Below are 144,179 nucleotides of genomic sequence, written 5' to 3' on the forward strand. Positions count from 1 at the left end.
AATGTTTCATACTTAATTGAAGTTAAGTGTCTGTTGACATGTTGGAAAAGATTAAAGGTCTACAATTTCTGTTTAATTTGTCAATATTACATTTTTATTCATTGATTTACTGGCCACCATTACTGTGGTTACATGTTCAGTATATGTATTGACCAGCAAACCCACTGCAGCCTATCTCACTAGCTCACTCTCCATCCCTGCTTTGGACAATTAATAGCATGACTCTCGTACTTTGCCCTTTTCCTTTATGGTTGATATTAATGACGAAAGGAGATATTATCTGTCTCTCTCCTATTGTGTACCACTGTTAAATACTGTGGAAAAATAAAAAAACAGGGAAAATAAGTACTTAGAACTACCAATTATTGTAGATAAATATTAAAGAAAAGGGTAAACACAACACTGGACTGAACCTCCTAATTGTCAAACTAATATTAATGTACAACAATATAGAAGATACATGACTAGAGGTTATGCAATATGGGTGTATATCCACTGCATGCTTCTTTGGTGTGTAATTAAAAAACCCACCCAATCTACCTACCTCATCCCCATATTGTTTTTATTTACTTTTCTGCTCTTTTGCACACCAGTATCACTACTTGCACATCATCATCTGCTCATCTATCACTCCAGTGTTAATCTGCTAAATTGTAATTACCTCGCTATTATGGCCAATTTATTGCCTACCTCCTCACGCCTTTTGCACACACTGTATATAGACTTTCTTTTTTTCTATTGTTATTGACTGAATGTTTGTTTATTCCATGTGTAAGTCTGTGTTGTTTGTGTCGTACTGCTTTGCTTTATCTTGGCCAGGTTGCAGTTGTAAATGAGAACTTGTTCTCAACTAGCCTACCTGGTTAAATAAAGGTGAAATAAAAAATCAATAAAAAATTGACATGACCAAGGAGCTATTGCAAATGTGAAACTATGAAAAATGTATGTTACACCGTGTGATTTTACAGTACACAAACAAGAGTGTGCAATATAGAAGGATGGTCAGCGGACATTAGGTCACATGACAAAGAAGCTATTGAAATTCTACATTTTCAAAAATTATTTGAAAATCTTGTGAGATGAAAATGAACAAACTAAAGGGTGTGCAATGTGTAGGCCCACTGAGTTGACATTCTGAACCTTGTTTGAAGTCACTAGGTCACATAACCAAGGAACTATTGAAATGTTACATTTTGAAAAATGCATGTAAAACCATGTGAGATGAAAATGGACAAACGAATGTTTATCTATGTCATCGGGTTAGCTAATACCAGTTTTGAAAGTGTTAGGACTAATGGTTAAAGAGCTATTGAAATTTGAAACATTTGATTTTTCACTATATTGACGGTCCCTAACTGCTGTTGGTGGACGTAAGGAAAACTACAGGCGAATATCCGTCGAATATCCAACCTGAAACTGTCTTTACCTCCGTATTTGACCTTCCATAATATGCATGATCAAACGATCGCATTGAACTGGGCAGCGGTTACTCACAGCTGGCTAATTCTAGTTCAAGTCCTTCCAAGCGAGCTGTCCTTGTGGCCCGAATGCAATGACAAATATAAGAATATCCTAGCCTGAAAGCGGGGTTGTTTCGTACGCATACAGTCCACATTCAGGCTAGGGCAGTGGCTATGGTAAAGAGGAAAGGAAACCACTACAATCAAGTCAAAAGACTCCGTGAAGGATTACTATCGGAAGGAAAGCTCCGGTACGGACACGCTGGATATTATTCTATTTGTCATTGCATTCGGGCCACAAGGACAGCTCGCTTGGAAGGACTTGAACTCCTAGAATTCGCCAGCTGTGAGTAACCACTGCGAATGAATGATCTGCCCTGTTCAATGAGGTCGTTTGATTATGCATAGTATGGAAGCGCAAATGTGTTTATTCTAATTATATCTAAAAAATAAATGACTATCCAATCATCTTAAAGCATAGATTACTTGACATGGAAAATACATAATATGACCTGTCTGTATGGTCAAAAAACTACACCACTCCCGCGTCTAGCTAGGACTCCTCCCCCAGAAGGCCCAACTTCCTGCCTTTATCCTAACACACTTACCACAGTACAATGAATGGGCAAGAGGGGGGTCCAAAAACTAAGTTACACTAATAACAAATGAATATATCTCAATCAGGTAAATATAAATCATAAAGGTACGTACCTAATATTTCATCATATACATTAATATTTCATATATTTACACAAACGTACATGGAGCTCTGTATGTTCTGTCTTTTATACAAATATGTCCAAATCGTCTCTAACATAGGGGCTATTAACGAGTAGGCTGAGCTATTATACACACAACTGACCGAAGACCAAACACACACTAGCGTTTTTCATAGCAATGAGAAAGAGGAGTAGGTGAGAGCAAGGGCAACCACGAGAGAGAGAGGATCAGAGCAGGCAGACAGATAGTCAGAACCGTGGGCATAGGCATCTTGGTAATCTGTAGCAATGTAGTGATGCCTCGTAAATATTCAAGTATATATAAAAATATCAATGATTATGGTTAAGCTATTCTTAGTGTCAGTGAATTGAAGTTGAACATTGCCAAATGCATCAGTTTAATTGGGCCTAAATGTGCAATAAATAGTATTGTGCCTATGGATTATTTAATAAAATCATGGCTTGCTGTTGGTGTCCTAGGTTAAGGCTCTCCAACCCTGTTCCTGGAGAGCTACCTCCCTGTAGGGTTTTGCTCCAACCCCAGTTTATCAACCAGCTAATTGCGGAATCAGACACGCTAGATTAGGATTGGAGTGTGAATCTACAGGATGGTTAGCTCTCCGCGAACAGGGTTGGAGAGCCATGTCCTGGGCAATAGATCGTAAATCAGTATCCCCGCTAAACTTTTTGGAAATGGCAAGTTCACTTTCTCATCCATAGACAGAGTCAAGTGCAAATACGGTCCAGCAGCTCAAATCAGCAGGATGGGAGGGCATTGTTATTAGGAAGGAAGTCTACCATAGATCATTAAAATAATGATTAGGATCATACTTCATCAACTTAAGTATTATGGGGAGACCTATACATTTGGCAGCCAAGCACGAGTTATCAGTGTAGCCTGTTATCGTCTAGACATACACTACCTTTCAACAGTTTGAGGTCACTTAGAAATGTCCTTGTTTTTGAAAGAAAAGCACATTTTTGGTCCATTAAAATAACATCAAATTGATCAGAAATACAGTGTAGACATGGTTAATGTTGTAAATGACTATTGTAGCTGGAAACGGCTGATTTTTAATGGAATATCTACATAGGCGTACAGAGGCCCATTATCAGCTACCTATTAGCTAATCCAGGTTTATAATTTTAAAGGGCTTATTGATCATTAGAAAACCCTTTTGCAATTATGTTAGCACAGCTGAAAACTGTTGTGCTGATTTAAAGAAGCAATAAACTGGCCTTCTTTAGACCAGTTGAGTATCTGGAGCATCAGCATTTGTGGGTTCGACTACAGGCTCAAAATGGCCAGAAACAAAGCACTTTCTTCTGAAACTCGTCAGTCTATTCTTATCCTGAGAAATGAAGGCTATTCCATGTGAGAAATTGGCAAGACACTGAAGATCTCGTACAACGCTGTGTACTACTCCCTCCACAGAACAGCGCAAACTGGCTCTAACCAGAGTAGAAGGAGTGGGAGGCCCCGATACACAACTGAGCAAGAGGGCAAGTACATTAGAGTGTCTAGTTTGAGAAACAGACGCCTCACAAGTCCTCAACTGGCAGCTTCATGAAATAGTACCCGCAAACACCAGCCTCAACATCAACAGTGAAGAGGCGACTCCGGGATGCTGGCCTAGGCAGAGTTGCAAAGAAAAAGCCATATCTCAGACTGGCCAATAAAAATAAAGTTTAAGATGGGCAAAACGACACAGACACCAGACAGAGGAAGATTGGGAAAAAGTGTTATGGACAGACAAATCTAAGTTTGAGGTGTTCGGATCACAAAGAAAAACATTCGTGAGATGCAGAAAAATTAAAAGATGCGGAAGAGGGTTTGACGCCATCTGTCAAGCATGGTGGAGGTGTAACCGATGTGAAATGGCTAGCTAGTTAGCGGTGGTGCACGCTAATAGCGTTTCAATCGGTGACATCACTCGCTCTGAGACCGTGAAGTACTTGTTCCCCTTGCTCTGCAAGGGCCGTGGCTTTTGTGCCGCGATGGGTAACGATGCTTCGTGGGTGTCAGTTGTTGATGTGTGCAGAGGGTCCCTGGTTCAAGCCCAGGTTGGGGCGAGGAGAGGGAAGGAAGCTATACTGTTACTGAGGCAATGTGATTGTTTGGGGGTCTTTGGTTGTGGTAAAGTGGGAGATTTGTACAGGGTAGAAGGGATCTTGAAGACGGAACGCTATCACTCCATTTTGCAACGCCATGACATACCCTGTGGACGGTGCTTAATTGGAGCCAATTTCCTCCTACAACAGGACAATGACCCAAAGCACAGCTCCAAACTTTGCAATAACTATTTAGGGAAGAAGCAGTCAGCTGGTATTCTGTCTATAATGGAGTGGCCAGCACAGTCACAAGATCTCAACCCTATTTAGCTGTTGTGGGAGCAGCTTGACCATATGGTACATAAGAAGTGCCCATCAAGCCAATCCAATTTGTGGGAGGTGCTTCAGGAAGCATGGAGTGAAATCTCTTCAGATTACCTCAACAAACTGACAACTAGAATGACAAAGGACTGCAAGGCTGTAGTTGCTGCAAATGGAGGATTCTTTGATGAAAGCAAAGTTTGAAGGACAATTATTATTTAAATTAAAAATCATTATTTATAACCTTGTCAACGTCTTGACCATATTTCCTATTAATTTTGCAACTCATTTCATGTATGTTTTCATGGAAAACAAGGACATTTCTAAGTGACCCCAAACTTTTGAATGAATTCGTTTTGAAAAAACGAATCCTGTGTGAATCGTCCTCTGGAATAAATAATGCACATACTTGAATAATAATTACAAAACCAACCTCTTTAGTAATACCCGTCGGAATAGGGCTATAATATGGTAAATCGTAGAGTGCAACACATCATCCCATGGGATCGGTCAAGGCTGCACACAGCAGAAATATCAATGAAATAGTCTAGTTCCTACACATCACCTTCTACATTCAAACAAAACAGGCTTTTTAAAGACTAAATTGATGAGCAAATGGGCAGCATCATGCTCATGTCAGTCCTCTAGAACGTAAATGTAGTCTTCCTAGTAGGACTCCGCAATAATGAGGTTGTATGTACGTGTGTTCGCATCCGTTTCAGCGCGTTTTGAGCAAGAGTCGACTCCTTTCAACTCCATCCACAGGAGTCGAAGTCGATTCCAAAAATCGCGGAGTCGTGCACCACGAGCCCCCTGACCATCCACTCAATAAAAAATCGGCCGGCGGCTGAATCTAGTTGATTATCCCTGATGTATAGGCTACTACTGTGATGTCATATCACTTATGCCTGGGTTAATTGCCTCTATGTTTTCAAAATAAAATAAATGAGAGTGTCTTATTATCATTTTTTGATTTGTTTACCTACTGAGTTTGTTACCCACTGATAATTTTCTACCGATAGTGAGCTCACCCAACAATATATGTAACTAGAAAAATAATACTGCAGACAATTCAAATACATCCTGTAGTGTATAAGCCACTTTGTACCCACAGAAGAAGAACGTTCATAATTTGTGTGCGGAAATGGTTAGGAGGTTGTAGAGAGGTCAGAGGGCAAAGGCTATTCACCCAGGATTCTCGATTGTGGAATACTGAATACGCAGCCATCTTGGATCTAGCTACAAGGAGAAGGGAAATTAATGCGGTGAGGTTTTTACAGTATTTTTCCCTCAAATATAAACCCGTTTGGTCCGACTCGAATCGTCACATCACAACACATTCATCTTTGTTGTCCTTGTCATTCGGTTTGGTGTGTTTTGGACCGGGTTGGCAGATTTGAATTCGAAAAGTCTTCTGCGCTCTGTTTTTGTCTGTGGCTCCTAGCGTAAATTGAGACCGAAAGGTACTGGGAACTGGATAGGAGACACAACAGGCCCAACCTGCACATCGCTACCTATAGGCAAGCAGACTGCCTGACAAGGGTTGTTGAATTGGAGGGATTTAGCTAGCTAACGTTAGTCTAGTGATGCTTGTTGTTGAACTAACTGTTATTATAACTAATCAGACTCGCGCTGTATTGTTAGTTAACGTTAGCCACAAAATGCTTTACGGAAAGTTTGGTGTAGAGAATAATAACTGAACCTCATAGTGTCACCTGAGCAGAAGCTTGTTGAATTGTTCTGAGGCAACGCTGCAGGGATGGACACAGTTTTTGTATGTTGACCAATGCATTTTCACACACCAGCATGATAACAGTGAGTGGAAAATCAACAACAGTATAAACGCGATTGTAAATGAGTTTTGTAAGGCACACTGTATGCACCAGTACTTGACTTGGGCAGGAGCTCAGTGGAGCTGAGTAACCAGCACCTCAGATTGTCTACTGCTTGAACTCCTGTTCGTCTTATACGGTAGTATATTACCTCAAAACTATTGTGGAGCTCCTGCACCTAAATATAAACAGTACCGGCACCCAAAATGAGTACTGGAACCTATTTAATTCCAAGTCAAGCATTGGTATGCACACATTGCGCAAGGTGTGGGCGTGTTGTCTGGTAGTGAGATGTGATGTCAAACTGAAAGTGTAGTAGACCATAGTCATAGGACTAACACTACTGTGTGGCTTGTGTGTTTCTCTCCTGTCCTGTCCATGATCGTTTTTTAAATCTGATATGAACAGTGTGGATAGTGGGTCCAGACATGCTGGTCGACAGTCTCAATTTCTATGGACTGTTGAGGAATTGAGATATTTAAACCTAAACTTCTTCCCACTCTCTGCAGGTGACAAACGGCATGTTCAGTGCTACGAGAAAGAAGTTTGTAGAGGGGGTGGAAAGTGACTACCCTGATGAGAACATGTACTACAGCCAGCCGTCCATGTACCCACATCGGTCGGACAAAGACGTAAGTGCTCTGTCTGCTCGATCGCACATCCCTACTACAGCACCCTTTGAACTTGAAGTAAGTCAATTGTTTTCACGTCCTTCTATAATGTAAATCTGTTTATGGTTATTTTTCATATTTAGGGAGATTTAGGCTACTCCATCATCCTATATGACTTGCCTTAGCATTGATGTTGTTGTTGTTGTTGTTATTATTATCCTTTAAATTGAATACCCCAATTACAGTGTAATTCCAATGTAATGTGATTTGTAAATAATGATATACGAACTGCCCTAATGTGCAATTATGTGTTATTGATAAAGGTATTGTCATCTGTTGGTATTCTTGTTTCCAGTCCTTCCCTCTCACTTTGTGGTTTATCTCTCTCCTTGTCCTCCTAGATGCTCTCGTCTCCCTCACCGTCGTCATCAGGTCAACTGTCCCAGCTTGGGGCCAGTTTATATGGCCCACAGAGTAAGCTGGCTGCATCTGTTCACTTACATTCCTGTCTGTGGTTTTCAGGGTCTTTTCTACTAAGGCTGGAATACATTTTGGTCTGTAACAATTTTGGAGTCAAGTCACACCTGGAGTTATTTGATCAATTTAGAATAATTACCCTGTAAATGTACCCAATTTAAATATACCCAATTCAAAACAGACTTCAACACTTCTTGTTGATCTCAAAATATTGCTATGAGAAATATGCAATATTTTGGTCACTTTGGAATTTGATAAGAGTCCCATGTTGACTGTTTCTATTTCTCCTGTTGCAGGTGCACTTGGCTTCTCGATAAGGGGCATGGGCAACAACACGCCTCAGTTAAACCGCAGCTTAACGCAAGGCACTCCGCTACCGAGCCATATCACCCCCACCACTGGGGTACCCACCATGTCCCTCCATACCCCACCCTCGCCAAGCAGGTGTGTGTAAGATGGAGATGCTGGAGAGAGAGATTCTTGAGACCGAGAGACCACATTAGCCAATGTCTTTAAATGCCATGGAATCATTATTCTGCTGTTAGTTAGTTAGCTGTTCAGTAGTTCCAGAGCAGGACAGGACATTATTAGTCAAATAATCACCTGGCTTCATATCAAGCCATTCTGTTCACCCATTTGTCTAACTCTAACCCGTGATGTCTCCTCCACAGGGGGATCCTGCCGATGAACTCGAGGAACATGCTGAACCACTCCCAGGTGGGCCAGGGCATCGGGATGGGCAGCGGCAGGACCAACAGCATGGGCAGCTCAGGGCTGGGCAGCCCCAACCGCAGCCCCCCCAGCATTATCTGTATGCCCAAACAGCAGCCTGCACGGCAGCCCTTCACCATCAACAGGTACAGTCACACGGTCTGGCTGGCAATAAAACTGAAAGATCTGCTGTTCTCAACTGTTTAAATGTCTAAATCATCAATAGTTTTTTGTGATGATTGAATATGAAGATGATCCAGTTGGAGGCTAAAGTTCTCCTCTGTATTTCTGTAGCATGTCGGGATTTGGGATGAACCGGAACCAGGCGTTTGGGATGAACAACTCGTTATCAAGCAACATCTTCAATGGCACAGGTTAGTAGTGTGTCTCTTCAAAATAACCAGCTGTCTGATGCTCAGTCTGGCCATCCAATGATACATCACACTCAGCCCAGTTTACCTGTAGGCTTTATGTCATCAAGTTTTTACAACATCCACTTTACCTATCCATTCACACACTATAAGACGCTGTCAGCATGAAGAGTAACACCATTTTACTTTCTTACAAGTCTTTAACCTGCCCCTCACAGACGGCAGTGAAAACGTGACGGGGCTAGACCTGTCTGACTTCCCTGCGTTAGCAGACAGGAGTCGGAGGGAAGGAAGCGCAAACCCAACGCCACTACTTAACCCACTAGCTGGAAGGGCCCCCTATGGTAAGAACTCTGTATAGTGCACTAGTAAGGGTTTATAATACTGGACTAGACTAGGAGGGCTACCCATTGTAAGGGCTCAGTGTAGTGCACTAGAAAGAAGGGCTCATTGTAATGCACTTGGCTTGGATGCAAAGGCAACTTGGCAGTGCACATGTCAAAGCATCACTGACTCGTCATATTACTGTGGGCCAGTCAGCAATGCTAGACACATTCTCAGTGTAAATACTCAGCCCACTTCACTCTCTCTTCAAATATAAACTGGCAAATTGTGATGAAGAAAGGGAGAAGGCCTTCTCCAATGGTGTGTGTGTATATATAACCCAAGGCTAAACTTTTTTCTCATTGTGGTGATTTATTTAAGAAGCCTCTTCTCTTCATCTCATGACCTCATCAGTTGGCATGGTGACGAAGCCATCGAACGAGCCGACGCAGGATTTCTCCATCCACAACGAGGACTTCCCTGCACTGCCTGGTCCCAACTACAAGGACCCCACGTTGAGCAACGATGACAGCAAAACAGTGAGTCAGACAGACAGACAGGCTGTCTTTAGCCTGGTTGTCAGTCTGTTTTCATTGGCCATTGGCATGCCAAACATGGATAAAGCTGAAATGGACAGGCAACCACACAAGGCCTCCTTATGTTGAGCAACAACAACTACTGCATATTCAAGTCTTTCACCATAGAATTAGTAGAGTGGACATTCTATATTCAAAGCAATGTTCCATGATGTCATGTGGCTTATAGATGTAATAAAAATGAGAATTATTCATTCATTTGTTTTTTGCTTTGTACAGAACCTAAACTCTACAGGCAAGAGCACGTCCAGTGCAGACGGTCCTAAGTTCCCCGGAGACAAGACGAGCTCAGCACAGAACAACAGCCAGAAGAAAGGGATCCAGGTGTTGCCTGATGGTGAGCCTGTTCAACCAATCACACCTCTCGGTCTCGACCTGGGTACCTCAGTGGGTTTTGACATGGTTCCTGCATGACCGTTGGTATGGTCCACATTTGCATTAGCTGTAGGGAAAGATCTACTTGGTTATTATTTTCCCTCACTGTGGATTTTCCCACATCTGTAGGGCGGGTGACGAACATTCCTGGGGGAATGGTGACGGACCAGTTTGGGATGATTGGCTTGCTGACTTTTATCCGAGCAGCGGAGACGGACCCGGGCATGGTGCACTTGGCACTGGGGAGTGACCTCACAACGCTTGGACTCAACCTCAACTCTCCAGAGTAAGATGGTTGCTCTGTCTGAACATAAGGTTGAATGGCTACAGAAGTCAAAATCAATGTTTTGTTAGATGTTTTTATTCATCTTAAGTCTGTTGATAGTAACATGTCCCCTCCTCTCCTGACAGAAACCTGTACCCCAAGTTTGCTTCCCCCTGGGCATCAGCACCGTGTCGACCTCAAGACATTGGTAAGACATGACCCTGACCACACACACATACCCCACACTAAGCCTGTTGGTGACCCTGGTGCCTCCTATCTTTCAGACTTCCACGTCCCCTCTGAGTACTTAACCAACATCCACATAAGGGACAAGGTAGGTGATAAATCAGTAATCCCCTTTCAAGTGCTATTGATCTTATACTCTGGAAGAAAGCACAATGTCATAATTGGATAAACCAAATGATGGTGTTGATAAAGCCATCTCTCCTCTTCCTCAGCTGGCAGCTATTAAACTGGCGCGGTACGGTGAAGACCTGCTGTTCTATCTGTACTATATGAACGGAGGAGACCTGCTACAGCTCCTGGCAGCAGTAGAGCTGTAAGTGCTGTACTATCACTACTGAAAGCACTTTCACGTAGGCACCCTTGAGAGAGGTGTCTTTGAGAGAGGTGTCTTTGAACATGGATCTTATCTAAATAAGACTAAGATTTATTAGCACACCTTAATTCCCAGGATCACCTTTTCGGTTTCTTTCAGTAGTTGTTCGTAGTTTCTATATGTTGTTATCAAGGAGTTATTTGTGCCTTTTTCTTTACTCACTGTGCGTTAATGGCATCTCTCTCTCCTGCCTGTCTGGTGTTGGTGCAGCTTTAACCGGGATTGGCGGTACCACAAAGAGGAGCGGGTGTGGATCACGCGGGCGCCGGGCATGGAGCCCACACTAAAGACCAACACCTATGAGAGGGGGACCTACTACTTCTTTGATTGTCTTAACTGGAGGAAGGTAGCCAAGGTAAAGGTATTGGCTTTAGTATCTGCTACCCTCAATCAATACACTTAACATGAAGAGAAAGTGCTGTTTGTGCTATTTTCATTTACATGTATGTTTTGAGTTGTGAATCTCCTTTGTTGGAGTTACGTGCTTGACATCCTATTTTTTATTTTTTTTTGGAACTTGTACGTGTTTAACGTTGATTCAAGATAGACTTTTTGTATCTCTGTTACTGGTGATGTTTGTCACTCTGAGTTTTCAGCTCTTATTGATGATCAGTATTCTCACTCAGGCAATATAAACTCAACAGGAATCTTCCGTCTCCATTGCTGATTATGTGTTCTCTATCCCTCCAGGAGTTCCACCTGGAGTACGAAAAGCTAGAAGAGAGGCCCCACGTCCCATCTACCTTCAACTACAACCCAGCTCAGCAGGCCTTCTGAGGCCCCGTACAGTCCCAGGGGGAACGCTGTCCCTGCACCCCTCCCTCCCAGCCTGAAGAGGATGGTGTGCTGCGGCCCAGACATCCATCCTGGTTTTTATTCCTTGAGGATCTGGCTAAAATGACTTCAGAGGAGGCGCTCACCACCGCGTAAGGGTGGGGAAAATTGAGCCCTGCCTTTCCCAAATTATGTGCTGCCCAAACACCTCCACTTGTTCTGTTTTTATTCCTTTCGTTTCATTGTTTTTGTTTTGTTTTTGACCAGGGTCTGTGTTTTGTTTACGTCTCTGAATCAGAAGCCTGTTTGGTCCAAGGTAGGAAAACGGACAATACCGACACACTTTACAGTGACAGAACAAGGGTTATGCCTCATCCCCCCCACCCCCCAAGTGTTAAGAACAGAGAAAGGTGGGGAAGGCTAAGCCAACAAGTACCATCCCACACGTGAGAACGAAAGGGCAGAAGAAGTGCAATGTTCATTGTTGCATTATTTAGTAATAAAAGAACACAAAGATTGTTTGTGCTTTTTTTTATGTGAAAACACTCCCTCATGTTTTGTTTTGGAAAGATAAGTAGCCTGTCTACACATCTCTCCACTTCTTTCTCTCCATCTCTCCTCTTGTGCATTCCCTCTTTTCTTCTCCACATCCCGTTCTTTCCTTCCTTTTGACTGGTATTTTCTGTCTGGCTTCAATATACAAATCAGAGACCGTTTTAGTGAAGTGTTGTTAGATTACCCACCCAGCTTCATTGTTCCAGAGCGAGCGAAACACTTTCCAGTCTTTGTTACGATTTTGTAAACGTGTACATTTTTTTTAAAACATTTTGAACATCACATGAATAAAGATATATATGTACGAATGTGTATATATATGTATGTGTATACATATATATATATATATATGGCATCTATTTTGGAGGAAAAAATTGCCCTGCCTTGTACCTCATCTTTAGGAGGTCAGCATGGAGTACAATATGTAGATAAAACAGGACATTTCTGGATCTGCTGGACAGGGCATCATACTCGGCACTGTGGGCACTTACGAAGAAATACAAATTAAAAAGACAAACAAGGAAAGGCCTGATTCTCAGGAAAAACAAGGACATCCACCCCAAAGTCCAAAGCAAGAGGACAGATGGACACATTTCACTCAAAGCTGTTTAAACAGCAGCCTTTCATAAGAAAAGGAAAAATGAATAATAATTTGAAGGGGAAAAAATCATACAGACCAATCTTGTATTTTCTGACGTTCAAAGCTTCTTTTTAATAAAGCAAAAAAGGCTTTCCTGAACTACTGTTGTCTGGTTTCTGAGGGAAGAGGGGGGGGCATTCTTAATGAGAACCAAACACATTTGACACTGAATTTACACTGAGTGTACAACACATTAAGAACACCTTCCTAATATTGAGTTGCACCCCCCCTTTTGCCCTCAGAACAGCCTCAATTCGTTGGGGCATGGATTCTGCAAGGTGTCGAAAGCATTCCACAGGGAAGCTGGCCCATATCCAATGCGTCCCACAGTTGTGTCAAGATGGCTGGAAGTCTTTTGGGTGGTGGACCATTCTTGATACACACGGCAAACTGTTGAGTGTGAAAAACCCGGCAGCAATGCAGTTTTTGACACATTCAAACCTGTGCGCCTGGCACCTACCATACCCCATTCAAAGGCACTCAAATATTTTGTTTTGCCCATTCACCCTCTGAATGGCACACACAGTCCATGTCTAAAAGCTTAACAATCCTGCTTTATCCTGTCTCCTCCCCTTCATCAATACTGATTGAAGTGGATTTAACAAGTGACATTAACATTTACATCATTTAGCAGACGGTCTTATCCAGAGCGACTTACAGGAGCGATTAGGGTTAACTGCCTTGCTCAAGGGCACATCGACAGAGCCTCGTCAGCTCAGCAATACAAACCAGCAACCTTGGAGCTACTGGCCCAATGCTCTAACCACTAGACTACCTGCCAAGATCAAAGCTTCCACCCGGATTCACCTGGTCAGCCTGTCATGGCAAGTGTTCCTAATGTTTTGTCCACTCAGTCTATACGAAACGATTTCCAACTTCCAATGGTCCTCTGAGTTGTATCTGTATTATCTGTGTATAACCATTGTATTACTGACCTGCTGATACAGACAGGACCATCTCTGGGCCAGTGGTGTGGAAGGAAGGAGTAGTGTTGGAATAGGTAGGACTAATACAGGTCTAGGCTGATAATAGATCACTCTTGAACAGAGATGTGATAATCACAAAATAGAGGATATTTCTTGAAGTCATAATTGGTTTGTGATTAGTGCCTGTGCCGAATGAGGACTTATACAAGTAAATACAACCTTAGTTAACCCAGAACTAAAATCTTGTGTAATTTGGTCAGATGCAGTGTGTCCGTGAGAGATTAGTAAACACACAATGCATTTCTTTAGAAATCTCTTTTATTACCATGACATTGTATCTGTAAGTATACAATACACTAATCATGGTTATTAAACACAAATGCCTTGGATTAACTACATGTTAATCAACATAAACAAGACATTGGAATTAGGATGCCAAGCTGATGGCTGAAATGAACCAACCTGGGTATCAAACCAATCCATTGACCTACTTCTCTCTTCTCCAGTTAGGATTAGGGTCACAGTTCTCCCCAAAAGTCCTTACTGACCCCAACCCTGTCACTGTCAATGGCTGCGTTTACACAGGCAGCCGAATTCTGTTTTGTTTCTCTCCACCAAATGTTTTCTTGACCAATCACATTAGATCTTTTAACATCAGATCTTTTTCAGAGCTAGTCTGATTGGTCAAAAGACACTCAGAACTGGTCCCTTAGATTTTAGCTATCACTTATAGCTACCATTTCATCAACATAGTTTTTTCTCTCTTAATAACTCATCTTCATTCAATAATAGAATCAAAGCATAATTTTGTGCATGTAGTTCAGATGAAATAATCAAGGTGGACAGACACTTGTAGGCATGTCGTTGAACCAACAACAAAGCCTGAGGGATCAACCTTTACATTTCTCTATTCAATGTGCACTTATGGTCTACGGCCCTGTGTTTTCAGCTATCATCAGTGGTGTAAAGTACTTAAGTAAAAATACTTTAAAGTACTACTTACTGTAAGTAGTTTTTTGGGGTATTTGTACTTTACTATTTATATTTTTTAATACATTTACTTCAATACATTCCTAAAGAAAATAACCTACTTTTTACTCAATACAGGAAAATTGTCCAATTCACGCACTTATCAAAAGAACATCCCTGGTCGTCCCTACTGCCTCTGATCTGGCGGACTCACTAAACACACATGCTTCATTTGTAAACGATGTCTGAGTGTTGGAGTGTGTCCGACTATCCGTAAACTAAAACAAGAAAATGGTGCCGTCTGGTTTGCTTAATATAAGGAATTAGAAATGATTCCTAATTTTACTTTTGATACTGAAGTATATTTAAAACCAAATACTTTTAGACCATTATTCAAGTAGTATTTTACTTGGTGACTTTCACTCGAGTAATTTTCTATTAAGGTATTTTTACTAAAGTATAATGTTTGGGTACTTTTTCCAACACTGCTATCATGTAACATGACCAAGATTTGAACCTTTATTTGAAGCCTTTTACAGAAATGAGAATTACACCAAAAATGAAAACAACGGTCTGAGGATGGTGCTGGACCAATTGACATAAAAAGAAAAGGGGACAGTTTGAAAAAAAGCTTTAAGTAAAATGTTAATATCCAGGTCATGTGACATGATTGCCCAAAACACAGGACCCTATGACATCATGACTTGGCATGTTCAAAGACCCTGCTTTAACCGATGAAATACTCAGCAGACAGGGCTATCAAGCACACATCAAAACCATATTAGCCATACCATTGGTAGACAATAAAACAAGTCCTTTACTAACATGACAGCATGCAACAATGAAGCATAGATCTTTATGATACAGGAACCCTTTGTGTTTAAAGGAAAATATTGATTTGAACATAAAAGATTAAGTGCTTTGCATCATAAAATGACATTGAGAAAAGCTCTAAATGGACTGTAACCAAATAGTAAAGGGTGTTGGTATTTTTTCTACTCTTCATTGTAGTTATGAAGTATCTTCTCAACCAGTATTTTATGGAAACATACACAATATAAGTCATCATTGAACAATCAAAAAGGCACCCTGGCCTGAACTTAAAGAAAATCACAATGGCAAGGAGTGAAATCCAATAGAATTTCATATAAACATAAAATGTCTACCAAGTCATGTCTGTCTTTGAAAACATTCATGAAGTCAAATGTGATGCACACACAACGTCATATTATTCTATGGAGACATTAGAGAGAACACAGCTACCACAACAAATCACTCTTCTCTTCTGCAAGAACATCCTGTGTGTTCATTCATTGTGATGCTCAACATTATACGGACAAAGGCTACGATGTCAGCACTGCAGAAGAGGAAGCAGACATGTTAGGATTTAGACGTGAGATTCAGCATTATGTCTAAGGACAAAAAGTGGAAAGTAGCATGTACACACAGATACAAATCCATCAATGTTATTGATTACATCATCATCTCCCTGATATCGGAGTCATTAATTACAGAGCTGCTGATTTTATCATATCAAAATAATCTCTGGCCTGTTGTGCCATTGGACATCTAGTCTATTCAGGCTGATTAAACAGTCTGAAGAGACACCTCTCTCTCTCATTATTTATTATAACCAATTAAACGTAGCCACAGAAAAGAAATAACATTTTGCCTGTCATGAACTACTCATTCCCCCAAAATAAATGATAAGCAGTCCAGTTAACTCCACAAAGTAGCTAATCCATACATACAGAGAAAGAGACCAACAAAAGAGAGAAAGAGCGAGTGTTTGAGCATTTGAGAAAGAGATTATATTTTATTAACGATGTGACACCTCCATGGGGGCATAATCATGAGATGCTTCGCAGACATGGGACCAGAATCACATGAAGCAAATCATTACTAGAACCCTCTCTGCCTCTCTCACCAGAGCCTCCCAGGACCAATCCAGAGCTTAAAAGAACCAGCAGTTCAGGGGCAAAGAATGGATTTTTCTACATCATTGTCCTGTTTTCTGCTAAGGGGGGCTTCCATGTCTCTAAGAACACACTCCAGTCTTCTACTTTCCCTCTTGTATCACAGGACATGACAGTAGTCTTCTGCCCGCTATTCCCCACCTTCTCCTCTCCATCCAGTGGCGTACCCCTGTCATCCAGATTAGTCCCAGAACTGATATTTGAACTCTGACCTAATGAACTCATGTGTCCCTTAGCAGTCCCTTAGAAGTTCAGAGCCATCTGTACATGTGGGCACAGCTTTGGCAGCCGCTTCTGAAAGACAGAAATAAAGACGGTCATTTTTACATAACATTATTCACCATTAGCTGATGGCATAACGTCAGCTGATCTCCCTGTAAATTGCATTGGTACTCTCTTTATAAAGCCACTATGCAAAACACAACCATCATTACATGAATAGAAAATCTATTTCCACATCTCTCCTCCACAAAATATAAATTATTGATTGGGGAACAATCTTCTGAGAAATTTGGCTGTTTTCCTTGATTGTTTTTGTACTGATTTGATATTGATAAAATTTTATCTCATGAATTGTATGTGCTGCCTTGTGAAAGAGACCCTGATCTCAATGGCGACTCCCTGTTTAAATAAAGGTAAAATAGAAAATTAAATAAAAACACTGGTTTCCATGGAAACCAGATTGAGGAGGGGTCACCGGGGGGAGTTGCTTATATTTGTTCTGTTTCACATGTACAAGTGTGTGGTGTGAAATTGAAATTAGTTTTTTGCATATCCCACTCCCCCGAGACACCCTTGGAGAGTTGGGTCATGGCTAGGGATCAACCATTATTGACAGCGACCCTGGAGCAATTAAATCAAATAAAATTGTATTCGTCACATGCGCCGAATACAACAGGCGTTTCACCTTACAGTGAAACGCTTACTTACAAGCCCTAACCAAAAATGCAGTTAAAAAAAAAAAGAGATAAGAATAACAAATAATTAAAGAGCAGCAGTAAATAACAATAGCGGGGCTATATACAGAGGGTACCGGTACAGAGTCAATGCCAATGTGTGGGGGCAACGGTGTCGAGGTAATATGTACATGTAGGTAGTTATTAGTGACTACAATAACAGCGAGTAGCAGCAGCGTTCCGGGGAGGGGGGGGGGGGGGGGAATGCAAATAGTCTGGGTAGCCATTTGATTAGCTGTTCATGAAACTTATGGCTTGGGGAAAGAAGCTGTTTAGGAGCCTCTTGGACCTAGACTTGGCACTCCGGTACCGCTTGCCGTGCGGTAGCAGAGAGAACAGTCTATGACTAGGGTGGCTGGAGTCTTTGACAATGTTTAGGGCCTTCCTCTGACACCACCTGGTATAGAGGTCCTGGATAACAGTAAGCTTGGCCCTGGTGATGTACTGGGCCGTACGCACTACCCTCAGTAGTGCCTTGCGGCCGGAGGCTAAGCAGTTGCCATACCAGGCAGTGGTATGGTACAGCTGTAAAACCTTTTGAGGATCTGTGGACACATGCCAAATCTTTTCAGTCTCCTGAGGGGGAATAGGTTTTGTCGTGCCCTCTTCACGGCTGTCTTGGTGTGCTTGGACCGTGGTAGTTTGTTGGTGATGTGGACGCCAAGGAACTTGAAGCTCTCAACCTGCTCCACTACAGCCCTGTCGATGAGAATGGGGGCATGCTCGGTCCTCCTTTTCCTGTAGTCCACAATGATCTCCTTTGTCTTGATCACATTGAGGGAGAGGTTGTTGTCCTTGCACCGCATGGTTAGGTCTCTGACCTTTGCCCTATAGGCTGTCTCATCGTTGTCAGTGATCAGGCCTACCACTGTTGTGTCATCGGCAAACTTAATGATGGTGTTGGAGTCGTGCAGTCATGAGTGAACAGGAAGTACAGGAGGGGGCTGAGCACACACCCCTGAGGGGCCCCCGTGTTGAGGATCAGTGTGGCGGATGTGTTGTTACCTACCCTTACCACCTGGGGGCGGCCCGTCAGGAAGTTCAGGATCCAGAGGGAGGATTGCAGAGGGAGGTGTTTAGTCCCAGGGTCCTTAGCTTAGTGATCAGATTTGAGGGCACTATGGTGTTGAACGCTGAGCTGTAGTCAATTAATAGCATTCTCTCATGAGCATTTATTTTGTCCAGGTGTGAAAGGGCAGTGTGGAACGCAATAGAGATTGCATCATCTGTGGATCTGTTGGCGCAGTATGCAAATTGGAGTGGGTCTAGGGTTTCTGGGATAATGGTGTTGTGAGCCATGACCAGCCTTTCAAAGCACTTCATGGCTACAGACATGAGTGCTACGGATCGGTAGTCATTTAGGCAGGTTACCTTAGTGTTCTTGGGCACAGGGACTATGGTGGTCTGCTTGAAACGTTCGTATTACAGACTCAGACAGGGAGAGGTTGAAAATGTCAGTAAGACACTTGCCAGTTGGTCAGCGCATGCTCAGAGTACACGTCCTGGTAATCCGTCTGGCCCTGCGGCCTTGTGAATGTTAACCTGTTTGAAGGTCTTACATCGGCTGTGGAGAGCGTGATCACACAGTTGTCGGAACAGCTAATGCTTTCATGCATGTTTCAGTGTTACTTGCCTCGAAGCGAGCATAGACGTAATTTAGCTCGTCTAGTAGGCTCGTGTCACTGGGCAGCTCTCGGCTGTCCTTCCCTTTGTAGTCTGTAAGTTTGCAAGCCCTGCCACATCCGACGAGCGTCGGTGCCGGTGTAGTAGGATTCGATCTTAGTCCTGTATTGAAACTTTGCTTGTTTGATGGTTCGTCGGAGGGCATAGCAGGATTTCTTATAAGCTTCCGGGTTAGAGTCCCGCTCTTTGAAAGCGGCAGCTCTACCCTTTAGCTCAGTGTGTATGTTGCCTGTAATCCATGGCTTCTGATTGGGGTATGTACGTACAGTCACTGTGGAGACGACGTCCTCAATGCACTTATTGATGAAGCCAGTGACTGAAGTGGTGTACTCCTCAATGCCATCGGAAGAATCCTGGAACATATTCCAGTCTATGCCAGCAATGCAGTACTGTAGTTTAGCATCTGCTTCATCTGACACCTTTTTTATAGACCGAGTCACTGCTGCTTCCTGCTTTAATTTTTGCTTGTAAGGAGGAATCAGGAGGATAGAATTATGGTCAGATTTGCCAAATGGATGGCGAGAGAGAGCTTTGTACACGTCTGTGTATGGAGTAAAGGTGGTCTAGATTCCCCCCCCCCTCTGGTTGCACATTTAACATGCTAATAGAAATGAGCTAAAACTGATTTAAGTTTCCCTGCATTAAAGTCCCCGGCCACTAGTAGCGCCGCCTCTGGATTAGCACTTTACTGTTTGCATATGGCGGTATACAACTCATTGACCGCGGTTTTAGTGCCAGCATCAGACTGTGGTGGTATGTAGACAGGTACGAAAAATACAGATGAAAACTCTCTCGGTAGATAGTGTGGTTTACAGCTTATCATGAGATACACTACCTCAGGCGAGCAACACCTTGAGACTTCCTTAGATATCGTGCACCAGCTGTTGTTCACATATATGCATAGGCCCCTGCCCCATGTCTTACCAGAGGCTGCTGTTCTGTCCTGCCGATGGAGTGTATAACCCGCCAGCTGTATGTTCTTAATGTCGTCGTTCAGCCACGACTCAGTGAAACATAAGATATTGCAGTTTTTAATGTCCCATTGATAGGATTTACGTGCTTTCAGCTCATCCCATTTATTTTCCAGCGATTGAACATTATCTAGCAGGACGGAAGGCAAGGGCAGATTAGCCTCTCGTTGCCTGATCCTCACAAGGCACCCTAATCTTATTCCACGAAATCTCAGTTTCCTTCTCCAGCGAATCCCGGGGATCTGGGTCTGATAGGGTGTCTGTAGTAGTATATCCCTCCCGCCCGACTCATTGAAGAACACTCGTCCAGTTTGAGGTGAGCAATCTCAGTTCTGATGTCCAGAAGCTCTTTTCGGTCATAAGAGACTGTAGCAGCAACATTATGTACAAAACAAGTTACGAACAATGCAAAAATATAAAACAAAATAGCATAGTTGGTTAAGAGCTGATAACACTGCAGCCCTACCCTCCTGCGCCAATTAGGGTTAAATGCCTTGCTCAAGGGCAGATCAAACGATAGTTTGAATCCCAGAGCCGACTACGTGAACAATCAAACTTTTGGTTACTGGCCCAACACTAACTGCTAGGCTACCTGCTGCCCTCGGCAAGACTACCTGCCCACCCTCATGACCCCTGACCTCTGTCCTTCCTCTCCTGAGTCTCCTCGGCGGCCGTCTTGTCAGCTCTGAAGAAGATCCGAGCGCTGCTCAAGGAGAAGTGAAGCAGTTCAAACTCCTAAAGGAGACAACAGAGAGGGGGCATTACTGATTGATTGGTTGGATTGATTATTTCAGTGTCTACACACAAAGCTGCCAAGCTCATATTCCCCTCCTCTCCTTTTGCAGTAGTAGGTAGGATACCCATTCCCCCATAATCACTGGGCCAGGATCAGATATTGTCAAACCCTCATGATGGTCAAGGCTAGGACTTGACGTTGAATAATCTAATCCTAGATCGGAGGTCAGTGGTCAGCCATGTACCTGCAGGTAGATGTCCAGTCTCTTCTGGGTGAGGTTCATTGTCTGCAGGAGCTTCTCATCCTGACTGGTGGCCTGGACATTCTGCTCCTTCACCACAGCACTCATCTCCTTCATGTACTTCTCCCTGACCGCCTGGAACCAGTGGAGGGAGTCAAACTCCAAGTACTGGTCCAGCAGCTTAAGGATGTAGGCCACACCTGGGGCAGAAGAATGGAGAGGAGAAGGAGGGGTAGGAGGGAGAGGGAGGTGTAGGAAGGAGAGGGAGCGGTAGGAGGGAGAAAGGAGATGGGGAGGAGATGGGGGGATGGGGAGGAGAGGGAGGGGTAGTAGGAGAGGGTGGAGGAGGGTATGAGGGAGGAAGGAGAAAGAGCAGAAGAGGGGAGAGGGAGGGGTAGGAAGGAGAGGGAGGGGTAGGAAGGAGATGGGGGGATGGGGAGGAGAGGGAGGGGTAGTAGGAGAGGGTGGAGGAGGGTATGAGGGAGGAAGGAGAAAGAGCAGAGGAGAAGAGGGGAGAGGGAGGGGTAGGAAGGAGAGGGAGGGGTAGGAAGGAGATGGGGGATGGGGAGGAGATGGGGGATGGGGAGGGGTAATAGGGAGAGGGTGGAGGAGGGTATGAGGGAGGAAGGAGAAAGAGCAGAGGAGAAGAGGGGAGAAGAGAAAGGGAGAGACGAGGTGAGAGTGAGATAACGATCAGTGAAAATCATCAACAACCAATGTGAAAGTTTTATCCTATCCTACTACATACAGTGATCTGTGAAAGATCATACCACACTGACTCACCCATGGCAAAGCCATCGTCTGTGAAGGCTGCCCCTCCTTTGTTCTTCTTGTTGAGTTTCTCCTTACAGCCGATGGAGTGCTCCACAAAATTCACCGTCTGAAGGAGAGCAAAGGAAAGGTTGTATAAGAGAAGGTATCTGCTGCTTCAGAACAGAAAGTTAGATGGACAGGGAGAGAGAACGAGAGATAACAGATACACATAAAAGGAGAGAAGGATACATTCCAAAGGAGAGGAGTTGACAAACTAAGAGAGAAGGATGGACAGACTGCTCACAGAGATGGGTGAATGCCTGAAAGACAGAGATGAAGTGCTCAGACATGAGTGTGTGAAAGAGATGAATAGAGAGATGAGTGAAAGGACACACCAGAGGAGGTACGATCATGTAGAAGTTTCTCAGGTGCATGTTCTTGATGCTGCGGAACTCGGGGGCGAACACTCCCACCAGCATCTTGAAGTACTCTGTCCCCTCGGCAGAGTTACTGGTCAGATCCCCCAGCACAGAGTCCAGCAGGCTGAGAGGAAGACACATTCAGAAGAGATAAGAATACTTTATTTAGCCCACAGAAAGCAATTGTTTTGGTTAAAGCTGTGTGAATTAAAATACATCATCAGGCAATACCTGGCAGCTTTCTGGGTCTCCTCTGAAAGGCCCTCCTCCTTCACCAGCTCCTCAAAGTTCACTATATCCTCCAGGTCAGGGACAAACCTGGGAAACACACAATAATACAAGTGGGTTTATGGTTCACCATTTCCTATAGAACTAGGTTACCCACAACACACTTTACAGTACTACATCTCCAAAAACTACATTACCCATAACCCTTACTTACAGCACTAAATCTCCAAGCTTGGAACAAACCTGGGAGAAACAGTGTAGAACATTCCATATCTTAAAGTGTTATAACATACTATCAATGCCCTGTGTCTGGTACCTGATGGCGCTGCTGCAACAGTGGAGTCCTCCAGAGCGGATCATGCGCACGTAGCCCATGGCATTACCAATCTGGCTAATGAGTTGTCTAAACTGGTCCAGGTAACTCTGTCCGTCTGGGGTGATGCCAAGCTTCCTGATGCCACGGTTAAACTTCTCTGCCCTCTCAAACGGGTACTAGATCAAACATAACACAGACATACAGATATGGCAATATAGTCAGAGGAAATGTCAGTCCAGGAGCAACACTCCTGTTTGTTTTTAAAACCGGAGCCTTTTGTGACTAGTTCTTCTATTCCCTATAAGCTAAAGGGAAAGACTGGTCATGAATGTATGACTTCACAACAGGTTTTTCCACACAGCTGAAGAGGTGAAGTGAGCCCCGTTACCTTCTGGTCTGACTGGTCTTTGGTCTCCCTGAAGAAGCGGATGTCTTTGATGAGTCTGGACTTTATGTGCTCGTCGTACATGAACTGACTGAAGATGTAGAACTTCTTCCTCAGGAACTGGTAGGTGAAGTTGACCGTGGTGTTCATGATGCCTGTGCCGTGGGTGCGGATGGAATTGGCGATGTGGCGGATGTTAATGGTGTTTAGGTGCTTGTTGTTGCTCGTCTTCTCAATGAAGATCTGAGGGACAGACAGACTGTCTCACCGGTCTGTCTCACCACACAGAACAGGTAGGAGAGAGAGACAGAGACAGATCTTACCTGGTTGTTGAGGTTGTAGAGATAGCGGGATACAAACACATGGATGTTCCTCATGATCTCCAACACGTCCAGTCCCTGGCCAGAGCAAAAGGACACTTAGGCCAGGATTCAATCAAATACCGCTGTGTCGACTATTCGCCATTGTTAGATTCTGGGTTAAACTTAGAACATAGTTACACTCAGCAGTATAGTATCTGACGAGTGAAAGAGACTGGTTTTTACATCAGAAGTTAATGGTTATCTGTAGGAGCCAGATGGCTTTGGAATGTGTTGGGTGGACGGGAGGAAGTCACAGGATTGCTATAGGGGATACGGCTGGAGATCTTTGGATAAGGCATCAAGGGGGTTGAGGTCAGGTCAGATCCCCTTAAGGGACAAACAATGGTTTATTACCCTATCACTTTGTCTTCCTGTCGAACCATAAAAGATGTAAGGATTGGAGAAGTGCCTAAATTGGAGTAATACACTTGAAGTGCCTAAATTGGAGTAATATACTTGTGTTGGTGGAAACATGTTTTGTCTGAATGCAGCTGTATTGACCCTCTGGGAAGAATTAAACTTGGTTAAGCTTTCATTATGTCCGTTGAGTGTTTTACTCTGAGAATTAGAACCTAACACCATTTAAAAAGTCCTTTCCGATTGAGCCGACATAGCCTAGGTAGCTTTTACCATGAATACAGTCACCGGCGAATGCGGGAACATTGCGTTTAAAACGTGCATAGCCACTCGGATTGAATCCTGGCCTCAGCAGACTTCATCAAATGACTGACACACACACACACACACACCTGTTCTAGGGTCTGGCTGGGTAGATGTGCCTCTGTCATCATGAGTCCGTAGCGCTGTGTTGCCAGGTTCCTCATCTCGCTGTAGGTGGCCCAGTCATGCAGAGCCACTGTGGTTAGGTTATAGAACGTCTTATCCAGGTAGTGAGTCACGTAAGCTGTGAGGACGACACACACACGGTGAGACATACTCTGAGACAAAGACACACAAATATGCATAGAATAGACTGAACACACATCTTGGTAAAGGACTTGCAAAAGCACGCACACACCACAGTGCTGTATCCCAGGGGCCCATCCAGTGCAGTGCGTAGCTACCTTTAATGTGTATGAAGCGGTTGAAGAAGCGGATGGGTTTGAGGTAGAAGAAGTGGGCCAAGTCCTTCATGCCCACCTTGAAGGGGTTCCTGTCGTCCAGCTTCAGGTGTGTGTGGACAGACAGACGCAGGTCCTTCTCTATCTCTTTACACAGCTTGTCCAACAGATGCTGAGAGGAGACGGGGATGAAGAGAGGGAGTTGGAGGGTGAGATTTATACAGGGAACACATATACAGGACTAGTCAAAGGTTTGGACACACCTACTCATTTAAGGGTTTTTCTTTATTTTTACTATTTTCTACATTGTAGAATAATAGTGAACACATCAAAACTATGAAATACCACATATGGAATCATGTAGTAAAAAAAAAAAAAGTGTTAAATCAAAATATAGTTTATATTTGAGATTCTTCAAAGAAGCCACCCTTTGCCTTGATGAAAGCTTTCCACCATCAAGCAACTATGATGAAACTGGCTCTCATGAGGGCCGCAACAGGAAAGGAAGACTCAGAGTTACCTCTGCTGCAGAGGATAAGTTCATTAGAGTTCACTGCACCTCAGATTGCAGCCCAAATAAATGCTTCACAGAGTTCAAGTAACAGACACATCTGAACATCAACTGTTCAGAGACTGTGAATCAGGCCTTCATGGTCGAATTTCTGCAAAGAAAGCACTACTAAACTACTATAAGAAGGAGAGACTTGCTTGGGCCAAGAAACACAAGCAATGGACATTAGACCAGTGGAAATCTGTCCTTTGGTCTGATGAGTCCAAATTTGAGATTTTTGGTTCCAAACGCTGTGTCTTTGTGAGATGCAGAGTAGGTGAATGGATGATCTCCGCATGTGTGGCTCCCACCGTGAAGCATGGAGGAGGTGTGATGGTGTGGGGGTGCTTTGCTGGTGACACTGTCTGTGATTTATTTAGAATTCAAGGCACACTTAACCAGCATGGCTACCACAGCATTCTGCAGCAATACGCCATCCCATCTGGTTTTCGCTTAGTGGGACTATCATTTGTTTTCAGCAGGATAATAACCCAAAACACACCTCCAGGCTGTGTAAGGGCTATTTGACCAAAGAGAGTGACTGAGTGCTCCACAATCACCCGACCTCAACCCAATTGAGATGGTTTGGGATGAGTTGGACCGCAGAGTGAAGGAAAAGCAGCCAACAAGTGCCCAGCATATTTGGGAACTCCTTCAATACTGTTGGAAAAGCATTCCAGGTGACTACCTCATGAAGCTGGTTGAGAGAATGCCAAGTGTGCAAAGCTGTCATCAAGGCAAAGGGTGGCTACTTTGAAGAATCTCAAATATAAACTATATTTTGATTTGTTTAACACTTTGGGTTTCTACATGATTCATGTGTTATTTCATAGTTGATATCTTCACTATTGTTCTACAATGTAGAAAATAGTAAAAAGAAAGAAAGAAACAGGAATGAGTAGGTGTGTCCAAACTTTTGACTGGTACTGTATAATTAATTAATTCATATATATACAGTGGCAAGAAAAAGTATGTGAACCCTTTGGAATTACCTGGATTTCTGCATAAATTGGCCATAAAATTTGATCTGATCTTCATCTAAGTCACAAAAATAGGCAAACACAGTGTGCTTAAACTAATAACACACAAATTATTGTATTTTTGTCTATATTGAATACATCATTTAAACATTCACAGTGCAGGTTGGAAAGACACCTAGGCTAATGACTTCTCCAAAAGGAATTGGTGTCAGTAGTCAGCTAACCTGGAGTCCAATCAATGAGACGAGATTGGAGATGTTGGCTAGAGCTGCCCTGCCCTATAAAAAACACTTGCGAAATTTGAGTTTGCTATTCACAAGAAACATTGTCTGATGTGAACCATGCCTTGAACAAAAAGAGACCTCAGAAGACCTAAGATTAAGAATTGTTGACTTGCAAAAAGCTGGAAAGGGTTACAAAAGTTTCTCTAAAAGCCTTGATGTTCATCAGTCCATGGTAAGACAAATTGTCTATAAATTGAGAAAGTTCAACACTGTTGCTACTCTCCCTAGGAGTGGCCATCCTGCAAAGATGACAGCAAGAGCACAACGCAGAATGCTCAATGAGGTAAAGACGAATGCTAGTGTCAGCTAAAGACTTACAGAAATCTCTGGAAGATGGAAACATCTCTGTTGGCGAGTCTACGATACGTAAAACACTAAACAAGAATTGTGTTCATGGGAGGACACCACAGAAGAAGCCACTGATGTACAAAAAAAGGCACAGCACACCAACATCAAAACCTCATCCCAACTGTAAAGTATGGTGGAGGGAGCATCATGGTTTGGAGCTGCTTTGCTGCCTCAGGGCCTGGACAGCTTGCTATCATTGACGGAAAAATGAATTTTTTAAGTTTATCAAGACATTTTGCAGGAGAATGTAAGGCTATCTATCTGTCGGTGAATTGAAGCAACCCGATTGAGATGCTGTGGCATGACCTCGAGAGCGGTTCACACCAGATATCCCAAGAATATTGCTGAACTGAAACAGTTTTGTAAAGAGGAATGGTCCAAAATTCCTCCTGACCGTTGTGCAGGTCTGATCCGCAACTACAGAAAACATTTGGATGAGGTTATTGCTGCCAAAGGAGGGTCAACCAGTTATTAAATCCAAGGGTTCACATACTTTTCCCACCCTACACAATGAATGTTTACACGGTGTGTTCAATAAAGACATGAAAATGTATAATTGTTTGTGTGTTATTAGTTTAAGCAGACTGAGTTTTTCTATTGTTGTGACTTAGATGAAGATAAGATCACATTTTATGACCAGTTTATGCAGAAATCCAGGTAATCCCAAAGGGTTCACATACACAGTGGCAAGAAAAAAAGTGTGTGTGTGTATATATATATATATATATATATTTTTTTTTTTAAACCTACCCTAAGCCACTCCATCTCACCTCTCCTCTCAGCTGCTTCTCCCTCCCTCTTCCCTCCTCACCTCATTAAACACCTCCATGATCTCTGTGTCGTAGCTCTCCAGTAGCTGGTCACATGACTCCATGTGTTTGGCGTGAAGCATGGTGGGCACGCTGTCCCTAAGGGCGCTGAACATGTACTGCACGAGCCAATCGTAAACAGCCACGGGTAGGAGTGACCGCAGGACCGGCGAAACATATCCAACGACCAGGATAAGGGACAGCCAAGCGGACCAATCAATGCAACAAAAGCGACAACAGGAACCAATGAGAAGCAGAACAGCGAGCTACATATTGGTAGAGAAGTGCTGGCAGTTGATAATGTTTATGGATAGTATGTTATGAAAGTGAGAGTAAGGATATCGCTTGAAGCTGAGAGAATAGAGGTGTGTTCAGTACTTACGTGTATCCGTGCAGCATCTACAGCGTGGTCATACACATCATCCAGGTAGATGGGAAATACAGCTCTGTGCCAGTACAGGAAACTACAGTCACACTGGACCTTCACCCTGATCAGAGAACAGTGATATATTAGATACTGGTACATCACATTCATATACTTACGTTTATCAAAAAATGTAGGTTTCAGGTGTTTTTCCTGGGTTTTTAGTTTGCTTAAATAGAACTGAAGACTTGTGTTAGGTCCTATAGCTAATGCCTAGGCTTTACCGGGCAGTGCGTTTCCCTCACCTCTCCTTGAGCTCACTGATCAGGTCCAGCTTCTTTAGCACCAACTGCAGCGGGAGCAGCTCCTCGTCTTTGAAGGTTTTCTGGAAGAATTTGGAGGAAGTTACCATCACAACATAACCTCACGTAAACATTTTCATGGACTCCCAGTTGGAGGATTCCTGGATTTTCTGCTTATTCCCTCCTGATTCTAGGAATATTCCAACTGGGATTTTTGGAAAACCTGGAAATTTGAAGAAAATTACCAGAATTTTGCAACCCTAGTCAGAAGAAACTTGAATAATGGTCATACCATCTGTGTTCCCACACTGAGGGCCAGGGAGACCACTAGGCGGCGCTCTTTAGTGCTGGGCCCATTGAGAGCGTTCTCTGCCATCACCAGAGATGACAGCACATCCAGACGCTGCTCGCTGTACTTCTTGTCAGAGATCACCCTTTTCTACAGAAGAGAAACATATTCAAACTGATGGGAAAAATTATAGAAATGTGTTTCTTTGTTAGATGTGAATATGAGGTGTATAAATGTTGCATTTCTGTAATCCCCTGGGTGTAAATTGAATTTCCGTACACAAAAAAGATACTTAATTGAGATGAGAGTAGTGTTTACCTTAGCGGTGCCAATGGAGTTGAGGGCCTGGGACTGCAGGTGCTGGGTTATGTGGGAGACAGAGTCGGCCACCACCATGGACCGCCTGTGGAACGTGTGCTCCACTGCCTGACCAGGGAGGAAGTGACATCACACCTCATTAAACTGTTGTGTTTGATACATTCACAATGTTTTATCTACAATTATTTATCATAACACAACAAATTAGCACACACACCTTGAGCAGCTCGACCAGTCTGCAGAGGGCTTTGACGGAGGCCTTGGTCATGGGTCTCTGCATGGACATGTACAGGTTCATGGTAGTCTTGATGATGGTGCCGATACTGTAGGCATACAGGATACCCTGCAGGGGAGACATGGAAAATAATATATGACATAAAAACATCCCCCTGGTACTGTTTGAGCAGTTTCTGAAAGGTTAGTTAATAACATCAGTCCACACCTGCACAAAGACGTTACACCTGCTACTGAGGTCCTCTGACAGCTTGTCGTTGCGCTGCTCCTTCGACGAGATGGCCTCCATTTTCATCATCCAGGACGTCACAAACACATAGTAAGACTGAACATCCCTGACAGGGAGAGAGAAATCATACATGTTAATTACCAGTTACAAGTAACTCATTCAAGGGTTTTTCTTTATTTTTCAATTTCTACATTGTAGAATAAAAGTGAAAACATCAAAACTATGAAATAACATATGGAATTATGAAGTAACCAAAAAAATAAAAAATAAAAAGGTGTTCAACAACACATTTTTTTCTTCATATTTTAGATTCTTCAAAGAAGCCACCCTTTGCCTTGATAACAGCTTTGCACACTCTTGGCATTCTCTCAACCAGCTTCATGCTGTTCCAACAGTCTTGAAGTAGTTCCCACATATGCTGAGCACTTGTTGGCTGGTTTTCCTTCACTCTGCGGTCTAACTCATCCCAATTGGGTTGAGGTCGGGTGATTGTGGAGGCCAGGTCATCTGATGCAGCACTCAATCACTCTCCTTCTTGTTCAAATAGCCCTTACACAGTCTGGAGGTGTGTGTTGGGTTATTGTCCCGTGGAAAAACAAATGATAGTCCCACTAAGCCCAAACCAGATGGGATGGCGTATCGCTGCAGAATGCTGTGGTAGCCATGCTGGTTAAGTGTGCCTTCAACTCTAAATAAATCACAGACAGTGTCACCAGCAAAGCACCCCAAGACCATCACACCTCCTCCTCCATGCTTCACGGTGGGAACCACACACGCAGAGATCATCCGTTCACCTACTCTGCGTCTCACAAAGACACAGCGTTTGGAACCAAAAATCTCAAATTTGGACTCATCAGACCAAAGGACAGATTTCCTGCAATCTCATGTCCATTGCTCATGTTTCTTGGCCCAAGCAAGTCTCTTATTATTGGTGTCCTTTAGTAGTGGTTTCTTTGCAGCAATTCGACCATGAAGCCCTGATTCACGCGGTCTCCTCTGAACAGTTGATGTTAAGATGTGTCTGTTACTTGAACTCTGTGAAGCATTTATTTGGGCTGCAATCTGAGATGCAGTTAATTGCCGATTTCTGAGGCTGGTAACTCTAATGAACTTATCCTCTGCAGCAAATCAAACTTTATTTGTCACGTGCACCGAATACAACAAGTGTACACCTTACCGTGAAATGATTACTTACAAGCCCTTAACCAACAGTGCAGTTCAAGAAAGAAGGTAACTCAAGCACAGGTAACTCTGGGTCTTCCTTTCCTGTGGCGGTCCTCGTGAGAGCCAGTTTCATCATAGCGCTTGATGGTTTTTGCGACTGCACTTGAAGAAACTTTCAAGTTCTTGAAATTTTCCGGATTGACTGACCTTCATGTCTTAAAGTAATGATGGACTGTCATTTCTCTTTGCTTATTTGAGCAGTTCTTGCCATAATATGGACTTGATATTTTACCAAATAGGGCTATCTTCTATATACCCCCACCACATTGTCACAAAACAACGGATTGGCTCAAACGCGTTAAGAAGGAAAGAAATTCCACTTTTAACAAGGCACACCAGTTAATTGAAAAGCATTCTAGGTGACGACCTCATGAAGCTGGTTGAGAGAATGCCAAGAGTGTGCAAAGTTGTCATCAAGGCAAAGGGTGGCTTCTTTGAAGAACCTCAAATGTAAAATATTTACATTTGTTTAACACTTTTTGTGGTTACTACATGATTCCATATGTGTTATTTCATAGTTTTGATGTCTTCACTATTATTCTACAATGTAGAAATTAGTCAAAATAAAGAACAACCCTGGAATGAGTAGGTGTGTTCAAACTTTTGACTGGTACTGTATATGTTAACTTACAGGACCCAGGAAACAGACTTATGACTCCCCTCATGCTCAACTGTAATCCAGGGGTTAAAGCAAAACAAATCTTGTAAATGTGATGGATTGACTGATGGACCTACTTGGTGAGAGTTTGTGCTCTCTGCTGCAGATATGCGTCTCTCTGTGCTCTAATGCTCTGAACACTCTTCTTGTCCATAAGCTTGGCTGCAGCCGGGACCTTGGCCATGAGGAAGGTGTCAGGGAACCAGATGATGTTAGACGTCAGAGTCACTGCAGGCACCTGGGGGGAGAGGAGAAGGGAGGGGGATGGAGACAGGGGAGAAGAGAAAGGCGAGAGGGGGAGAGGAGAAGGGAGAGGGGGGAGACGAGAAAGGAGAGAGTTGATCAGGCTGTTGATTGTGGCCTGTGGAACGTTGTCCCACTCCTCTTCAATGGCTGTGCGAAGTTGCTGGATATTGGCAGGAACTGGAACACTCTGTCGTACATGTCGATCCAGAGCATCCCAAACATGGTCAATGGGTAACATGGCTGGTGAGTATGCAGTCCATGGAAGAACTGGGACATTTTCAGCTTCCAGGAATTGTGTACAGATCCTTGCGACATGGGGCTGTGCATTATCATGATGAAACATGAGGCGATGGCGGCGTATGACTGGCACGACAATGGGCCTCAGGATTTCGACACGGTATATCTATGCATTCAAATGGCCCTAGATAAAATGCAATTGTGTTCGTTGTCCGTAGCTTATGCCTGCCCATACCATAACCCCACCGACTCCATGGGGCACTCTGTTCACAACGTTGACATCAGGAAACTGATCGCCCACACGACACCGTACACGCCGTCTGCCATCTGTGAAGAGCACACTTCTCCAGTGTGCCTGTGGCCATCAAAGGTGAGCATTTGCCCACTGAAGGTTACGACGCCAAACTGCAGTCAGGTCAAGACCCTGGTGAGGACGACGAGCATGCAGATGAGCTTTCCTGAGACGGTTTCTGACAGTTTGTGCAGAAATTCTTCGAATGTACAAACTCACAGTTTCATCAGCTGTCCGGGTGGCTCGTCACAGACCAACCCGCAGGTGAAGAAGCCGGATGTGGAGGTCCTGGGCTGGCGTAGTTTTACATGGTCTGCAGTTGTGAATGTAATGTAAATGTAACCGTTATTTAAGTAGGCAAGTCAGTTAACAACAAATTATTATTTACAATGACGGCCTACCAGGGAACAGTGGGTTAACTGCCTTGTTCAGGGGCAGAACGACAGATTAGTTTTTACCTTGTCAGCTCGGGGATTCGATCCAGCAACCTTTCGGTTACTGGCCCAACGCTCTAACCACTACGCTACCTGCCGCAACATTCCTGCAGTCAGCATACCAATTACACTCCCTCAAAACTTGAGACATCTGTGTCAAAATGTCAAATGTTAGATTGGCTTTTTATTGTCCTCAGCACAAGGTGCACCTGTGTAATGATCAGACTGTTTAATCAGCTTCTTGATATGCCACACCGGTCAGGTGGATGGATTATCTTGGCAAAAGAGAAATCGTCACCAACAGGGATGTAAACAAATTTGTGCAGAATAATTTGAGAGAAATAAGCTTTTTGTGCAAATGGAACATTTCTAGGATCTTTTACTTCAACTCATGAAACATGGAACCAACACTTTACATGTTGCATTTATATTTTAGTTCAGTATAGAACGAGGGGGAATCTAATAGCAACTACTATGATGGGTTGCTAATATGTCTATGTTGCGTTTACATTTTTGTTCAATGTATGTTCACACACAAATACAACTACAGAACCTGAAGTCAAACACACACCTTTTTGCAGATGTCTAGCAGGGCTTTGTAGAGCTTCTTGTCGACAGTTCTGAAGATGTGAAAGTGAAGAACGTAAAGTCCACAGACCCCAGCATACTTATCCCTCTGGTCTATCTCTGAGGGCTCGCCTAAAAAACAGACCCCAGACACACAAACGAACTAAATATACACATCAGATTTCAAGCTTCATTTTTTGTCCAGTAAACAACGCTGAAATGTGTTGGACCAAAGAGACTGACCGATCTTTGACTCCACGTTGGTGAATATGGTGCGGATGTTGAGGGCAAACTCTTCAGCGAAGGCACTGTTTTTAGAGACTGACACTCCCTCTCCTGGGTCGTCAAACCTCTGCTCCACACACGCCTGGCCAACACACACAGACAGATGGGTGAGTTCAGGAGTAGTAGTAGTACCCCCTTTTAGCAAGGTGTTTGGAAACAACATCTGAAACCTTCATGCATATTTAAAATCTATTTTTATTTGGCACTTGCTCCGAATACAACCAGTGTAGACCTTACAGTGAAACGCTTCCTTACAAGCCCTTAACCAACAATGCAGTTAAGAAAAATAGGTATTAAGTAAAAAGAGCAGTAAAATAACAGTAGCGAGGCTATATACAGGGGGTACCGGTACAAAGTCAATGTGCAGGGGGCACAGGTTAGTCGAGGTAAGATGTACATGCAGCATATTGAATGAGACCCAAGTCACCTTCACCAGGAAGTGATGTCGCTAACATGAAACCACTGAAGGGCGTACCCACCTGGAATATCATGCCGTCCAGCAGCTGCCCCTCTAGCTTCAAAAGCAGCTTCTCAAACGGCTTCAGCTTCTCCTCTGGGATGGCAAACTTCCCAGGGTTATGATGCACTGACTTCAGTAACCTAGGAAGGAAGACAGACTAAATAAATATCTCTCCTTTATCTTTCTGTATATCATCATGCATCTGTGTGTTTGTACCTCTTGTACATCTTCCAGTGGTCTTTCAGGGTGCCGTGATTCTCCATGATCTCATCCAGAGTGAGCAGAACCACCAACAGCTCCCCCAGGTGCTCATACACTGTCTGAAAATGAACTCCGGACGACTCAATGATTTTTGTGACTCCCCTGAAAGATGAATAACAGTAAAAACAAAGCTCCAGTAAATGTGTGTCTGCATGGGTGAGTGTGTATCTGCATGGGGGTGCATGTGTGTGCGTCTGCATGGGTGAGTGTGTATCTGCATGGGGGTGCATGTGTGTGCGCGTCTGCATGGGTTAGTGTGTATGTGTCTGCATGGGTGAGTGTCTGCATGGGGGTACATGTGTGCTTGTCCATGTCTAGTGGTTGGCCAGCGCACACATGAGATTTGGTTCTGGGTGCCGAGATGAGTCCATGTCTTACTTGTTGCTGTTGTAGAGTGCCGCCAGCTGATGCACAACGTTGACCACCACCTCAAAGCACCGCGACACAAAACAGGACAGCTCCTACAGCGGAGAATGAGGAGGAGAAATTGAGAGATAAAGGGAGGGACATTCCTAGAACTACAATAAATCTCCCCTGGGAAATTCCTCAGTTTTACTCACTACTGACCTGAAAGAAGGAGATGAACCGTCCCATCTGAACCTGTGACTCTCCTTCAACCACACAGCTGTCTGACACTGGAACACACACACACACACAGTTAGATTGACAAAAAATAACAATAATTCAATAAAGCTACATAAATCACAGATGATTACCTCCTTCACCATAGTACAGCAAGCCGTTGTAAAACTTGATTTCCCCCTACAGAGGGAGACAAAGGCATATACAATACAGTAAGTTGTATTCATCAAAAACTGTTGCAATGACTCGCTGCCAAGCAGACTTCCTGAAATATTTGCATGTGCAAACAACACACACAGTGTGCAATTAAAATTGAACAATACCTTTTATCAATGAAGAAACATCAAGCTTACCTCATACTTCAGCTTTTTAACCTCACTGCAGAGGGCTGCATACACTGTAATGACTTTGTTCAGAACCTGTGGAGAGCAAAGACCGAAGGAATATCAACTGCACACTTGTACATTTGACTTGCAATCTTAGACCCGTTCCCTTCTTAGTAAAATTGCAAGACTTCATTATGATCTCTTGGATCACAGCCAGCAAATTCATAGCATCGTGCTGCTAGGGATTTACAATACTTCCCTAACATAATAACATACATGAAACAAATATATTTCTGGCTTAATTAACTATTATTACAGTTTCATAATTCAAATGTCTGAGGAAAGTTTATCTTGGCTTCATTTACCTTGTTGTCAGTTTTAATCAGTTCCAACAATGAGGACTGTTCATAAGGGAGAAGCTGAAAGAGGAAGAGGATCAAAAAATAGTTTTGTTTCATGTCCCCATAGAATAATGGAGAATAATGGAGAATGGACAGTCCAATCAAAATCCATGCTCTATGATTTATCGATAGAGCTGTCTGTTCTATTCATTCTATTATGGAGATCACCATCACTGAAGGTCACTTCATTCTAAGTCAACATGATCCCAAAGTCATGACACTGACCAAAACACGAGCACTGGAAAACTGGCCCAGATTCAGTTCCAGCAGGACAATGTCTCTGGAAAGTTAACCTGAGTGAATGTCAGGATGAGAGAGGGAGAGATACCTTCAGGGCTATGGGGTCCAGGGTGAAGTCCCACACGTCTCCTATGGAGTCGTCGAGAGCGTCCTCAATGCCTTTCAGCTGAGAGGTGTACTCCTCCAGAAACTTCCCATAGTTCTTCTGCTGCACCTCCGTATGGATCTCTGGAGGGACAAACAGACAAGACATAATCTTATGATCAGCAGCACAGCAATGTAAATCCGGAAGAAAGAGCATACACGTTTGGATGCATTAGCTTTTAAGTTACAGCACTACTGTGATGGCTGTATTGTAGCCTCCTGTCAACTCAACTGCCAATCATATGAATGAATTGCTAGCTGATGCGGAGGTGAGAGTTATGTGTCTAAGTTAGCTAGCTACGTGGCTAACAGAATTGGTCGATATTACTTTTTTAATGGGTCGAACGTGCACTGTATCTTTCCTGAAAATCTAGCTTTGAGAGGCAATGGTTACCTAGATAATGAATTCAACATGACAGCCATGACGGCCTGTTGCTGGCCAGTATTGAGCACCAACAACATTAGGATTAGCAAGACGTTTGAACCAACCATCGCAAAATATAATAAATTAGCTAGCTAACTTCTGACATTTGACAGGCACTTTAACGTTAGCGTCTGGTAAGGAAACAAAAACATTGCAGCTCAGGCAAAGCGAAGCTGGGCCAGACAACTTGCTAACGTAGATCGCTAGCCACTCAAGCTAATTTGCCTGGCTTCAAGCCCATGAGAATTTCACCGGCAAGCAAATCATACTTTTTTTAACCGGATAGTTAAAAAGCTAACTAAAAGCTACTTACTCGTAGACCCATCATCAAATCGATCGAATTCCCAGTCAGGAGAAATCGCCTCCACCGCCATCGCAGTGCGATTGCTCCACTGATGTTAGCGGTAACCGTTGGAGAAAGTGAACGTGAATCCCATGATTTGCCCCATGACTTCAGGGTGTTTATGGGTAATGTAGTTTTTACAAAATACTGTACAGGCGCAGAGTTTCTAAACCTGTACTGTCTTTGGTACAGGTGTGTTGGGGATACTACTCAAATTGATATATACTGTTGTTTATCATGGACAATTACATATCCATACAACAATGAGAAATATGTTTTTTTTGCCCTAAATGTATATAGCCTATTTTATTGTGTCATGATCATACCGTAGGTTATTTAACACAATGGTATGAGAATATTAGGCCTACCAAAGATCTGTAGCCCCAGAGCGGTGGATGGGTAAAATCACTGGGGAAGCCAAGCCAAGCCAGTAAAAAAGCCATACTACTACCTATGTTGTGATATTTCTGTTGTTTGCTCTATAACCCATTTGTTCATACTCCACCATGATATACAATAAGGCTGTGACCACAAAAAGGCAGGGTTCTACTAAGCTATATGGAATTGTTTTAACAAGGTCATACCAAGGATCATTTAGCTATTTGATTTAGAACTTGTTTTAATTATTTGATGAAACATTGAATTTGGCCTTACTGCTATTAGCCCATACAAACACATTGAATAACAGATTCACTACATGGAACAACAGATAGTCCCCCCAACAAATCTAATAATTATTTACATGTATTTAACCCTCCTGTTGTGTTCTGGTCGATTTGGACCGACTTACAAGTTTTCTCTCTGAAAAATGTAGTTCATTTAATCTGATTGTCATAAGGTTTCATGACTTTGTCCACACAGGGCATCTGAACACACAAAATATATTTGGATGATTTTCATAAAAATTTGGGGTGTTTTATTTAACTTTTGTACACCTGTGGTTTTCCTGGTCAAAAATGACCGGTCATTAGAAATAAATGGTTGAGACTACAATTAGTGTATAAAATATACACGTGCATGTGTTTGAGCACACACACACACCTCACTCCCTTTCTTGGCTTCCATGGCAACCCCCACGGGAATCTTTCCCCAATAGAATCTTTCCCCCACGGGAACCACACCTGTTGGCATTCTCACAAACAATCACAACATTGTTTCAATACTATATAGAACTTTTCTCGCAGCTCTGGTAAATTAAGCTTTTTTGAGGCCTTGCTCACAATTCATTCTGTGGCAGCACAATGACCAAACGATATACTGTATGTGAGTCTCTTGATCATATCTTTGATCATGACACTGGTGAGGAGGAGAGAGACCAGGAACCTGACAGTGAAGATGCTTTTCTCGCAGCTCTGGTATCCTCAAAAACGAGATGTATGAGCTCAGGTCAATGAGGCCTACAGGCCATAAATAGCAAATAGAAGTTCAAAACTTGTAATGTTCACAAGAACTTAAGTTGATAAAAAGATCTAACACAACATTAGGTGATAATATATGTATTATTATGGATTTATAATCAGCTATAATGGGGCGGTCATTTTGGACCAGGAACACAGAATTAATTAGCATGAAACGAACACAACAGGAGAGTTAAACCCGTATTTTTGTCACTAAACTATCTCCATATATACTTCCATTCATTTTTTTAACTGGTATAGGGGAACCTTCAGACGTCTTCTGGGGCATCCTAGAGCAAAACAACCGACACGTAGATGTTCGTGAGAGACTCATCTTTCCAGAGACACGTACAAACTAATAGTTTGTAGGCCAATCTGTTGGGATACTTCAGACGTTTTAGTGAGAAGACCGATTTGATTTTCGGGATGGCTCTAGCTCTGCCACCTTTCACCCCAGGTGCGGAAGTGCAATATCGGCGGATGCGATGGATTGAGACGCATCAATCTCTATTTTAAATTGACAGATTCTGATGTGGATTGTTTTATTATGCTAATTATATTTCTAAGGGGCCGCGGAAATTGACTCTAGGGGGATTTATTATTAACTACCGGTAACTCCTCTCATTACTTTGTCTGTCATAACAGTGTTGACCTCACCAGGTGGCATACATTTATTTTGGAACAACATCACCATGTGGAAAGAGAATTGTGTGTGTGTGTGTGTGTGTGTGTGTGTGTGTGTGTGTGTGTGTGTGTCTGTGTGCAAGAATACCCCCTCCTGGACATTATGGGCATGTGCATCTTGGTTGTTTATTTGTTTGGTGGCTCCGAGTCGCCTAGCCCTCACCCATCCTCACCTCTCTCCCCCCTCACGTCAGAGACCGATAGATTGTGGCCTTAGCCAATCATTTAGTAGCCATGCACCTCACCCTTGTGCGTGCCCTAAGTTCTGTTTCTAGATTCCTATTGGTCAGTTAGATCAATCCATGCTCTAACGAGGGTATAAATATAGGCCTCAGTTCTTGACATATTTTTGTTTCCTCCTGGTGTTGTACTTGTGATTATTGTCTGCTATAATTAGTCACACTTTTCTAATGCTTATTAATCATCTATTGCGTTCCTAATACCGTCATTTTCTCTCATGTATTACTGTGTAATACAGTCCTATTACTGCGTAATAGTCCACTATTTTCTATACAGTGCTTTACTCCTGCTATTTTTGTTGTTGTTGCTTATTATCATTAATCCATTCATACTGTTCTATTCAGTGGTACTCTTCTCTGCTATTAGGTTTGTGATCACATATTCATTCCTATTTCTATTCCTGTGTAGATCATTCCAATCCACATTATATCAATAAAGTCCCCTGTTTGGAATACTCTGGAGGTTGCATCATCCCTCTGATAGGCGATTGCTGTCAGTGAACCACAGACCAGCTCAATCAGGAGGGATTTCCTCACATTGTGTCTGTGTGAGTGAGTGAAAGAGAGAGAGCAATGAAATAGCTATGAAGGAGCTTCAGCCATTCAGGGAGGAGGAAAATAACTCATGGACAGAATAAGCAGAGTGAAGGAGTATCTACTTCTCCAAAATCTATTTCTTCGTCTCTCGTATCTCTAATATGCTATGGTTTCACACTTTAGGTAAGTCACCTGTTTCTCTTAACGTACTGCCACTTGGAACTTGTGTTTTTCTCTCTACAGTTGGTGTGTTTACATGTTTTCATCTTCAGACCAAATGTGTGGATAACTGCTAATTACTTACAGAATAACAAGCCATTGATTTGGTCAATCTCACTCAATTCCAGATAGATGCACAGTCACTTTGAATACTTCCTGGTGAATTGTCTGCCGTTTTCAGATGTACAGTGCTGGATACGACGAGATATTTCTATGCAATTTGGACTTACCAGATAATGAATTAAATGTCTCCCTTAAGTTGTTTGGTAATTGTGTGACTGCTAGCACCATGAGGCCTCACATTGTTTCCATGTCTGACAAGGGGCGGCTTTGTGATGGCATGGAAAACCCCTGAGTATGTGGGAGAATACCTAATGAATTAAACCATACAAGCATCAGATGTTACGCATTTGCCGTGCTATAGCCATGACTCTCTTGCATGCTTGTCTGTCTTATATGCTCACGTGTAGAGATGGCATGTATCTTAGTCATTTATCTGTGTCTGTACGTCACAGGTGTGTTAAATTACACACTAAGCCTACCTTTGCCACACCTCTTACACAGCAACAAGTGAATTTATTGTTTACATTTTTTTGCCAGTAGTTCATGACTAGTACCATGAGTGTTCAGTGATAACATCAATATCAAGGATGATATATACTTTAACTGTCTAATTACCTCCTGCTGGTTTTCTTTGACCCAGTCATATCAACTTACCCTTTCTTCGGAGTAGCAGAAGTGTCTAACTCCCTCAGGACACATCATTGTTCTGATGGCCAACACTGGGCCACAGGATGACCAACTGGCCCAGAGTGACAGTGTGGGTGCAGGAAAACACAACAGGCACCACTATGGGTCCTGCACAGCCCCAGATGCACAACATCCAGGGGGTCACCAACAACTCCCAAATAGAGCTCAGTCCCCATCCAACAGCAACACCTTTAATGAACTCTGTCCATACACAGAGACAGACCCACTTTTACCCAATGTACACATGCCTGGCTCCAAGGTCAATGAAGTTATGGAGAAGGACCCAGAGGATTGTAGTGCTCAGGATGGTGTCAGAGAGATGCCCAGTGAGTCTGTCAGGTCCATGGTTCTGCAGATACTGGTGCCCTTCCTACTGGCTGGACTGGGGACAGTGTCAGCTGGGATGTTACTGGACATAGTTCAGGTGAGGTACTGATAAATTGCACGGTCTCTGTATTTGTTTATCTACTGCATGGTATGTTCATGTATGTTGATTCTGTTGCATTGTGTGTTGGTCTGTCTAGTTTTTCGGGTGTTGGTGTGTCCACTGCATCATGCGTCAGTCTATTGCATTATATTTTGGTGTATTATTCCACTGTGTGTTGTTGTGGCAGCATTGGGAGGTGTTCCAGAGAGTCACAGAGATCTTCATCCTAGTGCCTGCTCTACTGGGCCTGAAAGGAAACCTGGAGATGACCCTGGCCTCCAGACTTTCAACAGCAGTGAGTACACACATAAACACACACAATTAATCCATACACCAACATATTTTTACATTTTAGTCATTTAGCAGACGCTCTTATCCAGAGCGACTTACAGTAGTGAATGCATACATTTCATAATTTTTTTTCTCCCTGTGCTGGCCCCCCGTGGGAATCGAACCCACAACCCTGGCGTTTTAAACACCATGCTCTACCAACTGAGCTACAGGGAAGGCTAACACAGTGGGAAGCCCATTCCTTACATTGTTTCTCTCTTGTATTGTGAGTTCTCTGTCCCTGTGTGAAAGTCCTCACCCGCCTGTGAAGAAAATAGCACTGCACAACTCCCTGCAGTACAAGACTGGACTAATCTGACTACAACCTATACTGCATATATGACTCTGAATCTACCCTCCCTAACCGTGTATTGTGCATACAGGATGTGTGGTGTGTTATTGGACTTTTGACCACCGACTTAACAATCTGCTGACTGGCATGAGAGCATTTTTTGCTTCTGATTCTAGAATGCCTGTTACGCTCTAGTAACTGACACTCTCCCACTCATCATTCATACAGTATGAATATGGGTGTTAATAAGTTTATGATGAGCGAGAAAGATCAATCCCATTTATTTTTAAACCCCTTTTTATATCAGCAGTTTTCACAAAGTGCTTATGCAGAAACCCAGCCTAAAACTCCAAAGAGCAAGCAATGCAGGTGTAGAAGCATGGTGGCTAGGAAAAAATCCCTAGAAAGGCAGGAACCAAGGAAGAAACCTAGAGAGGAACCAGGCTCTGAGTGGTGGCCAGTCCTCTTCTGCCTGTGCCGGGTGGAGATTATAAGAGTACTTGACCATTAAGGCCAGATCATTATTCAAGATGTTCAAACGTTCATAGATGACCAGCAGGGTCAGAAAGAGAGAGAGAGAATTTGAGGGAGCATACCTACGATCACACAGGACACCAGATAAGACAGGAGAATTACACCAGATAGGACAGACTGACCCTAGCCCCCCGGCACATAAACTATTGCTGCATAATACTGGGAACTGAGACGGGGGGACACTGTGGCCCTGTTCAAAGTTACCCCCAGACAGGGCCAACCAGGCAGGATATAACCCCACCCACTTTGCCAAAGCACAGCAACCAAAGGGATATCAACAGACCACTAACTGACTACCCTTAGATCGATAGATTGTGACCCTGAGGCTGAGTATAGCTCACAAAGATCTCCCCCACCGCAAGAGCCCAAGGGGGGCGCAAAACCGGACAGGAAGGTCACGTCAGGGACAACCCACTCAAGTCAAGTATAGCGAAAAAAGCCTAGCATGATGTGATGCACCCGTCCTAGGGATGGCATTGGAGAGCGCAAGCAAGCCAATGATTCAGGCCCTATAACAGGGTCAGAGGCAGAGAATCCCAGTGGAGAGAGGGTAGCCGGCCAGGCAAAGACAGCGAGGCTGGTTCGTCACTCCAGTGCCTTGCCGTTCACCTTCGTGTCCCTGGGTCAGACTACACTCAATCATAGGACCTACTCAAGAGATGAGTCTTCAGTAAAGACTTAAAGGTTGAGACCGAGTCTATGTCTCTCACATGGATCGGCAGACCATTCCATAAAAATGTAGCTCTATAGGAAAAAGCCTCCAGCTGTTTGCTTAGAAATTCTAGGAACAATAAGGAGGCCTGCGTCTTGTGACCATAGTGTACGTGTAGGTATGAACGGCAGGACCAAATCATAGAAATAGGTAGGAGCAAGTCCATGTAATTGAAACGAGTGCGCTGAGAGTCGGGAAGCAAGTTCAGGGAGTGAGTGTTTTAATAAATAAATGAAATATGTAACACAAACAACGCACCGACATGAAAACAGAGTCAATAATACCTGAGGAAAGAACCAAGAGGAGTGACAGATATAGGGAAGGTAATCAGGGCAGTGATTTTGTCCAGCTGATTCTGAGGATGCACAGGTGCGCGTAACGATGGTGACAGTTGAGCGCCATAACAAGCAGCCTGGTGACCTAGAGGCCAGAGAGGGAGCACACGTGACAGTAATGCTTTGTAGATTAGCAGTAAAACCTTGAAATCAGCCCTAGCCTTAGCACGAAGCTACTGTAGAGAGACTACCACTGGAGTAATATGATCAAATTTGTGATTTTAGTCGAGACTCTAGCAGCCGTATTTAAAACTATCTGAAGTTTAATAGTGCCTTATCTGGGTAGCCTGAGAGTAGAGCATTTCAGTAGTCTAATCTTGAAGTGACAAAAGCATGGATTAGCTTTTCTGCATAATTCAGATTTTTGCAATGTTACAAAGATGGAAAAAATCTGCTCTTGAAATATTTTGTATTTGTTCATCAAAAGAGAGATCAGGGTCCAGATAAACGCCGAGGTCCTTTACAGTTTTATTTGCGACGACTGCACAACCATTGAGATTCAGCAGATCTCTTTGTTTCTTGGGACCTAGAACTAGCATCTCTGTTTTGCCCGGGTTTAAAAGTAAATCTTTTCCGCCATCCGCTTCTTTATGTCTGAAACACAGGCTTCCAGGAAGCCTGCTTTTCAATGGGCCTGTCCTAGCTGTCAGGCCTAATGAATGGTCATAGTCATGACACAGATATGTTGATGCCTTAGTCAAGACTAAGTAGGGGATTTTTACACTGAGAAAAGATAATAACATTTATGATTTTGTCCTTGTCAGGTGAACGTGGGGGAAATGGAGACAGCCAGAGAGAAATGGAGTTTGATTATTGGGAACCTGGCACTAAAACAGGTAATCTACTTTATGGCTTATACTGTCCAGTGTTCCCAGATTTCTATGAAATATGATCTATAATGAATTACAATATGAGTGAAATGTATTCCTTTCAAAAAATGTTTATTAGTTATGTTAAAAATAAGCTTTTCTTTAAAGAAGGTTCCTCAAACCTTTATTTGTACCTCTTAGCCTTAACAAATGCCTAGTGTCTGGCCCAAAGAGTGTTTTCTTTCTCCAGATGCAAGCCACAGTGCTGGGTCTACTGGCTGCCCTGGCAGCGGTGTTCTTGGGCTGGGTACTGGAGGGATATATGCTTCTCAACCACGCTGCTCTCCTCTGCTCAGCCAGCGTAACTACTGCCTTCCTTGCTTCCTTGCTGCAGGGTAAGGAGACCAGCTAGCCCTGTCCAAACCCTTAACCCACATCACACCTACAGTACCCACATAATGGGTTTTAAGTCACTGCTCAAACAGCTAGCTAGGTATTGACAGGAACGGACGAGCTATCCGTTCCTGTCTATCCCCACTGCACCTCTCATTCTCCTACACAGGTTCATGCATGCCAATTCCTCCATGCAAAGAAGCCCTCTTCAATAGCATCTTAGTGTGAGGCGACAGTCTCTTCATTATAGGGAAGCCCACATAAATAAATACTACATTTTACTACAGAATACTATAGTACTTACTATAGAACTCTATATAATGTTGTAGTAAATTGTAGTATACTGTGTAGAATCCTAGACTCCATACTGTGTAGACTGTAGTATCCCTTGATCATGTAGTGCTTACTATAGACTTTTGTAGTATACTGTAGAATACTATACTACACACTGTAGAATCCCTCGATCACATAGTGCTTACTTTAGAATTGACTGCTAGCTTTGTCAATGCGGTTTTGATTTGAACGTTCTGGCCTTAGGGAGTTCATGCCCTCGATCGTGTAGTGCTTTCTATAGAATTGTGTAGTATACTTGATTGATATATTTTATTTGACTATTTAAAAACAATATAAGCACAAATGTGGATACAATGCATTTAGAAATTTGATGAGAATAATAGAAAAAAGGGGTCCTAGTTCAAACATCAAACATATTACACATTTACAGCTATAGTATACTATAGTCTAAATACAGTAGTATTATATTTATATACCATAGCATTCACTGTAGTGTTTTTGCATACATGACTGTAGCATATTGTAGTAACACCTGCCGACTAGGGTTAGCTAAAATGGCACAACTACAAGACTACCCCAGTTACTGTTTAATTAGGGGAACACCTCAACCAGAACATAAGACACACAGGTTCATGACCTATTGAGTTGGGGCAACAGTTCTGAGAAATTGTAACATCTAAACGTTAGACACAGGTTCTAGACCCATTAAAGGAAAACACTACAGAGGCAGATAAAGAACAAGCAAAGTTTAGTAAAGCGGAGGATTAGGTTTGCTTGTTTGACACAGACAAATAACACACATTAACAAGAGTACACCAACATGACTTCATAGATCTGTTACTTCCACTAGATAGCTTTCTGAAATACAAGAGTGCTTTCACAAGATTACCAAAAACAGTGACAAACAATACTGTACTTCTGATGGTACAAAAAAAAAACAGTTAACCACAGAATTTACATAAACAATAGATATTTTAAAAATACAAATGACTTATTGGAGGGACTGCCGATAAACAGCCTGTACCTCAAACCAGCAACGCTGCTCCAAACAAAGCGACATCAAATAAAAGGCCATTATTGCAGTGGCCTTACATAATGAGCATCATAAATATTGTCACACAGGAAAAAACTCACTGATGGTCAAAGTCAACATATACCATTCAGAACAATCGACTACGCCACAAACATTTCTTCAAGACATCATAGTCACAAAATGATTCCTCACAGAAATAAACCACCAGTAACACCATACAACCTGTACACACAAAGGACATTCACAGTAAAAAGCTCTCACCTGAACATGACCAAGGGGTGCTTTTATACATTTCCTACATGTCCTCCCATAATAAGGGTCCCCAAGGGAAACACTGAGGTTTAGGTGAGGGTTATGGTGATGCCCATCTACTGAGCAGGTGGAGGCAGAGATGCAGTTCAGTTTAAAAGTATTTCTAGATTCAGGTAATGGAGATGATACATGGCAGGGAATGATTGACAGTTGTAGACATGAGGCGCTTGTCTTGAATTGAGACTTGGTTGGCGTTGTATGGTTTATCGAAAAGGACACAAAGGTGCAAATAATAACAGGCAATAACAGCAATGAACATACGTAATTAATGGCAATCACTAGTAAATACTATAGTTACTACAGTCATGTCTCCAAAAACACTATATAATATATAGTCCTGTTTCAAATCAAATTATATTTGTCACATGAGCAGAATACAGTGAAATGCTTACTTACAAGCCATTAACCAACAATGCAGTTTTAAGAAAATTCCCCCCCCCCCAAAAAAGTAAGAGATAAGACTAACAAATAATTAAAGAGCAGCAGTAAATAACAATAGCGGGGCTATATACAGAGTGTACCGGTACAGAGTCAATGTGTCAATGTGTGGGGGCACCGGTGTCGAGGTAATTGAGGTATTTATGTACATGTAGGTAAGATTTTTAAAGTGGCTATGCATAGATAATAACAGAGAGTAGCAGCAGTGTAGGGAATGGGGGGGGGGGAATGCAATTAGTCTGTGTAGCCATTTGATTAGCTGTTCAGGAGTCTTATTATGGCTTGGAAATAGAAGCTGTTTAGAAGCCTCTTGGACCTAGACTTGGCACTCCGGTACCGCTTGCCATGCGGTAGCAGAGAGAACAGTCTATGACTAGGGTGGCTGGAGTCTTTGACAATCTTTAGGGCCTTCCTCTGACACTGCCTGGTATAGAGGTCCTGGATGGCAGGAAGCTTGGCCCCGGTGATGTACTGGGCCGTACACACTACCCTCTGTAGTGCCTTGCGGTCGGAGGCCGAGCAATTGCCATACCAGGCAGTGATGCAACCCGTCAGGATGCTCTTGATGGTGCAGCTGTAAAACCTTTTGAGGATCTGAGGACCCATGCCAAATCTTTTCAGTCTCCTGAGGGGGAATAGGTTTTGCCGTGCCCTCTTCACTTTTCACTGTATGTATAAGTGGGTAACCTGTACAGATGTGAGGTGTAATATGGAATTTTTTTTTTTTTTTTTGCATAACTCACTCCCCCTGAGAGAGTGGGGTCACGGACGATCAGCCATTATTGACGGCGACCCTGGAGCAATTAGAGTTAATTGCCTTTCTCAAGGGCAAGTGGCCCAACACTCCTTACCGCCAGGCTACCTGCTGTCCTACAGTGAACACTACAGTAAAGTCTGCAAAAACCGTACAGTGAATACTATAGTATATAAATATAGTAATATTACAGTATTTAGACCATAGTATACCCTAGTATTTTTTTTCTACATACACTACCATAACCTCTCTCTGAGGCACCTTATCTCTTACTCATCCATTTACATGTACAATTATTCCAACTTAATTGCAATACTGTACACTTCTGCTGTATTCCTGGAAAAGCCTGAAAGTTCTTTCTATTTGAGACGTACAGAATATAATCATCAGAGACCAGGAAGCTTAGCTACAACTGACATTGTAGGTTTCTTCCGTATCAGACCTTTTTGTTGCAAAACCATTTTGTTATGACTCAAATAAAACCAATGCTTGGGATCTGAAAGGCAGACCTGACTCTGTAAGGCAGAGCTTGTGATCTAGCTAGGACACCCAAATGAATTATTCATGTGGTTCATTTTCATTGGAATGATGGGTACTGATCGGTCCACAGAATAACATGCTATTTTATCTGCCTTGGAATGTAAATATGTATCAACTAATTCAACTTGACCATCTGTGTTTACAGATACTTGATTTGCATTTACCACTTGATAAAAGCAGAAGTGAATAATACCACTGTAGGCCATTACAGTCCCTTGTCCCTTCCCCCAGTCTGACGCTTCTCCCAGCTGTCACCACATTGCTTTCATCTGTGCAACTCTTGGCTGCTCAATTCATCCACCTTGGTTGGAGAGTTGTGCAACTCTGAACAGTAGCCTGAATCTGACTCGACTGTGTTGTTTTCTCCCAGGGATCATCATGGTGGGAGTGATCATCGGCTCCAAGAGGATTGGCATCAACCCAGACAACGTGGCCACGCCCATCGCTGCCAGCTTCGGTGACCTCATCACCTTGGCCATCCTGGCCTGCCTGAGCCAGGGGCTCTATGAATGCATAGGTGTGAATCAAGAGGTTTAGCTTTAGGCCACTAGGGGGCAGTCTGGGCCCATTTACTGGAATGTCATAGCTTGACAGATGAGTCAACTGTAAATGTAGCTATCAACTGTATTTGTTTAGCTAGTGTGTGTCTGCTCCTTTCCCTGTCTCCACACAGAGTTGTATCCCTATGTGTCGTACCTGGTGTGTCTGTTCTTCCTCGGACTGACCCCTCTGTGGGTGGTCGTCTCCTCCAGAAACCCAGCAAGTCGCATTCTACTCTACACAGGCTGGGAACCAATCATCACTGCCATGGTCATCAGCAGGTCTGCTTCCCTGTTCCGTGCCCCTGAAGTCCAGTCACAGCATTCAAATGGAAATACCATCCTTTAATAAGTATTTTTCTCTAGTATCGGAGGACTCATCTTGGACACAACTGTATCAGACCCGAACATGGTGGGAATGATAGTCTACACGCCAGTTATGAATGGTGAGACAAGGATCTGGAGTTTTAGAAGCATACATTTAGGAACCTTCAAGAAAATGGTAAGTCACAAGATCTCTCCAAATGTATGATCATTGTGTATTCTTCATCTCAATCTAGGTATTGGGGGGAACCTGGCTGCCATCCAGTCCAGTCGTATAGCCACTGATCTGTACCACCACTGCCCACCGAGGCAGGTGCCTGAGGATCGCAGGAGCTGCTACAACCCCTGCAGGACCTTCTGTGGCTCAGGTAATGACACACACATGTAGACAGGCTCATGCACATGACCAGTCTCTTTAACATACCTGTGAACACGAAAGGAATGAAATGTTCTGTTGTCAGGTGTATTCTATCTGTCAGTTAACCATATCTACCTCTGACAGGAGCCAATCATCGCTCTTCCCAGGTGCTGCTCCTGTTGGTCGTACCGGGTCACCTGATCTTCCTGTACACAATCCACTTGATGAAGGGCAGCACGTCTCCCACACCTGTCTTCATCACCTTCTTCCTAGCTGTAGCCCTCCTACAGGTAAATCAGGAAGCAAGAAAGATCAGTTAGGTCAATGTCTGTGTCTCAGTAGTCATAAGTGGATTCTTTCTCCTCTGCTCCTTCATTAACACTGATACTATAATTAAACAATAAGGGCCAAGGGGGTGTGGTATACGGCCAATATACCACGACTAAAGGCTGTTCTTATGCACGACGTGACACGGAGTGCCTGGACACAGCCTTTAGCCATGGTATATTGGCCATATATCACACCTCCGAGGTGCCTTATTGCTATTATAAACTGGTTACCAACGTAATTAAAGCAGTAAAAATAAATGTTTTGTCATAACCATGGTTTTGTTCTCATATACCACTACTAACAGCCAATCAGCATTCAGGGCTCGAACCACCCAGTTTATAATAAAGGGCTGAATCTTTCTCTCTCCCTTCTATTAGGTCTTCACACTGCTATGTATTGCTGACTGGATGATCCCTTGTCTGTGGCGGATGGGCAAAGACCCTGACAGTTACTCCATCCCCTACCTCACTGCTCTGGCGGATCTATTGGGCACAGCCCTCCTGGTTCTGGCCTTCTTCATGCTCTGGCTCGTAGGGGAGCAGGTTCCCACTGGAGACTGACACCCTGGGTGCTTCATATTCTCCCATTCTCCTTTCATTATGCCTGGGTGAAAGCAGACATTTAAACTGCTTTCACCAATCCAGCCCTATTGGATCTGTGATTGTTTTAAAGTAAGGTTGGATGCATTCAAGCAAGGCCTGAGATAACGCAAGGCCTTAGGAAAAAGCAGGTGGCTCTACTAAAATCTTTCAGCAAAATTATTTTAATTTCAGGGTTTCTTTCTCAAAGGGGATCTGTGTCCGACCCCGTTTGAAATGTTTCTGCTGAATTTCCTCACCAGCTGAGGTACTTCAAAAGGCATTTTGGATATTGTGTCAAGAAATTCTGTGCCAACGAAAATGAGGGTGATGTACATTTGGTTCAATATTGTGGGCAGGCAGCATTTTAATTGTAACAATGTAATATACAAATATGTTTTCTAAACTGTCTGTTATAGAATATAATTTCCTTTAAACTACATACATGGGTGAGTTTTCACAATGTGAATCAATAATATTGCAGTGTTACTTATTGTGTGACTGTTGTTGTATGTTATTACATTGTTTTGTGAGAGTTGAGAATGAGTCCAACCTGTCTAATAAAGAAAAATGATTTCATTTTGTTGATATTTAATAGGTCATTTCCTCTCTCCTGCATATAGTTTAACATACAATAGTTGTTTCTGTCCCTGCAGGTGCATCTGTCTGATGAGTAGTCTACCTTTCAGGTACAAGTGGAGACAGTACTCTATTGTCACCAACAAACTAGAATGGTCCAAACACACAAAGACAGTCGTGAAGAGGGCACGACAAAGCCTATTCCCCCTCAGGAAACTAAAAAGATTTGTCATTGGTCCTGAGATCCTCAAAAGGTTCTACAGCTGCAACATCGAGAGCATCCTGACTGGTTGCATCACTGCCTGGTACGGCAATTGCTTGGCCTCCGACCGCAAGGCACTACAGAGGGTAGTGCTTTCGGCCCAGCACATCACTGGGGCAAAGCTGCCTGCCATCCAGGACCTCTACACCAGGCGGTGTCATGTCAGAGGAAGGCCCTAAAAATTGTCAGACCCCAGCCACCCCAGTCATAGACTGTTCTCTCTACTACCGCATGGCAAGCGGTACCGGAGTGCCAAGCCTAGGACAAAAAGGCTTCAACAGTCGTCGTCCCCCCCCCCCCCCCTGAAAACTCCTGAAAAGGTCATCAAATGGCTACCCGGACTATTTGTATTGTGTGCAAATAGCCTGACCAACCAGTGCTCCCGCACATTGGCTAACCACCCGCCAACCCCTCTTTTACGCTACTGCTACTCTCTGTTCATCATATATGCATAGTCACTTTAACCATATCTACATGTACATACTACCTCAAATCAGCCTGACTAACCGGTGTCTGTATGTAGCCTCGCTACTGTTTTCCACTGTCTTACTACTGTTGTTTTTATTTCTTTACTTATCTTTTGTTCACCTAATACCTTTTTGCACTAGTGGTTAGAGCCTGTAAGTAAGCATTTCACTAAGGTCTACACCTGTTGTATTCGACGCACATGACAAATAAACTTTAATTTGATAACATTGCTCCCCTAGCGGCAAAGTGAGAGAGTGCTTTTGGGACGCAGAGCTTCGAGCTGGGACTGGTTCCTTCGCAGCCATTTTCTGTCCAACCACACGGCCGTTTTGAGAAGCTAACCAACCAGGGCAGTATCGGAGGTTTGTGCCTGGCTCTGGCCAATGATTGCTATCCGATTTCTCGTTACCTCGAATCGAAATCTCCGCGTTTGACTGTTTCTTTGATGGTAGCGTGAGAGGGAATTAACAGCGGGAAAGTAGAAATTAAGACTGCGAGTTGAGGAATTCTATCTAGGACTCGCTTGTAAATGGTCTCCCCGTATGGGTTCTCAGTCACACAGCAGGCCCTCCACATAGACTAAAATGCATCTAATGTTAACATCTGTCAAATGTAACAGGCTATGTTTGCTACGGGGGTGCTCAAATCAGACTGGTGAAGTCGACGGGATGTCTTGAATGTTGTGTAAACATGACGAATTTGCGAAATCGTGAGTTACTCATCGATTCAGTCTTTTTGCTTTGTATGTGAGTTGGTTAGCTAGCTATTGAGGTTAATAACTAACATTAGGTACCGCACATTGCTATCGCTAACTACAGTAGCTTGTTAGCATAACTGACGTTAGCTAGGTAGCTATTGCAACTAGCTAAAGTTGTGTCCGGGTTTTCGTCTTTAGCTAGCTACTGTAGCCATTTCTTCTTAGGTAAAAATAACTGTTTTCCCCCGCTTATCTGGGTACAACATTAGCCAGCTACGCTAACTAGTAGTACTAACTAGTCAGTTGGCTAGCTAACGTTAGCTTTTTTGTTTGCCCGCTGGCTAGTTGTCAATCAACGCGGGAACAAAAGGGAATGCTGCAGTTTGCTAGAAAAAGTCAAAGCAGAGCCATGCTGACTCGGTAAAACCTAACTAGACGTTATTAACTGGGTAGCAATCGGCTCATCGATTCATGACCATCCACGGCTGAACTAGTAACAATCACTGCGCATGTAGTTTTTATGCAACTGGAAGATTTCTAATGACAATGTACAGTAACGGTTTAGCTGCACAAGGGAACGAATCAGAATTCAACCAAGGCTGAAAATGGCAGAAGAACGTTGGCTAAGCTGGAACGAATGGAATCAAACGTTCGCAGAGCCTGTTTTGACTGGAGTGACGCTTAGAATTCCAGTTCGCCAAATGCCACCAAAAAAATGTATCCCTTTTTATTTTACCACTACAATCTGTTCTTAGGACGAAACTGAGAAATAACTCGTGTAGAAAGTAAACACCCGCACCTCGATGGTGCCAAGTGTGAAAAAATGGCAACTTATAACTATTTCTGGTCTAGCGTTTGGTGACAACGAGATACACTGCCCAGTCTCACATAATTAGAAAGATGAGATTCTCATGATTTAAAATGATGTCCGTCTGGAAAAAAATGTAAATTCACACATTGCGAGATATTTGGCGAAATATACCAGCATGCCTCTCCATAGGAAAACAATGGGGGGAGCTCAGCGTTCCAAGGGCAAAAGGTATTTCGGGGCTAGCGTTTGATGACAACGAAATACACAGTACAACATTACATAATTAGAAAGAGGGGATTCTCATGATTAAAATGGTATCCAATAAACAAAATGCACATTGCGAGATATTTGGCGAAATAGACAGACATACCTATATTTCCCTATAGTAAACAATGGAACGAGCTCAGAGTTCCATGAGTAATTTTTTGTGGTTTACATTTTAACTATGAACAACGTGGGCAGGTCTCCATAGCCAACAATAGCAAAGCAGGCAATGGTAAAACAATAAGCTGGGAATAGAAGTTCGGAAGACGAGTTGGTGCCATGATGCTCAATAGAACTAATAGGAGCTGGTGTGACAGGTTAAAGGAAATACTTATAAACCCAGGGTCGTTACACTGGCAGGGTGAAAAATGCCCTAAAATAAGGCCTGTTTTTTGTGATTACTTCAGAACTATGGCAGGCAGCTGGAATATATGGTATTATAATGAAACTGGGCTCCACGGCAGATGCAATGAACTAGTTTTTATCAGAAAAATCATTGTTAAAAATTTCACCTGTCCAGCCTACAGTGTGGTGCACATGGCTAATGTTAAATACAACCTGTGCGTTCAGTTTTTGATTGACTATTTGGATAGTTCATCCAGACAGTGTTTAGTTAATGTAGCTAAAACCGAAACAGTTTAGCATACAGTCAGTCCTTCTGTATTTAAAAAGAACAGGGTTATACGTTCTGTCTTTGTCTGTGTTTATAGATGGAGGGAGACGGTTCAACCACAGATGCCTCTCAGTTGGGCATGCCAGGGGAGTACATGGCAGGAAGCCACTACGTTCTCCAGTCACAGGATGGTAAGTGGTGCCCTTCAGACCAAGCACCATAATCAATAGTTACTGGAGTTGTAACGCCACTACTCTTACGCCCTGAGGCAGTGGTCACCCTGAGGCAATGGTTGCACTGGTGCCTCATAAGCCGTCTCAATGCTTTTGCGAAGCCAATGAGACCGCCGCGGTTTTGAAAGTGGTCTACCAAGTGTACTAGCACAGTGACACACAAACAGCTGAGGCGATGACCTAATCATCACTGTGCTGCATTGCTTGCTGTTTGGGGTTTTAGGCTGGGTTTCTGTACAGCACTTTGAGATTTCAGCTGATATACGAAGGGCTATATAATACATTTGATTTGATTTTGCTGCATGTAGCACGCCAAGGTGCGTACCAGGCACAGGCAATGAAGCCTCTCCTCTCTGGTCCGCATGCCGACAGCTCAACGGTCTGTGACCTTTATGAGCTCTTAATAACCTTCGGCATAAATGCCGGCTTGGGACGTAACGCCGCTCTGCTCAAATCGCCATTGATGGCAAGGCAGTCGTGTCTCGTCGAAAGAGCACACAAATCATTGACGCGCTTGGCTGTAGTCAAAGCAAGCGACAGTGCCGTCTTCAGAGATAACATCTTGAGGAGGATTTGATGCAATGGCTCAAACGGCGTCTCACAGAGTGCCTCAAGTACCAAAGTTAAATCCCACTGGGGCAGCGTGGCTCTAGATGTTGGCCTAAGTCGCGGCGTTCCCAATAGATACCGTTTCACTAGAGGGTGGCTGAAGATGGTGTCTCTGCCAAACCCCTCATGACAAGCTGAAATCGCTGCCGCAAACACCTTAATGGCAGCGGGTGAGCGCTGCTTGTCAAACATGAACTGTAGGAAAGAGAGCATGCTCTCAACCTGACAGCATACAGGGTCCACATTCTCTGGCGCACCATCTGCTGGCATATATCCTGGATGTGGAACTGGCACGCAAGCCCTGTTTGGTTCTGATTACTGAATCAGATGACCCACAGCGCTCTAACCTGTCCCTCTCAGGGGCCAGACCCTCAGTGGTTGGCCGATTTAAGAGGCAATTTCTCTATCATGCCTCTCGCCTGAGACATCGCATCCTCTCGGTGGAATTGGCCATGATGGCGCAATCAACATTTGAGTCATCTCCGCGTATCACGAAGCCCCTGGACGATCGGGGGCTATCAATATGATTGACAGCCCTCCTGTTCTCACGCGGGCTTGCAGTGGGAGAATGCAGGACAGTGGTGGAAATGCGTACAGGAGAACATCTGGCCACGGTTGGTGCGCAAAGGCCTCTATCTCTAGTGGCGGTTCGTCCTGGGCTCGTAGGGATAACCATAGGGGACACCGCACGTTCACACGTGACGCGAACAGATCCACCTTGGCTCTCCCGAACCGTTCCCATATTTGGAGAACAATGTCGGGGTGCAGCTCACTCGTCGTCTCTGGGAACCCCTCGACATGAGGTCTGCTCCAACGTTCTGATAGCCTGGAATGTGTGCTGCTGTCAACGAGCAAAGGTGCTCGTGAGCCCACAGCCGCAATTCCTCCGCCAGCCGGTGGAGTGCAGGAGACCTGACTCGTCCTTGGCAATTTATGTAGGCTACTGTGGTTCGGTTGTCCGACCAGACCAACACGTCTGGTAGCGTGGACACGAAGTGGGTCAGAACCAGTAGAACTGTGTCCAACTCCAGGAGGTTGATGTGGCGTCCCGAGGGAGGGGACACACCTCCGACCGCTCGAGTCTGACATGTCCCTCCCCATCCAGTCAGACAAGCCTTTGTAAACACTGGAATGTGGGAGGACACTGCCCATTGGGACCCCTTGTGTCGGGACGCATAGGTCTCTCCAATAGTTCAGGTCCGCTCTGAGCGAGAAGAGAACTACCAACTACTGACGTTGGTGCCTCACTGGGTCCAGTCGTAGTTGGGCAAACCATCGCTGTGTTCCGCGCATGTGCAGAAGTCCCAGCGGAACCACGGAGTGGTCAGACGACATGAGACCCAAGTGTCATGACGGAATTCGCCGTCACCGTGCGGTTCAGATCAAACCTTTGTAGCGCTAGCAATAAGGCAGCCTGTCGAGGATCTGAAATTCGAGCCTTCATGGTCAGTGTCTAGCTGTAACCCCAGGTAGACAATCCGATGACTGGGCCAAGGCGCGCTCTTCTCCCAATTCACAGCGAACCCCAGATGTGTGAGATGAATCACTGTCTGTTGTGTGTGCGATCGCCAGCTCTGCTGACGGGGCGAGAACCAGTAGGTCGTCTAGGTAGACTAGTAGCCTTATCCTTGAACGACGCAACGGTTCCAATGCCGCCTCCATGCATTTGGAAAAGGTGTGAGGTGTCAGGGTGTACCCGAATGGCATCCTTGCATACTCGTATGCCACCCCTTGGAAGGCAAAATGCAGAAACTTCCTGTGACGCGGATGCACTGGCATATGAAAGTATGCGTCCTTTAGGTCTACGCTTATACAAAAGTCCTTGTTGTGGATACATTCCAGCAGACGTTTTGTCATAAGCATTCTTACTCTCGTTGAGAGTGCGTAAATCCAATATTGGCCTCATTCCTCCCGTCTTCTTTGTCACTAGGAAGTAGAGCGACTATAGCCCGCTGTTCCTTTGCTCTTGGGGAACTACTGTGACCACCACCTTCGCCGAAAGTTCCGTAATGTCTTTCACAAGAGCGACTACTTTCTCTGGCGTCTTCATCGCTGTCTCCACCACGCCCGAAAACAGGGGTGGAGTTCTGTAGAATTGGATGGCATAACCCTTCTCCAGCGTCCGGCTTAGCCAGGGGGAGAGGGTGCTGCTTTGCTGCCACTCAAGTGATGCTCTGAGAGCGGGAGAGCGTGAAGCTTTGGTACAGACAGTAGGATGGACTTGTATTAATCTACGGCCCCAGCCGCTGCTGTCCCTCGACACCGAAGTGGTGGGACAGCCCAAGGTGGGCCCCTCTCGAAAATGGGAGGAAATATTAGCGCGTTCTGTGAGAAATGGGGGGGGCAACACTTTGGTTATACACGTTATACACCTTGTGGTTCCAGCCCTCTGTGAACGCAGCACGGTTCTGAGCTACACTGAGGCATCTGCCTGAGTTAGTGCGCCGTCCCCCAACAGCGATTGCGTCATCGGCCCAACATGGGGCTGTGTACGCAAGCTGTTCCTCAAACCCTTATCCGCATTACTCCTGAGTGTGTGGTATAGGGTTTTCATGAGGTATAGCATGGTGGCTCATTAAGAGCGTCCGTTTTGCTGCCCTCATGTAATTTCCACTCACGACGTCCTTGTGTGTGCTCAGCTACGCGCTCATGGTGGACTATGCTACACACAGAGTGATGTGTGAGAGAGAGAGAGAAGGAACCTGAACGGTCTCAAGTTTATGGGAAAGAGGTTCTCTTGTGACAAAGTCAGATGGAACACCATTCTTTATTAATCATTTCAGCCTCGGTCAGTAGGGTGCCTTTTTTCAGAACGTGAGGCTAGCACAGACATGGCGTCCTCCAGAGGGAGATCTACCCTGAAAAACGTCCACTGCTGCTTCCTCACCTTTAAAGAAAGGAGGGCATTCTGGGCGATCTGTGAGGCCGCCCCTAGCGTTCTGTGAACCCAAGCACACAAAACATAAGTTGTGTGGGTCTGTAGCTGTCGTAGTGGAGCAGCGACACTGAGCTCCTAAAATAGCTTTTGGGGGTGGAAAAGGCTTGCTCATAAAGGACAACGTCGAGACCAGGATATCAACACCGGGTTCGTCCTGAGACTTCTCTCTTCTCGTCTAGGCTTCTTCAGTCCTGTTGCTGAAGATTATGGGAGGCTGATTGTGAGGAAGCATCCCCTTATATAGGGACACCTGTACTCCTATTGGCTGCAGGTGTGTGTGCATAATCTTCTCTCAGGCTGTTCGCTGCCTAGGCAGCAGGGTAAACCACTAGGAGCAGAGCTCCCCTATGGGGCGGAGGCACCCTCTTTTCTCTAGCTGAGTCTCTCAACTCCACATTAATGGAATTTAGTGGAGATGAGTGTGTGGACTGTATCTCCGACTACATAGTCGCTGTCAGGCTATACTTCTAAAAATTGAAATTCTTAAACCCTTACGGTGTACCACAGGAGGTTGGTGGCACCTTAATTGGAGAGGACGGGCTCGTGGTAATGGCTGGAGCGGAATCAAACATGGTTTGATGCCATTCCATTTACTCCGTTCCATGCCATTATGAGCCGTCCTTCCTCAGCAGCCTCCACTGCCGTGTTCCTTTGTTTGTCCACTGTGTGCCTTTTTACTGTTCTCTGCATGCCTCTTTTTTTAATTTAACCTTTATTTAACTAGGCAAGTCAGTTAAGAACAAATTCTTATTTACGATGATGGCCTATACCGGCCAAACCTGGACGACGCTGGGCCAATTGTGCGCCGCCCTATGGGACTCCCAATCACTGCCTGTTTGCTGGAATCCCTTACATTTTAATAAAACTTTAATCAAATACAACCACTGACTGTAGTCGGAGGTACACTCCGCCCACAGTCGTCTCAACCCAACTCCACCGAGATGTACATGGCGTTGATTTGAGAAACCCAGCTACCTATTCTCTGACGTGCACAGTCCCTAATCCCTTTTTCAGAATAACATGGTATCCCAATGATACAGGACACCATCAGAGCACCCCTATATAGAGTTACAGACATGGGTACTCCCACCTTTCAAAGGCGCTTCACAAATGTTTGACATGGACCAATGTTTGACATGGACCAAGTCACATGTAGACTTGATCTCAATCAGACTAAACTTGCTTGGTGAATTGAAGTAGAGAAGATTTTTATAGGCAAAATATGTAGATGTAACATGCCCCTCTCCCTGACACAGATGACTGTGATGAGAGCCTGCATGACCATGAGGAAGGCAACGGCAGCAAGGAAAACTTCCGTGAGCAGGACATCTACCTCCCCATCGCTAACGTGGCTCGCATCATGAAGAACGCTGTTCCACAGACAGGAAAGGTATGACTCTTAGAAGTTATTTGCTTTGCTTGTTTTTTGCTTTTTATTTATTTATTTTTGCTTTTTATTTTACTTTTAACAGGTATTTGGATTCTGAGTCCATAAATCAAGTTTGAAACAGCAACAAAGCCAGATACATAGACCACAGAATCATCTAGGGCTGCCAACACCCCTAAATGATTATTAGGGATGCAAATTTCGTATACTTTTGCTGCCAACTGACCCTCATTAAACAGTCAAGTTTTTTTTTCTTTTTAAACAGCCAAGTGACGTGACCAACAAAGAATACTATCAGAGATCTGTATATAATGACGAGATGCTTATGTTTCCGCCTTAACAATAGGGGGAGTCCCAAGGCAGGTGACGCTTAGGCCCAAAATATAGAAACGCATTGGGCTTATTTTGGACAGATTTTGGCAAGAGTAAAACCTTTTGCTTGGCTTCTTCCTCTCTGATACTATGCATGCATACAAGGACCGGACATTTTTCATTAAGAGCTTAATGGAAACATCAACAATAGCATGCCTATTGTCAAAAAAGTATATAAAATGATGTTGGTGGTGGCTTATGGTAGTGAAACTAACATTCAATTATCTGGCAACAGCTCTGGTGGACATATCATGGAAATTCTAACCAAAAGGAAGAGGGAGACTAGATTCCTCAAACAGCAACTTTATTATAAGATTAGCAAAAATGGAGCAATCACTCAATAGTGCAGAGTTAAAAGCCCAACTAACAGAGTTTGCTCTCGGCTTTTATAGGAAGTACAACCTCTTTGTCTTCGTGACAGTTTAGCAGATGTGTGGAAACGGGCAGAACATAGTGTGTAAAAAGCGATTGGTTTGTCTGCAGATTAAGATGGCACGAGGGCTCAACTGTCTAACTGCATTTGCCACAGCTCACACTATAATGTGCTCCTTTCTGCAAGTTTCCCTTACAGCTGACTTCCTGCAGATAGTAACCTGCTGTGGTCGCACCCAAACGATCTTAGCTATACGCCCAGTTTTATGCTTAAGTCACACAGACAAGTTTGTATCAGGTTAGAAAAAAACACTAGCATATAATGAGAATATTCTCTAAGTAATAAAACACGGGATAGCATGACTAATTATCCACCACAGACATCCCTGCAATCAGCATGCCAATTGCACGGTCCCTCAACTTGAGACATCTGTGGCATTGTGTTGACAGCTGCCCATTTTAGTGTTCTTTCATTGTCTCCAGCACAAGGTGCACCTGTGTAATGACCATCCTGTTTAATCAGCTTCTTTATATGCCACAGTTGTCAGGTGGATGGATTATCTTGGCAAATGAGAAATGCTCACTAAAAGGGATGTAAAAAAATGTGTGCACAACATTTGAGAGAAATAAGCTTTTTGTGCTTATGAAACTTTTGGGATCTTTTATGTCAGCTCATGAAACATGACCAACACTTTACATGTTGCATTTATATTTTAGTTCTGTGTAGAAAGAGGGGAATCTAATAGCAACTACTATGATGGGTTGCTAATATGTCTAGGATTGTGCCTTTTAGCTTCTGGACAACAAAAGAAAGTCAATAGAACAGAAGAGAAATTCTGGTTAATGGCATGAGGAAGTCTTTATAAAATAATTGCCTCCACGTTTCTATGGATGGATTTTCACAAAGCTACTTTGAAGCAAGGTAAGACATGCTTCATTATTTGAAGTAAAGTAAATTCAGGTTTCAAACAATTATACTGCCTTAAACTCCTCACATTGCGAAGTGGTGGGTGACGTGCTGAAAGTCAACGGTAGGCAGGCTATAGCCTATGCATCCGAATAGCGAATGGAAGGAGCGCTTTAATTACGAGTTGAGATTGAGAAATAAAAATAGCTTCTTGTAATCGTCTTTTTAACACCCGATTGCATTTAGTATTGTTATTTGTTGAGCAATGACTGGGATTGCAAAAGGTTTCACTCCAGTAGCCTACAGGCTTTTTGAGGAGCTACTCTCGCGCTGTCTGACGGGTAGTAGACTATTCTACTCCTCAAACTAGGCTCTGTATGCTGTGTGCGTGTGATAAATAAAATGCATGATGACTAACAAATATACAGGTGCTAATTTAATTCCACAAAATGATGCAAATTAACCTAAGCATGATTGGTCATGTATTTCGGCGGCTAACCGTTAACATATTTATTTAATATCATAACCAAATTGAGGCTATCTATTTTGAAGTGAGAGGGACTCATCTGACCTATGCAATGGTAGAGGAAACACTTAGACTGAGTACACTGTTGCTGCTTTTTGACTGTTACACCAGTGTAAACACCCTTATGTTATACTAGTGAAATTGTGTTTCCATAGATAGGGCTGAAAGTGAGGACTTGTGAAGTGTATTGGTAATTTTCTAGTACATGTGTGCACATTATACATCTTAGACTTAAATGTAAATGTAGGTCTACACCATCACTGGTATTATCAGGCTGTATTAGCTAGCTAGATATTAGCATTAGCGGCTAACAATTAGCGTCTCACAAGATTCTAGCGCAACTTGCTAAGAAAAGACAAACTAGCTGTTTGCTGATGTAAGAAACACTAAGTGTCATTATAGAACGCTAGTGGATTTATATTAGGAAGCAAAGTGAAAACAGCATTGTTGTCATCAACATTGTTGCATGTGCTGCATTGCGTTCAGTCTACATTGTCAAGTGTCTCGTGGTTGAGGAACATCAAATGCGCTCCTTGAGTGACAAGGGGCGTGGCTAGGTCTGTGTGGAGAGTGGCGATGAGAGAGATGACTCAAGTAGCAAAGTAAACTATAAAAATTGACATTACACATGGCGTATCACATTTAACCTCTCTTGGGTATGTGGGACGAAATCGTCCCACCTAGTCAACAGCCAGTGGAATCGAGTGCCGCGAAATTCAAAAACCTTAAATGTTATAACTTCAATTTCTCAAACATATGACTATTTTACACCATTTTAAAGACAAGACGCTCCATTATCTAACCACATTGTCCGATTTCAAAAGGCTTTACAACGAAAGCAAAACATTAGATTATGTCAGGAGAGTACCCAGCCAGAAATAATCACACACCCATTTTTCAAGCTAGCATATGTCACAAAAACCAAAACCACAGCTAAATGCAGCACTAACCTTTAATGATCTTCATCAGATGACACTCCTAGGACATTATGTTATACAATACATGCATGTTTTGTTCAATCAAGTTCATATTTATATCAAAAAACAGCTTTTTACATTAGCATGTGACGTTCAGAACTAGCAAACATACCAAAAACTTCCGGTGAATTTACTAAATTACTCTTGATAAACGTTTACAAAATACATAACAATTATTTAAAGAATTATAGATACAGAACTCCTTTATGCAATCGCGGTGTCAGATTTTAAAATGGCTTTTCGGCAAAAGCACATTTTGCAATATTCTGAGTAGATAGCTCGCCATCACGGGCTAGCTAATTTGACACCCACCAAGTTTGGCGTTTACTAAACTCAGAATTACTATAAGAAAAATTGGATTACCTTTGCTGTTCTTCGTCAGAATGCACTCCCAGGACTTCTACTTCAACCACAAATGTTGTTTTGGTTCAAAATAATCCATAGTTATGTTCAAATATCCTCTGTTTTGTCCGTGCGTTCAGGTCCCTATCCGAACGGTGACGCGCGGACCATGTCGTGACAAAAAATGTCAAAATATTCCATTACCGTACTTCGAAGCATGTGAAACGCTATTTAAAATCAGTTTTTATGCGATTTTTCTCGTAAAATAGCGATAATATTCCGACCGGGAGACCTTCTTTTTCGTTGAAACACTGAAAATGTAAAATGGACTCTTCACATGCACGCGCGCACCCGTGTCATTGTTCTCAGATCGACCACTTTCCAAATGCCCTACTGTTTTTCGCCCAGGGACTGCAGAGTCATCATTCCCCGTTCTGGCGCCTTCTGAGAGCCTATGGGAGCCTTAGAAAATGTCACGTTACAGCAGAGATCCTCTATTTTTGATAAAGAGGCTATAGAAGGACAAGAAATGGTCAGACAGGGCACTTCCTATATGGAATCTTCTCAGGTTTTGGCCTGCCATATGAGTTCTGTTATATTCACAGACACCATTCAAACAGTTTTAGAAACTTTAGGGTGTTTTCTATCCACATCTACTAATTATATGCATATTCTAGTTTCTGGGCAGGAGTAATAACCAGATTAAATCGGGTACGTTTTTTTATCCGGCCGTGAAAATACTGCCCCCTATCCTAAACAGGTTAACAAACCAAACATTTAAATACCTGTATAGAAGGTAAAGTTAAAAACTCAAACCAGTCATTGCATCAATACCGGTATATCATAAAATACAGTATACCGCCCAGCCCTAGTACCAGTGGCCTGCCTTTAGAGCCAAGTGAGAGCAGGTCAGCCGGAGCCATGGCTCAGTGAGACACGGGAGCCCGCCCGCGTAGATGGAAAGCCTTTTGGGTAAAACACTGGGGTAAATCCTGTATGGAAATGCTCCATTTGTTAAGCACAGAAGCGCCTTTCAGGTCACCAAGGACACACAGCATTTGTATCATCTTTCAAGACTAAATATTTGCCAGTGTTGCTGTATTTCTCCTCTGACTTAGCCCAAACACAAAGGGTTTATTGCTGTGTCCATTTCTTGGCCATCAACCAGTCACACTGATAATACTCACCCTTCCAGTTACTGTGGATTCTACTTCATACAGTAGGCTACATGTCCTTGAGACTCTTGGTACTCCCTAGTTCCAGGTGGTAAACATCTCAAAGGTTTGCTGCCAACTTTAGTTCAGTGTTTTCCCACCCAAAGCACAGCTTCGATGCCGGATAATTTGCACAGGTCGGGTTGACCGGGCCATCTGTTTTTTACCAAATCCATCAACAGACACAGATATGACAAACCCCAACAAACACTGCAAGTTCTTTTTAAAGATCCTTACTTGTTGTTTATTTACCTTTTTTTTTTGGTCATTTTAAATAGATATTTTTTTAAATAAGTCTTTTTGTAAATTATTGTAAAGCCTAATATGGATTTTTATGTGAACACTGAGTTAGATTTCCCAGACACTCTTACCAGAGATTCTCCAATGAACATGCTTTTTAGTTCAGGACTGGGCTTAATCTGTGTCCAGGAAACCGGCCCTGAATGTAGTTTCCACATCAACCTTTAGCTGCATGCTGACCTAAATCCCCCTTCCCCTATTAATTCTGTCCAGATAGCGAAAGATGCTAAGGAGTGTGTTCAGGAGTGTGTGAGCGAGTTCATCAGCTTCATCACGTCGGAGGCCAGCGAGCGCTGTCACCAAGAGAAAAGGAAGACCATCAACGGAGAGGACATCCTGTTTGCCATGTCCACCCTGGGCTTCGACATGTACGTGGAGCCACTCAAACTCTACCTACAGAAGTTCCGAGAGGTGAGAGGAAGTGTGTGTGCGCCAAGTGCCATAACTCATGCCATGCTCTCCAGACTGGTGTGTATGAGTTCTTATGCTCTTCACTATCCTTGGGTCTTGGCTCAAACACAAAGGTCTTGTTATCGCAGTGTCCCTTTCTAGGCATCACACCGTTGATGCAGTGGAACTACAGCTCAATTCATAACCCTAACAAGTTCTCAATGTGTGTCTCTCTCTCTCTCTATCCGTAGGCGATGAAAGGGGAGAAGGGAATCGGCGGCATATCTGTAACAGAGGGACTCGGAGAAGAACTCACAGACGACAGCTTTGGTAAGTGGGGTCTCAATCCCAATAGAAATCATTAACATTTGCTGTTATCCTCCAACACTGTCAACTTCTAAGGGGCTATGTGGGACGTTAGCGTGCCACCCGTGGCGCACCCTATCAACAGCAGGTGCATTTCAAGAGCGGCAAATTTGAAACCAAATAAATGTCAAAATTCAAATTTCTCAAACATACAACTAACTTACACCCTTTGAAAGATAAACATCTCCTTAATCTAACCACGTTGTCCGATTTCAAAAAGGTTTTACGGGGAAAGCATAAAGTTAGGTTATGTTAGGAGAGTACATTGACAATAGCTGTGTGTAATGTATTGTCGATTCAAAGACAGGCATCACCAAAACCATAAAATCAGCTAAAATTATGCACTAACCTTTTACAATCTCCATCAGATGACACTCCTAGGACATTGTTAGACAATGCATGCATTTTTAGTTCTATCAAGTTCATATTTATATCTAAAAACAGCGTTTTACTATGGCGTTGATGTTCAGGAAATCGTTTCCCTCCAATACCGGCAGTCAAGTCATGACAACAAAATAATGAATTAATATTAGAAAACATTGGTAAAATATTATATTGTCATTCAAAGAATTATAGATTTACATCTCTTGAACGCAATCGACTTGCCAGATTTAAAATGAACCTTACTGGGAAATCACACTTTGCAATAATCTGAGCACTGCGCCCAGAAAAATACGCATTGCGATACAGACTAACCGCCATGTTGGAGAGATCTAAAATCGAAAATACTATGTAAATAATCCATTACCTTTGATTCTCTTCATCAGATGTCACTTCCAAAGAATCCCAGGTCCATAACGAATGTAGTTTTGTTCAAAAAAGCTCATCATTTATGTCCAAAAACCTCCGTGTTGTAGCACATGATCTAAGCCAGCCGGACTTCACTTCACTTCAAGAACGGAAAAAATATATTTTCGTTCGTTCAAACATGTCAAACGTATCGCATAAATCATTAGGGCCTTTTTTAACCAGAACATGAATAAAATTCAAGGCGGACCATTGGGTTCTCTTTTAAAACGTTTCGGAATGAGAGTACCCACCATCAACTCGCACGCCAGGTGTCTAATGGGCCATCACCGTTCCAAGGCTCTTCTTCGGTCAGATCTCACTGTAGAAGACTCAAAAGACTTTGTAAAGGCTGGGGACATCTTGTGGAAGCAATAGGAAGTGCCAAAATATTCCTCCTTCCCTTTGTTTTTCAATGGTATAGGCTTAAAGTCAATTCAACACATCAGGTATCCACTTCCTGTCAGAATCTGTCTCAGGGTTTTGCCTGCCAAATGAGTTCTGTTATACTCACAGACACCATTCAAACAGTTTTAGAAACTTTAGGGTGTTTTCTATCCATATATAATAAGTATATGCATATTGTAGTTACTGGGTAGGATTAGTAACCAGATTAAATCGGGTACATTTTTTTATCCAGCCGTGAAAATACTGCCCCCTATACCCTAACAGGTTAACCTCTTACATCTAGATGTTCCGCTAGCGGAACACCTGCTCCAATATCCAATGATGGGCGTGGCGCGAAATACAAATTCCTCTAAAATCCGAAAACTTCCATTTTTCAAACATATGACTATTTTACAGCATTTTAAAGACAAGACTCTCGTTAATCTAACCACACTGTCCGATTTCAAAAAGGCTTTACAGCAAAAGCAAAACATTAGATTATGTCAGCAGAGTACCCAGCCAGAAATAATCAGACACCCATTTTTCAAGCTAGCATATGTCACAAAAAACAAAACCACAGCTAAATGCAGCACTAACCTTTGATGATCTTCATCAGATGACAACCCTAGGACATTATGTTATACAATGCATGCATGTTTTGTTCAATCAAGTTCATATTTATATCAAAAACCAGCTTTTTTACATTAGCATGTGACGTTCAGAACTAGCATACCCCCGCAAACTTCCGGTGAATTTACTAAATTACTCACGATAAACGTTCACAAAAAACATAACAATTATTTTAAGAATTATAGATACAGAACTCCTCTATGCACTCGATATGTCCGATTTTAAAATAGCTTTTCGGTGAAAGCACATTTTACAATATTCTCAGTAGATAGCCCGACCATCACAGGCTAGCTATTTAGACACCCACCAAGTTTAGCACTCACCAAAATCAGATTTACTATTAGAAAAGTTTGATTACCTTTGATGTTCTTCGTCAGAATGCACTCCCAGGACTTCTACTTCAATAACAAATGTTGGTTTGGTCCAAAATAATCCATAGTTATGTCCAACAGCTGCGTTTTGTTCGTGCGTTCTAGACACTATCCGAATGGTAAATAAGGGTCGTGCGCATGGCGCATTTCGTGACAAAAGTTTTCTAAATATTTCATTACCGTACTTCGAAGCATGTCAACCGCTGTTTAAAATCAATTTTTATGCCATTTTTCTCGTAAAAAAGCGATAATATTCCGACCGGGAATCTGATAAAAAACGTACCCGATTTAATCTGATTATTACTCCTGCCCAGAAACTAGAATATGCATATAATTATTGGCTTTGGATAGAAAACACTCCAAAGTTTCTAAAACTGTTTGAATGGTGTCTGTGAGTATAACAGAACTCATTTGGCAGGCCAAAACCTGAGAAGATTATGTACAGGAAGTACCCTGTCTGACCATTTCTTTGCCTTCTTGATTATCTCTATCCAAAACAGGGGATCTCTGCTGTTACGTGACACTTCCTACGGCTCCCATAGGCTCTCAGAAGGCGGCAAAAAGCTGAATCGTCACTTTGCAGGCCCTGGTTGAAAAACATTAGCGTGTTTGGATAGTGGCCGGTCACAGTACTATGTTCACAAAAAAACATAACAATTATTTTAAGAATTATAGATACAGAACTCCTTTATGCACTCGCTATGTCCGATTTTAAAATAGCTTTTCGGTGAAAGCACATTTTGCAATATTCTGAGTAGATAGCCCGGCCATCACAGGCTAGCTATTTTGACACCCACCAAGTGTGGTACTCACCAAACTCCGATTTACTATTAGAAAAGTTTGATTACCTTTGCTGTTCTTTGTCAGAATGCACTCCCAGGACTTCTACTTCAATAACAAATGTTGGTTTGGTTCCAAATAATCCATAGTTATATCCAAATAGCGGTGTTTTGTTCGTGCGTTCAAGACACTATCCGAAGGGTAAAGAAGGGTGACGCGCCCGACGCGTTTCGTGACAAAAATTTCAAAATATTCCATTACCATACTTCGAAGCATGTCAAACGCTGTTTAAAATCAATTTTTATGCTATTTTTCTCGTAAAAAAGCGATAATATTCTGACCGGGAGTTCAAAGAGAGAGAAAGTAAACATGGTGTCGGCTCGTGCACGCGCCTCCAGTCTCATTGTCCTCAGATCGACCACTCACAAAATGCGCTACTGTTTTTCAGCCAGGGCCTGCAAAGCCACCATTCATCCTTCTGGCGCCTTCTGAGAGCCTATGGGAGCGTTCGAAAATGTCACGTCATGCCAGAGATCCCCTGTTTTGGTTAGAGATGATCAAGAAGGCCAAGAAAAAGTCAGAGAGAGCGCTTCCTGTTTGGAATCTTCTCAGGTTTTGGCCTGCCAAATGAGTTCTGTTATACTCACAGACACCATTCAAACAGTTTTAGAAACTTTAGGGTGTTTTCTATCCAAATCAAACAATTATATGCATATGCTAGTTACTGGGCAGGAGTAGTAACCAGATTAAATCGGGTACGTTTTTTTATCCGGCCGTGCAGTACTGCCCCCTATCCCCAACAGGTTTTAAGGCTCTTTTGTGTTTGGCACCTGTGTTGGCAGCACCAAATTCTGGGAAACCTTTCAAATTGCAGGTAGACGCCAGTCAAATCGGTGCTGGGGCTGTGCTTCTCCAGGAAAATGATGACAATGTTGAGTGTCCAGTCAGTTTCTTTTCCTGGAAATGTAATAAGTATCAGCAAAGCTATTCTGTAATTGAAAAGGAGGCTTTAGGTCTCATTTGGGCTTTACAGTACTTCGAAGTCTATGTTGGTTCTGGTTTGACCCCTTTAAATGTGTTCACTGACCACAACCCACTTATTTTTCTGAAGTCCCTGCAAAATCCCAACCAGCGCCTGATGCGTTGGGCTTTGTTCTTGCAACCATTCAACCTCGATTTTAGACACATTAGGGGTAAGGATAATATCATTGCTGATGCTCTGTCCCGTGCTCCTTTAACCTAGTTTGTATTTTCTCTCTGCTGACCCCTGCGGGCTGTCTGCGCCTCTTTCCTCTTAAATTGCTCCCCAGGTACCAGAGCTGCCGAGTTTGAGGGGCGGACAGTCAGTTAGGGGACACGGGGATACTACTAGGAGCCGGGACTGGTATCTGGTTTTTTTGGGGGGGGGGGGGGGGGACTTTGGATTGTTTTAAATATGTTGGGTCAAAATTTGGGCTGAGGGTGGGACCCTCATTTTAAGGAGGGGGGTGTCACGGCCCCTCTGCACTGCAGGGGCGGTTCCTCCTGCAGGCAGAGGAGGGTCGTTAGTGATTGGAGCCACCTGGGCTCAGGGTATTTTAACTGCTTCACTAACCACTCCTCTCTCTGCTCCTCCAGGTATGATCCTGTTTTGTTTGTTCCTTTGTAGTTTTACGGAGTTTCCACTCAGTCATATTCACACACACAGATTCATGCATCCCTGCACTTTACATACACCCTACATTATGACATTTCCACACCTCATTCCTTTTTCTTTGTTTAAAGTTAATAGTTTTTGGTTTATAATAAATAACCTTTTTGATTGGCCTATACCTGTTGTTCGTGTCCCCTGATTTTTGCCACAGGCTATGAGCCGGCCTGTGACACTTTCCACACACCAAGTTCCTCTTTACCCTTCCTTGACCCCTACAGTACCAGTCAAAAGTTTGGACACCTACTCATTCAAGGGTTTTTCTTTATTTTTACTTCTACATAGTAAAATAATGGTAAAGACATCAAAACTATGAAATAACACACATGGAATCATGTAGTAACCAAAAAAGTGTTAAATAAATCAAAATATATATTTTTACATTTTTCAGAGTAGCCACACTTTGACTTGATGACAGCTTTGTGCGCACTTGGCATTCTCTCAACCAGCTAAATGAGGAATGCTTTTCCAACAGTCTTGAAGGAGTTCACACACATGCTGAACACTTGTTGGCTGGTTTTCCTTTACTCTGTGTTTCAACTCATCCCAAACCATCTCAATTGGGTTTAGGTTGGGTGATTGTGGAGGCCAGGTCATCTGATGCAGCACTCCATCACTCTTTTCCTTGGTCAAAAGCCCATACACAGCCTGGAGGTGTTGGGTCATTTTCCTGTTGAAATCGAATTATAATCCCACAAAGCGGTAACCAGATGGGATGGCGTTTCACTGTATAATGCTGTGGTAGCCATGCTGGATAAGTGTGCCTTGAATTCTAAATAAATCACTTGACACCAGCCAAGCACCATCACACTTCATCCTCCATGCTTCATGGTGGGAACCACACATGCGGAGATCATACGTTCACCTACTCTGCGTCTCACAAAGACACGTTGGTTGGAACCAAAAATCGAATATTTGGACTCATCAAACCAAAGGACAGATTTCCACCGGTCTAATGTCCATTGCTCATGTTTCTTGGCCCAAGCAAGTCTCTTCTTATTATTGGTGTCCTTTAGTCGTGGTTTCTTTGCAGAAATTCGACCATGAAGGCCTGATTCACGCATTCTCTATAGAGTTGATGTTGAGATGTATCTGTAATTTGAACTCTGTAGCATTTATTTGGGCTGCAATCTGAGGCTGGTAACTTTAATGAACGTATCCTCTGCAGCAGAGGTAACTCGGGGTCTTCCTTTCCTGTGGCGGTCCTCATGCGAGCCAGTTTCATCATAGCACTTGATGGTTCTTGACATTTAACGTATTGACTGACCTTCATGTCTTATTGTAATGGACTGTTGTTTCTCTTTGCTTATTTGAGCTGTTCTTTCCATAATATGGACCTGGTCTTTTACCAAGTAGAGCCATCTTCTGTATACCACCTCTACCTTGTCACAACACAAACTGATTGGCTCAAAAGCATTAAGAAGGAAAGAAATTTCACAAATGAACTTTTAACAAGGCACTTCTGTTAATTGGAATGCATTCCAGGTGACCACCTCATGAAGCTGGTTGAATGGCAAGAGTCTGTGAAGTTGTCAAGTCAAAGGGTGGCTACTTTGAAGAATCTCAAATATAAAATCCGTTTTGATTTAACATTTTTGTGTTACTACATAATTCCATGTGTTATTTCATAGTTTTGATATCTTCGCTATTCTACAATGTAGAAAATAGTACAAATAAATTAAAACCCTTGAATGAGTAGGTGTCAACTTTTGATTGGTACTGTACATTTCTTATACATGTAAAGCACTGCATACATTCTGATATGGTAACATGAACAAGTATATTTCAAGCTAGAATCCAACCCTACACTCCTGTTGGATTCTAGCTTGAAATATACTTATTCATGTTATCATATCAGAATTTTTGCAGTACTTTACACTCGGTGTCTGTGATTGACAGAACATTGCTTCATGGAAATCATAACTGTATAATCTGAAGTATAAATCTGTCCGTTTGCAGCGAACCAGTTGCCTGCTGGAATAATAACTGCTGATGGACAACAACAGAATGTCATGGTTTACACCACCTCGTACCAACAGGTAAGCGTGCTCCTGAGTCTACTCTCCACGCTTCATGTACTCATTAAGACCAAACATGTGAGAGTGATGAGTTGCACCATCAGTCGGGCGCTGGTTGCAGTGGCACAGGCATCCCGTCCCGCACCTCTCTGGGGACACAACCATGTGCACAGGGGCCATCTGACTCACCCACCACCACAAGTACACACAACTGTGCACCCTGGCACTCGTTAAACCATGATTAATGAATAAATCTTATCATAAATGTCTAAACATGGCTTGCAGCTGACAAAGAAGTGAGAAACAAAGATCTCTACATGTTAGTTCTGCTCTCTCTGGGCGGCAGGTAGCCTAGCGGTTAAGAGTGTTGGGCCAGTAACCGAAAGGTTGAAACCCCGAGCCGGCAAGGCAGTTAACCCCAAACAATAACTGTATCGTTGATGTTAAGGCAACCCCCCTGACCCCTCTGGGTTAAATGCAGAATAAACATTTTGGTTGAAAGCATTCAGCTGTGCAATTGACTAGGTATCCTTCTTTCCCTCTTCCAGATTCCCGGAGTGCAGCAGATCCAGTTCTCTTGAGTAGGTTCCGGAATTCCCCATTTGCAATCGGAACACGTTTGAAATGGGGAAGAGATTACAGCATTACTGAACACTCAGGTCAAAAGATAGTGGTGGGAAGATGGAAAGAGAGGGGAGAGTATGCAGAACTTGCAGAGGTGGGTTTGAATCAGAATCAGATTTATGTTCTGGTCATGATAAAGAACCGGATAGGAGCCGATCTGGAGACAGTTATTTGTCTTTTTTTGTTAATTGAAGATTTTCAGTCACTTTATTTGGATAGTCTGTATTGTCCATCTGCATATGCTCTACAGCAGGGAAGGCATTTTAAATTATTTCAGTTTTTGAATAATATACGGACTATTTCGGATATCCGGATAGTCTAAATAAATGTGCTTAAAGAAAAATATATCTTTAAACTTCAATGGAGACTTACTCACGCGACTCGAGAGAGCCTGTTGGTGCGGCAGGGGCCGGTGTGTGTTTGTGGCACGGCGGGAGAGCGAGAGTAGCCAAACAGACTCACGCAGGTTAGATAACCTATGGCAGCAACATGCTTGTCTATCATACCATCTGGTAGTGCCTGTCTTGACTCCATAAAATCGATGTAAAGAAGCTAGCTAAAGTAGCAAAGCTAATTTTTGACAACTCCGTTCAGATTAAACAGCCTTACCTGATGGTTGCTCGTTGTAGCGGACTCCTCATTTAGCCAACTTAATTCCGTAACGTAAATTCCATTTTGCATTGATCATAAATCTCCCACTTCTCTTGCTATACAGAGCCTCTGACTGTAGCACTGCTTTGCTTGACCAACAATAACAACAAGCTTCACGTTGGCTACCAGTGTCTTGTTTATGGGGCGAACTATTAAATGTCATAAAACCTGTTTATTAAAATCCTTGTCACAATGTTAATTTTAGACCAAGCCTTTAAAAACATTTGTTGTGCCTATTTTCTTTATCAAAAATGAATACTCTCAAAGTATCGAATACTAACGTCCGTTCAGTTATTGGAATGACCGTGCCCATCCCTACACTACAGATGGTCATACTATCAACAAACATGGTTGATAAGTAACAGCTTGCAAAGGTAAGGGTTAAGATTAGGGTTAGTAGATAGTCTCTAGAGCAACTACAGATGGACAAGCCAAATAAAGTGTTACCCTTTTTTCCCCCTCCATGTTGTCTATCACTACAAGTTTTATCTTTGTTTATGAGGGGGAAGGAATGGGGGGGAGTGAACATAAGTTGAAATGTCTGTCTAGGGAATTGGTGACCTCTTTGACGACCTTGTAAAGCAATAAAAACAAAAGTAGTTGAATGTTGACATCTGCACTCTAAACTCCGTTGTAAACAATTGTAAGTGGCGTGCAATTATTTAACTATTTGATCATTTCTGTAAAGTTATTCTGTTGGTCCTTTTAATAAAAATGTAAACGTGATGCCAGTCTCCATTTTGTTTATTCAAAAGTTTTTACTCTAATCTCTCCACCCTTGTAATACTACAGCACCACTTAAGACACTGCCCTAGTGTCATGACTTGCCAGTCCTAAAATGGAGATTGGGGGTGCCCGCTAGGCAAAGGTCTGAAGACCCCCTCCTGGGTCTGTTGGCCAGTTTTATGATGATCATAAATACCTTCACTTGCCAAGCTGTATGGAGGGAAAGATCTTAGTAGAACAAAGGGTCTTTTCCTACCAAAATTGGAGAATGTGGAAATGGTCAGTGGAGACTAAAAGACCCTCATCAGGGTTCCCACAGGTCCTTGAAATCCTTGAATGTTTTCAAGGCCTTAATTAAAGGTTTTTGAAAATAAACATGGGCCATTGAAAGGGCTTTAATTGAAATATTTTGTGCAAGAATAGAAATTGAAGTTCTTTTAGATAAAAAAAAACAAAAAAAAAAAAATTAATGTCAGTTATAGGCTACGTTCCGCTGTCTGCATGTGTGTCTCCCGCCGTCTGCGTCCTTGTTTCACGCGCCACCTGCCTCGAAAGTGTGACAGTCGCGTGCATGAGTGATTGAAGTTGAATGATCCAGGTTAACCTGTCTGGGAAACGTGAGACGTTTGCATCCCACCCTAGTCAACAGCCAGTGGAATCCCGTCGCGTGAAATACAAATACCTCATAAATGCTATAACTTCAATTTCTCAAACATATGACTATTTTACACCATTTTATAGATACACCTCTCCTGAATCGAACCACGTTGTCCGATTTCAAAAAGGCTTTACAGAAAAAGCAAAACATAAGATTATGTTAGGAGAGTACCCTGCCAAAAATAATCACACTGCCTTTTTCAAAGCAACTAGCATGCATCACAAATACCCAAAACACAGCTAAATGCAGCACTATCCTTTGACAATCTTCATCAGATGACACTCCTAGGACATCATGTTACACAATACATGCATTTTTTGTTCGATAAAGTTCATATTTATATACAAAAACAGCATTTTACATCGGCGTGTGATGTTCAGAAAATATTTTCCCTCAAATGCTTCCGGTGAATCAGCGCTACAATTTACAAAATTACTATTCGAAAACATTGGTAAAATATAATATTGTCATTCAAAGAATTATAGATTAACATCTTGTGAATGCAACCGCATTTCCAGATTTAAAAATTACTTTTCTGGGAAATCACACTTGGCAATAAACGAGGTGCTATGCTCAGAAAAATAGGCTAGGCGATACAGGTTAGCGCCATCTTGGACTCATCTAAAATCAAATATACTATTGTAAATATTCACTTACCTTTGATTATCTTCATCAGAAGCACTTCCAGGAATCCCAGGTCCACAACAAATGTAGTTTTGTTCGAAAAAGTAAATGATTTATGTCCCAATATCTCCTTCTTGTTAGCGCATTCCGAAGGCTACTCATAATGTACGAAGCGCGCGGGACTTGTCCTCACGAATGTGCAAAAAAAATGTATTTACGTTCGTTCAAACATGTCAAACGTTGTATAACATAAATCTTTAGGGCCTTTTTCAATCAGAACTTTAATAATATTCAAGGTGGACGATTGCATTGTCTTACTAAACGTTTTGGAACGAGAGAGTACCCACGGGCACCCGCATCATAGTAGTAATGGCCCTCCCTCTATGACAAACTTTCCAGGCCTCTCGTTCGGTCAGTTTTTACCGGAGAAGACTCAAACCACTTTGTAAAGACTGTTGACATCTAGAGGAAGCCTTAGGAAGTGCTAAATGAATCCTAACTCACGGTGTGTTTCATATGCAAAGGGTTGAAAGTAATTCCACAAATCAGATTTCCACTTCCTGTTAGGATTTGTCTCAGGGTTTTGACTGCCATATGAATTCTGTTATACTCACAGACACCATTCAAACTGTTTTAGAAACGTCAGAGTGTTTTCTATCCAAATCTACTAATTATATGCATATTCTCGTTTCTGGGTAAGAGTAGTAACCAGTTTAAATCTGGTACGTTTTTTATCCGGCCGTGAAAATACTGCCCCCTATCCCCAACAAGCAAGCGAGAAATCATTAAGTGAACCTCCTGCTATGCCTGGAAAATGTAAATTCCAGGACTCGTGGCTCACCAAAGACTGGCTTGTTAAAGATCCGCGGGACATCCATATGGCCCGATGCAGAGCCTGCAGCAAATTAATAAAAGTTCATGCTATGGGCGAAAGCAACTTTGACGAGCCATGCTGCTAGAGCATCACACAGGATGGCACTCGAAGTTAGAAGCAGGTAGGTCCTACCCCTGGTAACATGTGGAAAGGAATACAACAACCAAACTTAGTTTGTAACTAACGTTAATTAGTTAGCTAGATTATTCCGTCTCTTCGTGGTTGGGTAAATTAACTTTAACGTTACAGTATTATTTGGTCAAATAATGTTTTATGTTGTTAGCTAACGTTATCTAGATGTCTCAGTCAGTTCCCCCATCGAATCACACCTGTCAACACAGTCAACACAGTCGCTATAGTCCCATTAGTTTTCTTTGCAGCCTCGTTTGAATGTCAAGGTTACACACATTTGTACAGAATGGTGTGAGTTTATGTTAGCTAGCTAACATTAGCTAAGTTAACATTACGTTAGCCAACTTGCGATAAGCAGAGCTGGACAGTGAACATTTCAAATGAATGACAGTTTGCTAACGTTAGCTGAATGTTTACATTTAGTTAAAGGACGTTAACTAGAATTGTTAGTGACACGTTTCATGACTAATGCCAGCGAGTTAGTCATTCATCAGACTTGGACACAAATTTTCTTACAGCTCCCACTCTATTGAACTATGTGGGAAAGTCATCATCTACATCACCACCTAGACAATCTTCTACAACTACTACCACATTCCCCACCACCTCAAGACAGTCTGTCATAACTGGCATTCCCAAAGAGGACACATTGTGGGCTGAGACATTGTGGTGTCTGAATATGATGGAGTTTCACTACTCTTTCCACTGTAGTGAACACACGGGTGAGTGGCATGGTTTATAAACTGTCACCTGTAACATGAAATTATTTTGATGGGCATGTTATGTTTGTTTTTATATTTCATATTCTCTCTGTGACACATACACACATGCTAGAAACAGAAATAAATGTTTGAATTCAATTATTATAATTTTTTTTACTCTTAGGTGTGCTGTTCTCAGCGACGTTCCCAGACAGTGCAATAGCCAAGACCTTCACATGCAGGGCAACAAAGACCAGCTATGTGTGCACACATGGCTTGGCTCCTGTTTTCAAGCACTTGTTGTCTAAAAAAACTGGGGAGGAGGACTATGTACCTCTCTTTGATGAGAGCCTTAACAGGAAAACAGTCAAAGCAGTGTGACTTCCACGTCCATTTATGGGATGAGGACAAGGTTGTGACGAGTTTTTATGATTCTAAATTTATGGGATATGCGACCGCATTGGACCTTTAAAGCTGTCTGAGAAGATCACCGAATATCTACCAAAGAAAAACAAGGTTCAGGTCTCCATGGATGGACCAAATATAAATTGGTAATTTTACTCATAGTCCCACCTAGATTTTGTTGTACACCTTATAAACATTGGCAGTTGCGGTCTCCATATTGTACATGGAGCATTTCAGAAGGGAGTGGAAAGTCGACAGTGTACTGCATGCTATGTACCAACTTCTGAAGGATACTCCAGCCCACAGTGAGGACTACTTTAACATCATTGGATCGTCATTTGATTCCGGATGCTGGAGTGAGTGGTCGTGCTGCACCTCGCTCCGCGGGTAATATTACATTTCATTACATTACATTACATTGGAACGATTTGATTAGTGTATTGTTAGCTAGCTACATAGTTGTATCTGCTGTCAAGGATAAAGGTGTAGCTCTGAGGAACTAACGAGGTTAGCTAGCCAGCTGTATTCGTTCGTTCGCGCCGTTTTCGAAACGGCGTCAACACCATAACACCACAGCTAGCTAGCCAACTTTTCCAATTAGCAGTACTGTAGAAACGATATACATTACAACGGAACGATTTGACTAGTGTAATGTTAGCTAGCTACATAGTTGTCTTTGTATCAAGATAAAGGCGTAGTACAGAGTAACTTTCGAGGTTAGCTAGCCAGCTAAATTTTCTAACATAGTCAACAACGCGCCCACTGCTAGCTAGCTAACCCTACCAGCTAGCTGTATCATTTTTAGTCAATAAGATTTTTGCAACGTAAGCTTAACTTTCTGAACATTCGAGATGTGTAGTCCACTTGTGTAGCTAGCAGGACTGACTTTGTGTTAGCTAGCCAACGTTTAATTACTTCTGCGTTACGAACTAGACACGGACACGAATGATCCATTGGTAGCTTGTTGTTACCAAGTATTGGTGCTAACCGTGTGTTATAGGATGCTAGCATGCTAGTTAGCTAGTTAGCTATGGCGTCATAGGACACGGTGCACTAGGTGGGTTTTCACGGAAGAATACTGTACCAAGTTATCTAGCGGAATAAACAAAGTTTGAGCCTATTCCTGGAAACATTGAACCACTGTAGTTTACATCAATTTAAATTTCTAGTGGTAGCTAGAAAAGTTATATTTTAGCGTTTTAGTGTTTCAGTGAATTGTTAGTGAGGGAGGCCCTGCTCTCTCGCTTCCCCAGTTGTTTAGTTAATTTTTCATGCCAATCTCCTTTGCATTAGCGTAGCCTCTCCTGTAGCCTATCAACTATGTGTTGGTCTATCCCTGTTCTCTCCTCTCTGCACAGGCCATACAAATGCTTCACATCGCGTGGCCGCTGCCACTCTAACCTGGTGGTCCCACGCGCACGACCCACATGGAGTTCCAGGTCTCCGGCAGCCTCTGGAATTGCCGGTCTGCGGCCAACAAGGCAGAGTTCATCTCAGCCTATGCTACCCTCCAGTCCCTCAACTTCTTGGCGCTGACGGAAACATGGATTACCACAGAAAACACTGCTACTCCTACTGCTCTCTCCTTGTCTGACCACGTGTTCTCGCACACCCCGAGAGCATCTGGTCAGCGGGGTGGTGGCACTGGAATCCTCATCTCTCCCAAGTGGACATTCTCTCTTTCTCCCCTGACCCATCTGTCTATCTCCTCCTTTGAATTCCATGCTGTCACAATCACTAGCCCATTCAAGCTTAACATCCTTACCATTTATCGCCCTCCAGGTTCCCTTGGAGAGTTCATCAATGAGCTTGACGCCTTGATAAGTTCCTTTCCTGAGGATGGCTCACCCCTCACAGTTCTGGGTGACTTTAACCTCCCAACGTCTACCTTTGACTCATTTCTCTCTGCCTCCTTCTTTCCACTCCTCTCCTCTTTTGACCTCACCCTCTCACCGTCCCCCCTACTCACAAGGCAGGCAATAAGCTTGACCTCATCTTCACTAGATGCTGTTCTTCTACTAATCTCACTGCAACTCCCCTCCAAGTCTCCGATCACTACCTTGTATCCTTTTCCCTCTCGCTCTCCTCCAACACTACTCACTCTGCCCCTACTCAGATGGTATTGCGCCGTCGCAACCTTCACTCTCTCTCTCCTGCTACTCTCTCCTCTTCCATCCTATCATCTCTTCCCTCTGCTCAATCCTTCTCCAACCAATCTCCTGATTCTGCCTCCTCAAGCCTCCTCTCCTCCCTTCCTGCATCCTTTGACTCTCTATGTGCCCTATCCTCCCGACCGGCTCGGTCCTGCTCCGTGGCATGACGACTCATTGCGAGCTCACAGAACAGGGCTCCGGGCAGCCGAGCGGAAATGGAGGAAAACTAGCCTCCCTGCGGACCTGGCATCTTTTCACTCCCTCCTCTCTACATTTTCCTCCTCTGTTTCTGCTGCTAAAGCCACTTTCTACCACTAACTTCCAAGCATCTGCCTCTAACCCTAGGAAGCTCTTTGCCACCTTCTCCTCCCTCCTGAATCCTCCTCCCCCTCCCCCCTCCCTCTCTGCGGATGATCCTCGTTTGATAAGTCAAACGACACCGCTGGTCCTGCTCACATTGCCCTACCCTATGCTTTAACCTCTTTCTCCCCTCTCTCTCCAGATTAAATCTTGCGTCTTGTGACAGCCGGCCACCCAACAACCTGCCCGCTTGACCCTATCTCCTCCTTTCTTCTCCAGACCATTTCCGGAGACCTTCTCCCTTACCTCACCTTGCTCATCAACTCATCCTTGACCGCTGGCTACGTCCCTTCCGTCTTCAAGAGAGCGAGAGTTGCACCCCTTCTCAAAAAACCTACACTTGATCCCTCTGATGTCAACAACTACAGACCCGTATCCCTTCTTTCTTTTCTCTCCAAAACTCTTGAACGAGCCGTCCTTGGCCAGCTCTCCTGCTATCTCTCTCAGAATGACCTTCTCGATCCAAATCAGTCAGTTTCAAGGCTGGTCATTCAACTGAGACTGCTCTTCTCTGTGTCACGGAGGCTCTCCGCACTGCTAAAGCTAACCCTCTCTCCTCTGCTCCACCCTTTCCGAGTTGGGTATCTCCGGCGCGGCTCACTCTTGGATTGCGTCCTACCTGACAGGTCGCTCCTACCAGGTGGCGTGGCGAGAATCCGTCTCCGCACCACGTGCTCTCACCACTGGTGTCCCACAGGGCTCAGTTCTAGGCCCTCTCCTATTCTCGCTATACACCAAGTCACTTGGCTCTGTCATATCCTCACATGGTCTCTCCTATCATTGCTACGCAGACGACACACAATAAATCTTCTCCTTTCCCCCTTCTGATAACCAGGTGGCGAATCGCATCTCTGCATGTCTAGCAGACATATCAGTGTGGATGACGGATCACCACCTCAAGCTGAACCTCGGAAGACGGAGCTGCTCTTCCTCCCGGGGAAGGACTGCCCTTTCCATGATCTCGCCATCACGGTGGACAACTCCATTGTGTCCTCCTCCCAGAGTGCTAAGAGCCTTGGCGTGACCCTGGACAACACCCTGTCGTTCTCCGCTAACATCAAGGCGGTGACCCGATCCTGTAGGTTCATGCTATACAACATTCGCAGAGTACGACCCTGCCTTACACAGGAAGCGGCGCAGGTCCTAATCCAGGCACTTGTCATCTCCTGTCTGGATTACTGCAACTCCCTGTTGGCGGGGCTCCCTGCCTGTGCCATTAAATCCCTTCAACTCTTCCAGAACGCCGCACCCCGTCTGTTGTTCAACCTTCCCAAGTTCTCTCATGTCACCCCGCTCCTCCACACACTCCACTGGCTTCCTGTTGAAGCTCGCATCTGCTACAAGACCATGGTGCTTGCCTACGGAGCTGTGAGGGGAACGGCACCTCCGTACCTTCAGGCTCTGATCAGGCCCTACACCCAAACAAGGGCACTGCGTTCATCCACTTCTGGCCTGCTGGCCCCCCTACCTCTGCAGAAGCACAGTTCCCGCTCAGCCCAGTCAAAACTGTTCGCTGCTCTGGCACCCCAATGGTGGAACAAGCTCCCTCACGACGCCAGGACAGCGGAGTCAATCACCACCTTCCGTAGACACCTGAAACCCCACCTCTTTAAGGAATACCTGGGATAGGATATAGTAATCCTTCTAACCCCCCCCCCCCCTAAAAAAAGATATAGATGTACTATTGTAAAGTGGTTGTTCCACTGGATATCATAAGGTGAATGCACCAATTTGTAAGTCGCTCTGGATAAGAGCGTCTGCTAAATGACGTAAATGTAAATGTGAATGTCAGATCCCCCATGCCACTTAAGTTTTGCAAGACACGGTGTGTTGAAAATGCGCCCATGCTTGAAAGAGCTTTAGAGTTTTTACCCCATATGGCAACATATGTGAAGGCTGTAGAGATGTCCAAATCCAGGCACAAAGTCCTTTGAGGTGAATCAGGAGGCCGTTAAGGACCCTCTCATGACAGCAAAACTGAATTTCATATTTTCAGTGAGCAAAGAAGTGACACCATTCCTCACACGCTACCAGACCGATAAGCCCATGGTGCCATTTCTCTCTACAGACTTGTTCAAGCTGCTTAAGAGCTTGATGAGCAGATTCATAAAGCTAGACCTCATGAAAGAAGTGAAGACCCCTCAAAAACTTCTTGATGTTGAGGTGAGCCAGTCATTCAATCACATCGACTCCTCACAGGTTGACTTGGGCTTTGTTACTCGAAGAATTGTGAGACTTGAACGCAGGGAAGAAAATTGGACAGAAACATTGATGGACTTCAAAATCGTTTGCAAGAAGTGTATGCTCACAACTGTTAACAATCTCATTGAGAAATCTCAATTGAAGTACTCTCTGGTCTCGCATCTTTCTTGGATCCAAGGGAAATGACAGGCACAAATGGAAAGATGCTGTGTACAGCAAAATTGAAGAAGGCCTTCACCTACCTTGTAAGTAGTCATCGGGTGCAGGAAGAAGATTGTGATGACATCATTCGACAATACTCACATTTTATTGATGACATTGTCCAGGCCCAACACTCAGTTTGTAAACTTTGAACCTGTCCAAGACAGCGTGGACACATTTATAGATGAGTATATGTCAAAGGACAAAGAGCTCAGAAATCTATGTAGACTTTGCCTCTAACTCCTCTTACTACCACATGGGCAAGCCTCAGTAGAGCACGGATTCTCCATCAATCGGCAGATTGAAGTGGAGAACTTGAAGGAAGATTCATATGTAGCACAGAGATGTATAGTTGACCACATAAATCAAATCAAAATCAAATGAAATGAATTCAAATTTATTTATATAGCCCTTCGTATATCAGCTGAAATCTCAAAGTGCTGTACAGAAACCCAGCCTAAAACCCCAAACAGCAAGCAATGCATGTGAAAGAAGCACAGTGGCTAGGAAAAACTCCCTAGAAAAAACTCCCTAGAAAGGCCAAAAACCTAGGAAGAAACCTAGAGAGGAACCAGGCTATGAGGGGTGGCCAGTCCTCTTCTGGCTGTGCCGGGTGGATATTATAACAGAACATGGTCAAGATGTTAAAATGTTCATAAATGACCAGCATGGTCAAATAATAATAATCAGAGTAGTTGTCGAGGGTGCAACAAGCACGTCCGGTGAACAGGTCAGGGTTCCGTAGCCGCAGGCAGAACAGTTGAAACTGGAGCAGCAGCATGGCCAGGTGGACCGGGGACAGCAAGGAGTCATCATGCCAGGTAGTCCCGAGGCATGGTCCTATGGCTCAGGTCCTCCGAGAGAAAGAAAGAAAGAGAGAATTAGAGAGAGCATATTTAAATTCACACAGGACAACGGATAAGACAAGAGAATACTCCAGATGTAACAGACTGACCCTAGCCCCCTGACACATAAACTACTGCAGCATAAATACTGGAGGCTGAGACAGGAGGGATCAGAAGACACTGTGGCCCCATCCGATGATACCCCCGGACAGGGCCAAACAGGCAGGATATAACCCCACCCACTTTGCCAAAGCACAGCCCCCACACCACTAGAGGGATGTCTACAACCACCAACTTACCGCCCGAAGACAAGGCCGAGTATAGCCCACAAAGATCTCCGCCATGGCACAACCCAAGGGGGGGCACCAACCCAGACAGGAAGACCACGTCAGTGACTCAACCCACTCAAGTGACGCACCCCTCCCATGGACGGCATGGAAGAACACCAGTAAGTCAGTGACTCAGCCCCTGTAATAGGGTTAGAGGCAGAGAATCCCAGTGGAAAGAGGGGAACCGGCAAGGCAGCCTTTCCGTTCACCTTCACACTCCTGGGCCAGACTATACTTAATCATAGGACCTACTGAAGAGATAAGTCTTCAGTAAAGACTTAAAGGTTGAGACTGAGTCTGCGTCTCTCACATGGGTAGGCAGACCATTCCATAAAAATGGAGCTCTATAGGAGAAAGCCCTACCTCCAGCCGTTTGCTTAGAAATTCTAGGGACAATTAGGAGGCCTGCGTCTTGTGACCGTAGCGTACGTGTAGGTATGTACGGCAGGACCAAATCGGAAAGATAGGTAGGAGCAAGCCCATGTAATGCTTTGTAGGTTAGCAGTAAAACCTTGAAATCAGCCCTTGCCTTAACAGGAAGCCAGTGTAGGGAGGCTAGCACTGGAGTAATATGATCAAATTTTTTGGTTCTAGTCAGGATTCTAGCAGCCGTATTTAGCACTAACTGAAGTTTGTTTAGTGCTTTATCCGGGTAGCCGGAAAGTAGAGCATTGCAGTAGTCCAGCCTAGAAGTAACAAAAGCATGGATTAATTTTTCTGCATCATTTTTGGACAGAAAGTTTCTGATTTTTGCAATGTTACGTAGATGGAAAAAAGCTGTCCTTGAAACAGTCTTGATATGTTCTTCAAAAGAGAGATCAGGGTCCAGAGTAACGCCGAGGTCCTTCACAGTTTTATTTGAGACGACTGTACAACCATCCAGATTAATTGTCAGATTCAACAGAAGATCTCTTTGTTTCTTGGGACCTAGAACAAGCATCTCTGTTTTGTCCGAGTTTAAAAGTAGAAAGTTTGCAGCCATCCACTTCCTTATGTCTGAAACACAGGCTTCTAGCGAGGGCAATTTTGGGGCTTCACCATGTTTCATTGAAATGTACAGCTGTGTGTCGTCCGCATAGCAGTGAAATTTAACATTATGTTTTCGAATGACATCCCCAAGAGGTAAAATATATAGTGAAAACAATAGTGATCCTAAAACGAAACCTTGAGGAACACCGAAATTTACAATTGATTTGTCAGAGGACAAACCATTCACAGAGACAAACTGACAAACTGATAAGATCTAAACCAGGCCAGAATTTGTCCATGTAGACCAATTTGGGTTTCCAATCTCTCCAAAAGAATGTGGTGATCGATGGTATCAAAAGCGGCACTAAGATCTAGGAGCACGAGGACAGATGCAGAGCCTCGGTCTGACGTCATTAAAAGGTCATTTACCACCTTCACAAGTGCAGTCTCAGTGCTATGATGGGGTCTAAAACCAGACTGAAGCGTTTCGTATACATTGTTTGTCTTCAGGAAGGCAGTGAGTTGCTGTGCAACAGCTTTTTCAATTTTTTTTGAGAGGAATGGAAGATTCGATATAGGCCGATAGTTTTTTATAATTTCTGGGTCAAGATTCGGCATTTTCAAGAGAGGCTTTATTACTGCCACTTTTAGTGAGCTTGATACACATCCGGTGCATAGAGAGCCGTTTATTATGTTCAACATAGGAGGGCCAAGCACAGGAAGCAGCTCTTTCAGTAGTTTAGTTGGAATAGGGTCCAGTATGCAGCTTGAGGGTTTGGAGGCCATGATTATTTTCATCATTGTGTCAAGAGATATAGTACTAAAACACTTTAGTATCTCCCTTGATCCTAGGTCCTGGCAGAGTTGTGCAGACTCAGGACAATGGAGCTTTGGAGGAATACCCAGATTTAAAGAGGAGTCCGTAATTTGCTTTCTAATGATCATGATCTTTTCCTCAAAGAAGTTCATAAATTTATTACTGCTGAAGTGAAAGCCATCCTCCATTTGCGAATGCTGCTTTTTAGTTAGCTTTGCGACAGTATCAAAAAGAAATTTCGGATTGTTCTTATTTTCCTCAATTAAGTTGGAAAAATAGGATGATCGAGCAGCAGTGAGGGCTCTTCGATACTGCACGGTACTGTCTTTCCAAGCTAGTTGGAAGACTTCCAGTTTGGTGTGGCGCCATTTCCGTTCCAATTTTCTGGAAGCTTGCTTCAGAGCTCGTGTATTTTCTGTATACCAGGGAGCTAGTTTCTTATGACAAATGTTTTTAATTTTTAGGGGTGCAACTGCATCTAGGGTATTGCGCAAGGTTAAATTGAGTTCCTCGGTTAGGTGGTTAACTGATTTTTGTCCTCTGACGTCCTTGGGTAGGCAGAGGGAGTCTGGAAGGGCATCAAGGAATCTTTGGGTCATAAGAGCTGTGGGTGGCATACATAATGTGTGCATTGACAGACCGCTGCTGATATCAGTGGCATCTGCAAGGCAGAGGTACGTGTCACATCAATAAGAACAGAGACAGAAGAATGGATGAGCAAAAAAACTGAAGGAGAAAAGACCTTATAGATGAACTTAAAGGGAAGAAAAGAAGACTGACATAAATGCTCTCGACCTCAGCAGACAAATTTGCACTCAAAAGTGGAGAGCACAGGCAACCTCACTCTTATTGCCAAGTCCAATAGCCTGAGAAAGGGTGGTAAAGATAAGAGCACAAATAGCTGAAATAGAAACACTACTCAATGAAAAAGTGTGACCTGAAAAGCAAATTAAGGGGCATAGCAGCAAAAAGCAAGGGTTGGGCACTGTTTTAACAGTTTGAGAAAGGGCAAAATACTACTCAATGAGTAAGTGATACATTCTTTTTTTTTAAAAAGCTAATGAACCAAAAAGGCCAACAACCCCAGAACACAATGGTTGGGGAAATGTTTTATTCATTTTGATCCAATTTATTTTGATCTAATCTTTTATTGTTGCAAAACATTTTATTTCTGGTCATGTGTTTTTGTTTATTTATCCATTTGGTCATGTTCATGAAAAAAAAGGTTATGTTTTTCCTCTGCGACATGTTTTGTGGTTTTAAGAAGGTGCTAATGAAATAAACAAAGTTACTTAACTCTTCAACTCGTAAATAAGTCTGTCGCTCAACTTACACAATATATTGTTTTGCTGTGCTGTGTTAGAGAAGGCAAGAGACCACGTAGTCTGCCATCACTGTAACACAGCACAATTGAGAAGTGTTCACACATTCATGCTTCTCTCTTTAATTGTTGTCTGTGAGCTTCTGTAAAGCCTGCTAGTTTTCATAATAAAAATTCTCAGTGTTGTAACAGTAATTAATTAACCTTGATCTGTGTCTCAAACTATGCCATGTTGGGTTTTGTGGGAATTGGGTCTGGAAAGTCCTTGAATTTGATGTTTAAGAAGGTGTGGGAACCCTGCCTCAGTCAAATTCATTTTTATGTTGTGACATCATGAAAGACTGTAGAACCACAACTATCTCTGTCTACACTTCTCAATTATGAGGTTTGCATCTGAATTAAGGATGCACAATATATCGGTGAACATATCGGAATCGGCCGATATTAGCTAAAAATGCCAACATCGGTATCGGTCCGATTTGTAATTTAATGGTGATGTGCAAAACTGATGTCAAAGCTGACGTGCATACCTATATAACGTAGGTACATGAGGTGATGACGCCACATAAAATGTTGCGCTACACGTGCAACACAGCATTCCTAGCCTCACCCAAAATGTCTGCTCTGTGGATCGAGCAGTCAACAAGTCGAGCAGTCATATGAAAGAGTAAGAACATTTCATCGAGATACCTCAAAGGGTGAAACCCATTAACGCCAAGATAATGGAATTCATTGCCCTTGACAATCAACTGTTCTCTGTCGTGGGTGATGTATGCTTTCGCGACTGGTCGAGCACCGGTGCACACTACCAAGTTTGCTATTTTTCAGATGTTGCTCTGAGTTACTAGAGTTACACAGTAATAGCGTTACTGCTATTAGCTTCACAGCATACTATGGAACGCCGTTTGGGTCTTTGCGTGTCAAAAAAGATACACGTCAAATAACACTTTGACAAAAACACTATTTGACGCGTTAAATAAGCTTTTAATTTGGCACGTCAAATAACACAGTTCTATTATAGAATGTTGTCTGTTCTGAATTTGCACGTGCAAGCAGAGCGCCACTACTACTATCAGTAGCACTGTCAAACCTGTACAAAAAAGTCTGCAAACACCGGCCACGAACGATGTGTTTACAATACCGCGTTGGTAATAAAGCATTATTTGTTTGACCGCAACTTCTGGGGGTAGCCAGCTTTAGCTTGGTACCTAGCTAGCACCAATACAACCAGCCTGAAAACAATTACCAGTAGAAACTGCAGTCATTTTTATTATTCTTAGCAATGATTTAGGATTCCTTGTGAGTAAGTATTAGCTAGGTAGCCACTTGCTGTTCGCCTATTGAAATTGAACTTCAGTTCATAAAAATAAATAGCTAGCCAGCTACTTAATCCTGTTGCCCAAGCTAACGTTATAAGCAGCCAGCTAGCTTCATCTGGCTAGTGAGGCTCGACCGGACCGGGTTATGTGTTGTGAAGCTAGCCATAATAAGGATTAGGCACAATAGTGGAATTTGCTGTTTGACTTCAAAATAAAGGTACCTCTTTGAAAGTGATGCAGAAGGTTATAATTGGTGGAATCATGCCATATTTAGACTAGATAATGTTAAATAAGGTTGGAATGTGAAGCAATGAAATGGGGTATCAGTCTACTCGGTGACACCCACAGAACACAACTGTGAAGAGTTTACGCAAATTTTAGCGTATAGCTCTTATCGCGGGACTATGTGTGAAATCATCTCCTCAATCAACCTATTGTGTGTATTGACATTCATATTGCACTGTCCAGCTTTACCTAAGGGTTGGGGATCAATGAAATGCGGTATCAGTCTACTCAATACCCAATATATTTTTTCCCAACGTCTTCCTCAGAGTTATCAGACTCAAACATCGACGCAGTATTGTTTTTCCTCTGGAATAGTGTTCAATACACATAGGTTGACAATAAATGTGGCTCAATTCAGTTGTTTCAGAGTCCCGGCAATAAGAGCTACGATGCTAATGTTCTCTGGGTGTCACTGAGTAGACTGATAATGTTGGAGAATTTCCATGATATATGTATTTTCCAGTATCTATCCTGGTTTCTTAGAAGTAGTGAACATAATCAATATGGGGTTAATCATTAGACATGTGTAAGCATAATGTAAGCAGACTATGAGAATATCCCAAGCTGGAACAACATAGACTTGAGTGTCTTGGGCCATGTCTGATCTTGCGAAGGCTACTGGACTAGAAGAAGTGTTACTAGGTGAAAAGTCATTGCTTAAACCCAAGAGCCCAAGCTAGTTGATGTAGATATGTACATATAGGCCATCCATATATGACAACCCACACAGTGGGAGCCATTGACCAACATTATTGACCAACACTATTGACCAACACTATGGGCACAAGTAGACAGACCTACATTAGGAGTGTGTCCATTATATTTTTGAAGTAACATTGATGCTTGGAAACTTAGGCCTGAACTGGTGAAGACCATTGAATATGTACTTTAGTTAATCAGTACAGGCACCACAAGCCATATACAGTTGAAGTCGGAAGTTTACATACTCCTTAGCCAAATACATTTACACTCAGTTTTTCACAATTCCTGACATTTATTCCTAGTAAAAATTCCCTGTCTTAGGTCAGTTAGGATCACCACTAAATTTTAGGAATGTGAAATGTCAGAATAATAATAGAGATTTATTTATTTCAGCTTTTATTTCTTTCATCACATTCCCAGTGGGTCAGAAGTGTACATACACTCAAATAGTATTTGGTAGCATTGCCTTAAACAATTTAAACTTGGGTCAAATGTTTCGGGTAGCCTTCCACAAGCTTCCCACAATAAGTTGGGTGAATTTTGGCCCATTCCTCCTGACACAGCTGGTGTAACTGAGTCAGGCTTGTAGGCCTCCTTGCTTGCACACGCTTTTTCAGTTCTGCTCACACATTTTCTATGGGATTGAGGTCAGGGCTTTGTGATGGCCACTCCAATACCTTGACTTTGTTGTCCTTAAGCCATTTTGCCACAACTTTGGAAGTATGCTTGGGGTCATTGTCCATTTGGAAGACCCATTTGCGACCAAGCTTTAACTTCCTGACTGATGTCTTGAGATGTTGCTTCAATGTGTCCACATAATTTTCCTACCTCATGATGCCATCTATTTTGTGAAGTGCACCAGTCCCTCCTGCAGCAAAGCACCCCCACAACATGATGCTGCCACCCCCGTGCTTCACGGTTGGGATGGTGTTCTTCGGCTTGCAATCCTCCCCCTTTTTCCTCCAAACATAACGATGGTCATTATGGCCAAACAGTTCTATTTTTGTTTCATCAGACCAGAGGACATTTCTCCAAAAAGTACGATCTTTGTCCCCATGTGCAGTTGCAAACCATAGTCTGGCTTTTTTTATGGCGGTTTTGGAGCAGTGGCTTCTTCCTTGCTGAGCGGCCTTTCAGGTTATGTCAATATAGGACTCGTTTTACTGTGGATATAGATACTTTTGTACCTGTTTCCTCCAGCATCTACACAAAGTCCTTTGCTTTTGTTCTGGGATTGATTTGCCATTTTCTCACCAAAGTACGTTCATCTCTAGGAGACAGAACGCGTCTCCTTCCTGAGCGGTATGACGGCGGTGTGGTCCCATGGTGTTTATACTTGTGTACTATTGTTTGTACAGATGAATGTGGTATATTTAGGCATTTGGAAATTGCTCCCAAGGATGAACCAGACTTGTGGAGGTCTACAATTTTTTTTCTGAGGTCTTGGCTGATTTCTTTTGATTGTCCCATGATGTCAAGCAACGAGGCACTGAGTTTGAAGGTAGGCCTTGAAATACATCCACAGGTACACCTCCAATTGACTCAAATGATGTCAATTAGCCTATCAGAAGCTTCTAAAGCCATGACCTTTTCTGGATTTTTCCAAGCTGTTTAAAGGCACAGTCAACTTAGTGTATGTAAACTTCTGACCTACTGGAATTGTGATACAGTTTATTAATCTATCTGTAAACAATTGTTGGAAAAATTACGTGTCATGCCCAGAGTAGATATCGTAACCGACTTACAAAAACTTCCGACGTCAACTGTACATAAAGAGGAGTGACTATGTATGTGATGTAAGGATGAAACTGTATAGAAGGAGTGTGCTGAGACTGGGGAAGGCAGTTGCTCCATGGACCAGCTTGGCTTGTTACTTTGTAATAAAGTCTATACTGAACTCACAAGCTCCGGTATCTGAGAAATATTATTGGACCAATATTTCTACAACACCAGTTGGGGAACCCTATACTACACCATCTGTCTACACCTGCTAAGGCTGAAGAAGAGGACACGAGTGTGTAGGTGAGCTGAACCTGAGTACACTTTCCAGTTGAAGAGCGCTACACTTCTTCCTGAGTTTTACCACACCTTCTTGATGCTGAACGTTGCTTGGAGACTGAACCAAAAGTGAAATTTGACCGAGATTAACAGATGCCTTGTCACTTACAGTATACTTGTCAGATCGTTGCATATTGTCTGTACAAGTGTCTGTAGCACATCTGAGCCACGGCTAATTGCGTTTATTAGTTCAGGTTTTATTTTTGTTTGGCATGATGACCTCAGCCTATTGCTTTGAAAAGATTTGAGCATGTACTTTTTATTACTTTAACCACAGCCAATCGCTTCAGAATAAGATGACTCAATTGAGGGTGGTTGAGGAGTAACCACACTTGATCGCTTCAAAGTAAGGTAACTCGATATAGTGCAGTTATTACAATGGGGGTTGCCATAGAAGATAGCGACTTGATTATGAAAGGGAAGAGTAGAGTGTAATAAATACACAATGAGTAACGATAACTTGGCTATATACATGGGATACTAGTACCAAGTCGATGTGCAGGTGTACAAGCTAGTTGAGGTAGATATGTACATATAGGACATATAGGCCATCCATATATGACAACCCACACAGTGTGGAATAGAGGAGGATGGATACCCCAGCTGCCTGTTAGTTCAGCAGTGGTCAAAACAACCACAAAATAGGAACTGTTTTCACTTTCCTTGGGAGTCATCACTGTTCCAACATGATATGACAGTTGAAATCAGGGCCCCACAACATAGCGTTCACATCTCTGGTCATATCAGGGCCCATATCCACAAAGCGCCTCCGAATAGATCAGCACTCCTACTCTAAGATGCAATGTGGATACGGGCCCAGATCTGAATATTCAAGGGAGGGAGGATGCGTTTGCAAATTGTCTAGACTCTAGTCTAGAGGGTCAGTCAACCTATTTTCTGTGTCGAGTGAGAAGGATGATGGTTGAGGTGTGAATGATAGGAGAGATGAAATGAGGAAGCTGAGTGGTGAAACAATAGTGAATGGTTAGGTGTGAATGTGACTGGTTACATGACAATGGAGAGCGGTGAAGACGTGTGAATGGTATCTATAGATGAAAGTTGAGGGGTTCGATGGAAGTGAAGGGAGAATGGTGAGGAGGGTATATTCAGTACTTGCTGTAGCACTGTATGAGATTGAGTGTTAATTTAATCCCAAGGGAAGATATGGGGATCATCACATTACATAACTACATCCCCATCTCTCCAGTATGCTATTGTGAATGTGGTGATAAATTAAGTGAAAAGGAGACTGGAGTAGGACTTTTAACACCCACAATCGCACCTATTGTAACAAACATTTATTTGTTACCAACATGGCAAAAAAGTCAATCTTTCCTAGATTTCTGAAGGGTATTCAGCTCATTGTTAATAAAACTCTTCTTCATAGTACAATAATAATAATGTATAACATTCAGCAGATGCTTTTATCCAAAACAAGTTAGTCATGTGTGCATACATTTTACATATCGGTGGTCCCAGCAGTACTCGAAGTATGGAACCCACCATGGCATTTCCAGTACCATGCTTTTGTCTAGATCTACTGATTGAGCCACACAGGACTTTCACTGCTCAAGAACACAAAGGCTATTTAATTGACAGCAGGGTTGTTTGCAGTTCATGAAGAATATAGGCCAAAGCTCAACAGGAGCCTCCTGTTGTCTTGCCAAACTCACACCTGTCCTTTGTGATTAGTGAGCTAGCCTAGGTTTCACCTGCTTCATGCCTCTTACCTACGGCTGTTGCCTTTCCATCCCTTGTCCCGATCCTTGTGCCTTACTGAATCCAGCTGTTGAGCAAGCATCACACTCGGCGGCTGCCAGCCAGGGTGAGAGAAAACTTTAACAGAAAACACTCAACAGGACAACCAACCCAGGGGACAGTCAGTTGATCATCTGGTTGTGGAGGAGAGGCAATAGCTAACTTGCGGGGGAAGAGGGGTCATGACCCCCCCAATATTAGAGACATTACCCCCTCAATAATATACAATGATGAAGTTGATTGTTAGGAAGTAATTTTCCCACCGTAAAGCGGCATACTGGCTTTCTGGGTGTTTACATAACACAGTGCTACTGAATTTCAAATTTTAGGATTGGATCCCCCCATAGCCAATTATGCTTTTGGTTTGGCCCGGTCCCTAGAGGCCGTGGTTTGAAAAAAAGCTGAATAACGCACATCTCTTCTCTTTCTCTCTCCTCTCTCTTAAAAAAACCCCTCATCTGTAAGCTAACTTGGAGCACATAAAATAGTGCATGGTCAATTCATGAGCACAAATAAGAATGATATTTAAAAAATTATTTTTCAAATTGAGAAAGTTTATATTTTGAAATACGCATCTCATGGGTGAGCACTATTTCTCAAAACTAGTGATAATTGGTAATGGGAAAATTGGGCTCATTTTAGAGAGTTCAAAGACAACTTTGGTAGTATTATAAACCTTAACATATTTAGTTTCAAGTAGGCTACAGCATTAGAGAAGGGCTGTTTCTATGAACCTTAGGGCACTAGGCTGCAAGCAAGCCTGTTTCTCTCACCAGTCAGAGCCAGTCCGCCAGTGTCCCACTCTCTGAACATTGACCAACAGCAGCAATCTTTCCTCCTTAATTATTCAAATTTGAAGGCCAAAATTGTGGGGGGAAAGCACTAATCATGTTTATGCAACCTAATAATCACCATTAGAATATTTCCAGAATCAACTTTGTTTTTATTTCAATTCGAGTATCAACAATAGAATTTGTCCCACCCTAATTAATTTATAGGGATGCATGTGACATTGCACACAGTGGCGGTTCTAGACCATTTCAACTGGGGGGGCCAAGCTGGGGCCATTTGTACTGTTAGAGGGGCCAGTTACATTAGACGTTATTGTTGTCATATCGTTTTCTTCACTGCATTGCAGGCGATAGCAGGCAAAAGACCATGTTCATAATCATTCAACAATTTATTTGCATTTCCATTATAATTTTAATTTGCATTACATATTCAATATCAGGTCACATCAACTGTATTCTCCGGTTTTTGTGTCTCTATTACAGAGGCGCTTGGTTGGCTATTACCTTTGTATAAATGTGACCAAGAGAGCTCACTGGAAACCTAACACTCTGTTAGATCCTTAGGATCCCATAGCAGTACAGATTATCAACACACAGTTGACTAGAGCCATGACTCACACAATCACAAGTCATGAATGTGATCCAGCCAAGCGTACTGTCTATGAAGGCTCAGTGTCCATGGCTGTGCTGCTCGGCAACATGAACAACAAGGAGGGTTCGGTGGTGTCAGAGTTGTACGAGAATATGAAAATCGAAGGTAGTCTCACAAATGTAATCCAATGCAAACCTGCACAAAACACAACACTACCAGTGTACCCCAGATTTCTTCCTCTGTTTCTGCTGCTAAAGCCACTTTCTACCACTCTAAATTCCAAGCATCTGCCTCTAACCCTAGGAAGCTCTTTGTCACCTTCTCCTCCCTCCTGAATCCTCCTCCCCCTCCCCCCCTCCTCCCTCTCTGCGGATGACTTTGTCAACCATTTTGAAACTAAGGTTTACGACATCCGATCCTCGTTTGTTAAGTCAAACGACACCGCTGGTCCTGCTCACATTGCCCTACCCTATGCTTTGATCTCTTTCTCCCCTCTCTCTCCAGATGAAATCTTGCGACTTGTGACGGCCGGCCGCCCAACAACCTGCCCGCTTGACCCTATCCCCTCCTCTCTTCTCCAGACCATTTCCAGAGACCTTCTCCCTTACTTCACCTCGCTCATCAACTCATCCTTGACCGCTGGCTACGACCCTTCCGTCTTCAAGAGAGCGAGAGTTGCACCCCTTCTCAAAAAACCTACACTTGATCCCTCCGATGTCAACAACTACAGACCAGTATCCCTTCTTTCTTTTCTCTCCAAAACTCTTGAGCGTGCCGTCCTTGGCCAGCTCTCTTGCTATCTCTCTCAGAATGACCTTCTTGATCCAAATAAGTCAGGTTTCAAGACTGGTCATTCAACTGAGACTGTTCTTCTCTGTGTCACGGAGGCTCTCCGCACTGCTAAAGCTAACTCTCTCTCCTCTGCTCCACCCTTTCCGAGTTGGGTATCTCCGGCGCGGCTCACTCTTGGATTGCGTCCTACCTGACAGGTCGCTCCTACCAGGTGGCGTGGCGAGAATCCGTCTCCGCCCCACGTGCTCTCACCACTGGTGTCCCCCAGGGCTCTGTTCTAGGCCCTCTCCTATTCTCGCTATACACCAAGTCACTTGGCTCTGTCATATCCTCACATGGTCTCTCCTATCATTGCTACGCAGACGACACACAATTAATCTTCTCCTTTCCCCCTTCTGATAACCAGGTGGCGAATCGCATCTCTGCATGTCTGGCAGCCATATCAGTGTGGATGACGGATCACCACCTCAAGCTGAACCTCGGCAAGACGGAGCTGCTCTTCCTCCCGGGGAAGGACTGCCCTTTCCATGATCTCGCCATCACGGTGGACAACTCCATTGTGTCCTCCTCCCAGAGTGCTAAGAGCCTTGGCGTGACCCTGGACAACACCCTGTCGTTCTCTGCTAACATCAAGGCGGTGACCCGATCCTGTAGGTTCATGCTCTACAACATTCGCAGAGTACGACCCTGCCTCACACAGGAAGCGGCGCAGGTCCTAATCCAGGCACTTGTCATCTCCCGTCTGGATTACTGCAACTCGCTGTTGGCGGGGCTCCCTGCCTGTGCCATTAAACCCCTACAACTCATCCAGAACGCCGCAGCCCGTCTGGTGTTCAACCTTCCCAAGTTCTCTGACGTCACCCCGCTCCTCCGCACACTCCACTGGCTTCCAGTTGAAGCTCGCATCTGCTACAAGACCATTGTGTTTGCCTACGGAGCTGTGAGGGGAACGGCACTTCCGTACCTTCAGGCTCTGATCAGTCCCTACACCCAAAGAAGGGCACTGCGTTCATCCACCTCTGGCCTGCTCGCCTCCCTACCTCTGCGGAAGCACAGTTCCCGCTCAGCCCAGTCAAAACTGTTCGCTGCTCTGGCACCCCAATGGTGGAACAAGCTCCCTCACGACGCCAGGACAGCGGAGTCAATCACTACCTTCCGGAGAAACCTGAAACCCCACCTCTTTAAGGAATACCTGGGATTGGATTAAATAATCCTTCTAACCCTCCCCCCTACCCTCCCCCCCAAAAAAGATATAGATGTACTATTGTAAAGTGGTTGTTCCACTGGATATCATAAGGTGAATGCACCAATTTGTAAGTTGCTCTGGATAAGAGTGTCTGCTAAATGACATAAATGTGGTGAACGGAGAGTCATTGTGCAACCCGGTGTTTGTGGAGAAGTGGAGTGCTGAACAACAGCTCCCTGACTATCTGCTGGATGCTGATGCTGTTCTGGACAGTTACATACCTGTGCCCTTGATCAACGCAAAACGTTTATCACTCATGTCTGGTGAGCAGGAGGAGGACATTCAAGTGGATACGTATCTCCTGTATACAGAGGGCCATATCACGTATATCACAATGTCTCAGTATGTGGCGCGTCTTAGGCTACAGTGGAGAGCTAAGGCTGGAGTGTTCGAGAGGAGGCGTAACTGTCAGTATGTGCTACAGCCCTGTGGTGGAATTGTCTTTATCCGTGAATTTCACTCCTTGAAGAGTGTGTTTCTCTTGAACAAACTTATTTCCTTGTTAGCGTATATATTTTGATCCTGATTGAGTAGGCTATGTTGCATATACATGTGGGTCTATATGTATCATTTATTGTAATAAACAGTGACACCTGTGTATGAGACTTTGTATTGCGTTTCACACTCAACACTTTGCTACTAGTCCAGCATTCCCATACCTGATCCTGTGTCAACATTCATTGCTGTGATATATAGGGTAACCACTCACTTTACACATCCAGAGCTACAATGTTATCAGTGTTTTGGTGACAGAGCTAGGATGGAGCTCTGGAACATATGTACGTGGACTTGGCAGTTGTATGTCGCTTACTCCTACCCCTCATAGACTTCACATTGGGTAGGTTGAATCAGCCATGGGTGGCTGATACATAGATGTCAGGGGAAGGGGGATGTGTTTTTATGGGGTATAAAAGGAAGCAACTGCTCCTGCAGGAGCCATTCATAGGCTGCACTCTCTGTAAACACAGTCAAGACTCCACTCTGTCTAGCACTTGTATACAACCGGTCACTATGGAAATGCACATTGTTATCAACATGTGCATGCTGTTCACTGCAGCAAGTACATTTGAGTGTTGTGTGTTGACAAGAGCGCCAGGTCTTACACATGAGAGACCTGAACCCATCACCATTATAGCAACAATGGGAAACACTGTCAAGTTGCCGGGATACTTGGAGAGTCCCACTGAGCCTTTCTATAAAGACAATAACGTTGTGTATGCTAGGGAACACATATATGAGGTTACGCAAACCCCAGTGGGGTCCCAGGTTATAATTCGCTTCCTCACGTGCACCGACGAAGGCACTTACAGGATAGGAAATGAGACCTTTACTCTGAGTGTGAAGGCAGGCACATGTGCTATGTTCTACTACACTGCCAAGGTTGACTCGGCTAACAGGGCAGCCTTTGTTAAGCCACTGAATGGAGTCATTACAATCTCTATGTTCTACATAGAACCTGGAAATCGCAACATGTGGAGTTTAATTGAAGTGTGGAATGACACTATGAGCAGAATGTTAAGCTCACACCAGTGCTGTTTCATTATCAATGAAGGAACCACATTCGGGGGATATGGTGATAAGCAATACCATTATTTCATGTATCAGAGACATGGGCAAGCTGACATGTCATGCTCCAATGTACAACTAGCAGCCTTGGCGAGTGCCACCACCACTACAACAACACGAAGACACCCAATGTTGACCATGCCAGATCTGAAGGAGTTGGAGGACGTGAGGAGACCGGTGGAACTGCTCAACATCAGTGACAGTGTGTTTAACGTTGTTTCCTTTTAATTACACTACTACTACTACTACTACTACTACTACTACTACTACTACTACTACTACTACTACTACTACTACTACTACTACTTGCATTGGACTAACCCTGTCTCTCACCCTGCAGGTATACGGACCTTGAAGAGGATGATAGTCGATTTGGAAAAGTCTTGGCCGTCTGCTGGACCTAACCTGAACACACACATCCTGATACCACTGTTCATTACGATGGCAACTCTGATCATGAATAATCTACTCATGTATTGACTTTTTATGTTGCCTATAGTGTGTCTTGTGTAGTGCAAGCAATAATTTACCTATACTCTTGGTATTGTGTATTTACCACTGACATATAGGATGTATGTGATGCCTTATGTATTACATCGTTTATTGACAATATACCTGCCTGTACATCTATTGTGACACTACAATGATACCATATTAATCATGCATGTATAATCATAACTGTTTAAGGATATTCAATATACATTTAAAAGAAACATGAGAATAAACATGTTAAAGACTCCTCACACCCCCTGTTCAGCTAGTGTTTCGTCTTCACTTCGCACACTCTGTACTTTCATTTCTCTGTATCTGGCCTCTGACTATATCTTGGTCTTCCTTGGTCATATCGGCAGCACGCATCCATTCTCTGTCCTGAAGCAGTTCATGAGCCAACATTCTCTCTGTGTCACGGACAGTGAGCAATCTGAAGACTATCCTTTTCACTAGTTCACACTGCATCACTTTAGGCATTATGTTGTCAGGGTCGCAGGGTGTGCTTGTGGATGCACTGTGGTTCTCTTTGGGAAATAGAGTCCTTGTGATGATCTTGTAGATGGACTTATTCTCACATCTGATGGTACTGCCAACGAATACACACCTCCCTTGCATTGCATCCACTATCATAACCCCTAGACTCCACATGTCTATGGCACATGTGTACTTTGCAGATGTATGTCTTTGGGAAAACAATTCGGGGGCCCTGTAGGGCTCCGTGACCACATTTGGGCTCATCACTTCCACGGAAAGTCTAGAGAGGCCCAAGTCAGCCACTTTCACTGTGAGATCTTCTGTCAGCAGCACGTTGTAAGGCGTAATGTCCCTGTGTATTATATTCCGTCTGTGCATGTATGACAGGGCATTAGCCACCTGTGTACTAAAGTGAGCAACGAAACTCAAAGGGAGACACTGTAGCCAACGGTCTTGTTCGTAGTACGACTTCACACCGTATCCATTGTGGATAGCGTCGCTCAACGTGTAGGGTACGTAGGTCATGAGCATGGCTATCTTGCCATCATCTACAAAACAATCGTGCATGTTGATCACATATGGGTGACCCTTTAGTGCAGTGAGACATGAAAGTTCTCTCACTATTGTGTCCTCTATGCCTCTGTTGCTGTTGTGATATTTCAAGGCATACTCCTTCCCAGTTGTCAGACAAGTCACTTTGTACACGGTTCCATATGCACCGCTGCCTAAAACAGGGCCTCTCTTGTATTTCTCCATTCTGATTGGTATAGTGGTTCAGTTGTAGTAGCTTATATATAGCAGCATTGACTTTTGAGGGGGGGGGGGTTGTTAATGGTCTAAGGAGTCTGACCAAACAGTGCTGTGTATTCCGCATCTGTCTGACCGATCCAACCACAGATGCACAAGTCAACCATGATGCTGCCTCAAGCTTGGTAATCCGACAATGGTTCCTTTTTGAGGAGCCGATTAGGCCTGGACAGTCCAACCATTAATTTGCAATATAACCACGATGATGCCTGTAGCTTGGTAATTGGAACATCGTTTTTGAGGACCTGTCCTAACATACACCTGTTCTATCTTCCCTCACTATCAAAGGGTGCTGTTATCCTGCAAGAATGGAACAGCACTTATACCGGTCTCACTTACACTTCCAGATAAATGGAACCTTCTCACCACAGAATGGTATCCTGTCCATAGAGACACTGTTAGAGAACACACCCTTTGACAATAGACCAGGCTCCAAGGGGTTGACAGACCTTAAGATGCGCGTTAGGAAATACCTTGATTGCGCTGTAAGTCATACACTGTCGCTGTCACTGTGTTGCATGGACAAGAGTAAGGCAGTAAGCTTGTTTAACACTTTGATTCTGGCTCCTTATTCCCCCAAGGTTCAAATGCCCCAGGATAACCGAGGTCCACATGCATTCCGCCTGAGTGGATATATCGAAGTGAGGGATCTCACTGACTCCCCGTTCGGGAGCATAGCATGTCCGGGTCTGTCTACTCACACAGAGGGTAAAAGATGTTTTGGTCGTGAAGAAGGCAAGGCTTTGACTGCTTTGGAAATGGCAATACTGTTCTATTTTACTCCCCTGTCAATATGTACTGGGTTGGACATGATGCATATATAAAGTGCTCCGCATGATGTGATAACCACTCAGTGTCACTCTCCACCCGCCACTACAATCGACCGTTAAGTCGAGACTAAGACGGGTATGGGATCCAGGCTGTAACTTGTACCTGTGCCACACGCTTGTTAACCAGAGTTGAACACATGCCTCCAGATGACACTTGTTCTGACGCAATAAATGCTTGTGAACACTTTCTGCTGTAGTTGTCCATGAAATACATGATGTTACCAGATGCACTCTGTGTCCGTGAGTTTTATTACACACACACACACTGCTGTAGCATTTCATTAGTTTATTATTGTTCATTTGCAATGGATACAGACACAATTGTACATTGACATGGTTATATTCTCAACAATAGAAGTGATACATAATAAAAGCAAGCTTGCTCTACCCTAGGCTTAGACCATCATGTCCCATATCCTGGCAATACATATTGGGCTGTTTGCTAAATGTCACCCACTGCAGGGTGTCCAATGTCCACACCGGACTCTTCATCAGTGGCAGCTACAGGTTGTCCTATATCCACACCGGACCCTTCATCAGTGGCAGCTACAGGTTGTCCTATATCCACACCTGATCCTTCCCCTCTTGCCCCTTCCACACTTGCTCCTTCCATCATCTTGCTAATATTTCTCCCCATTCCATCTATTCCACATAGTGGCAGGTAGGTAGAGAGCAACACTCGACACACCACATTCTTCATTGCGCACCAGATGTCTTCCATGTTATAAACCGGCGCCTTGTTCAAGATGAGTATCATGTTCTTGGGACACATAGGACCAGTTTCAATCCTAGTCTGATGCTGTAGAGTTTGATCAATCTCCAGGGTAAGGCAAACATCAAAGTCGTCTTCGGTTGGTCGTTTGACGTCGCTGGCGCCGTTTGACACCGAAGAAGACGTTCCTGGAGCCTTGGCAGCAGCAGCACATACAGCTCTTAGAAATGATTCACATTCCGTGTGAGCCCTATACAGATAGATGTGATAGGTGGTGTGCCTACTCGGGCACTCGTGTATATCCCTCAGAAGGACCATCATTCTTCTGTTGCCCCTCACAGAGATCGACGTATTGACTCTGTGGTAGCCTGACATCATCACTTTGAAAGTTAATGTGAAAGGAGGGCCTGAGGTAGCAAACTGGAGCATACGGTTGAACATATCAGTCTCTGCATCGTTCATATCGGCTGTATCACTCGTCTCAGCCCGAGTCCAGGGGCTGCTTTCGTCAGTTAAAATCAGGAAGCGATCGCTACCTTGGTATCCCAGTGGTAGCATTGAAGGCTCCTGTGTGGATTTGCAATTGAAGCCTGGGTTCGATGCCATTTCAGAAGCTACTGCTGAAAGAGTACCACTAGTACCACACCACTAGCTTTTATAGGAAACATGATAGCCTAGAAGATGTGAGACACAGCTATGAGAGGTTGGATTACGTGGCCAAGGTTTAGTTATAGAGTGGAGAGTAGTAATAAAGTACAGATGTGACAGTAGGACATGTCAAGCTAGGGTTCATATAGCCAACTGACACTGTGTTTAGGGGGAGGACGTATCCAACTCTGGACGTTTCAGTGTGGGTATGGAGAATGTAGTGTCACTGTACAAGGGGTCAGTTGACCAGACTCACCTATATACAGTCTGATTCTAGCTGTGTACTCACAATTGTATTCAACCTCTATACCAAGAAGGGGGTTGTGCTCTATGTATACTGGATCAATGGAGTGTGACCATACAGCAGTAATGCAAGGTATAGCGAGTTTGACAATGGAAGGAGAAACCATGTTGAGGCAATCTAAGCCTCAATCGAAGCCGAATGGTGTTGTTACCAGGTCTTCCCGGAGGACGCGTTCCACCAAGTGGCGTATTCTCGTGGACCCGTACCTCCGGTCTGCCTTAGAGGCTCTAGGTGCCAGACTGAACAACCTCACCTGCAGTTACATACACATCTGGGTGTACCCGTCTGGCAGAGACCAGGGTCTGGACCTGTTATGCAAATGTCATGTTATGGGCCTAACCGAGTGTCACTTTGTCACTGTCAGCAGACTACAATCCGTGGCTACTTCGAGACTAGGATGCCTATGACACTCGATGAGGTCGAGAAGCTGGTCGGGATCCCGTGTACCTTGTACAAGGTAGAAAAGCATCACGAATGTACCACTCAAGGCCTCCTGTTCTGCACCGGCAACCACATATTCAACGAGTGTAATGGGGTGAGACGTGTCCATGTTTACCCAGAAGGATACACTGTCTACAGCTACTTGCGGAATGACGGCTGTCGGATGCTTGACAAGCTCGAACACTGGGGACATCTTTATTCATATTCACATCTCCAGTTGAATAGAGAGTTTGATTATTTTTATGACACATACCGTTGTTTAAAGTCTCAGGCACCTTGTTAATTGCCAGATTGTGCTTATTCTGATAGACTTTGCTTGTGTCGTGAAATGATTGTGCCCCATATCTGTTGTAATTGCCATCGAAATAAACAATGATACCAGAGTTATTCTGTGTCCATGGGTTCTATTGTACACCATTAGATACAACATCTACAGAAGACAAAGTAGCGTAGTGGGTCCTATTAGCAACGGTCAAAGACACAGTAGTGTTGCTTATGGTTCACAATGATTACAAAGGGACTATGTAGACCGGGCTGGCTGTGATCAGTGCAAGAGCAGGGTCCATTGATTATGCTACTGAACAACTAAGCAGTCCTTGGAAACTATCCAGGGTTGACATATTCAGCCTTGGTTGCATGAATTAGCCATGGTTCGAGGTGTCAGCCTTGTTTGGAGGGATCACTCTTGCTTGGCTGTACAAGTCTTAAGCAGATTCGAGCCCTAGTTGCCATGTAGCCATGGTTAGAGGAGTCAGCTTTGGTTGGACAAGGGGTGTTGTTGGATACCATAGCCTCGATTGGAGGGGTCACTATAGGCACGGTCTGAAACTCATGGTTGGACAGGGTGTAACAATTAAGCAGTCCTGAATTAGGCATGGCTAGAGGAGTCAGTATGGGTTGGATATACAAGTCGTAAGCGGATAGGAGTCGCAGTTGCCATGTAGCCATGTGTGGAGGGATCAGCTTTGGTTGGACAAGGGGTGTTGTTGGATACTACAGCCCTGGTCTGACAAGTCACTATAGGCAAGGCTGATACACATTGTTGGTGTTGGATGAATATACTACTGGAAACCCCTTTAAAGCCATTGTTGGCCAGACTGTAACACCACAGATTGAGTCTCTCTACTAGGCAGCATAGGGTACATCCACCCAAAGACACTGTACTACCTTACCCTGTGTCAGAGTAGTAGTAACCATGTCTCTGTCACCAGTATCTGAGGACACCCATCTGGACACACTTACAAAACAGACCCTACATCTAATGGAGACATTGAACACTTTCACCCACATGTCTCTCGTACAGTTATTGAGTCTAGACACCAATGGCAGCCGCAGACTATACGACGTACTCTGTGCCCTGGAAGGTATTGGACTTCTGAGTAAAGATAGGAAGGTATACACATGCAAACGACAAAGGTATCAGTTGTCGGTATTTAGCAAACCTGGTATGAAGAAACACATTGGAACTGTTTACCGGCATGTGCGCAATCACCCAGGAATGTTCACCTTGCTGGACTTGGTCAAGACCTTTGATATTCCACCACGTAGGATGTGTAATATTTTCCGGGTGCTGCAGATATTTGGTGTTGTGATAAAAAGTAAGGTAGGATGCTACACATCTGTGCCACATTCGGTGTGTTCGGACTCCCAGTGGAAACGGACTCTGGAAAAGATATGGGGTGATTCCCCTGAAGTCCAGGTCTTGGAAAATAATGTACCAGAGGGTATGTGCATTGACGCTAATGCCATTGGTTCTGACACCCAGATCATCCAGATTGACTCCTCTGAATACCAGTTGCTTTATGTCGACAATGATGCCGTGATATCCGAGTCCTATAACTTACCAGAGGGTATGTGCATTGACGCTAATGCCATTGGTTCTGACACCCAGATCATCCAGATTGACTCCTCTGAATACCAGTTGCTTTATGTCGACAATGATGCCGTGATATCCGAGTCCTATAACGTACCAGAGGGTATGTGCATTGACGCTAATGACATTGGTTCTGACACCCAGATCATCCAGATTGACTCCTCTGAATACCAGTTGCTTTATGTCGACAATGATGCCGTGATATCCGAGTCCTATATCTTAGAGACCAATTCCGTATTAGAGCCAGAGTGCCTCCCGATGGAGTGGAACGGTACACAGAAAGACTGTACCAATGGTGAAGTGCAGTGTATAGACATCACCAATGAGTTTCACGTGCACAAGGGCATACTGAGAGACTCTCACACAAGCCAAGTGTTGTGTATAGACACTGTGGACCTGACAACTGACACCTTTGATACTCAGGACATCCTGATGAACATTCCTGGGGGCAGGGTTGATTGGACCAACACAGACAGTCTACTAGAGTCCTTATTATGGTTAGATGAGGACTGACAGTAACCCTGAAACAGTATTTGGTTTCCAACAGGACTATTGTGAACAGGACAGTACCTGGCCTATACCCAAGTCTACCGCTGATGTACTGCATATGACTGCACTCTGTCTGTAACTCCACTGTTGTATTATACCATTGTACACATCCACACTGTTGTATTACACCATTGTACATATCCATATATCCACTGTTGTATTATACCATTGTAAACATCTATGTAACTCCACTGTTGTCATTAACCATTGCAAATAAATTCTATACCTTGACGTACTTGTCTTGTGTAGTAGTTGTGTACTGCAGTCATATGTTATTTTGTACAACTGACACAGGATCACGATAGACACCAAACACAAATGCGGTTCACTACTTTATTAGCCTTTACGGTACATATTCCTAACATCATACTCAATCTCCACTATGGTGAGAAGCATCAAGCACAAAGTGGTAACAGGTAAAGGCCTCTTCTGAAAGTCACATAACCAAGAAGGTCATTGTTGCGCCAATACCGGCCAATCCGAAAAGGGTCATGATGATGTTCCTACATCTGGACTCAGGTTCTGCTACTAGAAAGAACTCCGCGAACCCATTCTGGAACATTTCAAAAGAAATATTAGATTACAGGTATACCAAGACAATGGTGGCATCTCTCAGTCATTACTGAACGTACCCAGGAGTTATGTTTGACTAGCCAGTCCGTGTGGTGAGTGGCCAGGTACTCTGCTATCTCTTCTCCCACCACGTCAACACAGTCGTCTCTCCCCTTGCCTCTCAAGTACTGGCACACCGCAGCCCCAAAAGACATCAGGCTGGCAACACGGCCCCAGTTGACGGTCCCGTCTTCAAAGATGATATGGGCTACTGAACTGAGGAACTTCACGTCATCCCCTCTGTCATCCACATAGAGTGTGTTGATCATACCTGTAAGGTCAATGGTGCAACAGATGTTAAATTACTTTGTCACTGGCTTGTGTTAGCTGTTGGTGTCATAACCCAATACCTACCGTTGTATGTGTATCTGTGCTTCTCCAGTAATTGCCCGATAACTCTACTCGTTGTTGACAGAGCTTTGCTTTCGTTCCACCTAGGTTTCAGAAGTCCCGTACATTGTCCTAGGACACATTTAATGAGTTGCCTGGTGTCTATGTCCAGGGCTCCGGTCTGGTGATGGTATGTTTCCTGATGTGATATCTTCATTGTGTGCATTTATGAGTCGCTGGTAGCCTATGGTACACCTATGACTGCAATGATAGTCTGCAGGCGTGTTGACACTTATATATACATGGTGGGAGTTATTCACGCTAGCTCTAACACTGACAGAATGCAACTATTACACCAGGGGTAACATCGGCCTTGTGCAGTCGGCCAGGTCAAAGAGACAAGAGGATATCAAAGACGTACTTCATGTTACGTTTATTTAAATACAGCAACACTACAATCATTTTATCACCCATGCTCATAGAATGTCTTATGTTTGTTACAGTAGAAGGTAATGTGCAACAACAAAAGAAGAGTAACATGTCAAGGTATAAAAGTGAAAGTCTTCAGCCTCATCCGATGTTCTTTGGTCATTTCATCGCAGTGAGGGTGATGTCCCTGGGAGGGTAGGTACCTTCCCTGGATGGTGAGGGTGCTGCAGACAACACAGTGGTTCAGGCCGCTGATTGAAGTGTACCCATAAGCCGAGTTGGTGATGATGCTATCAGGGAATGCAATCTTTCCCCTCCTGTACCGTTCCTTCCTCGTAAGAGCATTAGCTCGTCTTCTCGATTCGTGTACCTATCGGTGAGGTACTTACAGCGGCCGCTTGTGTTGTATACGTGAAAGATGTGCTCACCTAGCAGGGTATTGTTCTCAACAAAGTTCTTGATTTCAAGGTTACACATGAAACATTTGTGTGTGTCAACCGTATTTGGAAGGTAGTACATGTTGGCAGACTCTCCTAGTACACCAAAGTGTTTGGTGCCGTAAGCTAAGGAGCTATCCAATATGAGGTCTCCCGAGCTGTACTCATGTCCAGGTCCTCTCCTAGTGAACAGGGGGAGCCGTTTGAGCGAGTGATGGTAGCTTCTTCTTCCAGTGTATACACTGGCACATGGGGATGATCATCCCGCTTATTATCTCCGTACCAATTTTGAGCGTCTTGACGTGTTACGGCTCCGATATCGGCTGGGTTGAGTGCAGATTCAGATATGAACATCTTCCTGACATGAGTTTCACCTTTCACTTCTAGGGTTCGAAGGAAGGTATACATTTCCATTCTAAGGTAGCTCTCGCCTCCTATCTCAATATATTCCGATCGTGGACCGGTAGCTGTGTAACAAGCGTTCATCTTTTTTTCGAGGAGAACGTCCAAAGGGTTCAGGCCTACAGCGCTTTTCAGCTGTCCAGGAGTGTGCTCAGGCCGTCCGTTTCTACGGTGTCTGTAGAGCAAGCTACATGTTTCCTCAGGTATTCAAAATGTAGCCTCTTCAGGGTGAGTTGTAAGAATTGCTTCAGGCAAGGTCATTCTATGTTTTTCAGTCCCGATGAGTTTGTCAACCGGTGTTACTTGGCTTGCAGTTATAGTGTTCAACTGCATCATTCCGATGTCGAAAGCCGAACTTGTAGCAGCTGCCTTCCGTATGATGTTAGGGCTGCGTCAATTCAATTCTGGTATCAGAACAAAATTTAACACTAGGCTACTGAAAATATTTTCAGCTGTTTATTAATAGAATTAGTCAAGCAGAATAAATGGTAAATGCAATCTTCGTATATACGGGTTCACTGTAACACCTCGCAGGGCAAACAGAGAACTGAAAATGACATCATAAGTTCTTCATTAAATACTCTGACAGAGATAGTTCCCGCTCACTGCTGGCCTGTCAGAGGGAGGATGAGCATGGTTTAAACTTACTCATCCTATCGTTGGCGTGCAGGCTGGTCCCAGCCTCTAGACGCATCTTTGATGCCAAGCATAGTTGTCTTCTAGCTTATCTTCATGTGTGTACCCGAGAGTCAGACACCCAAGGACAGTGCCTGTTTTTATGCTACAGTTAGGACAGTTTCTGCTTTTGTGCTACAGCCATCTTCCATTCTACCAGCCCCTCCCGTACACCTGTCCTTGAGCGGCCCCACAACCAGGCATTGTGTGTGTGTGTCACGAGTCTACTCAGCCTACACTCCTACTAGCCAGCAACCCTCCAGTTAGTCATGTCTATTATATGTTGCTCAATCTATGTTAATACAATATAAACCTCTTAGTGCATTACAGTCCGTTCATACTTAGGCCTACATCTACTGTAAATGGTAATGCATCACATCTAATAAGTGAAATAAAACCCAACAATGAAGATCAAATCGTTGTTGAACTGGGTGTATTGAGGGTACACTGTGCGGTCGTAGAAGTAACTAGGCTCCACAAACAAGAGTTTATTGGCTAGAGCTTCATCAGTACGCTTGGTTGAGGTTACCATGACAGCCTTCATGTCTGCACCTGATCCCAGGTCCGTTTTATGATCATGGTTTAAAGGTTTGAAGCGAACATCGGCATCCTGATAGACCAAGTGGTCAGCCTGATTGGCGTATGCAGTGAAAGCGACAAAGCGCAGGACATCGGAAGCAGATGCGTAAAACTTGTTGCCTTTCAACTCTTGGTAAGCTTCATATAGATTGTCATAATGCTGTACAATTGAGTTGGCATCGACCGGCCCCTTTATCATTGTCATCATTTATTTTGCTTTAGTAAGCACATCCTTATCCAGTTCCATGACAACTCTACTCTCTTCCACAACACCGGCCTTTTTCAGGTGATCCATTGTCCCAGCGTCCAAAACCAGTCTGTTCTTATGGAAGAAGTTTGCCTGTTCCTTGATAGCAGTCATGTGGGGCATTAGATTTTCCCAGTTACCTGTCCACGTAGTGAAGTATAACGTGTCTTGAGTTTGGGTCAGTCCCCTAGACACTAGGGCTAGAATCACAGTCAGTGCTACTGCAGAGCCTGACACTGTGTATAGACCCATCTCTAGGTTGAGACTAAGTCGTGGTATCCTTTGTAGACTAAGTCGTGGAATCCCTTAGTTACATTGTCTACAAGTGGCAATATGAGTTCCTTTTATACCTTACGACTCTCAGGGAGGATGGGGGTGGAGATCACACAAAGCCATAGGACTGAGATCGGAAAGACCCCAATTTCAGTAAATCCAACGAGGAGCGCCGTATCCAGTCTAAGGCAAGCCATAGGACTGAGATTGGAAAGTCCCCAATTTCAGCAAATCCAACAAGGAGCGCCGTATCCAGTCTAAAGCAAGCCATAGGACTGAGATCGGAAAGTCCCCAATTTCAGCAAATCCAACGAGGAGCGCCGTATCCTATCTAAGGCAAGCCATAGGACTAAGATCGGAAAGTCACCAATTTCAGCAAATCCAACGAGGAGCGCCGTATCCAGTCTAAGGCAAGCCATAGGACTGAGATCGGAAAGTCCCCAATTTCAGTAAATCCAACGAAGAGCGCCGTATCCAGTCTAAGGCAAGCCATAGGACTGGGGATGGGACGTCCAAACTGGGAGTCAATATCACACTCAGGGTGGGAATCTCAATGAGCTATTTTATTCGAGCACACATAGGCAATGTATAAGTTGACAATGGTAACCCGGTCTGAGGGATGTCAGGTTGCAACATTCCTCTCTGTAGTTGTTGACACTATCTATATACATGTGATGTGACTGTATTGTACTTTGGGAATAATAAAACATTTTATTTGAAACATTGTTTAAGGATCTGTTATGACTTTATTTCATAGGCATATAGACATTGACATATATCATCATTAGATACATAGGTTACATAGTCACACTATAGACCAAGTGTTATTAAACTAAACAGAGTACCGTGCCACTTTACTATTAGATACCCCCTTTCCCGTTGTTTGCCTAGTCCAATGGTCATCATCATTTCCCCTTACGAGAGTGGTCTTCCTACACTTGGCGCAAGACGTAGATGATATCTTACGTAGAATCTTGCACACATCAGGGTTGACAAAGGTACTGCTGCATACCACACAGCCCTGAGTCAACATCTCACAAAGGTCACACAGATCCTTTTGTGTGAACTCGCCAGGCTTAAGCTTTTCCAACAGTGACATCAAACTGCTTTCCAGCCGGAGTCCCTCCTTGGGATCCATAATGCACACGTTGATCATTCCGAGCAGGCAGCATACAGCGATGCACTTCCAACTCTTGAAGCATAACAACCTAATGTCCAATGCACATTTAGAGAACAGCTGGGCAGCTACCAGTGTGACACTTTGATTCAGCACATGGATAGGTGACAGGGTACGGGACGTGTGTGCTCGGACATGTTCCAGGATTAGATACTTGCACAGTATACTGATCATGTTTTCACTGTGTGTGGGGAAAACGGATCCTTTCAACTTGGTAATTATCCGCTTCTCAGCCTCTTCTATCCCTTGTACATCTGACAAGATGTACACGTTGAATCTTGGGTTATCCGTGTCTCTGGAAGATTCTGTAACACATGCCTTGTTTACCCAGTCCCTGTGCTTGACAATTCCCTTTAGATTACATATTGTGTTCACACTATGCATCTTAATCGAGAGCGATAGGCATGCAGCTCGGATGTTAGAGATGTTTGTCAGCAGCTGATACAGGTCCTCTCCGAGGTCTACATAGGTGGTTATGTATCGGTCCATGACATTCACAGCCGGCATAAAGACAGAGTGGTGCTTCTGGGTGTAGATCATGTCGACCGGTATCATGTTAGCAAACCAGCTAATGGTCGCTAACTGATGGTTCTGGTAGTCGGTGAAGGTATCATTGGTTAGCTCCTGTGGATTAGGGTGATCCACCCCTGTCTCGTTTGCAGTGTTTGTACTGTGCAGAGACAATTGGTCCACCAAGGCTCGCTCCAGTTCAACCTTACCCATCTCTGGCATACCAAAGTCCAATTTTGGAAATGTGAACACGTGGCGATCCAAAGGGGTGAACGGAGTGCAGTCTTGCTCGTACCTGAACAGCTTACGGGGGACAAGGTGCTGTTTCCTCCTGGACTTGATCTGAGTAACTGTTGTTGTTGCAGTTACAGTACAAGACTGTGCTTGTTGACAATATCCATTAAGCGGTTCCATTTCAATATCATCAGACCAGGTGATGTTGAGTGTAAGATCTAGTTCACATCCTCACCCTTTATAACCATTTTGGATATTTAATTTTACCAGTTGCATCAAGCAATGACTAGCCCTTCCGACCTCGAGCTACACCGCCGACCAAGCCTAATGGCAATAACCTCTGGTTCAGATAGACTTGTGAATGTCTGAGGGACGATGTGTGTTGCCTCAGGACTTGGAATTGTCCTTGTACTCTGTTAGTGTGTCAGGGGCTGTGACATAGCAACTACGGCTATTCCCCACTAGCAGTAGGAAATGATATGTACTCAATGGGACTACCAACACAGAAAGGAATAAAGACACGTCACAGGTCTACATTGAGTCACGATTTCTTTATTCATTGTACAAAGCATTGTATAAACTAACTTAAACGCATATACATGCCACAAATAACATAGGTGAACAGCATATCGGGTTCAATAAAGATTCAAAGGTTACACAGAACAAGTAGACAAATCATCTGTGAGGTTAGTTGTTAGTTACAAAACATGGTGCAAAATCACGCCCGGTTAAAGGGTTATCGGGCTCCCTTTTGTGATTGCAGCATTCCGTCATTGTCACACGGGACCATGGGATAGATTCTCCAATGATAGAGAATATGGAGCCCCTGAAGGTCTGCAGGGTTGTATAATCTGCGGCTGTGATATACATCCCGAGGGCCTCTATGATGTTCATGGCAAGGTCCTTATTCTGACCCTTAAACCTCTCGACATTGTACATGTCCAGCCAGGTTTTCACATTTGTGTGTACCGTGTTTCTTTCGAATATACAGGCCAAGCCATTGACGATTGCTTCCACCAGGTTCATATCGTCCATCTCATCCCGATGAAGGTGCTCAGGGTGATGGGGGTTCTTCTCATAATGGTGCTTGAATCCAATGTTTGCCATGGCTGACATGTCATCCTTGTTGTCAATATACAGCTTCTCCAGTGAGCATGCTTGTACTTCTTCTTCGGTCTGGTTACCTCCGTAACGTTTGTTGAGCAGAATCCGTTTCCTCTTGTTTACGTCCGCGGCTTCCTTGTCCATGTGTACGGCCATGATACCAGAGTACGCAGCTGCTTCAATTGCACTTGTCTTGCTAGTCATGACACGCAATGCTTCTCACATAGTAGCGATCGGCAAGCAGGTCCAGAGTGTCTTCACAAGTCCTGGTTGCTTGTTCTAGAGCTCTGGCAACCACAACGCCGATCATGGTCACAAACATGTTGTGTGAGAGGAAGGCTTTGTGGTGTTCTCTCAAGGGGAGACTATTCACCAAGGCTTTCTCACACTCGGGACTCCAGATGTTGGCATCTGAAGCGGCGCACAGGACATGCACCAGTTTAACAGTGCCGTACTTGGTCGTAGGGATCTCAATCTTCACCTTCTTGGCACGTGCTCTCATTACGATGTCATGTATGAAGGAATTCATCGGGGCTGGCTTGTTGACATATTTGTTATGCTCGGGGATCAAGGGTAGCGGGTTCGGTGGCACACCAGTAACCTTAGCAGGGGCTCTGGTTTTGGCAGTAGGAGGTTTAGCAGAAGCCATGTCTCCCGAGTGGAGTCCTAACACGATGTAAATGTACAAGTCAGGGACGCAGGTGGTATCTTATGCAGGATACGGGAGTTGAAGCTAGCAAGGTTAATAAATAGAGATGAACCACACTATAGGTCCTATAGCCAGTGGGAAACTGGCCGCTGTCAGACGTGGTGATGTGTTTACAGGGGCAAACACATTAACATGGGCAAAACATTAACATGGGATCCAATGTGTACTTTCCTCGCAACGGTGCAATTTGAAACAGAGAAACTGTGCACTTCATTGGTGTAGCCCACTCTAGCCGACCTCTTACACTGGTAGGTTGCAGTGTGGTTGCACGTGTCACCATATATCATTAGAGTCTTTACTTGTTACGTTATGGGTGACCTTCATCCCTGACTGTATATTGTACCAGTCCTTGTATTTGGAGACATGGCCCCGTTGCTCGATGCGATATAACCTGTACATTATGTTCTCCTCTGTCAAGATAAGCCAGCTAGTGGTCATAAAGTGGTGAGGATTCGAGTTTGGACATACAAGTTGCAGAGGTGTAGCAGTACGGTTAGGAAGAGCCTTAATCCTTGGGACTGAAGTGAAAGTAGTAGAAAGAGGCTCGGTGGTAACATCCTTGATCTTGGCCTCTGTGTGAGGTGTAAGGAAATTAAGGGCCGTGGCCATATCACCACTGGCATCCACAGTCTCAGTTGTAGTGCCAACATTCCAAGGTCCGGTTGTAAAGGCTGCATGTTTGGTTACTGCCATACTAGGCCTAATTGCTAGATACCCATATGTGTTGGGTAATGAAGTAGTGATACCTACTGGTATCATTGAACCCCCGGTGCGGCTGATTGTACAGGACATGATCTGCATTGAGGGGAGAGTATGATAAAGTGCTGGGGAAATCTTTAACTACATTTTCCAGGGCTCCTTCGATCAACGTCCTGTAGTATCACATCACATCCACCTCATGAGGGTTAGAAGTAAATCCCTTAGCCTTGTATGATAACAGTTTGGAAACAGAGTCGGACACGGCAACGTTGTGGTTGTTGCCGACACGAGTGTCCATGAGAGCGGCCAGATCGTTGAAGGCTGAGTTTAGTAATGTCATGGCCCATTTGTATTCCAGCGTGGCTGTTGACAGTGTCATAGTTGCATCGTGCCAGCTGCCAGAATAACACAATTGATCACAACCTTTATGAGACTCATGTAACCCTCTGCAGGCTACCTGGGAACACTTCAGGTAATTTACTTTGAGTTCGGTCCAGTTGAGGCCTATAAAGAAATGGTAGGCAGTGTAGGAGCTGCGCCTCTCCAGTGTGCGTATCTTCCATCTGCCTGGCCTGAGTATCACCCTTTGGTCGAGGGAGTCGGGAGACACTTTACCGTTTCCGATGAAACGGACAGGTCCTGAAACTAGACCTTCCCCTCTGGGGGTCCCGGCCCCTGCGGTTGACAGTGATTATTGATTAGAGACGAGGTGAACAATAGGAAGCAGAGCTGACAGTATCATATACATGGATCTGAGCGAGGGTGCATTGTAGTTCGTCATGTCCATGGTGTTGGGGTTCACAGCAGTTTCCTATAGCGTTGTTGGCTATAGAGGCTTCCTTGACACATACAGCAAAGCATTGTGAGTATGTTAATGTTGATTAGTACAGCTAGTACAGTGGAGCTCAGAGATAATGCAGAGGTGTGGGTTGACATAGACATTAAGCGCTTCACTGTCTGCCCCGTAATCTTCTCATTCTCTTCGATCAAAGTACCGATTTGAGAGAAGACATCACTTCGAGTCTTGACAGAGTGGTTCATTGTAGTCACGCAATCGTAGGTGTTCTGAAAGAACGCATCGGAGTACGGTAAGTGGTCAGCCCAAATCAGGTCAATTTCAGGGCAATAGAGTAACGCTAGGGGTTGGACAATCTGTGTGGTGAGCGGTCCCACTGTTGTAATATACTTTTTCACCTTGGAGACGAGAGGCTCTTCTGTGTGCATGTAGTAACCCGGCCTGGGCTGAGGCAAGGACATTTTATCCGATCCAAAGGAGAATGGTTTGAGTTCACATGGGATTGTAACGTGTTTCGCACCATGATTAACATGGATTATCATTTTAATAAAGATTTTCTCTGATGATTCCATATGGCTAGAGATTGCAATCGGATACCCGGTGCCCCCTTGTGGCCAATTGTTATCAACGTAGTCTCCCAGCTCCATGCAAGAACTGGAGCCTCTGATGCACTCAACCGTTTTCGATATCAAGTACATACTGTCAATGATTGCTGACAAGCCCTTGGAGCCTTGGTGAGAGGGCAGGGTGACGCCTCTTGTCACTATTTGCTTGCTGGACAGCCAATCTTCTTCCTCTCTAGTCAGTGAAGGTGTTCCGAGCCAGCAGCTCCAGTCCACTATACTCTGGACAACAGCCTGTCTCAAATGTCTGGTGATGGGTAATGGTACCAATAGCCTAGCACGATGCTCAGCCCCGCTAATGTAGCTGTCACAACCTTTTGTGAGGTTCTCCTGTGCTTCACTCTGTATACCAAATGAAGGGAACTGGAGGCCATTGCTCCTTACAATGGTAGAATGTGAATGGATGCAAATCATGTCCCTATCCTGATCAACGAAGGCTACAGTATCCTTATAATTCAAGTTGATAGCCTGTGAGCCGTAGGGTATAAACTTAACCCTCTCGATAGCACTCCGGATGATGTGTTCACTAACGGGTAAAGGAGTGCCTACGTTCATGTCTGAGGACAAGCCCAATCTCAGGTCAGGCATATCGGGAACCAGGACAAAGCTTTTACTGAGAGGTATCCCCTGGGTGGCGTGCTGGAAAAACATTGAACCTTCCAGTTTGTACACGCCATCCACCTGAGCGTAAGAGTATGCTCCGTCTCCGAACGTTGAGTTTCTGGTGTACCGGTAATGTAAAGTGCGGAACTTGGTGGCTGTCAGGTTGATTATGTTTGAGAGCTCCGTGAAGGTCGGCAGGCCTTTGGTGTTACCAAAGGTGTAGTCAAGGTATCCCAGGGAGTATCTACACACCCCACTTGGCCATATCCGCTATGATCCCAGCAAGGTCTCGCATAGAATAATGGACCCTATTGTCATCCAAGACAACATGGTCAGGTTTGGCATGTCTGTTGAGCAACAGCGGCCACTTGCAGTCAATGTTTGGTGTGTAATCGCTCGACGGCACGGTCACCACTATCCCGGCTCGGTTGTTCGATATCTTGCATAGCTCCTCAAATACCAATAATCCTGTCCTCTCCGGGTACTCGTCCTCACGGGGTAACCTGATTGTGTACGGGTCACCGGCTGTGTACTCTCCTACGGTCCAGCGACCAGGCCTTACCCGCTCACACCCTGTCTTCCGCTGAGTGAATATGGATATAGTGTCCAGGCTCAGAAAAGCTCCATATGACGCCACAAGTAGCCCCAATTGCTGTAGCTCAGTCTCTGCTTGCTCCTGCTCAGACTCGAAAGGGTATGATTGTGTGTAATTGCCATATTGATCACGGGGAGTGTACTGCTGAAACGGCAAACTACCCTCTTCTACATCCTCAATGTCTACTGGATGATTGACTTTGGGGCAGATGATAATTATGAATCTATCCCTACACACTATACAGTTCATGCCTGTTACTGGTGTGTCATGACAGCCTGGAATGGGGTCATCCTCAGGGCTATTGTAGAGGATGTTGTTATCTTTGTCATATATGGTTATAGGTCCAGAGCATTTCTCTGTGTTACTGCATTTAAAGTAATTGTACATAGTTGTGTAGTATCTTTTGGTCCTTATGACATTGGCAATCTGGTATGCTGAGATCCCAGGTATCAACTCTAACTTTGATCCGTATAGGTTGTTGATAATATCAAAGTCTGACGCCTTTACTGTCTCGACGTGAACGTCGATGACTATCACCCAAGGACCTCGGTTCAACTGGGACTGCAAGATTAATATCCAGTCAAGTACAGCAGCCAGCTCTTCCTGGTAGGGGATCGGGTCGGATGGAGTGTATGAAGCTAAGCTTCACACCTATCTTAGCCCCCCAGTCCTGACGGATGATAGTTTTCAGGGTATCCTCGGCCTGAAGTGGTATATACACCTGGGACATTTTCACATTGTTGTACTTCGATAAGGATCGTACGTCTATGGGCAAGTACTGATCATTGAGACTCCGGGGAAGGTGTTCCATTATGACCTCGAAGTCGACGAGTACGACATCACATCTCATCATGTCTAGAGGAGCGTACGGGTTGTCTCGTGTTGCTCCAGACAAGATTGTGACTAGACAGAAGCGTTCCGTTTTAGGTGGGACCGAACCATATACAACCCTGCCCTGGTTCTTGACCGAGACATCGGGCTCCTGGTGTGTAATTTCTAGCGTCCAGTCGTTGTTGCTGCCCTCGACTCCTTTTGACAGGTGTGCGAACGAGGTCGTGATGCATGTAGGCGAGCACAGACCATCGGGGTTTGCGTAGTGGAGCAGAGCATGGGTGCAATTGCAGGACTGGTGCAGCTTCGGTTTCCACAGGCAGTTGACATCGACATTCTTTTGTAACCCTAGCATGGTTTCCCGATGAGTGTCATAGATTTCGAGCTTGACATGGAAGGAGTCCAATCGGCCGCAGGTGAAGTCTTCTATGACCAGGGAGATATCGAATACGTGCACGAAGAAGCCAACTGATTTAATGGTGGTCCAGTTCCGACCTCTAGGGATGTTGTATTGAGCCTGCCCGGAGACATGACCCGGCATGTCTTCCCACACCACCCACTTACCCCAAGGCTTGCCCCTGAACCAATATAGCACTTTAGGTATGTACCTTTTCTCCATGCCCAAGGGGATGGTGAGTCTGGTCTCTACGGCAAGCACGTCATGTTCCCCTATCCACAAAGGATTGGTTAGGACGTGAATGGCGGTTCACATCTTTCCCAGTAACAAATGGTTTCACCACGGTGTTATATAGTTGCTTTGAGGTGTCGTAAAAAGACAGCTTGTTCAGCCTGTAGTACAGTGATTCTGCTGGGAACCCCATGTCATGTAACATTTGTTCGAAATTGAACATACACCGGGTCAGTTCTGCATAACCGGTCATGTGTCTGCAAAGTTTCTCTACTATGCCGCTAGGTATGTCCCGCACCCAGTTTGTAGTCAGCTCCTTGAGCGTATCAATTACGGGTGTCGACTGTATATTGGTGAAGAGGTCCTGCACCTTATAATGTTCAGGATTACCGCAAATCGTGTTATGTCAGAATGTGCCGGGTAGGATCACACTTTCATTTGTTGGACAAGAGATGCTGTGACGTTTACAACACTCTTCACCTTCATACATCCCCAGGAAATAGCCTCTAGGACACACGGCTGCACATCGTCTTCCTCTTGTGACCTTGTAACGCAGGGATGGTTGCCCCAGAGGACACCTGTAAAGACATAGTCCAACGCCGTGGTCGGTGCACCCAACAAGAGCAAATGGCGGGTCGTAGATTTCAGAGTAGTATTCTACATCATTACGGCAGTTGAATAAATTGGTCTTTACCAATAAACGATCGCGTCTCGTGCTACCCAGACAAGTCAAGAAACACAGAGCCGTTAGCAGATATGTTCGGATCAGCAGGGAACTGGCCATTGTTATCACATGTGGACATTGTCCGATTAACGAATCTGTTAACCTCTCTAGGGTATGTGGGACGAAATCGTCCCACCTACTCAACAGCCAGTGGAATCGAGTGGCGCGATATTCAAATACCTTCAAAATGCTATTACTTCAATTTCTCAAACATATGACTATTTTACACCATTTTAAAGACAAGACGCTCCATTATCTAACCACATTGTCCGATTTCAAAAAGGCTTTACAACGAAAGCAAAACATTAGATTATGTCAGGAGAGTACCCAGCCAGAAATAATCACACACCCATTTTTCAAGCTAGCCTATAATGTCACAAAAAACAAAACCACAGCTAAATGCAGCACTAACCTTTGATGATCTTCATCAGATGACACTCCTAGGACATTATGTTATACAATACATGCATGTTTTGTTCAATCAAGTTCATATTTATATCAAAAACCAGCTTTTTACATTAGCATGTGACGTTCAGAACTAGCAAACATACCGAATTTACTAAATTACTTACGATAAACGTTCACAAAAAACATAACAATTATTTTAAGAATTATAGATACAGAACTTCTTTATGCAATCGCGGTGTCAGATTTTAAAATAGCTTTTCGGCAAAAGCACATTTTGCAATATTCTGAGTAGATAGCTCGCCATCACAGGCTAGCTAATTTGACACCCACCAAGTTTGGCAATCACCAAACTCAGATTTACTATAAGAAAAATTGGATTACCTTTGCTGTTCTTCATCAGAATGCACTCCCAGGACTTCTACTTCATCCACAAATGTTGTTTTGGTTCAAAATAATCCATAGTTATGTTCAAATATCCTCTGTTTTGTTCGTGCGTTCAAGACACTATTCGAACGGTGACGCGCGGACGCATGTCGTGACAAAAAAATGCAAAATATTCCATTACCGTACTTCGAAGCATGTCAAACGCTGTTTAAAATCAATTTTTATGCGATTTTTCTCGTAAAATAGCGATAATATTCCGACCGGGAGACGTCTTTTTCGTTCAAAGACTGAAAATGTAAAATGGACTCTTCACGTGCTCGCGCGCCCCCGTCTCATTGTTCTCAGATCGACCACTATCCAAATGCGCTACTGTTTTTCAGCCTGGGACTGCAATGTCATCATTTAACGTTCTGGCGCCTTCTGAGAGCCTATGGGAGCCTTAGAAAGTGTCACGTTACAGCAGAGATCCTCTGTTTTCAATAAAGAGGGTATAGAAGGGCAAGAAATGGTCAGAGAGGGCACTTCCAGTACAGAATCTTCTCAGGTTTTGGCCTGCCATATGAGTTCTGTTATACTCACAGACACCATTCAAACAGTTTTAGAAACTTTAGGGTGTTTTCTATCCAAATCATACAATTATATGCATATTCTAGTTTCTGGGCAGTAGTAATAACCAGATTAAATCGGTTATTGCAGGCCATTCATCGAAGCAGGATTGACCGTGCGAAGACTAGACATTGACGGTGGACACGGGGCTGATATCGTTGTAGACATACTAAAGTGGGACCCCGTCACAGAGTGGCAAGGGCCAGCTCCCGACATTATAGTCGCCGGACCACCTTGTGAAAACTACAGCATAGCAAAGACTAATGCCAATATGCCGAGGAACCTGACGATCGCAGATTCTCTGGTGGAAAAGACTATAGACATCATAGAGCACTTCCATACAATCAACCCTACCATGCAGTACTTTGTGGAAAACCCAGACTCCAGTCTGCTCTGGAAGAGATGGGTTTCGCACAGGCTTTACGAAGACCTCGAGAATCACCCGTTGAGCATGTTTGTGAAGCGGATGAATGATGGTGAAGGGAAGAAAACATGTCACAATGTCACCCAGGCCAAGAGCAAGGGATTCAAGATGTCTTGTAAAGACCCCAGGGCTGTCAGACTCGATTACTGTCAATACGGCTCAAAGTACAGAAAGAGGACTCGGTTCATGACCAACAACCCATTCAGAGGCAGGAAGTGCAGAAAGGACTGTGGCAGCATCATCAACGGGAAGCACATCAAGGTAGCTCAACGAGGCCCTAGGTCGTCATCGGATACAAAAGGGGTCACAGTAGGAAAGACTACACATACATTAGACGAGCTACATGCCTATCCGGACGCTCTCACGACCAGAATATTTAATCACGTTGACAAAGCCGTCCCCCGTGAGAGACAGGGTCTTGGCCCCCTACGACCGGAGCCCACTTTGACTCCACTTAGGACTTGATGGCGATGGTTACTGTTTGTTTTATATTGTTACACTCTGCCTTACTGAATGTCAGTGCTATCCATGCCATAGGTACTATAGTATGTTGTGATATACAGTGATGATATTGAAATGTGAAATAAAAGACATAACGAAATTCTGGTTGGTATGGTTGTGTATTATTGGAAGAAAAGACACATTGTATACATACACAATACATGGATACATATCAGGTTACAAAACATTTGGGTTTCGTTTGCGTAGCAAACACCAGAGCGCCCAGCTTGGACTTTGAGTGTACTCGTTTGTGTATAGGACAAGGGTAGGTTGTAAACGTTTCAGTCGCCTGGACACAAAAGAGTCCAGATCCGGTCTTCCTGATAGTCACAGGGACACCCCACAGCAATGTTAGTCTCCTAGCTTCGCTTTCTACCCGGGTTTGATTCGGCACTCCCTCGGTCACGGACACTGGGAAGGGTTGACAGTATCCCCGATCTTTTAAGACGCATCAAAAACGGCTCCCGATCGATGTTACGTCAGATAGTATGGGGTTAGAGGAAAGGCCAACTGAAAGGGACAGGGGGTCATCACAGCCCAGGTCTTCAATGTCTTGGGTGTTGAACGTATCCACGTATTCGAACCCAGAGTTATTTTTATAACAGTTGGACAACCGAACAGACTTCCTAAACGAGTATGGGCCTTTGTCGATAGATGAACGTCTGTTGTCAAGATCACAGTTGAGCCTCAGATACCCGGACCCAGATGAGTTACAAGGTCCCTTTCTCATCGCATGTGCAAGGTTGCAGAGTCCGCACGAGTCTGCGTCTGCAGGGTAAGACAGCAGAACGTACTTCATGGAGACCCTCTCCATCTCGTCCAGTAAAGGTCTGTAGGCCTCTATACCATCAACACGGCACAGTTCTACCGGAAGATACCAGAGCATTCTGAGGCTCAGCTTGGTCTTGACAGAGGACGCCCTGACATACACGGCGATCATACCAACCACCTTTGCAAGCTCTCTGAGAGACGAATCAGTCTCCAATTCGAACATCTTTGCCTTCACAAGTCTCACCAGAGACTCGACTATGACCAAGATCAGACTCGTTGTTAAAGCAGCAGATACTTTATGCTTGGTGGAGCGATCGGCTTCTGTGGCGAATTTCTTGTTGCATGTCTGGCAACACTTGAGGTCCACGTCCAAGTTCAATCTGCTAACAGGCCTGCCGGGTAGAAAAACCTCATTGTAGCACAGGGGAGGGGTACTGTCTCGGTTCGCCACCATGGTGCTCAAGTGTCCTCTGGATGTGATCGTATACCGGTGTACTGTGTTACCCGTCGCAGGGTCGACGGGGTCTTCCATGAGCAGCACGGGGTTGACGGATCCCGACTTCTCACGTGACGGTAGCATTGATAAGGGCTCTCGGGTGCGTGTTATACAGTAGTTCACCAGTTGATCCAAAGTCAGATCGTGGCTCGTATACACTGTGAAGGTATAAGGGAAAGCCCTAGGTCTATCTGTTAGAGTCCCCGGGAGGTTGTTGAAGGTCTCTAAAGTGGTGACGGCATACATCGCAGTCATTTCTTCCGTAGGGAAAGGTGAGACAGGGGAGAGTATCTCTCTGACACTTGGTTCACCTAGAGTTTGTCTTCCAGCTGAGTCGTCTACCTCATCGTAGCACTTTATTGTGTTATGGTCGAGTTTCAACAAGACCTCATCTCCTAACCCTCCTTTATCTCCAATGTGTAGCACTTTGCATTCCCGATCCTCTTCGAGTCGAGCCTCTCTGTCTTCGGGGTATTTCCAGTGTGAAAATGAGATATGATCTACCCCGACCAAGGGGATCCCATGAAGGGACTGGTGATCCTCAGCACTGCGGTCCAATAGTCCCCCTGTAGCTAGCATTTGGCTAAGTTCCCGGGGGTTCCAAGCTAACCTTATCCGAGTAGTACAGACCAAGAGCACGGTTGTATAGAGGGTAGTGATGCATGACATCGTACCGAATGCTGAGCATATCGCTTACGGTCTGGGAAAATAGACAGTGTAGCTTTTCACCGAGCTGAAGCTCCTCATCCTGTTGGTACTGTGTGTAGTGTTCTAGAAAGCTTGCGCATGTAACACCCTTCGACATACACATAGCCACAAAATCACCCTGGGTAGCTACAGATTGCAGGTCTGGGATTTGCTCCAAAGAGTCAAAATATATGTCTCTTCCCAGTAGGCAGGTTGTGTTACCCAATCCCCCGATGGTAACATCAGCTAGTACCCTGGTGAGGTGGCCCGTCGTGTCATTAAAGTCTGAGGCTAATATGCAGGCACGCAATAGGTCTCCTCCTCGCAGGGTTAAAGCACTAGGAGACGTGTTCCACATGTGCCACTGGCTAGTCCGGCACCCTAGGGTGAAGTAACAAGTCACCGGATGCTTTCCAGATGTGTTACTATCATTTAGGGTATATTGTCTCAGGTTCAGAACCTGTGCCTTGTTCACGTTAGACTGCATGATCCCCAAACAAGAGACATATTAGATGGGAACAGACAATGCATCGGCGTATATATGAGGGATTGCGTTGCTGTTCACATCATGGGCTATGTGAAAGGGGTTGGATATACGCACTGTATGTTACACAGAGTAAAGCAATAACACATATCCATGTCAAAGGTATCGGATTTTATTGGTACACACAATGGGACATTCACCTGTTGTACATGGTAAATAAAGTATTCAGTGGTTGTGTGTAAACGATAACAAGGTCTATGTACATTCCAATTATACACCCAGTGGTTAGTGTTCCAGGACTAGTGTTTTATAGTTACACCTTTAGGTCGTACAGACTATCTTTAAGCTTGCTTATCAGCTGTGTCATTTTCATATAGCAATCAGGGGCATGAGCTCCGGACAAGTTTCCACACATGTAACACCAGTGCCGTTCAGCCAGTGTGAAGTATATTAGGAACTTTACTTCAACTTTAGGACGATTCCAAGCGTCTGGGGCAGTAATCACGTGTGGGTGCGCTATGAACCCTCTGCGGAATCTCTCTTGTCCTATCTCAATCTTTAGCCGGTCAGGGCTGTAGTTTGCCTTTAGGTATGGACACTCTCCTTTGGTAAAGAAGGCGTGTTGATTCAGGAACGTGTCACCTGGCACAAAGTCTGATATACCCACATTGCAACTGGAACACTGGTGACTCTCCCTTTCCGGTGTATTCCATGTTGGTTGGGTCTCCCAACCAGGCAAACCTCGATAGGTTGGATCTGCAGCCTACAACACTGTCAGATTCAGCGTTGGACGCTGATGTTACCATAGCCTCCTGTCTCGGAGGCAGCCCCATCATCATTGCTTCGCACGCAAAGAAAGACTTGTCACCAGGTTGCACGTTCTTCCCTCCGTTTGTTGCTGTCATCCATCTAATACGACCCGGCATGTTTGCATCCCAGTATGGGCCGATACCGGTTGCACGGTATTCTCCATTTCTGAAAACTATATCAGAGTGGTTTGTGGGTTCTCCCAAACGTACATGTTTTTTTGGTGGCCATTCCATTGTGGTATCTTGCTCTGCACGTTCACACTGAACTGTATTACAGAGTGCTACCTTACCATGACACTCTGTATAGTCAGTAAATATGGTAACACAAGGTTATAACTGGCAGATAGTTTGAGTGATTCATCTCCTTGCGTGATGTCCTCTTGTTTGCGTAAAGTGAGCCATGGCCCCATTGGAGGCGAGAGAGAGTGGGAGGGAAGAATAGGCCAAAATTGAGAGAGAGAGAGATGTGTGTGTTAGAGATGGTGTTAGTCTCCACTATTCAGAAGTTAAATGCCTACTCTTCGCAGATTACCTATGCCTGCTGTCACCCACAGCACATGGCCTACAGCAGAGCCTGGACCTGCTAGAGCAGTACTGCCAGACCTGGGCCCTGGCAGTAAACCCCAAAAATACTAAAATAATGATTTTCCAGAGAAGATCCAGATCTCAGGGAATTAGACCAAAGTTCTCAATTGGTACAAAATATATAGAGTACTGAACACACTACAATTACTTAGGTTTAATAATAAGCTCAACTGGACACCTTAATGAGGCAGTGAATGAACTGAGAGAAAGCGCGCAGGGCATTCTACGCCATTAAAAAGCAAATTCAAATTAAGATTTGGCTAAAAGTAATTGAATATGTCATTAACCCAATTGCACTTTATGGCAGCGAGGTGTGGGGTCCACTTGCAAAACAAGATTTCATCAAATGGGACAAACACCCGATTGAAACTGTCACAGAATATGTCGTACTCTTCGGCGAATATGTCGTATGGGAGAGAGAAGGACCAAGGCGCAGCGGAAGTGTGAATACTCGTCTTTAATTACCCAACAAAAGGAATAAAGCATCCACAGGAAACAATAAACATGACAGCAGCAACAGTTTGCAGGCTAGAAAACGCAGTGCAAAACAATTCCCCACAACCCCAAAGACAAACACACACACCTATATAGGACTTCCAATCAAAGGCAACTATACACACCTGCCTTCAATTGGAAGTCCCAATCATCAACCCAACATTTAACAAACACAAACCCCCTGCCACATCCTGACCTAGACTAAGCAATACGCCCTCTGCTGGTCAGGACGTGACAGAAACCCTACATGCAGAGTTCTGTAAGATTCTCCTACGTGTCCAGAGGAAAACTACAAACAATGCATGCAGGGCAGAATTAGGCCAATATCCACCAATAATAAAAACTCAAAAAAGAGCAATTAAGTTTTGGAAACATCTAAAATATAGTGACCCCCTCTCATATCACTACCAAGCCCTGCAATGCCAAGAGCTGAGCAAAGAAAAGAGTCCCCTCATCCAGCTGGTCCTGGGGCTGAGTTCACAAACCTGTTCTACTAACACACTGAAGCCTCAGGACCAGAACATCCAATCAATCAGAATAAACCAAATTACAACACAGTCAAAACAAAACTACATTGCTTATTGGGAAACACAAGCACAAACACAAAGCAAAATGCAGTGCTCTCTGGCCCTAAATCGACAGTACAGTACACCAAACCTTAGAAAAACCTTGACAAAGTACAGGCTCAGTGAGCACAGCCTTGCCATTGAGAAGGGTAGACACAGGAAAACCTGGCTCCCTGTAGAGGAAAGGCTGTGCAACCACTGCACAACAGCAGAACCTGAGACAGAGCTGCATTTCCTGACAAAATGTAAAAAATATAAAACAATTAGAGAGTGTCATTTCCCCAAATTTGAAACCCTTATTCAAGGTTTCAAAGACCTCTCTGATGAGGATAAGCTACCCGTCCTGTTGGGGGAGGACGCAGAGAGCTGTGTGTTGGCAGCGCACTACATTGCTGCCTGCCATAAGTTGAGGGACAGTGTCTGACAGATCAATAAACCTGCACATGTACTCTACTGTATGGCTATTGTTATTGTTGAATGTATGGTTATTTTGACCCTTGGTTATTGTTGTTACTGTTGTCCCGTTGACAATTTTGATTCTCATTTTTATTTATTTTTATATTATAAATATCCAAAATAAGCTTTGGCAATATGTACATTGTTACGTCATGCCAATAAAGCGAATTTAATTGAATTGAGAGAGCCAACTGAGAGAGAGAAACATAAAGGGTGGGAGGGCAGAATAGCCCACATTTGAGAGAGAGAGAGAGGCAACTGAGAGAGAGGAACATAAAGGGTGGGAGGGAAGAATAGCCCACATTTGACACATGACGCGTGGTTGGAAAGATATAATTGTTCTCGGATGGACATTTGAACTCGGTTTGGAAACATCAGCCATGGCCCCGTTGGACACATGAGGTGTGGTTGGATAGATATAATTGTTATCGGATGGACATTTGAACTTGGTTTGGAAACATGAGCCATGCTTAGATAGCTCAGCTGTAGCAGGGGTAATACAGTCATGCTCATATAACAGAGTCTTTGTGGGGTGTATCAGTCATGGTCCAATAACCAACCAGTGTTGAGTTACTCTGATTGCAGGTGATGTCACTACAGACTGCTATGTAAAAGCCCCTACATAAGGCATAAGGCACTTTCTGGAGAGTTTGAGAGAGGTCTAACAGGCTCCCATTCTATCCAATAGACTACAGTGGGCCACCTGTTATTTAACGGCTGGTTCATATGAAAGAAACACAAGAAGCGTCTATAAGAGGTGATAGACATCGATAGATACTGAACATAGCAACCATGGCAGGTTTAACCACAAGATATATTGTGGCAGACCACCCTCCTTGGTATTACAAATCGGATTACAAAGATGTCTTCACTTGTAAAAGTACACAAGGACTGTTTGATAAAGTGGTCCACCTGATGATGTGTAAGCAACAGGCGCTTTCGGAGAGAGAGAAAAGGTACAAACCAAAAACAATCTATAAGATTATCAGGGATATGGTAATCAAGGACTCTAACACTATACAGGAACAACAACCATCACGTTTGTTATTGTTTGCGCTGATGGACCTAGTGGACATTGAAAGTGGTACAGGCTTTGAGTCTATGTCAGGTGTAGACAAGGCTGGTCTCAAGCACGTGCTACTGGCATACGGTAACTACATGAACTTATATATACCGACTAAAGAACTGATAAGTCCCAAGGGTAAGAAGGTGATTCCAGTGGTCACACAGTACTCTGAAAAACACAACTTTGTCTACTGCGACACAACAGGTCCATGATTGGAACCTACACCGTTGGCATCCCCACAAATGGGAAAGGCAATGGGAAGTCATACTTCGTTCAAGAGGTACTATTTGTCCCGGGACTCGAGAGTCTTGACTTGCTGAAAACTGTCACTGGTAGCATGTTCAAATTTTGGGACTTGACCCTGGAAGTGCCCACTCACTCTACAGCACTCACCCCTTCCTTTCAACAGATTCAGCCTGTCCAGTTGTTACGCACGGAGGACAACACAATGTCCGCCCAGGTTCTAGTCTCTCACATGGAAGAGATAGCCCCCATGTGCTGCGTACTAGGCACTGCTTCGGCTGACATGCTGAAGAAAAAGAGGGAGACAAGAGTTGATTGTTTCACGGAAAATGAAGTGATATGTGACCTAAAGCACTTGCATTATGAGAACCATGACCCTCGTACTGTCTACTTTAGAAGGAGCAGCAAGTTCCTGGATGGCAAGCGGGTGAACCTGGTACCTGTTGTCGTACTTAGAAAGGGCCAGGCTCTGGCTTCTGAATTGTACGTCTCTACTACTGTGAGGTTTTGCAGGGCCGTGAAGCAATCATAATGCGTCAAGGGCAACGGTGAGCTGGTGAGCTGTTGGAATGACACACTAAAGGAGCTTGGGAGAGACACGTTTATCACCGGGCCCGAAATGTATCAGGAGATACACAATCCTGCATTGGCAGCGTTCATCAAGTGTGTGAATCCAACCAGCTGGTGCAATTACATACCAAAGCACGTGGAGAGTATGATTAGTGACCCTATCATGGTGGAAGTGGTAGAACTGGCCATTGTGTATATGGACTGTAAGATCCCCAATGCGTTTGCCGTGGCAGAGCTACTACACTGCCAACTTCAGAAGGTGAAAGACTACGTAATGTTCTGGGACATGTACTCCTCTGACAAGATCATTCACACAGCAGTAAAAAAGAAGCGTGCCAGTATGGTGGAGCAGCAGATGAGCAAGGACTGGTTAGAGTTGGCTCAAATTACGTGCAGATACAGGCGACAGAGGTATGGTAGCGATGGGAATCCTGAAATGGCTTCAGCGTGTGAAGAGCTGTTCAAACCCCACACACCTGACAACGTAGCCAAAGCCCAAAAGACCTGGCACTCTCTGATCAAATACGATACAAGCAAGATCAAGGACAAGGATTTGGTAAAGATGTATGCCACTGCCAAGGTGCTATTTTTAAAACTCCGCACCTATCAAAACAAATTAAAGAAATACCTGAAGGTAGGAGAGGGAGAGAGAGAGAGGTGCGATCCAGAGAGCGAATCATCCTCCCCACACTCTACCCAAGTGCAAGACCCTGATATGTCCTCTAAGAATCCGGCTCATGTCGACAAGCACAGCGAAGAGGAAACTGGGACTGGTGACAGTGAGAAGTCTGACACTTGTTACTCTATAGTCACACCTGAAACAATTCCCATTTCGACGTGGATCAAGAACCTTCCCACTCTGCTGCTGAGTGAACCTTGGTTGAAAGATGAAAGTCTCAGGAGAGACGCTGTTTGTACTCTCCTCGGATTGGATAACACCCTTTTGGACAAAAGACACGGGGACATCCTCGCCGATTGGGTCAGCAAAAACGAAACCATTGTAAATACACTTCAGAGCCACGGCTTGCAGGACAGACTCAGCAAAGCCCTGATTGATAGCTTAGAGTGTATGTCCACCAACAATTGGAGACGCAAGATATCACTATCCTTCCAGGGTACCCTGTATCAACCCAGGGGTGATTCGGCTCAACCTGGGGCAAACCTGTCCAGAAAGGGTGATTCGGCTCAGCCTGTTGGAAACCTGTCCAGATCAATGAAGCATGGAGCCGAGAGAGCGAAACGAGATTCCGGTAGCACCCACATTGGCAAATATGCTAAGAACCAAAGTCCTTTGCAGACGACCAAACCGGTAAATCGGGATCGATCGGCTTATAAGTCAAATAAGTCAGTGGGCAGAAAGTTATCATGGTGGAAGGGTTACATAAAATACCACGAATCACAAGTTCACAACCTGCCCCCCAGGTGCAGTCGTGACGATGACCACCCTTGGCTGAGCCAAGCAGAGGAAGCCACCAGCGAAGAGGAAGATTGTAATGTAGATGAGAGTAACATCCCCGGTGACGACTTGGAGGCTACAATGGGCTATGACAACAGCGAGGCCCTTGACGAATACGATTACAGTGACTCATTCATAAATGACCGATCTACTGGCAACAAACATAGCAGTGAAGAGGAAGAGGAGGATGATGCATTCTGTGCTCAGGTGAAAAAGAGGGCAAAAGTGGCTAAGTCTAAAACCAAGAATGCTAAGCAGGGACATAGGCATAACAGCTGGTCACAATCAGAGTCCGAACAGGATGCCCATTCCTCTACGCCTAGCTGTAGTGGGTTGAGAGAGGAAAGGAGCATATATAAACGCGCACTGCTTTCTGACTCTGAGGATTCTATAAGGCCAGATTGCAAGCGTGTCAAACTCACAAAAACCAACCGCTTGCATCACAAGAGAGAATCTAAAAAGAGCAGGAGGGACAAGGGGAGTAAAGAGCCGGTTCTCAAATTCATAGGAAGGAAAGATAAAGCGTGTGCTAAAAAGAGACTGGACAAGTCTAACACAAGGTGTGAAACTGCAAAGACCAAGATACAAACCCACAACCGAGATTCACAACGATACAAAAATAAACTGTCCGATTCTGAAGAAGATGAGGACGACTACCAACGGGAGGGTCCCGCTCGGCAAAGTATAAAAAGGGTACCTTGTTCCAAGTCAGAAGGCACTCGCTCTCCAGTTATCGATACAGACTCAGAGCAGGAGGACGCACGCACCCCTAAGAAGATACAAAAAAGCCCATTTGTCAATAGGTCCCGGGAGAACCTTGACAACCCAGTAGCCGAGAGGTCCCTAGTCCAGCAGGACGTTTCCAAACCCCAGCAACTTGTCAACCTCCCAGGTGTTACAGGTTCACATCGAAGGTCTGATGTGTCACAAGTCAAAGGACACAGATTACATGTAGATGCGGGGAAGGCAGCCAGTGTCACTGATCAAGCTGCCTGGCTAGCGGACACCACTCAACGCCAGTGTTTGGATCAGGAGGACCGCGGAGAGTATCACCATACCAATCCTTCTGAGCCTACATCCGCTGCCAAGTCAGAGTGCCAGTCAGAAGAGAACACGGGGTCTCAGTCAGAGAACGATTCCGAATTGGACTTTAATGCTCGACTGTACATAAACCCTGTAAGGGCAAGGTGTAGCGAATCTGAAACATACTCTGGTGAAACTGAATATTTTGTTTCTATGTGATAGCAGTTATGTCTTCCCATATAATAAAGACGCAGCCTGTACGTGGGCCGAAAAGTGCTTACGTTATAAGATATTTAGAGGGGCTGGCTAACAGTGTCTCTGTCTCACAGTTAGACGAACCGTGTACGTCTTCAGCGGTGCTGTCAGCTACGTATTCAATAATACCAATGTCTTTACTTTGATATGGAAATGTGTTAACCTGTGTGACTGCCCTATACTGAAATGTATACCCATCCTTTGATATGGAAATGTGTTAACCTGTGTGACTGCCTATACCGAAATGTATACCCATCCTTGTATGACTGTCACGGGTGTCGTTGTGTAGCGATGACCAAAACGCAGCGGGAATGTGGATGCTCATCTTTATATTTATTAAATAAAGAGAACACGAAAACAACAAAACAAAGAACGGCAGACAACAGTTTTACAGGCTATACTCACAGCAGTGCAAATACAACTACCCACAAAAACCCCAGGTGAAAACAAGCTCCTAATATATGACTCCCAATCAGGAACAACAACGTACAGCTGTTCCTGATCGGGAGCCACACAGAAAACAAAGAAATAGACAAACCAGAAAACCATAACCAGAACATACACTGAAACCCCGGAACACATAAATATAACACCCCTTTAATAACACACACAACCCGAACCAAACAAATACCCTTCTGCCACGTCCTGACCAAACTACAATACAAATACTCCCTCTACTGGTCAGGACGTGACAATGACATAATAAACTTGCGTTAAACACCGTACATGCATCAGGATCTATTTGTGTGTTGTCTTTGCGTCTGTCTTCACCTACATGCATGTAATTATCACCCTTCTATAATATAACACTGGACGCTTAGAATTGTACTTGCATCACACCTTTATTAGTTGATACAACAAGGAAATACAAGGTACATACTGATATATAGTATTTCATATGTACAGATCCTTCATGTCACACAGTGGGGTAGCTGTTTATGGTACATGAGCATATAAGCTATGCCATCGTATAGCATAGATCCAGCTTCGTAGGTTGACTTGACATCTTCCCAAGAGCACACTCTGACATGAGAGTCGTCTGCGAGATACCAAATGTCGTTGTCGTCTCGCACATAAGCTGTGTAATGTCCACAGTAGTGAGTACCACGGTGGGCTACAACAGCGTACAGCGTGTATACAGTAGCTAGCGGCGCTTCAGGTTCTTTCATGATATATTTCAGGTCCAGTGTCTCAGGGAAAGCAAACCTTGTGCCTGTCTTGACTATATCAGTGGTATCTCTGCCAATGTTCCTAACACGTTCGATCCTCATACACACAACCTGCGGCAATGCCACTACCTTGCTGGTGATTTCAATCAGAGTTCCTGTGTGGCAGTGTGTACAATGGTAGTCACAGGTGGTAAACGTGTTGTCAGTGTACAATTTGATATAGTCCTGCAGCTCTGTGGGGAGATTATCGCCTATCAACACTGTGATCGTGTTGGACTTACTGAGTGTGGACTGGACTGTGTTACAACGGAGGCAGCGCACACGGTCCTCATTCTCAATGTCCCACAAAGAACCTATCCTCTTAGATGTCCCACAGTCGTCTGCTAGAGCGTTGATGATGCACTTGAAGACCACGTCTGAGTCCTCCTGAACATCGAAGGGGGCTCCTCTGTACAATGTCATTGCGTACACTAGTGAGCTCGGATCACACGGTGACATGTTGCCTTTGGTCATATCGTAGATGAGACACTTCAGCCTCACTGCCACCGTATTAGGAGACCGGTGATCTTGATCATCGACCAGTCGAATGAGGTCCCGCAGCTCACGTGTCCCTCACAGCACTTGGACAACGCTGTTGATGCTGCAGTAAGCCCCGTAATTGATCAAGCCGCGCATAGTGTAATGTGGGCCAGGGAGACCAATGAGCCTTGGCAGAACAGCAACACAGATGCCGCCATGACCCAGTCGACAGCAGTTAAGGCTATCTAGTACTTTACGTAATTTAGTACTCGGTCACACTGAATGTCTTCATGCCATTGAACAGCTCTCTGAGAGATAACACAGCAGACCCCTCCAGGCTCATTAGAACCATGAGTATTGTCATCTTGTAATAGTTGAGCGTGAACTCCTGCACGGGTCCCTGTCGCTTACACTTTGTGAACAATATGACTGGGGCCCATTTGGACTCGATCTGGGACACTAAGTCGTGTGTGAAACAGCTACCGTTGTCAGTCAGTAACTTTGACCGGTCCAGTTGATCTATCCTGGCAATCCCAGAGAGGGCCGAGACGTTCAGAGTCACCTTTGTCAAACCCTGCGTACAATCTAATGTCGTCACTTCGAGTCTAGATGATCCGAATATCTTCACCCTCATCCTTAGCACTATGTTCCTAACCAGTGTAATCAGCTAAGTGTCACCTGGGCCTTCTGCTGTCTGGTTGCCTCTGTAAGGCTGAGGTTCTCCGTATACCAGCAGTTTGCCGCAGCTTCTATTACGAGCGTCTTCTTCCTCACCCAAGTATGTCAGCCAGTCTGGTATTTCGGATGTGTAATCTCTGAACGTGAAGTATCTACCGAGTAGAGTTAAGAGGTGTGGACTTGTCCTTTCTCCGTTATTGAATTGTCTCAACCACTAGATCGAGTCGGTCAGTACCTGCGAGGTAGACGTGCCGGTACTGAGATTACAAAGCCATTTGCACACGTTCGAGTTGGGTAAGTGCTTTGCCACCATAGTAGTACAGAGACTGGTCAAGTTCTTACATTGGTCACTGAACATCGAGGCCAATTGCTTGTTGAAGTTCCTGCTCAGATAAGGGACAATGTCGATCATCACAGCTCCTTTGCCGATAAGGATATATCTCCATTCTGTCATGTGAGTAGGTAGCAACCTCGTATCTAGGGTCGCCTTGAGCGTGAGAAAGACTTGTAGCAGAAAGGCGTATACCGAGTTAGGTGAGTCTGTGACAGTCCAGTTAAACACCTGCTTGCAGTCATCGAACAACTGAGCGTATTGGAAGATGAGCACATCCTTGCGCATAGAGCACTTACACAATCCATCTATAGGACCAGCAAATATAAGAGGGTGCATTTGGGTCATGCTCTGTGACTGGATAACCACGCTGTCTTTGAAGCGTGCTATCTCCTTCTCGTTGGCACTCTTCAGAATGACCATGGTTGTGTTTATCTCGCCCTCGATGCTCTTGCCTCTCATACTCACCCTACCCTCTATGTCGTCACCGATATCCTGTGCTGGCTCTGTTGCCGGTATGCTGCTGGGTGGTTTCGGTGTACCCTCGCCACTAGCGTCAGTACTGGTCCCCTTGGACTGGCTGACAATGCGGTTGTCCACACTGGCTCCCACTTGGCCTTTGGTGTGGTCTAGAGCCGTGATCATCTTGCCTCTCATATAGCATCACCGATATCCTCGACTGCGGCCAGTGTGCTACGGGGTGGGTTTGATGCATCCTCGCCACTGGCTTCAGTAATAGGCCCCTGGGACGGGCAGACAATGAGGTTGTTCACACTGGCTCCCGCTTGGCCTATGGTGAGGTCTAGAGCCTTGTTAGAGTTATCACCCACAGACGCTATATTACAATTGCCATTGTTGACTATATCATCACCCAAATTGCTACAGCTCAAAATTTCTGCCAAGTTGTCACTCCATTCAAGGTTATTCAAATCCAGTAGAGATACCTCCCTTGACACATGCCCCTCATCAGGGGTGACTGAGTTTTCTATACCGTAAGCCTCCTTGGATTGGACAGGAAGAAGTTCATCTGTCAGTTTGTGTGTCTGTTTCACATCTATTATGACGGACGGGTGAGGATGAAGCTGCTGCTGTGGACAGTGTTGGTTCGAAGTACCCACGTCTGGACGGTCTACGTACATCTTGGAAGGTCTGACCTCGGACTGATTGTCTGTTTCAGCAACCTTGCGTTTGCTATACTTGCTCTTGTATAGACATTCGAGCTCTGTGACCTTGCTCGAGTACCAACTGTACGGCTGGATAAGATCAGGAGCCAACCTGATAAGGTCTATTCCGTAGTAAACTTTGTGATCGGACCCGATCACTGTAACCGAGGATCGTGTTGCCGATCTCTCTTCCACAAGTGTAGTGAGGTCCTTGGGGACACAGTCGTTGGCCACTATTATGTCGGTTGACCTATAGTTCCCTACCTGTACGGACAAGGGCATCTGTGTGGAAGGGGACTGAGCATCCTTGACATCTAGCGCCAAACACTGATATCGTCTGAGATTAAGCAGTGTGGAACGAGACCATCTCTCTTGAGGAAACAGGGTAATGCATAGCACTCCCATGTGGACAAAAGCTTTGTCCACTATCTTGGAGCCAATGACAGAGAGTTTATTGCGTATAGTCCTCACGCTGGGCCTTGTGTGTTTGTATTTAGCTTGAAGAAAGCTAGCGTTTATCGATCTCATGTAGCGTATGTCCAAAGTCTCATCGTCGTCCGGTCTGTAAACCCCTACCATATCAGATAGATTGGCAGCGTATGTCATCTTACAATATTCTTCGTCCGAACCTTTGTATTGGAACAAGGGCGAGCAGCTGTGTAACTCCCACATCACACAGTACCAGCTGAATATATTGCTCCCCGTTGCTGAGTTCAAGCACCACAGCACTTCGGGGGCCATGTTAGTGCGGTTGCCCCGAGGCTGATCTGGGGTAGAGAAGTTGCATGATGTGCCAAATTCGCTGATCTTGAAAGCAAAGGGTATGGCCTTTCTATCAGGCTGGTGACAAACCAAGACGTTCCTGTGTGTGAAGTCCCTGTGCTGGATGGTTCTCGATCGAAAGTATTCTAGCCCTCGGAGAGTGTCCAGTTCTACCATGGGGACTACTGAGGTGTTTTGTATACGCCACATGAACTCCTGTAGCGAGAACAGTGCTCATTCCATGACTATAACTGCTCTACCTCCCAATTGGTAGCCTGGAATGTCACACCAAAAGCCTCCGAACGTGCGGAGGATGTTGGGGTGTTTTATTGACACGCCGATCATCACCTCCTCCACCTGCGAGGCAATGTGCGCATAGCGACTAAATTCATTGTCTATGAAAGGAACACTCCAGTCCACCATTTCCGGAAAAAGGTTGGTCTTTGCAACTAGGTGATCGTTAACTTTAACGGTCACCCCAAAGCCTCCTCGACCTAGCACTATGTCCAGTCTGGACACCAAGTCTTCTATGTCAAATTCACATTTCGACCACGTCGGCCCTGATATGTTAGTGTAGATGCTCCAGCGACGGCCGATTTCGGTAGGGCTTAGAGGCTTGTACATTCGCCCAAATTTGTCTATAGTCACTTTGGCTGTCCTAGGTGTAGTTGTCTTGTAGCTCATATTCGAGCAGCCATCTATCACTGGATGTTCCTGCTGAGGCATTGCTTGGAGGTCCTCAAGTGTAGCACTCGCAAACGTCGGGAATATGAGCATCCTGCGATTGTGGACTTCGGTCCGTGTTTCCCTTATCAACTTGGTCAGCTCTGGAGAGTAAGGGGCACTCACACGGCATTGTATCACCCTGAACAATACGATTGAGTTGTATTTACTGCTCATGATCGCTGGTGCGGAGTCTCGTTTTATGTATACCACTATGTGATCCTTACCCTCTAGCTGAGGTTCGTCTGAGATGCTCACCACTCCGACAGTTGTGAGACTATGCTCTGTGATAACATTGTTGAGAACTGTTACCGTGTCCTCATTCTGTCTGAAGGTGAAGTTGTCAGGGTTTACCCCAATCCATGCCAGCACGCTTTGAACATCGTTATAACACAAGGTCTTAACGTGAAACAAATTGTAACGCTCTACCAGTCCTAGCAACCTTTCGGCATTGCTTATGGTTTGGTTCCTTAGCTGGGCCATTTCCTTTCGATAGTCCTGACATCTATGACATAGGCTATTGATCTGTAACACATCAGGTGTAGTAAATAGGAGATGAACGGTTCGGCTCGTAGAGAGATCGTGTTCTCTGAACACGCTTCCGTATCACTGTTCGAGTGCCTGATCGTGGCAGGAGCGCAGCTACGGGTCTGTTCCAAGACAGTGGGTTGAAGAGTGGAGAAACTCTCTAGATGACATTGCAGGTCTTGAGAGATATGTGGAAGAGAGCAGATACCTTTTATATACCCAGAGGTGATGTGGAATCTCTCCATCACATGGAATGCTGTAGCACTGCGCGCAGCGGAGCACCTATCCCTGATCCGATATTATCAGAGCCTGGCAAATTCTCCAGATACTACATATATCTGTTGTTTCGTTACTGTATCACTTCAGCTGGCCCGACGACATACAACCAGCAGCCCAAGATGAAAACATTTCCCTTAGGCGATATACCCAGGAGCTGGCTCCTGTCTACAGTGTCTACAAACCTCCCCTCAGCTCCACCTAGCCAAGAAGGAAGCTTCACGAATGGGTTCCCTCAGTACCTTCCCCAGCCGCAGCATTCACCTCAACCTCTAGAGAATCATCTGTATCCCCAGCAGCAACATCTTCAGGCTCGGCCACAGCAGCATGTCCGGCAGTATAATGGACAGGTTGACTGTACCAATCCACAGGAGCAACGCCTCGCTTTGCAATGCACCACCAAACAGTTATATCCAGCTCTGACTGAGCACCAAGCTAGTGAATCCTCCCATATGAAGCCCATGAGGGGTCCAAGTACTAAGCCTAAACCAAATAATCTGTTTAGGAAAGGGTGTTATGACTCAAACGTTGACAGTGAGGAGGGGTATTGAGTGTGTGAGTGTGAGTGTGTGTAGACCACGTAACCATAGTACCGGTCCTTAGTAATATATTGTCTCAAACATTAACAGTGATGAGGATTATTGAGTGCGTGAGTGTGTGTAGACCATTTACCCATAGTACAGGTGCTTAGTAATGGAGTGTGGTTTGACTATTATATGTCTTACGTACCAGGACTATTGCCTGTGTGTGTAGAACATGTAAGCATAGTCCAGGTACTTAGTACTGGAGTGTTTACGGACCGTCATATATATATATATATATATATATATATACCTTTATGACACAACGCAGCCTCTACAAGGCACTGAATGTAATAGCAAACATTGTATAATATCACTCCCTGAGCTAACCTGGTTGAATAAACAGTCATTGTTATATGTAATATCAAACAGTCTACAATAGCAGTCCCTGAGTTAAAATGGTTGGAGACACGGGCCGTGTTTGGAGGATATTGTTTCTTTAAGAACACTAACAGTGGGGCTGACGACCTTAGTGAGGCTAATCACCACAGATTGCAATGGCAGCAGCAGCATCCACTAGAACAGATGCGATGGCCTGTACGAGTGAGGTGATACCGATGAAGAGACAGAACACAGAATACAATACGTCAAGCATCGAGGCTGCCGCTGGTCCCACCGGTGCCACCCAGCGCAGTAGCGACATGGTGTGTGTTTGGAGGTGATGCTTGAAAAGGACAATCCGAGGGAGCGCAGATTCGGAATTCTGCCCAACTGCAGCCACTGTTATTGCCTGGAGTGTATCCGCACGTGGAGAATGGTGAAATCTCACGATATCAAAACCGTTAAATTGTGCCCAGAGTGCCGAACTAGGTCGCACTTTTTCATCCCGAGTGATCACTGGGTCGAAGATAAAGAGGACAAGCTGAAACTGATACAGACTTACAAAGATTTCCTTGCAAGTAAACCGTGTCGATACTATGATCGAGGTCCTGGTACCTGCCACTTTGGCTCAAAGTGCTTCTACAAACACCACTGGCAGGAGGGACTCCAGCCCCAGAGTTTCCAGCCCCAGAGTTTACAACCCCAGAGTATACATCCCATGTGGACGATGGTGTGGCCAGAGTACGGTTACACATGGCCATTGTCATCTGAGACCGAACAAGAGGAGACCGGGTACCCGTTTTACCTGAATCAAATGTTGCTCATGTTGCTGGCTGATGACAATTGAACTTCTTCTGCCTATTAAACGGCTGAGTTTAGAGCTACATCTGTTAGCCTCCACACAAAGTCACAACCTAGGGCTGAACTGTCTTTATTTGTAATATTTGTAATAGAGTTATGTTGTCATATAATGTACATGCAAGGTTCTGTGTTATAATAATATCAGGTTGTCTCTGTTTGAAACTAATTGCTATTTCGTATACCTTGGATGATGTTTATTGTGTTGATGTATCATTATTACAAAATAAAGTCCGGACATTGACAAAGTGTTCGACTATGCTTTCTTTATTTTAACATCACAGCACAAGGACAAGTTTACACATACATTCACACATACACCAGAGTGCGGTGACATTTGTAAGCATTCTTGAAAGAGGTTGCTCCGGACCCAGGGTAGCCGATTCTGCTTAAGTCGGCTCGATATCCTTTGGCTCGATAGCTGCAGTTTCCAGGGGTGGACCTGCTGGTACCTGGAGACTCTGCGTTCCCGTTACGGATCCTGTGCACCGGTCTAAACCGGACTCGTCCCTCTTGTCTCCCTTTCCTTGCTCTCACAGGGACACCCAGTCGATCTTTAACTGAGACACCCAGTCGATCCTTAACCTGTTAGGGCTAGGGGGCAGTATTTACACGGCCGGATAAAAAACATACCCGATTTAATCTGGTTACTACTCCTGCCCAGTAACTAGAATATGCATATAATTATTGGCTTTGGATAGAAAACACTCTAAAGTTTCTAAAACTGTTTGAATGGTGTCTGTGAGTATAACAGAACTCATATGGCAGGCAAAAACCTGAGAAGATTCCTTACAGGAAGTGCCCTCTCTGACAAGTTCTTGTTCTTCTTGACTCTGTTTATTGAAGACTGAGGATCTTTGCTGTAACGTGACACTTCCTACGGCTCCCATAGGCTCTCAGAACCCGGGAAAAAGCTGAATGATATCGAGGCAGCCCCAGGCTGAAACACATTAGCGCGTTTGGATAGTGGCCGATCAGAGGGCCATCAGACTAAGGCTCGTGCACGATGGGATCCCATGCTTTTACGTTCTCTCTCGTTGACTGTAAACAGGCTTGGCCGGTCGGAATATTATCGCTTTTTTACGAGAAAAATGGCATAAAAATCTGATTTTAAACAGAGGTTGACATGCTTCGAAGTACAGTAATGGAATATTTAGATTTTTTTTGTCACGAAATGCGCCGTGCTCGTAACCCTTATTTACCCTTTCGGATAGTGTCTTGAACGCACGAACAAAACGCCCCTATTTGGATATAACAATGGATTATTTGGGACCAAACCAACATTTGTTATTGAAGTAGAAGTCCTGGGAGTGCATTCTGACGAAGACAGCAAAGGTAATAACATTTTTCTTATAGTAAATCTGACTTTGGTGAATGCTAAACTTGCTGGGTGTCTAAATAGCTAGCCCTGTGATGCCGGGCTATCTACTTAGAATATTGCAAAATGTGCTTTCGCCGAAAAGCTATTTTAAAATCGGACATATCGTTTTTTGTGAACGTTTATCGTGAGTAATTTAGTAAATTCACGGGAAGTGTTCGGTGGGAATGCTAGTCACATGCTAGTCACCTGCTAATGTAAAAAGCTGGTTTTTGATATAAATATGAACTTGATTGAACAGACATGCATGTATTGTATAACACAATGTCCTAAGATTGTCATCTGATGAAGATCATCAAAGGTTAGTGCTGCATTTAGCTGTGGTTTGGGTTTATGTGACATTATATGCTAGCTTGAAAAATGGGTGTCTGATTATTTCTGGCTGGGTACTCTGCTGACATAATCTAATGTTTTGCTTTCGTTGTAAAGCCTTTTTGAAATCGGACAGTGTGGTTAGATTAACGAGAGTCTTGTCTTTAAAATGGTGTAAAATAGTCATATGTTTGAGAAATTGAAGTAATAGCATTTCTAAGGTATTTGAATATCGCGCCACGGGATTCAACTGGCTGTTGACCTAGCCCAGAGAGGTTAACCGAGACACCCAGTCGATCCTTAACCGAGACACCCAGTCGATCCTTAACCGAGACACCCAGTCGATCCTTAACCGAGACACGTTCCTTGCAATTGGAGACACTTGGGGTTGTGCTTTGGGGAGAACAGTTGAAACTTAGGTTCTTGACTCCCACTCGATCCCTTATTGATAGGGTCTTTATCTTGCACGACAAGTTGTCGACTTCCAAGGGTCGTCTTTTCCTTGGGGCAGATGGAGTGCATTGCCTCCGATCTACAAATTGTTTCTTCGCCAACACCTTTCGTAGCGTATTGCACAGGTTCTGATGTTGTGTAGCGAAAGATGCTCCGTAATCATGCATCAGTTCTCTGTGTGAGATGGCTAGAAACCTATCCAAGGTGACATGCTTGAAGTTGTCACTGTGACAACATTGGTCCCATTCTGTCAGATAGGACTGTACAGCCATGTCTTGCAGATGTGGCTATTGTGTAGGAACCTATGTTGAGATGTGTACAATGTTAAATAGAAACTATCTTTGGGGTAGGTAGCCTTTATCCACTTTGACTACATTGTCCTGGTTGGAGACATCCGCCACGGTTGACCACAGTAGCCCCGGTCAGAGTGCTTAGACACTTAGGTGATTCGACCCGATCGGATGTCTTAGACCTGGCTGCTGAGTCAGCCCTGATCGGATATTACAGATCCCATAGACACATCATGGGTAGGACACTTCAGCCCTGGTTGGTGATATGAGCCGTGATCCTTGATGTATTCTCCATCTGATAGACCTTGGTGAAAGAATATATATATATACAGTCACATAGGGCAGATACACTTACACATCTCCACAGCTCAGAAAGATACCAAAGTAGATCAACAACATGGAGCTGACTAATACATTCAAAATGGCCAACTACCTCATGAGAAACAAAGACGTGTTCCAGAAGCTGGATGCCGCAATACAAGACCACAGAAACATGCCACTAGATAGTACACAAAGAGAATCACTACGCATTATGCTTAGGAGGAATAAGTCAGACACCTTTGTGAAATATCCCGAGACTCTGATAAATATAATGTACTCCTACTTGGGCAGGGAGGTTGCCTGGACTCTTATCGTGGACACACTCCGAAAGCACCATGTTGACTTCAGAATCACTGACATCGAAGCGCACGGCCTTGAAGGGCTGGCTAAACATGATATGTATCGTGATTCGAACCCACGTTCAATATTGAAAAACACACTGGTCAACCTCAGCCACGCTGATGTGAACCGAGTGAAACTGTTGCTGTCATGGGAGATTGTCAAGGGGTACAATCATATTCCCTATGGTGTCATTGAAATGAAAGATATTTACAGCCTAGCAGATAAGATTTACTCTATCCACTTTCACAGCGCAGTCTATGTGATGACTGATCCTGACACATATAGAGCAAATGGACCTTGTCGTGGAACTAACCTCGGCGTCAACTGAAAAGAGGCAAAGAACCAGAGTGGCCCGAACCCAAAGTGATGCCCGGTGACAACAGATTGTACGGCTCTCCGCAGCACAGAAAGGTGTTATCTTTATCATGTCAATGTATATGTAACCCATCTTTTTGTATATGTGAAATAAACCCCAAACCTGACATATGTACTAATAGTGATTGGTTATTGTGTCTTCATTGTGCTATACAAATATAACCACATTTCATGTTGATGATACGCAAGAAACAAGTGTTAAAGGAAAGACATTTGCCAACACTCACACTGTACCTCTAGGTAATGACCTGTGTATAGCCGTAGACAACACAGTAGAGTACATCCAGTGTTCGGACACTCTCACCTTCACAATGTTCAACCATGACGAGTACTACAGTAGTTACTGGTGGATTAACAACAAGGACGATTGGCTCAATATCTCCTTAATAGCGGCTCCGTTGATGATTGTTTTTGGTTTAGCACTGCTGATAACTCACAAGACCTGTAGCAAACGGGCATCGTCCCCTATTTACACACCATGTTTGCGTGTACATTCGCTACAGTATGACGCCGTGTATGTCCCCACAACGTGCTACTGTGATGAGGTTAGATGCGAGGGGACCTGCCAGTGTGAAGGCAATGTCGTGGAAGCTACAGCCTCCTCTGTGATTCCAGTTGTGGACAAAGGTAACTATATCTCCGGCCCATATAGCCTCTTATCTTGCTACACCTGACACATACAACTGTGGTTTACTGTCTGTTTCTTACTCCTTCCTACCTGTACATCTGAATAGAACCAGGACAGATCGAGATGGTCGTGTGACACCGGGACCCAGCTAGAGTGAAAGAGGATATGTAGCCCTTCTGAAATGAGTTGAGTTGTATAACCTATAACCTACCCTTATAGCTCCTGATGAAAATGATGTGCTGGAGTAGATACACCTCAACCCGTTTACCTGTCTCTGCTGTTTGGAAATGTCAAACCGCTACCTTACTTGTGGACACGTCATGTGTATACAGTGTATAAGAAAGATCAAGAAAGATGGTGTCCTTGACTGCCCAATGTTCAGAACACAGTCCATCTGTAACAGACCCTTTATATTAGTACCAGACTTTGTGTTTACATGTCATGCATGTTCTAGTCACAAGGACTGGGTTGGAGACTGTGGCCATGTAACATGCAGATGCTGTAGCACCTGTTCTGAATGCTCTACATCCATTACAAAACTCAGCAAACTGTATACAGTAGTGTAAATGACATGTAACCATAACAAGGGCCCTATTGGCAAGGCTTGTATTGTGAAATGAAATGCTTTTATTGTGTCATGTTCCATTGCAAAAGACAACATATTCCATATAACATACTATGACCCTGTCAACATATAATATAATGTAATGTTTTATTGTATATATTACCTTGTAAAGAATAAACTGTTTTATACTACTTTAAAATAACATTTTAAAATAAAAGCATTGTATATGACATGGATTGCCCTATAAAAAATAAACACATTTAATAAACCACTTTGTTGTTGCAATGTTGATTGAGGAGTTTGTTGAAGACTATCCAACTATAAGTCACCTTGTAGTACAATGTGACTAGTTTCAATAGTATCTACACTATGTATTGGGTTGGAAACGACTGGACCTTGACATGAACCATCAGAAATGTGTCTAAAGGCCTGCTTGGGTACCTGGAACTGTGATTCAAAAGGTAGCATTGCAAGATTGTATGTGTAAGAGCCTTGGCCTTTCACAGCAAGCAGGTAGTATAATTTGCCCCTGTTCTCTCTGTATACTATGATGGTATGTACACAAGTCTTCTTGTATTCCGCTCCATATATCTCGTGCTCATCCCCTGGGGGCCAAAATATAAAAAGGCTACATTTCAGTTTCTGAGAGAGTTGTGTCATCTGTGAGCAATGACAGGTGCTTTGGTTATATTCTGACAGAGCTTTGACTACATCTTCAGACACCTCTTCAGATACTTGTAACACACTCAATAGAGTGTCAATATGCTTCTGACATCCTAAATTGATGAGCTTTAGATCTTTGTCTATCAGTGATTGTGCAAAGTAGCCTGGAATATGTCTCCTAACGTTAGTATCATTTTCACTGAGTTCAATGTCAAACATGTAGACATTACTGTGTTTACTGCTATAATCGTTAACAACAGAGGGGTTACTATTATCTTGTCTTATTAGTTGACAGCAGTCAACATTGTTGTTATGCGGGGTATCTTGGGACTCGATCTTCACTGGAAGATTAGGCTCTTCTTGCTTCTCTGGTTTCACTGTGTATTCCGGGTTCGCTTCGTGTTTCACTTGACTCGTACACTCTTGCTTCTTACACACAGGGTGGTCATCTGAGCTCCTCTCCAATGTGGCAATTGGACGTAACCTGCGTTTTACTGGGGTTTTGATGGTTCTGTGTCTTGTATAACTATAACCGCTCACATCCATGGGTCAATGTTCTGAACTCAGACTTTGTATGATGTTGTGTATCTCACGCTCATAATCTTTGAACAGCTGACCTGTATCTGACGGAGTGTCCATATCCTCTTGAAAGCAGTGATCGTCATCCTCCTAATTACCTGGATAACTGTTCCTTTAAGAACCCTCTGGATCATTTCAACCGAGGCTGCTGACTGACCTGTTATCCTATCTACCACAATGCTATGGTCACAATTGGAAATTTGAAACCCAAACAACTGATCAGGTGAATGCAATGTCCTTTTAGACATCTGCAATTGTTTGCTCGTGGTGTCTATTTCCCTATCCTGTGTGTCCATGGTCTGACGGAGCTCCTGGTTGCTTGCAGTACATTTGGCAATGGTGTCAGTAAGCTCTACATTTTTTGCTTTCTGCTGAGATAGACTATCGGCTAGCTGAGCTGTTGCGAGGTGGGCGTCATATAGGTGTTGTTTGTTCCTAATCTCGGTTTCTTTTATATGACCCTTTAGAGTTGCCTCATTCTTTGACAAGGTGACCTTATCATTTTCCAGAGTATCTATGTAACGCCCTGGCCATAGAGAGGGTTTTTTTGTTCTCTATTTTTGGTTAGGCCAGGGTGTGACATGGGTGGGCGTTCTAGGTTTCTTTTTCTATGTTGGTGGTTTTCTTTGTTTCGGCTGTGTATGGCTCTCAATCAGAAACAGGTGTAGATCGTTGTTGCTGATTGAGAGTCATACATAGGCAGCCTGTTTTTCCTTTGGGGTTTGTGGGTGAATGCTTTCTGTTTAGTTTGTTCCTGACAGAACTGTTGCTGGTCGTTTTTTGGTTCCTTTTGTATAAAGTGTTCATTCGGTTATTAAAATTCATTCAAGATGAACACATCCTCCGCTGCACCTTGGTCTTATTCTGACAACGGCCGTTACAGATTCACCCACCAACAACGGACCAAGCAGCGGAGGAAGGAGCAGCACCAGGAGAGGAGCATTATGGACTCCTGGACTTGGGAGGAAATTTTGGACGGGGCAGGACCATGGGCTCAAGCTGGGGAGTATCGCCGCCCGCAGTGGGAGATCGAGGCAGCGAGAGCGGAGAGGCGATGGTATGAGGCAAG

The 144,179-nt window shown here is 44.1% G+C and overlaps 7 protein-coding genes and 2 non-coding genes across 12 annotated transcripts; 5 read left to right on the forward strand and 4 right to left on the reverse strand.

Annotated features, from left to right (window-relative positions):
* The first annotated feature begins 5,715 nt into the window (after nt 1-5,715).
* On the forward strand, nt 5,716-12,801 carry cnot2 (CCR4-NOT transcription complex, subunit 2). 2 transcript variants are annotated; one of them, XM_029751456.1, is made up of 15 exons: nt 5,716-5,817; nt 6,894-7,016; nt 7,397-7,469; nt 7,769-7,916; nt 8,144-8,329; nt 8,478-8,557; nt 8,773-8,898; nt 9,293-9,417; nt 9,694-9,811; nt 9,979-10,135; nt 10,261-10,322; nt 10,399-10,448; nt 10,573-10,673; nt 10,944-11,088; nt 11,424-12,801. In XM_029751456.1, exons 2-15 carry the CDS (start codon nt 6,906-6,908, stop codon nt 11,508-11,510), a joined length of 1,569 nt encoding a protein of 522 aa, XP_029607316.1. In that variant the 5' UTR covers nt 5,716-5,817; nt 6,894-6,905; the 3' UTR covers nt 11,511-12,801. The 2 variants fall into 2 exon arrangements, with proteins under 2 accessions (XP_029607316.1, XP_029607315.1); XM_029751455.1 differs by lacking the exon at nt 5,716-5,817 and adding an exon at nt 5,860-6,072 and having other exon boundaries at nt 6,894-7,073; nt 9,260-9,417; nt 10,944-11,094.
* Nucleotides 12,802-15,093: 2,292 nt separating this feature from the next.
* Nucleotides 15,094-36,616, reverse strand: washc4 (WASH complex subunit 4). Its single transcript, XM_029751457.1, has 30 exons — nt 36,486-36,616; nt 35,693-35,832; nt 35,329-35,382; nt 34,991-35,056; nt 34,772-34,817; nt 34,623-34,690; nt 34,434-34,516; nt 34,011-34,157; nt 33,814-33,934; nt 33,293-33,416; nt 33,054-33,181; nt 31,351-31,511; nt 29,371-29,497; nt 29,146-29,271; nt 28,929-29,036; nt 28,614-28,760; nt 28,325-28,404; nt 28,038-28,143; nt 27,658-27,774; nt 24,688-24,856; nt 24,373-24,527; nt 23,585-23,659; nt 23,265-23,504; nt 22,877-23,052; nt 22,564-22,650; nt 22,309-22,456; nt 21,944-22,040; nt 21,164-21,360; nt 20,822-20,918; nt 15,094-16,867 (listed from the first exon to the last, which is right to left on the reverse strand). Exons 1-30 carry the CDS (start codon nt 36,544-36,546, stop codon nt 16,806-16,808), a joined length of 3,513 nt encoding a protein of 1,170 aa, XP_029607317.1. The 5' UTR covers nt 36,547-36,616; the 3' UTR covers nt 15,094-16,805.
* slc41a2a (solute carrier family 41 member 2a) lies at nt 35,855-50,252 on the forward strand. 2 transcript variants are annotated; one of them, XM_029751458.1, is made up of 12 exons: nt 35,855-36,017; nt 39,245-39,555; nt 40,295-40,765; nt 40,956-41,063; nt 43,736-43,807; nt 44,031-44,175; nt 47,915-48,061; nt 48,218-48,365; nt 48,450-48,529; nt 48,644-48,775; nt 48,910-49,055; nt 49,473-50,252. In XM_029751458.1, the coding sequence occupies exons 3-12, from the start codon at nt 40,364-40,366 to the stop codon at nt 49,653-49,655; spliced, it is 1,563 nt and encodes a 520-aa protein (XP_029607318.1). In that variant the 5' UTR covers nt 35,855-36,017; nt 39,245-39,555; nt 40,295-40,363; the 3' UTR covers nt 49,656-50,252. The 2 variants fall into 2 exon arrangements, with proteins under 2 accessions (XP_029607318.1, XP_029607319.1); XM_029751459.1 differs by lacking the exon at nt 35,855-36,017 and having other exon boundaries at nt 39,490-39,555; nt 40,601-40,765.
* Nucleotides 41,203-41,278, reverse strand: trnal-uaa (transfer RNA leucine (anticodon UAA)). Its single transcript has one exon. It is a non-coding gene; the product is annotated as a tRNA-Leu (tRNA).
* A 992-nt stretch (nt 50,253-51,244) lies between the features above and the next one.
* Nucleotides 51,245-72,963, forward strand: nfybb (nuclear transcription factor Y, beta b). Of its 2 annotated transcripts, none has more exons than XM_029751460.1 (7): nt 51,245-51,344; nt 53,465-53,558; nt 58,404-58,537; nt 63,758-63,955; nt 64,186-64,264; nt 70,904-70,983; nt 71,511-72,963. In XM_029751460.1, the coding sequence occupies exons 2-7, from the start codon at nt 53,465-53,467 to the stop codon at nt 71,541-71,543; spliced, it is 618 nt and encodes a 205-aa protein (XP_029607320.1). In that variant the 5' UTR covers nt 51,245-51,344; the 3' UTR covers nt 71,544-72,963. The 2 variants fall into 2 exon arrangements, with proteins under 2 accessions (XP_029607320.1, XP_029607322.1); XM_029751462.1 differs by lacking the exon at nt 51,245-51,344 and adding an exon at nt 51,394-51,691.
* On the forward strand, nt 71,040-71,152 carry LOC115193146 (small nucleolar RNA SNORD67). The gene has a single exon (XR_003878107.1). It is a non-coding gene; the product is annotated as a small nucleolar RNA SNORD67 (small nucleolar RNA).
* A 22,648-nt stretch (nt 72,964-95,611) lies between the features above and the next one.
* LOC115192691 (cell division control protein 2 homolog 3-like) lies at nt 95,612-98,385 on the reverse strand. The gene has a single exon (XM_029751464.1). It carries the CDS (start codon nt 98,383-98,385, stop codon nt 97,435-97,437), a length of 951 nt encoding a protein of 316 aa, XP_029607324.1. The 3' UTR covers nt 95,612-97,434.
* On the forward strand, nt 95,970-97,257 carry LOC115192690 (uncharacterized). Its single transcript, XM_029751463.1, has 2 exons — nt 95,970-96,865; nt 97,004-97,257. Exons 1-2 carry the CDS (start codon nt 95,971-95,973, stop codon nt 97,141-97,143), a joined length of 1,035 nt encoding a protein of 344 aa, XP_029607323.1. The 5' UTR covers nt 95,970; the 3' UTR covers nt 97,144-97,257.
* Nucleotides 98,386-104,112: 5,727 nt separating the features above from the next.
* LOC115192692 (induced myeloid leukemia cell differentiation protein Mcl-1 homolog) lies at nt 104,113-105,321 on the reverse strand. Its single transcript, XM_029751465.1, has 2 exons — nt 104,426-105,321; nt 104,113-104,346 (listed from the first exon to the last, which is right to left on the reverse strand). The coding sequence occupies exons 1-2, from the start codon at nt 104,672-104,674 to the stop codon at nt 104,230-104,232; spliced, it is 366 nt and encodes a 121-aa protein (XP_029607325.1). The 5' UTR covers nt 104,675-105,321; the 3' UTR covers nt 104,113-104,229.
* Between the last annotated feature and the right edge of the window lie 38,858 nt (nt 105,322-144,179).

This window comes from Salmo trutta, chromosome 4 (assembly GCF_901001165.1).
Source record: "Salmo trutta chromosome 4, fSalTru1.1, whole genome shotgun sequence".
Taxonomy (NCBI): Eukaryota; Metazoa; Chordata; class Actinopteri; order Salmoniformes; family Salmonidae; genus Salmo; species Salmo trutta.

Excerpts from the sequence above, each read along its gene's own strand:
- cnot2 (XM_029751455.1), top strand. The coding sequence starts at position 6,906 with ATGTTCAGTGCTACGAGAAAGAAGTTTGTAGAGGGGGTGGAAAGTGAC. Across the intron at positions 8,899-9,259 it reads AGCTGGAAGGGCCCCCTATG|AAGCCTCTTCTCTTCATCTC; the intron begins GTAAGAACTCTG and ends GATTTATTTAAG. Across the intron at positions 11,095-11,423 it reads GGAAGGTAGCCAAGGTAAAG|GAGTTCCACCTGGAGTACGA; the intron begins GTATTGGCTTTA and ends CTATCCCTCCAG.
- washc4 (XM_029751457.1), bottom strand. The coding sequence starts at position 36,546 with ATGGCGGTGGAGGCGATTTCTCCTGACTGGGAATTCGATCGATTTGAT. Across the intron at positions 23,053-23,264 it reads AAGACCAGTCAGACCAGAAG|TACCCGTTTGAGAGGGCAGA; the intron begins GTAACGGGGCTC and ends TGTTTGATCTAG. Across the intron at positions 22,041-22,308 it reads ACATGATCGTACCTCCTCTG|ACGGTGAATTTTGTGGAGCA; the intron begins GTGTGTCCTTTC and ends GCTCTCCTTCAG.
- slc41a2a (XM_029751458.1), top strand. The coding sequence starts at position 40,364 with ATGGCCAACACTGGGCCACAGGATGACCAACTGGCCCAGAGTGACAGT. Across the intron at positions 48,062-48,217 it reads GGGGCTCTATGAATGCATAG|AGTTGTATCCCTATGTGTCG; the intron begins GTGTGAATCAAG and ends GTCTCCACACAG. Across the intron at positions 48,530-48,643 it reads CTACACGCCAGTTATGAATG|GTATTGGGGGGAACCTGGCT; the intron begins GTGAGACAAGGA and ends ATCTCAATCTAG.
- nfybb (XM_029751460.1), top strand. The coding sequence starts at position 53,465 with ATGGAGGGAGACGGTTCAACCACAGATGCCTCTCAGTTGGGCATGCCA. Across the intron at positions 53,559-58,403 it reads CGTTCTCCAGTCACAGGATG|ATGACTGTGATGAGAGCCTG; the intron begins GTAAGTGGTGCC and ends TCCCTGACACAG. Across the intron at positions 70,984-71,510 it reads ACACCACCTCGTACCAACAG|ATTCCCGGAGTGCAGCAGAT; the intron begins GTAAGCGTGCTC and ends TCCCTCTTCCAG.
- LOC115192690 (XM_029751463.1), top strand. The coding sequence starts at position 95,971 with ATGTCAGGGGAAGGGGGATGTGTTTTTATGGGGTATAAAAGGAAGCAA. Across the intron at positions 96,866-97,003 it reads ACTGCTCAACATCAGTGACA|GTATACGGACCTTGAAGAGG; the intron begins GTGTGTTTAACG and ends CTCACCCTGCAG.
- LOC115192691 (XM_029751464.1), bottom strand. The coding sequence starts at position 98,385 with ATGGAGAAATACAAGAGAGGCCCTGTTTTAGGCAGCGGTGCATATGGA.
- LOC115192692 (XM_029751465.1), bottom strand. The coding sequence starts at position 104,674 with ATGATCAACACACTCTATGTGGATGACAGAGGGGATGACGTGAAGTTC. Across the intron at positions 104,347-104,425 it reads TAGTCAAACATAACTCCTGG|AATGGGTTCGCGGAGTTCTT; the intron begins GTACGTTCAGTA and ends GAAATGTTCCAG.